General features: G+C 38.8%; 1 protein-coding gene across 3 annotated transcripts; it reads left to right on the top strand.

Annotated features, from left to right (window-relative positions):
* Window positions 1-23,019: 23,019 nt before the first annotated feature.
* Window positions 23,020-128,133, top strand: LOC129775449 (protein Atossa). 3 transcript variants are annotated; one of them, XM_055780212.1, is made up of 7 exons: window positions 23,020-23,726; window positions 106,679-107,473; window positions 107,539-107,675; window positions 111,043-112,813; window positions 117,595-118,488; window positions 118,564-118,832; window positions 123,883-128,133. In XM_055780212.1, the coding sequence occupies exons 2-7, from the start codon at window positions 106,679-106,681 to the stop codon at window positions 124,067-124,069; spliced, it is 4,053 nt and encodes a 1,350-aa protein (XP_055636187.1). In that variant the 5' UTR covers window positions 23,020-23,726; the 3' UTR covers window positions 124,070-128,133. The 3 variants fall into 3 exon arrangements, with proteins under 3 accessions (XP_055636187.1, XP_055636188.1, XP_055636186.1); XM_055780213.1 differs by lacking the exon at window positions 23,020-23,726 and adding an exon at window positions 69,218-69,754; XM_055780211.1 differs by lacking the exon at window positions 23,020-23,726 and adding an exon at window positions 90,515-90,815.
* Window positions 128,134-144,179: the final 16,046 nt, after the last annotated feature.

Raw genomic sequence — 144,179 nt, 5'->3', positions numbered from 1 at the left:
TGAGTAATATGAATTTGATTCACCAATCTCGTACAACTTGTTTTCGTTGTAATGACGATAGTTTGACAGATTCGCGTGATTTCGTAGTTCAATGTGAATGACTTTAGCGAAAACATTTTGCAAGGATGAATTTCTCAAGTGAAAAATTCGCTCATTCTGAAGCAAGCTTAACTATTAATTAGATTCCGGTTTCATGTACATGCATATACAGTAGAACCCCGATTATCCGCGGAATAGTCGGGCTAGATCACCGCGTATAACGAAAATCGTGGATAATGCAATAAAGAAAACTATGTTTTATCAATACAGAAATCATTGAACTATCCATCTGTAAGGTCGTGTACACCAGTGATTAGATAATGTAAAAGCCATGACCATAACAGAAGAGTAAGACTCTACCTCTCACTGACAATTTTCGGGAAGGTTTATAGAATTACTAGGGAACTCGCATTCGCGGATAATCCGCACCGCGGATCATCCGCTCGCGGATAATCGAGGTTCCACTGTACATTAGAGTGGCCGCGAAAATTGTCATGTCAAATTTCATAACCGACAATGTACATTTTGTTAATTGGTCAAAGAAATGACCTGTGCAAAATTTCAGCTCAATCGGACATGATTTAGGGATGCCCAGAAGCGCTCAAAATTTTCCCCTTTATTCCGCGCGACGAATGAGGTGAGATGACTCAAGTCACTGCATTCCCGTAGGCGAATGGCCTGGTTATAGTTTGTCACTAGGTGGGATTTGAAGTCGTGTCCTCATATGTTATCGACTAGGGGATCAAAAAGAAGTTGAAAAGTAAGGTAGCTTCCACAATGGAACGAGAAACTTTGCTATCTCACGTCACTCGCCGTGTGGAATAAGGGGGTTTGATTAAAAATTGCAATTTAAAGACATTTGGCATAGATTTTTTTTTAAATCCCTATGTGTTCCTATTGTCTATTGCCTAATGTATACCGTTTTGTCTTATATTCCGAACAGTTTCAAATTCCGGACACTTCATTTTTGAATGTAAATTTACTGAACTTAAATTTTTTGAATAATTGAATAATGAAAACCCTGTCATTCTTTGTGGTATAGGCTTCATTTTGGCATCATTTACAGGTATCGATACTGCCTATAACTTATAATTCCTAAGCATTTGCAAAAAGTTATGATTTGAATAAAAAAAATGCATTCTTGCTGTTCGGAGACAAATGTAATCAAACACATTTTTAGTTTTTCACCATGAATATGTATCTGTAAATCAATTTTATGGTGGACAAACTCCTTATCCTTATGGTACTCCTTCTTTGGTTTTCAAAAAAACTCAAATTTTGACGTCTGCAACAGAAAATGAAGTCCGATTGTGCTAATATTTTGCAGAGGGTATTTTATCGAGCCAATCAACATTTTGTGACAAAGAAAAAAAGAAATTCGAGATGACAGTAGGTCTCGACGTTTCGTGTAATTTGAATTTTGAAATACATATATTTAATATTTTTTTAATACATTTTTCGTGAGAAAATTTTATACAGGTATCAGTTTGTTAAACATCTAAATTGGTGAATTTGAGTTGTTATTATAATTTTATCCAAAAATAATAAAACATGATTGTTTCTAACAATTAAATTTCAGCGCCCTAACTAGGATTGGGCGATCTCGGATCGATTCTTAGAACATCGATCTTTTCCATTCCAATTTCCGATCTTTTGGATCGATCTTTTGTACTCGAGAAAAATCGAGAAAATCGTTTTTTTCGCTTACGATTCTTTCGATCATAGAAATTTTTTTTTAAAGATTTGCTTTTCAGTATACATTGATTTTTATCTCACCAAAGACCACCTAACAATTTTTTTAACATTAAATGCCAAGTCTTACAAGAAATCCGAATAAATCATAATCGCATATAATATCAATCAAAGTATGTATCGTGTATATTTGAAATCGCATAAAATGGTTAAACTCGATTTTATATACCATTATCAAATTAAGTCGCAATTCGGTATAATAAAGATAAATTTTATGTTGTACATAGTCTAAATATATTTAATCCGCATCATATGCGTATATTACGCTGATGCAGTTTGTGGGTCGTATAAGCGTATAATTTACATCGATTCAGTACTGCAGTAAATCGTGTTGCACGCTGAAGAAAATCATGAACATTTGATCGCTTCTTCTACGATTTACTTCTGTACAAATGCTGACAGAGACAGAACTAGAGGCAGTTACTAAGGGAATGTTCTGTAACCAGCTCACGCAAAAAAAAACGAATAGCTCCTTATAATTTTTTTTTTGCTCCGTCGATGGTAACACTGCATTCCCCACTTCGGGACGATAATATTCGGCTGCTCGTTCAGTCTGATCGGATGGTTTTTAGTGCCAAGATGTACAATTCACAAGAACATGTATTTTGTGTGAAATCGTATTACTCGAGCAACCGAAGCCTTAATGAAACTTTGTCCTCTTATAGTAAAAATTTCAACATTTCTCTTCGTCGATTATTTCCTCCGGGGGTACGTGAAGCACCGTTGTTATGTTAATAAGCCACAAAATTTGGAGGAACTTAAAGAAAAAATAACTCGGATTTTCAACAGCATCGAAGTCGTAATGTTAAAGTTGAACATGAAGAATTTTGTTCACCGTTCAAAACGCGTTATCGAAAAAACGGGTGGTCACATCGAAGCTTTATTTTCTTTTTTTTTAAATAAAAATTGGTTCACTTTTGCAGAAGTTATTGAATTTGTTGCGTGATCGTTTAATCTGAAAGAACCTGTAAAACGATTCCTTGACGGCACACGATGAGTGCCCAGGAACGCAAACTTTTGATGTTTCATTATAAATATAAAATTTGTATTCCCTGTTTAAAGAGATGAATTGCAGATAAATTGGAAAAAAAAGTTTTCGATTTTTCAAAGATCGATTCTTTGGTACAGATTCATCAGTGGATCGATCCCTATGCCGTTTGGAAAATCGATTCGACAAAATTGATCTTTTATAAAGATCGCCCAATCCTAGCCAATTTGTCTACAATTCGCTCTACAATTTGTTCTTTGTCACCCAACTCTTATCTTTTCTAATTACCCTGCAATATCATAATAAACAATTCCTGCTAAGTGTTCAATAAGAATCTTCAAAAATCCCAATTTTTACTCCATTGTACTTATAATACCCGATTAACTTCCATTTGAACCTTGAAATAATACATTTTTTCTTAGAATAAGTTACATTTAATATATTGGTATATATGTAATTTGTACATATGTATTGTATATACCCAGCAAACATTAAATCGTATAATTTTGCATGTGCCAAGTCTTACAAGAAATCCGAATAAATCATAATCGCATATAATATCAATCAAAGTATGTATCGTGTATATTTGAAATCGCATAAAATGTTAAAACTCGATTTTATATACCATTATCAAATTAAGTCGCAATTCGGTATAATAAAGATCAATTTTATGTTGTACATAGTCGTAAAATATATTTAATCCGCATCATATGCGTATATTACGCTGATGCAGTTTGTGTGTCGTATAAGCGTATAATTTACATCGATTCAGTACTGCAGTAAATCGTGTTGCACGCTGAAGAAAATCATGAAACAGTAAATCATATTAAATCCTAATAAAGAACATATTACATCATATTGAAATGTCATTGAAATGCTGATGCACTCGAAAGTTCTAACCGCTGTTGAATTAAATTTCAGATAGCCGCGCGAGATAGCTGGTGGATGATAATCCAGACGACCGGAGTTCGAATCCACATCGGAGCAGTTTTCACCAAACATCAATCTGTGGCATTTTAAACATATTCCACTCCCAACACAAGTCAATCAAACAATTATTATTTCTACGAACATAAATACTCATATATAAAAATGGCGATTCGTGAGGTTGTAATAAACGTTTTATGTCTGTAATAAATCGTATATAAGTATGGCAAAAGTCGTGTTTGGTGCTTTGACAATTCATGAATATATTCATATTAGATCGCAATTCAATTCCAACATAATCGCTATTATAGCTGGTCAAAGTTGCATATTCATCCAAACAAATTCGGCAAGCATTTGCCATGTATGTATATGGTCTCCACTTTTGCATGCATATACCAGTTAGGCGCATTATATGCCAACCAAATTTTAGGGCATATGATGTTATATATACGCTTTTTATGCGATTTAATGTTTGCTGGGTATGTAATTGAATCATATATAATCGTGCCAGTATATAATCAAGTCTGTATATAATCGACCCAACAAACAATCATTAGTTGTTATTAAACTAGTCAGTTGAGTAATGACCACACAATAGTATTGAGTGTTTAAGGTGAAGCTGGAAGGAAGCCACAAATGGCACAATGGCGCTCATATCTCATCTCCCTCCCTCACCGGGTATTAAATAATTTTGCGAAACAGTGTGTAGAAAATTATCGTTTTCACACACTTCCCATCAAGTAATAACAACCAAACTCTTATCGATTACTCACAAGATATAAAATTTTCATCTGCCGTCGCAATGTATTGTAAAAAACATTGAAAAACTCGAGCCAGTGTTCTGAAAGTTAAATTTTCATTTTTCAATTTTCCGCAATGGTTTTGTTTGCATTGGTGAAAATATCGTTATTTTTTCGACGCTGATGCCTGAGTCATAGCGTTTCATGTCATGAAAATCAATAGAATAAAATTGTGTTTATATCAATACAATTATTGTTTTTACGTTTAATGGGTCTATAATGTAAGTTTTAGCAACTTCTTTGTACTCGCGTGCAAAATCATAACACGTATACTCGCGCACGGTGTCACAGACCGAAAATTTAACTTCTCTGTAATGTTGCCATTGTGTATTTTTCAGGCTTTATAGGCATTTATTTGAAGAAGAGGGTATGATTAAATGAAAAAAACTCCAAAAAATATGTTTTCTTCGTTTTTATTATGTTTTAATAGTCATCTAATTCAGCCTCCTCAAAACCGAGTAATTTTTGATACTCCAACACAAATAATGAAATTCGAATTTATCACTGTTATAAATTAAAAGTAAGCAACTGAATATAATTCAAGGAAGTATAAAGAGCTATAAAATAACATAGAAACGTATTAATCGATTGTGGTTTCATTGGAGTAAGAATCAGAACATAGCATAACTGCATGCTCGAAACAAACATATTTTTTACATTTCATGCAGTTGGTGCATGTTTTTCGGGTCTTTTATCGAAGAGAAGAATGTATAACGACATTCTAGATAATTACCAGATGATAGAGGTTCTGGAATATAAAGTTTGCACATTTCTAATATTCTTTTTCTCTGTATTCTTGGTAAACTAAGAATTGATGCCTTTTTTATATGGGGCATAAAAAGATGACATAAAAGGATATCTAGGAACTTACTTTTCTTTTTCTTGTTTTCCTGTCGTTATTATTCATTATAAAAAACAGGAAGTGGGTTATATCTATGGTATAACCGCGAGGGTGACGTAGGACTATCGTTGATTTAGAGATCATTTGTTTGAAGTTGAATCTGAATTCATTCTGAATGAATGAATATTTGGGGGACTTCGAAAACCAGAGCGTTACGTTGGAGGCACAAGGTTTTATGCATCCAATATTGGATACGGAAATATCCTACTGATGGGGAAGAATAATTTTCAGAAGCTATCCTGTTAATTGCGATTGATTGAAAAATCACAAAACCAAATGTATTTGGTCACAGTGTTACATGGATAGAAAACATTCAAACAAACTCTTTCACATGAATGTATTTTTAAATTCCCAGAGGAACTGGCAGATTATTTTCCGGAACTTTCTCGATGCTGAATGGCATCCAAACGGAAAGAATTCCGTGCGTGTGTGTGTGTGTGTGTGTGTGTGTGTGTGTGTGTAGCGGCTACTTCGATGGTCACCTTCTCTTCTCCTGAAGGATCGGCTTCTCTGTGCTACCTCACAGTTTCAAACAAACTGCTTGATTTTCAGAGCAGATCTCGATCCTTCGTCGACCAGCACCCTGAGCAACGATGTTGTCTTGTCGATGTCCTCACGAAAAATGAATGCGTCTCACCACCCGAATATCGCTTAAGTATGCTTTTTGTGCGTGATTGAATCGAGAGAAGGTGTGGTTTACGATGGCAATTTGGAAGGCAAACTAGAGGAGAATGAACTCTCTGAGCTCGGAACTTTCGGCGACTGAGCAATAATCGATTGTGGGCGCATACAATATTGGATACGGAAAAATCCTACTGATGGGGAAGAATAATCTGAAGACGGGGCGTCTTCAGAAGCTATCCTGTTAATTGCGATTGATTGAAAAATCACAAAACCAAATGTATTTGGTCACAGTGTTACATGGATAGAAAACATTCAAATAAACTCTTTCACATGAATGTATTTTTAAATTCCCAGAGGAACTGACAGATTATTTCCCGGATCTTTCTCGATGCTGAATTGCATCCGAATGGAAAGAATTCCGCGCGTGTATGTGTGTGTGTGTGTAGCGGCTGCTTCGAGATCTTCCCGGGGAACCGTTTGTGGCATCACTCTCCTCCTGATGGATTCCCTTCTGGCCTAAGGTGCACAAACAGTCTCTTGGCGACACCGTTCATCCGCGCTTTCATGATAAACGAAGAGCTTCACCACAACAGCGACAACATGCTCCAATCGTTGTTCAATTTGAACTGAGTGAATTTCCGAGCGACGCTCGCTTTTATACCGATTGGTGATTTCAATAGCCTGTTTTGAAAGCAATTTTAAGACTATTGAAACAAGTTTTTGGATCAGAAAGTAACAAGTATAGAACGCGTAGACATTTTATCTTTCGAATGAAGTGTTTATCATACCATTTCGTTCAGTTGTTTAGGAGCTATTAACGCTCAAAATCTCGGTCTCCGGCGTAACGCTTTCGTTTTCGAAACTTTGATTTTACACCCCGGTATAGAAATGAAAGACGTAGTCCTACGTCAAAAATATCCCCGAACCTGTAACTGTTAAAAATTACCATAAGCCACCGATTAGTTTATAGTTTACTGTTTACAATTCTTCCACAAGTGAAATTCTTTCACAAGTGTGTATAAGTATGATTAGCGAATAACTATACGAAAGCCACGAAAATATCGACGAATAGTTAATATATGGATCCGTTCAATCCAGTTACAAAAGGGACTGAAATCAAATAAGAATAGACCGGTAATGATCTTATGCATTATATTCAATAAAAATTCCACGCCACTAACATTAATTTATACATTTCATTCAACAATATTTTAGAATATGAAAAAGGCACTTGTCCAAAAAATTTACTCCTATACTCACGTCGGTGTGTTAGACCGAAAGTGTTAAAAAATTGGCACACGTCCCGTTCACGTTACACGTTCTTACCAACACATGCGATACGTTAAACGATGACGAACGACGAATAACGAAGCTAGAGAGAATCGCAAAGTCATAGTGTTGATATTTTCTGAGAAATGAACGAATTATTGATTTCTCGGTCTGACAGACCAATGCGCGAGTATAGGAGTGTTAACAATGGTTTAAAAAAATTGTATTGCAGAGCTCGGAACACTGCCCCGGCTGCCTCTGCTGTCAAAAATAGTAAACGGAATAGTATTACATTCAATCAAAATGCCTCGGCCAACGAAGAGAAGGGTTAAGGCTCCGCAACGTGGATATGTGAAAAAAAAAACGATCAAAGAGGGAAAACATTAAGGAATTTTCAACATCGAGTTACTGTGTTACTGTGTTCATACATTTTACTTTAGTATTGAATTGTTATTTTTTTCAAACGTATTCTGAAACTCGTATGAGTCAAGCGCCACACAGTCTGATAAGTTAATTGATCTATTTACGTACAAAAAATCAAAACAAACGGTGTGATTTGCTCTTCACTCACAAACACTATTACCCCATAAGAACACGTGGTTTTACCTATACTACTACAATGGCTTCGTTCCACCTTCATCTTAAATCTCAGATTTTTTTCAAAATTTCTGCACAGGATTTCAAAAGAAATACTTTGTAAACAAATTGTTGTCAATCATTTACAGACTAGGAAATCATCATGATTAGCACACAAATTCGATTACTATGTAAATCATGAACATTTGGAAGGAGTCAAAGCTAGTGAATAAGCCGCATGCGGTATTTGATTCCAATTGAATAGCTCAACCATTTCCTTTGCTGGTCTTTTGCGGCCTTACGGGGCGTTGTCATCAAGAAAGATCACTTCGTGTAGCCTTTACTGGCGTATATCAGAGTACAGCTTTATTCGGGCAATTGTTTTGTGTAACGTTACTATTAACAATTTCATCGGTTTTTTAAAGGTCGTACCAGATAACACCTTGCTGATCCCAGAAAACAAACAAGATTGTCTTCTTTTCGTAGCAATAAGGTTTTGCAGTAGTTGTGTTCCATTGGCCAGGGTTAACATATGATCTTTTGCGCTTAGGAATCATGAAATATACCCGCTTTCCATCCACGGTCACTATTCGATGTCATTTTGTGTGAATTGCCTTCGGCTGATGATATTCGATTACATTTTTCAGAGTTGTTATTTCCAGTTGATATCTGTGGACATTCACTTACCTCATCATCTTCCTCAAAATCAATATCTTCATTTCTTTCTAACCGTTAATTCTCAATACTGATAACATGTGCCACTGTGACACATTCTTTCTTTTGACGTGAGACTACGTTTAACCGGAGTATATGGGGGTAAAATGAAAACCTAAACACAGAACATGTAGGAAAAAAATTAAAGACTCCGAATGCTTATAACTCGAACATTTTTTAATAGATCGGAAAGATGTTTGCATCAATTGATAGGAAATATTTCTACGCGCCTATCACAACTAGTAAAATGTTATTTTTCATGAGATAAACAATTAAATAACTGTAAATGTCAAGTGTTATCTAAACGCCCTAACTGCCATGTTTTGATTGGTCTAATTTACGGTTTCCCCAGCATAGATTTCAAAATCAATGTACTATTTTTGTTCCCACCGAACTGTTTCCCAAACACGGACTTCAGAATCAATGTGCCTCCGGAGAATCCGCTTTGCAAATAAATGCAAGTTGAGGGTATTTTTGTTCCCACTGAAATGTGTTTCTCTAAGATGGATTTCAAAACAAAGATATGCAAGCTGCGAGGACGAAAGTACTCGTCTTGTGTTTGTACATAAGGGAATTTGTTTTCCTAAAACATACTTCTAAACTGAGAAGCCTGGAAAAGTCGTCATTTCAGATACAAGATGTGAATGAACTTTCGCGGTTCGAGACATGAGAGATGCAATAATTTTAAAGGGAAATGTAAAATACAATTTATTTATTTAATGTCAAACGTCTTCGACCTAATGGTTGTACAGACTGCTTATAGGGACTTAATTCTATTCTTATAGATTAACCTACTAATATTAAAATCGAACAGTTCAGATACCTCGTTAAAGACGCGGCAGCAAGCGTCTAATGGATTATTTTGCCCATATATGGTACGGTGATTAGGCATCGCCAGGACTCGATGGTGGCGTAGCTGTCGGGATGGTGCGTGTAGGCTATCGTTTCGAAGTAGATAGCTGCAGTCAATTTTGTCTGTTAATACATCGAAAATAAAAATTCTCTGTAGCATCAATCGTCGGCTTTCCAGGGTTTGCATTCCAATAAGTGCACAGCGCTGTTCATAGGGTGGTAGGTTGGTTGGATCATTCCAGGGCAGGCCACGTAGAGCATACCTTACGAAGCGTTTCTGAACACGTTCGATGCGCTGGATATGTACAGCGTGATATGGGGCCCATACTTGTACTGCGTATTCCAAGACGCTGCGAACAAAAGCACAGTACAACGACTTCAGAGCGTAGACGTCATCGAAATGAGCTGTGTTGCGTCTCAAAAATCCAACCATCGCATTTGCTCTTGAAATTGTGACCGAGACGTGCTCATGGAAACGCAGCTTGCTGTCAAGAAGAACTCCCAGATCTTTGATTCTATTGACTCTCTGCAGTGGCGAGAGATTCAACATGTATCCGTGTACAATAGGGGAGCGAGAGCGCGTAAATGTGATGGCCTTGCATTTTTCAGCGTTTACATGCATTCCATTTTCCTGGCACCAAACCGTTAATCGCTCAATGTCAGCTTGCAGTATGCAGCAGTCTAAATTTGAATGTATTACTCGGTAAATTTTCAAATCATCCGCATATAAAATTTTCTCCGAACATAACCTTTCGCACAGATCGTTAACGAATAATACAAAAATCAGAGGACCAAGAATGCTTCCTTGTGGCACACCAGATGGAATCGTAAATTCGTTGGATCTAGTACCGTGGACCTTGACAAAAGCTTTGCGGGATGATAAGTATGAGGTTAGCAGGTTTATGATCCAGGATGGTAAACCAAGTCGATCCATTTTCAGAATAGCAAGGTCGTGGGGTACTTTGTCAAAAGCTTTGGAGAAATCGACGTAAACAGCATCAACTTGTTGCCGCTTCTCGATTTTGTTGATTAGCATGTGAGTGTATGCCATAAGGTTCGTGGTGGTTGCGCGTTTTTTAACGAAGCCGTGTTGGAACTCTGAAATCACAGGCTGTACAATCGGACATAGTGCACCATGAACTAGACTCTCGAGCACTTTTGCTAGGCAGTTTAAAATCGATATCGGGCGATAGTTTTCGACATCGTGAAAGCTGCCTTTCTTGTGGACTGGAGTTATCGATGCAAGCTTCCAAGTCTCGGGAAAAATACCCTCGCGCAGAGATTGGTTGTAAACCATAGAAACTGGTCTGGCGAGCATCGCTGCACAGTTCTTGATGAAGACCGGGGGAATAAGATCCGGACCGGGTCCTTTTGTTGCATCTACTGAACTGAGTGCTTTATGCACCACATCTTCACCAAACGCAAGTACTGGGAAACGGAGATTGTAAGATGGCAGACTGTCAATATACTGGCGGGTTGGTTGAGATGAATTGCTTTCATACATGTTTTGGAAAAATTCGGCAAAGAGATTGGCAGATGAAAGTGGTGAGTCGGAGTTGCTGGATTGATAAACGATTTTGTCCGGTATCCGCGTCAAGTTCTTCCGGTTCCGTACGAAACTCCAGAAAGAAGTTGGATTTTGTTTGAATGTGCTTTGAAGAGCATTTATGTACTTGCGGAAGCTTTCAAGCTGCAAGTTCTTGTATTTTTCTTCGGCCTCGTGTAGTTCTCTTCTGCGTATTGGAGTTTTGTCGTGAAGAAATCGTTTTCTCGCTTTTCGCAGCCTATTGCGGAGATTTCGAAGCTGTGGAGTCCACCAGGGTTGATTAAAATTCCTAGAACGCTGGGCCTTCAACGGAACTGTTTCTCTAATAATTTCGTTCAATTGTTCATAGAATGTAGATACCGCATTGTCAACTGATGTATGGTCAAGTATGCGGTCCCAATCCAGAGAAGCAATTTTGTTATTTACAGTATAATAGTCACAGCGAGAAAAATCAAGCTCAGAGCGAGAAGAAGAGTCATCTTCCATTCGGGAACAAAAGTTAACAATTAAAGCCAGCGGCTTATGGTGATGGTGACAATGATCGCTTGACAATTCTTCCGTTCACATATTTTGGTAGTCCTAGGCATCATATCAAACATAAAAGGACGGTCATCAAATTTACTTGTAATGAAGAACATAATCTGTTACAATGCGTGAATAGATCTTAAATGACAACTGTTCAAACTTTTTACTTACAAATCAAATATGTTGAATTCAATTGAATTCAATTGTTTCATTCAATCAAAACAATACAAATGCTTACTAAGACAACGGAAGTCCCACATCAACCATGCGGTTATATCATACCCCACCCATTTTTTTGAGCACCGGTACAACTATCTGAGTCTCAGGAGCTGTGATTATAGACAAGTTGGATAGAGAATTTTTCTTTTTATTAACTACACCACACCTACTCTCTTTCAAGTCGATTGTGGTTGATAAAACATGGTGCCAAGACTCGAATAGAAAACAAATCCAGTAATACACCTTTCAACGTTCTTTAGTGCCTCGTTCAGTGTTTCTGAATGAGGTATGGTTGTCGTTCCTAATTTTCGTCGATGGATAAGTTTCATATTTCGAATTGTTCCTTGGCATTCACGAAATAGTTGCCGGTTCATCAAAGCAATAGCAGAACCTCGATAGTACATTGGCAGTGACAAATGACATTTTAAGTGTATCAGAGAAATATGAACACATGAAAGTTATTTAGTTGTGCCAATGTTGATTCCTGCAAAACTTTTTTTTCTCCGAATGAGTTAATGTAATGTTTCAATGTTTTGGAAATAAAACTAGATTCGTCGCATTCATATACCTGGTTGAAACTATTCATTACCCGATAATCGGACGAAAACTTTCCGCCACACATAGTATTCTAAGTTTACGAATGCCGAAACTCTTCAAAATTAAGACACTACTAAACTAGAATGACGCATGTGCTCCAAAATTATACACAAATTTATTAGTTTACAAGTAAATCATTTTTCAGTTTCCTAAACTTAAATAAATTATAGTCTTTCATGTCCAACCTTCTTCTATAGCACACAAGTCGAATACCGTTAGTTAGTCAAAGCACACATTTTGATTCCCGGAGGATTTTTTGTCTCGCCTATTTGTCGTTCCAAAGGAATAAATAAAAACTTCAATTCGCAAAAGCTATCATAAAAAAGTATCTCCGGCTACATTCCAATGGAATTTCAACAATTGATGAAATAGAATAATGTATTACTGGTTCTTTCACGAATTAATCTCGAGAAACGGCACAGACAGTACATCTCATTCCAAAAAATCAAAGAGACAATTGAGCAGAATCATCCATAACTGTTGATTTTGCGCTTATGAAAGTAGTACGAAGGACTTTCAAAAGAAATATGCTAAATTCGCAACAAATCCTACAGTAAAAAAAAAATTTAGTAACCTACGTAAATACGGCTGATCATTAGAGGCGGTATGAATACTTAAAAATCATTTTTTCTACTTAATTCTACTTTTTTGATCAATAATTCAATGATGAATTGAAACTTATAAATTATTTCTTTTGTTTCGAAAAACGTGATATAAACGAAATATTTTCAGTGGTAGAATCGAGAGTGATATAAACGAAACGTGATAAAAACCCAGTGATATAATCGAGACGTCACTGTATATGATTCATTTCCGAAAATGATTAGACCCGTATTTTTGTGTTTTCGTTATTTCCTCATTAAACTGGTTAGACGGGTTAGACAGATTAAAAAACGTGATTTTTCAAAAAATCATAACTTCTCAATCGCTGAACCGATTTTTATCATTTACCATTCCTTGAAACAAAAAACTAACAGCTCCAAAAATACTACTTGTATGACTTTAAAAACTTAAAAAAAAGTTTTCTCGGGTTGTTAGTGAAATTGTCTGCAAAGACTACATACTTCTATATTTTTGAATTAAAGATGATTTTTTTTATCTGAACCGTTCCGGAGATACCCTTTTTAAACACAAAATCACGAAACCACGTTTTTTTGGATCTGCTACCCCAAAAAGGAACAGATTGATGACGATATATAAAATACGGTAATTAGACCCCGCCCCCCTTCGATAAGGAATTATTCTACCAAATATTACGAAATTCTCAGAAAACGTATGACTGTTTTATGTTGAATTGCTGCATTTACAACTACATTAGAACCCCGATTATCCGCGAAATAGTCTGGCTAGGCCACCGCGCATAACGAAAATCGCGGATAAGGGGCTGTCCACATACCTCGTGGACAGAAAAAGCATGATTTTAGACACCCCCCTCCCCCTCCGTGGACAAGCGTGGACATTCCTTATACCCCTCCCCCTGTTGTCCACGTGGACATTTCTCCAGTTTTTGGGAGAAAATCAAGAGAATCCTACATTTTTCGCTTAAATCTAATTTCAAGTTTGTTTCAATTTTCTATCACATGTTTTGTTAATAGAAATGATAGCCTTGTTAATAGTAACAATTTGTTTTAAATTCACCGATTTTGATATCAACGCGCTGTTCAATTCGTCTAAATATTGTAATGTACAGGGGAACTTCGATATAACGTCACTCGATATAACGTACATTTTACCATTTCCAAAGTGCAAAGGATTTTTTATGTAAAGAACAATAAATTATCTGTATTGTGATGCTAAACCATGTTTTGTACATTTAATCAATCCTGAAATACAGCTGGTTTTATGATTCCGGATTCTAAAAAAATAATCAACAGTACGAAGGGAAACACCATGAGAAAGGCTGGCTACAGCTTCTAATTGAATTTATTCATTAACTTTACTAAAACAGCTACACAATAATGTATTATAGACTACGTTTGTGAGTTGTTTATTATGCTTCGATACAACGTACAATTTTGAAAGTGAAATGTACGTTTTATCGAAGTTACCCTGTATTGCTAGTTTTGGATCGTTCAACACACCCGAATTGTCACTCAACCGAATAAACGTTATTTGTATTGACTGCATTAAACTTTGTGCTTCGTTATTGGGAAGGGATAATGACAATGGATTGGTGGATTGAACACACTTTGAAAATAAAAATTATTAATTAAAATTTACTTCTCCGTATCAAATATCTATTCTATGTAATTTAAAATTATATTAATTTTCGAGTGGTGAAAAATGTTTAAGGAAGGTTATGTCTAATAATGATTTTATATTATAATGACCAATTTTAGCGGTAATATCATAGTAGTTAAGTCGGGGTCAGGATTACGTGTAATCAACCAAGTAATCAAATAACACCAAGTCAAAATTTCCATTCAATTTTTTAAATTCTAGAATGAACGTAATATGTCTCAGAACCCATTCATATACATTAATGATCGCGGATTGCGAAATATTTTCTCGTCTTACAGAAACATTAACAGTTGATAATGAGTGAGTAAGTAGTGAGTAAGGCGGATGGAGTCTTAGAAGCGCCAGTGTTCTAGATCGTTGATTTTAATACGTTCAGCTACGAGCAGTACTTATTGGAATTCAACGAGACTAGTTGCTTGGTAGAAGCTCATAATGCAGATTTCCTTCCAGTCCTACCAGATCCAGAGAACTTTCTTCGGGGTTTAATTAACTTGTTCAATATCTTTTTTAACTCAACATTATTGTGAATGATTTGCTCTTCACAATTTGCTACAAATATGTCCCGTGGCCGAGTGGTTCGCGTCACACTTTATCTTGCTGGGGGTTCGAGTTCGACTTGTACTGAGGTCACGCGTATTCTAGGGCTTTACACTCCTGTATACATTCAAGGCGTGTTCTACGGTATAGAAATTTCAACTAAATACTATCTACTAATAAAAATAACGCAAGTTATACCTACGTTGAGAAGTCTAAAGTTCCACTGGGTGCCATCTAAGTCAAGTCATGCATTTTCGTTGCGTTTATTAAACGAATCGTAGATTGAGATGCGTTCTTTCAAATGTTTTTCGATAAAATAAACCTTTATTCCGGAATCCGGTCGGATTTGAAATTAGCACAATATTGCGTTCATTCTTCTGATCGAGTCAAATCCAAACGGGTTGTGCAAATGTTGCAAACTTGCAACCCACTAGAGGCGTATTACAAAAATTACCAGATATCAATAAAGAAAAACATCATTGAAAGAAACAGATCTCCACAGATACGGCCCGCGGCCACTCATAGAAGAATTTGTTGTTCGTTTCAATTTTCGGAAAACCTTGGTAGCTTTCGGAAAATAAATACGAAGCCGTTTTGTGGTCAAGAGTAGAAGCTGAATCGAAACCTGCACATAAGTCGTGATTTTTCATACTACAAAAATTCCAACATTTTTGTGTCTTTATCCTGACGGAATACATGATCCTCTATTACAGATTGGAATAAATTGATCGATGCCAGTTCATGCGCGTTTCTTTCAAAATATACATCTCCGGGAGGAAGTCCAGCCATATGAAAAAATATGAATGTCTGACCGGGCAGCACTCTCAGGCAATACTGTCTTTCTATTGTTGAATACAGAGTATTCAGGGTGGGCGTATATTTAAAAATATCTTGTAAATATAGAACAGATCTTATTAAATTTTGACTTTAAATAAGGTGCTCAGAATGAAAGGGGTGTAAGTGATTTGATCGATTTCTCTTCAACAACTTTCTCTTTAGTAAATAACTCAACTGCAAAAACGTTCCAATTTGAGTTTGCTTTAGAATCCGATAGACGAGGCTCTGACACATTGTCAAATACAGCTGGGAATGTGTTTGCAGCTTAGTTATGACCAAAAGAGTAGAGAAATCGATGATGTCACTTACACCCCTTTCAATATACTTTACGTGTCCACGTGGACATTATCAAAACCCCCTACCCCCTCACCATGGACAAGCGTGGACATTTTCGTAACCCCTACCCCCCCTAAAGTTGTCCACATGGTATGTGGACAGCCCCTAACGCGATAAAGGACTAAAAACACGAAAAAAAGTTATTTCAACGCGAAAACTATGTTTTATTAATATAGAAATCATTAAAATATCCATTTGTAAGTGGTTGTACACCAGTGATAATGTGTAAGTCATGACAAAAAATAAGAGAGCAAGCTCCCACCTATCACTGACAAATTTCGGGAAACTCTATTGGCGATCTAACGCAAAACGTAAACGATCGGTGAGACATCTGGATTTTGTTTTTGAACTAAGAAAATGATGCTAATGTAACCTAAAACTCAAAAACAAATCACGTATATTTTACTTTCGGGCTTTCCAAGGTAGTTCTCACATGCAGGAATCGTGCATTTTTCTACTTGTGTTTGATTGTGCTCTCGAATTTCCTTCTTCAATTCAACCATTGTCAACATTTTTATAGTTTTCACTACTGAAAGAGGTAAATAAATAACATGTTATATATAAAATTGCGCAGAATTAAATTTCTTACAAACTCATCGCAATCAAATAATCTTTTATGATTATAACATTGTAATTCATAGAAAGAACTACAAACATTCCATAAGGGGCTGTCCACATACCACGTGGACAGAAAAAGCACGATTTTAGACTCCCCCCTCCCCCTCCGTGGACAAGCGTGGACATTTTCATACCCCTACCCCCCTTTGTCCACGTGGACATTTTTCTCTTTTTAATTAAAATAACTAAGGAAATGTCTGAATCGCGCTTAAATTCCATTTAAGTTTATTTTATTTCAGGTTTTACTAGCTGTACCCTGATGTACCAGGTAGAGAAATGTGTAGCATAACAAAGCACATGTTCCATTTAATTTTAAAATACTTGTGAGTAAACTTTTGTTTTTCCATTATCAGCGAAGATGTGCAGGCTATCTAGTTTGCCCACACGGAAACTAGTAATGTACAGTTGACCAGGTGAGGAACAATCCGCATCTGAATATAAACTACACAACTTCGAAGATTGATCTGGAGCTTTACTAATTGTGATTTCAAACGCCAATCGAATAAAATAAAATGGATTTGAAATTATTTTCAAATACAATTTTAGTTCAGGTTTTTTCTAAAAAATGTGTTGATATCACATAGAATACATAGATACAATAATGTTAATTTAAGTTCACAGCTTTATTTCAGAAGTGTACTTATTCCATCTGAAAATCCAGTAATAATCCAATTAACCTGGTTGATTCGCTTTCATTCGATTCAAATGGAATTCCAGTAGAATTTTTTTCACAGAGATATTCTCGATTTAAGGAAAAATTGTTTTTTCATTTTGGATTATAAACATTTAATGACATAACGATCGCACAGCAAATCGATGGACAGTTTTGAAATGTTCTATACAAGACCCAGTTATTGCTTTGACAAATGCATCGTTTTATGACAGTTACAGCGTTCCAAAACCCACTCAACATTTTCGATGTTGCATTCTGGTCCTTTATTTTTTTTTATTGAGTGCAGATCCTTGGCCACTCCGGAATATGATCGATCACAGCAAATGCCGATTCATCATGGGCCTGATTCTCGAAAACACTTCACGGTGGAAACGAAATAAACGGCACGCCATTGAACTACGTTTTACGAGTTAGTGAAGTGTCGAAGATAATGATGAGTTTTCAGGCAGAATGAGCACTTTTCAAATAAAAAATCATTAATGAAAATTAACCTCTTCTTATCAAACTGGTACTCAATGTGAGTGGAAAACTTTGTTTTCTTCGTGTGATATAATAATCTCATACAAAAATTTAATCTGAAGATAATTTTATTTTATAATGATAAATTTAGTGGGAAACTAAAGGGTGTGTCACATCAAATTGCATCACGGAAAAAACGCTGTAGAAATTTAATTTTTAGGAATTATATCTTCAGCTTTCGCTTATAATCAGATAAGAGTATATAGATCACGTTGGCCATGCTTCACTATAAATTTTTCGTAAATTTGGAAAAATGTCGTCGAACGAAAAAGAGCGTCGTGAATTAATCCTGTGCACTCATTTCGAGAATCCGGAGTTGTCACATCGGGACATCGGTAAGATGCTGGGAATCGTCCAATCCACGGTCAGCAGAGTACTAAAACGATACTTCGAGAACCTAACCATCAACCGGAAGGTGAAGAACGGCAAAAATGGATGCTCCGTCAGTGAAAAAGATCACAAGCGCGTAGTTAAGCAGTTTAGACGTGATCCGAGAAGTTCGGTCCGGGATGTCGCCAATAAGCTGAATTTGTCAAGTTCATTCGTCCAGCGGACCAAGCAGCGGGAGGGCCTGCGTACATACAAGGTTCTGAAGGCTCCTAACCGGGACAAAAGGCAAAACATGGTGGGGAAGACGCGAGCCCGGAAGCTGTACACCGAAATGCTAACGAAGCCGCATTGCCTGGTAATGGACGACGAAACCTACGTCAAAGCGGACTTTCGTCAGCTGCCGGGCCTGTTGTTCTTCTCCGCAGAGGACAAATTCAGCGTTCCGGAGGAGATTCGCAAGCAGAAACTATTCAAGTTTGCCAAAAAGTACATGGTGTGGCAAGCGATCTGCTCTTGCGGAAAGCGGAGCGCCCCCTTCGTGATGACCGGCACGGTAAACGGGCAGGTTTACCTTAAGGAGTGTCTACAGAAGCGCTTACTACCACTATTGAAGCAGCACGAGGGCCCGACCATCTTCTGGCCGGATCTCGCTTCTTGCCACTATTCAAAGGACCTGTTGGAGTGGTACGAAGCCAACGGGGTCACCTTCGTACCAAAGGAAATGAACCCGCCCAACGCGCCGGAGCTTCGCCCAGTAGAGAAATATTGGGCGATTATGAAGCAGGCCCTCCGGAAGAACCCAAAAGTTGTCAAATCGGAGGCGGACTTCAAGAGAAAATGGATTTCTGTTAAAAATACAGGAAGTGGGTTATATCTATGGTATAACCGCAAAGGTGACGTAGGACTATCGTTGATTTAAAGATCATTTGTTTGAAGTTGAATCTAAATCCATTCTGAATGAATAAATGAATATTTGGGGGACTTCGAGACCGAGAGCGTTACGTTGGGACACAAGGTTTTATGCATCCAATATAGGATACGAAAAACCTTGTTCTGAAGAACAATCTTCAGAAGCTTTCCTGCTAACTGTACTTGATTGACAAATCACAAACCCAAATGTATTATATGGATATTTTATGGATAGAAAACATAAAATAAACTCTTTCGCTTGAATGTAATTTTCAATTCCAAGGGGAACTGGCAGATTATTTTCCAGCAACGATTAGATGTTTCCACATTTTTCTCGATACTGGAAGCCCACCAGTGGTTAATTCTAATTCGATAACCACCTGTTAATAGCACTTGATTGAACATATTTGGTCACAGTGTTACATGGATAGAAAACATTAAAATAAACTCTTTCACATGAATGTATTTTTAAATTCCCAGAGGAACTGGCAGATTATTTTCAGTAACGATTAGATATTTCCACATTTTCCTCGATACTGGAAGCCCACCAGTGGTTAATGCTAACTCGATAACCATCTGTTAATAGCACTTGATTGAAATATATTTGGTCACAGTGTTACATGGATAAAAAACATTCAAATAAACTCTTTCACATGAATGTATTTTTAAATTCCCAGAGGAACTGGCAGATTATTTTACGGATCTTTCTCGATGCTGAATGGCATCCAAACGGAAAGAATTCCGTGCGTGTATGTGTGTATGTAGCGGCTGCTTCGATGGTCACCTTCTCTTCTCCTGAAGGATCGACTTCTCTGTGCTCCCTCACAGTTTCAAACAAACTGCTTGCGTTTCAGGGCAGATTTCGATCCTTCGCTGTCCAGAACCCTCAGCAACAATGTTGTCTTGTCGATGTCCTCACGAAAAATGAATGTGTCTCACCACCAGAATATCGCTTAAGTATGCTTTTTGTGTGTGATTGAATCGAGAGAAGGTGTGGTTTACGATGGCAATTTGGAAGGCAAACTAGAGAGGAATGAACTCTCTGAGCTCGAAACTTTCGGCAACTGAGCAATAATCGATTGCGGGCGCATACAATATTGGATACGGAAATATCCTACTGATGGGGAAGAATAATCTTCAGAAGCTATCCTGTTAATTGCGATTGATTGAAAAATCACAAAACCAAATGTATTTGGTCACAGTGTTACATGGATAGAAAACATTCAAACAAACTCTTTCACATGAATGTATTTTTAAATTCCCAGAGGAACTGGCAGATTATTTTCCAGCAATGATTAGATATTTCCGGAACTTTCTCGATGCTGAATGGCATCCAAACGGAAAGAATTCTGCGCATGTATGTGTATGTAGCGATGTCTTCCCGGAGAACCGTTTGTGGCATCACTCTCCTCCTGATTGATTCCCTTCTGGCCTAAGGTGCACAAACAGGCTCTTGGTGACACCGTTCATCCGCGCTTTCATGATAAATGAAGAGCTTCACCACAACAGCGACAACATGCTCCAATCGCTGTTCAATTAGAACTGAGTGGATTTCCGAGCGGCGCTCGCTTATATACCGATTGGTGATTTCAATAGCCTGTTTTGAAAGCAATTTTAAGACTATTGAAACAAGTTTTTGGATCAAAAAGTAACAAGTATAGAACGCGTAGACATTTTATCTTTCGAATGAAGTGTTTATCATACCATTTCGTTCAGTTGTTTAGGAGCTATTAACGCTAAAAATCTCGGTCTCCGGCGTAACGCTTTCGTTTTCGAAACTTTGATTTTACACCCCGGTATAGAAATGAAAGACGTAGTCCTACGTCAAAAAACTACAACCTGACGTTGTACAGAACCTTATGGACGGGGTAAAGAGGATGGTGCGAGCATACGGGCTTGGGCTCGAAGTATGAATAAAAAGAAAATGCCAAAATTTGTTTAATAGTTTTTATTTTACTGTCTAAAATTTTCAAAAGGATCGGTCTACTGGGCGAATTTCTACAGCGTTTTTTCCGTGATGCAATTTGATGTGACACACCCTTTAATCTCGCATCCAGATGTCGACACCGTACCGTTGTCATCGCGAATGCGTTTCATACCGTTTCCACCGTGAAGTGTATTCGTAGTGTATTTGAGAATCAGGCCCCATCACTCTGAATTTCCGATTCACCTTTAGTCTGTAGCGCAATACGAAACCTTTTCCGCAATAGTTCGGAAAATTAGGGTATTGAAAGCGTATCAAAATATTTTATTATTTTTCAAATCCTTATCGACCATTCTGCAATTCATTAACCTTTTGCGAGGAATCATACTAAATACTTTATCCAACCGCATGCAATAATTTACACTACTTCTGTACGAATTTTAATGTCTAGTGAATTTGATCATGCAATAAAACGCAGTTTTCTATGGATAATAGATAATGGTACTCGGTGTAAACAAAAGATTATTAGCGTGGAGAGATAAGAGGATCATAGGAAATTATGTCAACTAGTGGTGCATAAATCATCTTTCGTAAATGTAAATATATCCTAGAAATTGAAAAATTCCAATACTTTGGAAAATTTTTACTTTTCAAGAAAAGTAATTCAAAAAAATGGTTTTACACGTAATTTTGCATGAAAAACTATACAGACATTTTCGTTCTAAAACTAACTGTTCTCGAGTTAGAAAAAAATCTATAGAACATTATATTTGATGAATAAACCATATGCGCAATATCATGAAAACTCAACCATTATGGAATTGTTTAATTTTTATAGTTTTTGGTTATGAACGTCTATGTATAGCCCGTAACTATAAAAGTCATAGGATCATAGGAAATAGCCCGGTTGTTCACAGTTTACGTGAGTTATTTTCAGAATATGGATTTTAGTGAAGAAGTCCAATGATCTAGTAAATATACATGGAGCACTCTCAGTAAATATCTGACTCTCATCTCAATCAGTTTATTGATAATTATGGAATACTCAGGTTGGGCGGAGTTTTGAAATTCTTGAATACGGAACGATTTTTATTTAATTTCGAGTGTATCGGTGATTATATTTGAAAAAATATTTATTCTTCGTGTCCACGTGGACATAGTCTATACCCCCTCCCCCTCTCCGTGGACAAGCGTGGACATTCTGATACCCCCTACACCCCCCCCCCCCCCAAAGTTGTCCACGTGGTATGTGACAGCCCCTAAGCTCACATGGCAAAATTTAAAACCATCATCACTTTCACCGCAGCGCCGCCTAGGTGTAGATTTGTACGTTAGATCGCCAATAGAATTACTATGAAACTCGCTTTCGCGGATCAACCGCTCACGGATCATCGGGGTTCTACTGTATTTGTAATTATTAATTGGGACCCGGTTTTTTATGAATTCATCATGTACTGATAGGTGATGGCTTTCTATTGACTACATTTATTTCTTTCGTTTTGAATAAAAAATATATTTCGTTTCTCAGATATGGTTTTGAATGTAAAATATTAGTTGTTCAGAATTTCACAACACAGGACATTATTACATATCTGCCGCACTTTCCATATTGTAGTACATCGACATTCATACCAAACAAGTCCGCTTCACACTGACCACTTGTCAGCTGTGCTGGGGCAAGTTCACAGAGTCTCGGAATATGGGTGCAGATGGTGCAGAACCAGCAACCACTCACCAAGAGCAAGCAGTTCAGTCATTCGTCGACTACGGTTGTGAGCGTTTCGAATTGCTTCAGGCAGGTGAAAGAGGGCATTTCTTCGCGCGGCTGCTCTCTGTTGAAATCCCAGAGTTCCTTTTTCTGCCAGCTTTTTCTCCTTATGCTGGAGCGTGTGACACTTCCAGAGTGAAGTAGAGTTGCTGCTAGTAAAAGTAGGCGAGGAACAAGTTCAAACGGATGAAGTTAAGACGAGTAATGTAAATTGAATTTTCAGACATTGACTCGAGCAAGCGATTTGTATTGCATTCGAAGCGAAGAAAAAAACACTTGAAGAAGATATTGATCCGATTATCTTGTTTAGTGGTTCTGAGAAGTTATGTATGTGACAATTGTTAGATGGGATGTTAAATGGCTTGTAATTAGTCGAAACATTTAGAAACTGCAATCTGATAGACCCTAGAACCAATTGTAGACTGGATGAACAATAGTGGAAAATCGCTGATTACCATCGAATGAAACCAAGTAGAAGGAAAAAACAATTAGGGAAAACACTTCCTTGGTGTGAGTGTTCGTCTGCTCAAAGTGGCGACAGCTAAAGTTTATTAGAGCAAGGAGAACGGTATACCATCGATACCAAATCTAACATCAGACAATATGTTGATTAAATTAGTGAAAGAAGATTTCCCGTGCTTCAAAAATGGATTTATATAACAGTATCTTCGCTTGATAGAAACGTTCCGAGTTTATTTTTGCAAGGTAAATCTTTGTTCGTCATCTGTATTTGTTTCATTTAATTTAAATTCGTATTCATATTTTAAAGGGGCTCCTGTAGACAATGATAACGATAGTTTACAGCAGCCATCAAACTGTTTGTTATTATTTTGTTATAGCATTATTCAAACATGCATCTACCTTTTGTCCATGATTATGCTTGTCAACAATTGCGAATATATGCTCATTACGGAATAACTGATTGCGTTTTGTTGTGTGTGGTCAATACAAGACTTGTACCAACACGTACAAACTCGATTATAGCAACATCAGTTGGAAAATAAAAGCCGAGGGAATCGACAGTCAACTGTCAACAAAATCAGCTGTCAGGGTAACTCAGGGCGGCACTCACGAACCTGGTGGCGAAAAAAAACAAATTCACATACAAACTGCTTCAGCATCAAGTTTTTGTTTGGTTTGATCCTTTCACGAAACTTGTTTTGCTTTCAGCATGACGTTTTACGAGATGAATGCGTTTTGTTTAGCAATTTTTGTTGCAAACTTACATGATTATATTACTTTTTTAATTGGTGCTTCTCGTCATATTCATTTTCCCTTCCCATCTTCCCTATATAAATTTGATTCAAGTATTAAAGTGTTACACAACTGCTATTGTGTATTTTTAGGCGTTATTGGTTTTTATTCAATGAAAAAGATATGATTGGATGAAAAAACTCAAGAAAATATTTTTTCTTCAATTTCATTCCGTTTTAATAGTCATTTCTGCTACATCATTGATTTTCGGTCTGTAAAGCCGTATGCGCTAGTATAGGAGGGTTAATTGTTTATAATGTAATGCTGATTTTGTCTGCATTTGTATTGCGTCCAACTAGAATGACATCTAGATAAAACTCGACAAAACATTTTTTTCAAAAATATAAACTCTTCTTTAATTATTTGCTGCTTCATACCAAAGGAATACGAAGCTAACTGCGTTAACGCTAATTTCAATTGGACTAACAACGAATAGGGTAAATGATCTGTTAGAATGGGGTGCTTTTACGCAACTAGTAGAAAGTAGAGTAGAAAGGAAATCAAGAAAATCCGTTCTTGATGGCCTGAGTTGCTCTTTCAAGCTCCTCCTTCTTCCAACGTTGTTTTCCCATCCTCTTTTTGTAATTCCGTGACATCTGGAATCAATTAGATCAAAGAAAAGTCTCAAACCTGTAGGACCAATTCACCCCACAGAAATGTGTCCATGTCACCCCACACAACATGTAAAAATTAAAATGCAATTAATTTCATTTATTGTTATGAAATTTACAGTTTCGCTGCATCAAATTGTCCTCTTCTGTAGACGAACAGAACTTTACTGCACAATACACGAAAAGTTTGTTTAATCAGCGGGAAAAACCTTAAAACCACGATCGGAAAACTCACATTTTTTGACAATCAAAGTGCTTGTTGTGTTCATGCTACCGTTTCCTTCCACCTGTCGAATTTTACCAAAGTTTTTTTTACGTTAGTTACATACGGTTCAATAATAAAAGAAAATGACATTATAAAAAATCCAAGTTAAGCCGTACTTTTTGAGATAAAGGGGTGGTCCAAATCACCCCGTGTTACCCTAAATGCAAATCGGTTTTTCTTCATGAAAATCACATATAATCGATACGAGTTTGGGTTTGTTGAAAAGCCCCAGGTCTCTAGTTGCTAATAAGGCGTTGAAATTATTCAAATTTTTATGTTTTTTAGCGATTTTCTTCAAAGAGGAATTATGATCATAGTTTGACCACCTCTGATCATGGTTTGTCCGGTTATAGGAATCACGGTTTTTGAATAATCCTTTAGAATATGTGATTCCGTGAAAATATACTATAAAACTACTGTAAATAATGAAAAAGACAATTTTATTTATATGTTTTGAAACATTCCAATACCTGATTTAACAAAGGTGTGCTGAATTAGAGCATTCAAAAGAGTGGACGAACCGTGATCATATTTTCGACTGGACAAACCAAAATCATTTACCTTACTACGATCTTACAGCAGAACATATGGGATATCACCTTTTCGCACTTTCCTTCAATGTTCAAATTTTTCTCGTCGTATAAACATTACTTCTGCGTAGACAAACACCACGTTGAATAATCGCCGAGAAATCCGATCCGTTGTAACAAGAAATTGTAACATCTTTGCTGATATCATAATTCCCCCCTATTCTACGCGGCGAATGACATGAGATGGCTCAAACCACAGTGTTCCCGAAGGCGAATGGGGTTACTATAGTTTTTCACTACACTCTTAGGTGAAATTAGTATATACAGGGTAACTTCGATATAACGTACATTTTTCTCTCAAAATTGTACGTTGTATCGAATTGTTCGTTATATCGAAGCATAATAAAGTACTCAGAAACGTAGCTTATATTACTTTATTATGTTGCTGTTTGAGTAAGGTTAATGATTAAATTCAACTAGAAGACGAAGCCAACCTTTCTTATGATGTTTCTCTTCGTATTTTTTTTTTATTCAGAATCCGGAATCACAAAACAGTTGTATTTCGGGACAAAATACAGAAAATTTATTATTCCTTCAGAAAAAAATATTCGAAAAACTATTTCTTTGGACTTTGAAAATGAGTACGTTGTATCGAGGTAAAATGTACGTTATATCGAGGGTACGTTATATCAAAGTTTCCCTGTCACGGAAATGATTTGTTTGACCGGAGATCCTTCGGCCCGTGCCTCGGTATGGCACTTAACATTCGGTCATGGGTATCATCGTTTTTATTTATTACTAGCTGACCCGGCAAACTTCGTCCCGCCCAAAATTTATTTCTCGTTATCAAATTCACGTTTTCAGCGCACGTTCATGGGTCCAATCGCAGAACTGTTCATTGATTGATTTTCTAATCTACCCTTTAAAATTACCTTTTACTATAAAATTCCTAGTACTTCTACCAAAATTCCGTTTGCGTGATTGATTCTCGTGTAATGCAGCACCCCCCCCCCCCCCCCTTAGGGAGGGGGGATGAGTGTCAAACCACCATAGAAACGTGTATTGCCTCCTACCACCTCCATATACCGAAATTGGTTCATCTGTATGATAGACCCACGCCCTCCCCCCACCCCCTTAGAGAGAGGGGAGGAGTGTTGATTAACGATAGAAACCTCCACATGCCAAATTTGGCTCGATTTGCTTGATTAGTTTTCGATTTATGCAGAAATGTGTGTTTCATTTGTATGGCAGCCTCCCCTTAGAGAGGGGGAGGGGTGTCGAACCACCATAGAATCGTTCATCGATCCCTAAAACATCTATATACCAAGTTTGATTCCATTTTCTTAATTAGTTCTTGAGTTATGCAGAAATTTATGCTTCATTTGTATGACAGCTTAGAGAGAGGGGAGGAGTCTCTATTTACCACAGGAACGTTCTTGCCCTCTAAAACCTTCATATGCTAAATTTGGCTCCATTTACTTGATTAGTTTTCGAGTTATGCAGAAATTTGTGTTTCATTTGTATGGCAGCTTCCCTTCGAGAGGTGTCTACTCACCACAAAAACGTTTTTTGACCCCTAAAACCTTCAGATACTAAATTTTGCTCCATTTGCTTGATTGGTTTTCGAGTTATGCAGAAATTTGTATTCCATTTGTATGGTAGCCCCCCCCCCTTCTTAGAGAGGGGGGAGGAGTGTCTATTCAGCATAGAAACGTTTCTTACCCCGAAAACCTTCACGTGCCAAATTTGCCTCCATTTGCAAGATTAGTTCTCGAATTATGCTAAAATTTGTGTTCCATTTGTATGGCAGCTCGCCCTTAGAGAAAGGGGAGGAGTGTCTAACCCCCATAGAAACATTCATTGCACCCCAAAACCTATTGTATTGTATTGTGTTATATTATTTGTATTAAGATTCTAGTTTCTAAATGTAAATTGATTTCTTCTACACAGCTACTGACGTGATAACAAACGAAAGATGACATTCTACTATTTAGTTTCGCATAGTTTTGTTTTAGTTATATTTATATTTTCAATTTATTCATCTTTATGAAGAATAAGTTAATCACAATTTATCAAAGCAAAAATTTTACTAACCAATTTCCTCGACAGATACCATAGTAATAGTAATATTAATAGTAATAGTAATAATAATAGTAATAGTAATAATATTAGTAATCACAAGCTGTGTCAATAACACTGACTGAGTGTATCCTATGGCTCACCTTCCCTACTAACATATTTCCTAAATTCCTGAGATATTTATGAGAAGTCATAGAGTTCTCTGCATCTCTCTTAAGTAAATATCGAACTTATATTCCTTCCCGTTCCTCAGCAGTTGCAAGGACGTAGCCAGGATAATTCTTAACTGTTCGAGAAAGCATGCTTTCATCTAAGAGATACTACCAATCGTCAGTAACGAATGGAGGCGAGCTTTTAAAGCAACAGTCCTGAATTCGTACTACCTACGATATTGTGCAACTTGCTCAATGTTAATAATTTGAGTCCCAAGTTCGATAGCAGGGTCCAACATTTTCGAAGGCGAAACATGAAAATCGATTCTCCTCTCACTTGCTTCGCTCCGACTAGGAATACTTCGTGAACATGACTCAAATTGACTAGAAATGAAATGACGCGCGTTAGGAGCGAGGATGACTGATAAACTATTCTAGCAAATGGTATTTCTGATTGGCGTAACGAATGAATACAGATATGCCTCTTCATTCAACCTGAATTCAATCCACCTGGCATGAGTCTCGTGGCCCGCGTGCACAATCTTATTTTAACGTCCATATTAAGTGAAACGAAAACTTGATTTCTAATGCAAAAAAGTAATTACACCATTATTGGATGGCCCCATTGTTTACCCACAGTGAACTCAAACATCGATACATGTACAATAGGAATGGGCGAAATTGGATCAATATTTAGAAGATTGATCTTTTCCTTTCCTATTTCCGATTTACTGGATGAATTCTTTGTACTCCAAAAAATCGTAAAAATCGATCTTTTCTTTTCGATCTTTTTGATCGTAGTATTTTTTTTTCTGTAAATTTGTTTTTCAGTGAACATTGATTTTAATCTCACCAAAATGGAATGAGACGGAGATTCGTTAGAACAGTTAGCGAAGAGAGGGCCCGTATGACTAATGATTCATGTTGATGGAGAACTGCTGGAAGGAGCAAAAACTCATTTCCAATTGAATGCGAAGACCGATGGCTTCATATTCCTCTGACTATCCTCAGTTCAATATGACTTTGTCGAATCTTGCTCGATAGTGTAATCTCTATGATATCCACCGAAGACTACAGACTTTTTGTCGGTCGATAGGATAAACGAATTGGCCTGCTAGTGCAGAAAAACTGAATCGGTATAGTGTGCCCATGTGCATAGCCTTTCGTACTGATTAAAAAGCCGACCAAATTATTGGCCGATAAAAAGTCTGCAGTCTGCGGTGGCTCTCATAGAGATTACACTATCGAGAAGGATTCGGCAAAGTCATATTTAACTGAGAATAGTCAGGGGACTATGAAACTATCGGTCTTCGCATTCAATTCTGCGGGGTTCTTAGATTAGAAGACACGAGTCCAGTTTTTAAATGTTAAAATTTGAATGAAATTTTTTACATTATGTTAATTTTCAAAACGAAGAATGTTAAACGATGTGCGTAAATGAGGTAGATATTCTCATTTCTAGTTTTTGGTTATCATTAAAGAAGGATTATTCTGCGCTATGTAAGAAAACCATCTTGGAAGGACAGCACAACGAGAGTCGTATTTACATCTGACTAGACATTATGTATGTCTGCGCTGCAGCCAATTCTTTGTTGTCGCGAGCATCCTTTCACCAAAAAATATGCAGTAAAAATCGTGAAGCGAACCGACACACACTGCTGGGGCGGGTTGGGCGAGAGGGGTTGAGTGCAAACTGCTATTTTGTTGAACTCTTTCACAAAGAAACCTTCAACTCGTTTCAAATGCATGGACCATGGCCTGCTCCACTGGCTGGGAAAATGCTACCTTTGTTCAATATTTACCCTCGTCCGTCGTTTGTTCCTCGTGTATTTGCACCACCATGTCGGGAAATGCAACCAATCAAACACACAAGCAAACTTTTTTTTCTCAGTTAGCCAAACTGGTAGAGGAGCCTTTATTATAATGCAACCACCATTTACTAAAAGCATCTAACACAAAGTGTCACTTTTTGGATTGTTGCTGCTGCTGCCAGAGCATATGTCGGTGCTTGATTCTGTTGCTCGTTTCTCACCCAGACGTCTGGAGATGTCATCCTGTGCACACAAAGAAATATTCATCGGTGGCAAAGAAGTACAGCTCATCATCTTGTCTGGTCGGTGCCATGCGCATACTGTCCATCACGTTTGAGTAACTAGAAGATACAAAAAAAAAATAGAAAATGTGTCCAGCGAACAAACATTGACAATTGATAAGCAAGCGCATGGGAATAACGATGTGCGACTATGACTAAATCAATTAAAATATCAACTTTACTTTGTGACATTATTTAGTCAGTTGTGAAATTAAATCCACGCGTCAGTTTCCAGCGAAAATATCCGTTTGTGTCTCATCAAAAGCTATTTTAGTAAAGGTGGGACAAAATAAATTATTCCAACCGGTCGTTCGTTCGACCTGACCGAACATGACAATGAAAGGAGTGTGGATTTATTTTGAGTTTCTTTCCGATGGCAATGTTAGTTTTCCAACTGCAAATTTCATTAAACGTTATAAAGCTATCAGCGCCAGCGGAAAGTACTTTCCCAAGGACACAGCTTGATTTGGTGAGGTTTAACAAGGTGCTGATGAAGCAATGACTGCTTTTATGTTTCTATTCCAAAGCGAAACAAATGTGTTTGTTATCAGCTGTGGTTTTTTTTGTTAATGCTTTCGTTTGTCCTCCTTACTGTGGTTTACCAGTTTACAGAGCCTATATGTTTTCATACTTCATGTGATAAGATAGGGTGTGAAAGCAATTGTTGTTGGTTTTTTTGTAGTAACTAATCAGCTGCTATGTTGATTCATACCTTCATTTTACAATCTTCTTGCAGGGCTGAATTAATTTGTAGATTGAGAATAAGCTAAAAAATAAATAATTATCTGTATTAATTTTAATATCTTCATAGTGTATATTAAGAAGAACTTATCGAACACACGAAATAGGTAAATATATTGTTTTTAAGGATCTATAATATCTATTCAAATTTATCATTAATTAAAACAATAGTTCGAGTGGTTCAAAGAACAGATGATCCGCGAATTGTTGAAATAATATTCTCCCACAGATCCGACTACGGCGCTCGAATCCATCACCTCGATTTTCTTTTCCTGAAATCACGTTTTAGCACGTTCACCGGTACGTTTTGGATCGTATTGTATTGAATTATTCATTAAAATACTTTGGCTTCACTAAATATTTCGTGTAGCAAAAGTATTTTAATGTATCAATGATATCTGGTTTATGATAAACTGATCCGACTTCTTTTAAAGCAAAACATCTTTCTTCCACAATTTAACTCCCATATGTTTAAGACCAATGGCTGATGAGCATCCCGCATACCGTGATGGGGGCTGCTGGTTCGATTCCCGTTTTGCTAGAGGGTTCTTACGACCTAAGACAAGACATGACAACTGGCTTCATACTCTTCCACGTGGTATGTAAAGGATGTCAAATGTTATAGAATTTCGGAACTTATGATAATCTCTTACAAAAATTGTATCTGAAGATAATTTTATATTATAACTAGCTGACCCTGCGAACTACGTCTCGCTCAAAATGGATTTTTTGTTATCAATACTTTAAAAACATTTTTGTTTTGTTACTAAGCGAACGTTATGGATCTAATTGACCCTTCACAACTTCTTTTTACCAAAAATTTCGTGGTACTTCTACCAAAACGCGTTATGATATAAAATTATATCCAAACACAATTCTCGTTCAAGATTCGTCAATTACTTGTAAATAACATGTTTCTCCGTTACATGAAATACATGTTTGATACAGAAAATACAATAAAATGAAGACAGCTAAAATTGGACTATTCCTTTCTCGGGTTTTGCGCTTACCAACATATTTGGCGATTCATCTTTATTTACATACAGGGTGGGCCATTTAAAGTGGAAGCATCTGGCAACCCCATAACTTTTGACAGAGATGTCAGATTAACAAATGTCATACCGCGTTGGAAGCGTCATTTCAGTACAATTTTAACCATGGAACAATACACACCTAAACAACGCGCTGAAATTGTTCAGTTGTACATTCAAAATAACTTCTCAATTGTGTTAACTAAACGTGCGTGGAAAAATAAAAATGATAACCGATTTTTTATTGCCATTTGTTCGTGAAAATGAATTGGACAATTACTGGTTCCAACAGGACGGCGCTACATGCCATACAGCGGCTGCCACGACCAAATTATTGCGCGAAATGTTCCCCGGAAGATTAATATCGAAAAACGGCGATTATGACTGGCCACCGAGATCACCTGATTTGACGCCTCCTGACTTTTTTTATGGGGATATTTAAAATCCAAGGTATACACTGGTAAACCAAGGACCCTGGCTGCGCTGAAAACAATATCCGACAAGAAATTGCTGCCATATCGGCCGAAACATTGGGCAAAGTGATGGAAAATGCCGAAAAAAGGGCACATTTTGCGGTCAAGGCCAGAGGCGGTCATTTACGAGATATCATAATCAAAAAGTAGTTAGAACAAATCTCCTTGGACCAAAATAAATGAATTTCAAATTTTTTTTTTTAATTCTACTTCTTTACTTTGCTATTGCAAAAACAAATCCTTCCACTTTAAATGGCCCACCCTGTAGTTAGAAGATATAGGGGTGCATTTTTTACCTGAAAATCCATTTCCACTTTCGAACAAAGATAAATTTCGTTAGCGTAAATATCAAATGGACTAATCAAGATCATCAAGATGTAATAACACAATAGCATATAACACGTGATTAAAAATGAGGTGTGATTACTGACATTTCAAAATGTTTTTTTTTTTTATTAAATCGTTTATTTTTACAGGCTCAGTTACATAAGTTTAAAGGAGCCAAACTCCTATTTGTATAGTTACAAGTATATATAAACATTTTTTATTAATTCTAATGTTAATGAAGTAGAGAACCGATTACTCGCGGCTTGCTCGAGTTTAGAAGGGTGACATTTTGTTTCAGGAAAAGGATGGGATATAAGGATATGTTGACAATGTTCACACTCACATTCATCATACTCAATTCTTAAGCCTATCTTATATCTAACATGTATTTACATTTCACCTTATTCTATTGTTAGTAAGAAGGGATTTGATTTCTCGCGAAGGGAAAGGAAAAGGAGAATATAAGGATATAAGGACAATCACACACGAAGATTGATAGCTTTTAGGAGGACATATATTTGGGACATGTAATCAAGGTCTAAACCAGCTAACACATCTCTCACCGGCACATTGGGCTGCCTTCCTCTAGCCCGAAGAGAGTTTTCTAAATTCGATCTGGCAACAAGATACTCCTCGCACGACCAAACAACGTGTTCGATGTCGTCGTAACCTTGGCCACAAGCACAGATATTGCTATCGGCAAGATTAAAACGAAAGAGTAGCGCGTCTAACGAACAGTGATTGGACATGAGTCGAGAGAAGGTGCGAATAAAGTCCCGACTTAAGTCCAGACTTTTGAACCATGGTTTGAGGCTAACCTTAGGGATAATCGAGTGAAACCACCGGCCCAATTCATCTTCGTTCCATTTACGTTGCCAGTTAGCGATGGTATTTTTACGGACTAAAGAATAAAATTCATTGAAAGCGATTTGACGCTGATAAATATCGCCTTCAATTGCACCTACCTTTGCCAATGAGTCAGCCCTCTCGTTACCCGGAATTGAGCAATGTGAAGGGACCCAGACAAAGGTAATGACATAACAGCGTCTGGATAAAGCACTCAAAATTTCTCGTATTCTCTCAAGGAAGTACGGCGAGTGCTTTTCCGGCCTCACTGAACGGATAGCTTCGACAGAGCTAAGACTATCCGTTACAATGTAATAGTGTTCAACAGGTCGTGAGGCGACGCTGTCCAGCGCCCAATGTATTGCTGCCAATTCAGCAATATACACAGAGCAAGGATTCTGAAGACTGTGGGAGGTGCTAAAATTTCGTTGAACACTCCAAATCCTGTGGACTCATTCATAGAGGAACCATCAGTAAAGTACATATTATCACAATTGACACGCCCATACTTTGCATTGAAGATCGTAGGAATGATCCCCGATCGATGATAATCTGGAATTCCATGGATTTTCTCCTTCATGAACAGATCAAAATGTACAGAGGAATTGATGTAGTCAGGAAAACAAACACGGTTGGGAGTATACGAAGAAGGATCAACCTGCATGGAGATGAATTCATGATATGAGCTCATGAATCCTGAATGAAAATTTAGCTCATTTCAAAATGTTATTGAAATTGAATTATTATCAACTCATATCATCAATGTTTTATTCAGCTCCATCGCTTTCGTTTCATTTAAGACGGCAATGAGCTGTTATTCCCGGGAGATTCGTCTCAAGATATTTTTGTAAGATGATTTTGATTTTGATGATTTTTTGTATGTCTGTTAACGTTTCGAGAACACCTAAACAGTCTGAACCTCGGGTCTAAAAAGGTTGCAATCAGATAATTTTGATCTTCTTCTAAGTAGTTAAAACGACCTCCAGTGTTTAAAGATGTTCTCATACGAATAAGTTCCGTTTTCTTCGTGCAGTCTCATCCGTATCCAAATACTTTTTTGATGCAGAAACATGTCGAATTACCTCGAATATATAAAACCATAACGCACTTCTTCACTAAGCCTAACAGTTGTTGAATCTTCAAATGAGTGAATTTGTCGCCGATCATAATAATTTCAATTTGTAGTTAAGTAAGTGTACCCCCTCTTAGACTACAGGTTTTGCCTCGAAGCTGGCCGGCCAAACCACTATCCTTTTCATCACTAGTAGACACCTCCTCAGGGTGAGGAGTGTCGAACCCCCTAAAATCTCATGTCAAATTTGATTTCATTCGTTTGATTAGTTCTCGAGTTATGCAACCCCCTCCTTAGAGAGGGAGAAGTGTCGAACCATCATGAAAATATTTCTTGCACCCTAAAGTCTTCACATGCCAAATTTGGTTCCATTTGCTTGATTAGCTCTTGAGTTATGTAGAAATTTGTGTTTCATTTGTGTGTGATTCTGGAAATAAAACGCAACAATTTTGGGCACTACGATCGGGAAAATAAATAACCACAACTCACGTATTCTTCATGATAACCTTGAACTGTATCAATGAATCATATTTCCTGTCTTTTTCGTCACTTCTGTCGTCGTTTAACTCAAGAAAAAAATTTATTGGAATTTGATGGAAGATATCGACAAACATGAATTTCTTTGTTCTGGCTAGATACATGTTCAAAGTCTTCATTACTTCGAAGTCTAAATTACTAAAAACTCAAGGATTTTTTTCCGATCCGACACACTGCTTATGTATCGTATGAAATAAATCATAGCTTTAATTTGAATGTTGAATTATCTTCTATTCCAACAAAAAAAGTTGATTTTTTATCAAATGACTCAATAAAATAAAAACTGATCTCAGTTTATTTAAAACTATCCAAATTAAAAATGAAAAAAACCTTTTACGTATATACTTGATATATCTAATGCTCTATAAAGTAAGTGTACTAATTGAGGTCTAGCTTGAAACCCTGAATTTTCAGGAACAATTAATTTGGAATCAAGAGCGATGAAAAAATGGGCATAATAAAAGAAAATCGGCTCTGCGAACTACAACAAACAACTTCAAAACATGAATTCTCCTCCGTTGAAAACATAGTGATAAAAACATTTCCTGATGTGTTCGAGAATCAGAAGTTTAGAAGGGAAATTAGTTCGGCGCAAAATCTGTCTTCAAGGCCATGGTTATCGAAAGAGAAAGTCAATGAGGAGAATCGATCAAGTTACGAAAGAATTTATGAGAGAAGGCTGTGTGTATGATGTGATTGGAAGAGGACTTCCTTCTATTGCATGTTGTAATCCCATGGCCTAATGACTGATTCAGAGTTCTATTCGCGATGACAGTAGTACAATGTCGACGTCTGGTGGCGACTTTCAATTTGGGTCCCAACCTCTTTAGTGTGATCTCTATTGGATTAGAAAGCACGAAGCCAGTTTTTTAAATGTTAAAATTTGAATGAAAATTTTCACATCATGTTATTTAATTACTTGAAACACGTATTTCTGACTTTTATTTAACCATTTGACCATACATTTCGAACATTGTTGCTGAATCTTTTCATTATACAGAGCGGACTCGATTATATACAGTTTCGCATTTATTTTCACGAATCATGTATGTAATCGAGTTAGAAAAAAATGTTCTTAATCGTTTTTGATGCATATATTTTTCGTTTTTCTTTTATATTAATAAAAGAAGAATTTAATTTTTGATTTATCCCCTTAAAGTCATAAAATACCCTTCTCATATAGAAAATCCGAATTCATTCGGGAGGTGATAGAGGATCATATATGATGAAAAGAAATCCTACGCAAATGCTCGAATTTCAACAATGACAGAGTTATACAACGTTTTGTTTGTTTCGGACTCTGTTTCCTCAAACTGGCGCTACAATAAAAAGTACGCTACAGAAGACGGTTCTGTTGCTTCCATTAGGAAGATGAGAAAATTTAGGATATAGTTGTGAAACATATAAATTAGTGGATTTAAATGACATTTTGGAAGTGAATACTTCAAAGCAGTCTTTCAAACACTTACACATGTCCACGCGATGTGAAAATTCCATGTTTTTGTTTGAATTCGAACATGATTCTCGCTAGTGTTGAGTGTCTATCCCCAACACGAACAATGATACACAAACATAGACATGTGAAAACAAACACGAAGTTTATAATTCAAGAACATCATGTACAAACATATCACCCGATGTCGCAGTATTCATTGCTTTCGTTTCGTTTCTTTTCATACACGGAAAGAAATTATTCATCCCAAAACACTTCTTCGTAGAATACTTTTTCACAGAAACGAACTTGAAATTTAGTTCTCATTTCAAAAATTGCACTTATAGCCTATTAGCTATAAGTTCATGCACCAAAATATATATTTTTATTAAGGCTCATATCGCGTCAGCCTAACGGGGCCGGGAGTTCAATATTTTGACAATTTTTGCTTACAACTATGTTAGTAATATGTAACCGATTACTCGCGGTTGGCTCGAGGTTAGTATTACAAGTGTTCTCATAATTGGGATGTTGCAGTCTTCAGTGCTCTGTACGTGTGCCCGATATGGGATACTTCCTATTGGGATGCAGCTGACCGTTAATCAGCAACGACCCCCTAGTCTGCACCCCATATCTAGAGCGTGGTGCGTCTTTTTCGACTCGAGGAATCCAGGATAGAATGATCACTAGCCGGTGCAATCATCAGCTCGTGTAGAGTTGTCATGACCGGTACAACCTTTGGCTCTTGTTGAATCATCAGTGGACTGCACAACCGTGTATCTGTAAAGAGTGTGTGTATGTATTGCCGCGACTAAGTAAAAGTTTATAGATCGTTCATGCACATTTTGCAAGTCTGATTAAAAAATCCTTGGTTTCGTTCAAAGAAACCATTCTCTGAATAGAAAGAAGCTTTCTATTTTTTTTTGCGTGCATGTTGGCAATTAAAGTATGGAGAGCCGACTGCATAGCGGGCGGCGTCGTACAAATGCTGACCAAAAAAATAAATACCCAAAAATTAGTTTTAGATGCAACCTTCAGCGGCACACAGCAGAACCAGCAGAGAAATTTCAGCGGCTAAAACACACAATTAATTTCTGGATGTTATCACAAACTGAATGAAGGAAAAAACTAAAAGCTACACTTACACTGCACTACATATGCTATGTGTGCATGCGATTGCATCATCCTTTCTTCTCCTCTTCTCCGCTCGTTTTATAGCTCGGGTCGCGATCGTCGCGAACTAGCAGTATTGGCCATTTGTATTCAAAGATCCAGCCAAAATTGTTGCTCCCGTGGTCGAGTGGTTAGCGTCACGCCTAACATGTCACTGCTGAATAATTCAATTTTAGTACTTGTTCAAATAGCTAATAATAGCGAATGTTACTCGAATTCAATATATAAATTGATGCGTGCACTAAATATGATATCATTATTTATGTGAAAAACTCTCATATCAATCGATGTTTATTTTGTTCAGAACAGAAAAAGAGGTTTATTTTATTTGCCCAATATTTTTGATGAAGCACCCATTGTCATGAAAGGAAAGCATTTTTTCCATGTCAACATACCAACACACCACGCGTTGAGTGGAGGTGGTGTGGTGTCCGATTCTCTTCTTCTACTTTACGCACTGCCGGTGCTTGGGGTAAAAATGCAAGAGAAACTGTACACCATGTTCGAACATCATGTGAAACATTGGGATTAAACATCGTATGTCCAAACATACCACGAATACAAACATGTCACATTTTCTAACATAGGTACGAAAAAATCATGTTTGTACTCAAACACAAAACTGTGAACAGCAGCGTGGACATGTTTATTCCGGACGCAGTGTTTTTTGTGAAACATGGAAGACTGCTTCAAAGTTAGTAATTTTTAGTGCGTTATTATTAATGTTATCCTAAAAATTCATATTGAACTTGATTTTTTTCATCAATTAAATTAAAGCTTTCTAACCGCTCTACAATTTGTTCTTTGACATCCAATTTCTATCTATCTTAACTTCGCTGCAATATCGATATAATTCATTCCTGATGAAAATTCAAGCAAAATCTTCAAAAATCACGATTTTGGTCCCAGTGTACATATAAAAGCCACTTAAATTTCACCTTAACGTTGGAAGGTAATATTTTTTCGTGAAATAAGTCATATTTGAAATATTACAAAAAAAATGTTCAAACTGTACCGTTCTGAATCATATTTCGGACGCTTAAGGAATATGATGCAGAAAATAGATCTAAACTTTATGCACAGGTATTATTTGGTAGATATTTTTAATAAAAAATCAAATTTCGGACAGATTGAATTCAAATTTCGGACACTTTATTTTGAAATTTTTTGAACGAAAATTACATTACACTTGATTATATTTTATAGTCAACTGGGAAACGGGAGAAATTTAAATATTGATGAACGGGTAAATTCTACGTGCTCACGCTAAGGAAACGTCAAACACAAACGATAATGAGTAGTGTTGTCAGATTTTTGCCGATTATGTTATAATTCAGATGTAGTTCTTATGTGAAATGATAGTGAAACAAAGGGAGTAGTGATATTAATTTTATAGGTATATCATCAGTGCATTAAGCATTTCAAGATATTAGAACAAAGTGTCCGAAATATGATTCAGAACGGTATATAATCGAGTCCAAAATTGTATATACTCGAATCAAATATAATCGAGTCCGATCTGTAATATAAAGTTGCCTTCAAACACAATTTTCGTATGTGATTTTCTCTTCTTCTTGAATGGCACTAACGTTCCAAGTGGAACTTTTGCCTTCTCAACATAAGTAGGGGAAGTGGGGGCATAGTGGTCACCCTAAGGAAAATACACATTCCCAGCGTCCACATACCACTTCAATTCCCGTTTCTCGAAGAATATTATAGTTCAACTCATTGTTGTTCAAGATAACAAACGGCTTTTACTATGAAAATTGAAAATAGTACACTTTTCATCATTAGAAAAAGGGAGGCGATCTGGCGTAGTGGTAACATCCATACCTCTCACGTAGAGATCACGAGTTCAATTCTCACTCCCGACATTCTTCCAAAAATGGAAGTAAAAGTGACGAACCAGCCGAAATGTGTTGAAAGTCACTATAATAAAGAAAAAAAAAATTCATTAGAAAAAAAGGTGAAAAATCGAACTTTTTTTTTTGCTTGGAGGTAAAGTGGTCACTCACCCATACAGGTAAACTTCGATATAACGTACCCTCGTTATAACGTACCGTCGATATAACGTCACTCGATATAACGTACATTTTACCTCTATATAACGTACACATGATCGAAGTCCAAAAAAAATATTTTTTTAAAATTTTTTTTTTCTGAAAGAACAATAAATTATTTGTATTTTGATACTAAAGCTTGTGTTGTAACATTAATCAATCCCGAAATACTACTGTTTTGTGATTCCGGATTCTAAATGAATCAAACTTCAATCAACTGAACAAAGGGAAACATCATGAGAAAAGTTGGCTTCGTCTTCTTATTGATTTTATTCATCAACCTTACTCAAACAGCAACACAATGAAGTAATATAAGCTACGTTTCAGAGTTCTTTAGTATGCTTCGATATAACGTACATTTCGATACAACGTACAATTTTGAAAGCAAAATGTACGTTATATCGAAGTTACCCTGTAGTGTCATATGAGAGTTAAAAGGTTTGTTATCTGTTTTCAGAATAACGGGTTTTATATCTCTGAAAATGGCGAATGTATGTGCTAATGTATGAAAATTGATTCAAACTCATAATCGTACGTTGGTTGAAATCTCTACTCGATTTCGGAGGGGTTGGCCAATTTCCGAATTCCATCATTAGTATGGTATCCCTTGTTCATTGCAACTATCTTTAGCTGTCTTTGGCCTTATCTACGAGTTTTTTTTGTGTATTCGAAAGGAATATTTATCAGTTTTTTTCATCAAATGGTTTTTAAAATCGTTATTTTAAGAAATTTCATGGTTTCAAAATTTCCTACACAGATAACTTCCTCAGTTTTTTTTACCGGGATTGATGTTAGAAGATTGTGGAGGAATATCAATAACTTTTGAGTAATTGTAATGTAACCATGTGCGAACTTTATATGTCTTGATCTCTGGGTCACTGTCTTAGCAAAACTGGTATCCTCGATTCGATCACATTTCATTGACACTTTGTTCATATTTTCTTTCAGGATGTTCAAGTAAACATTCTGATCCAATACACCATCGATGAAAACCAAATTGCTCATACATGCACCCTCATACCATCCCTCCACCACCACCATGTTTAAGCGTTGCTTTCAGATTTTTTTACGTTTAATTCATCGTTGGCTTCCTCCATACGAAACGATAACCATCAGAGCCAAAAATATCAAGTTAGGACCCATCTACGGAAATAACATCTTACCAGTGAGACATTGATGTGTTTCATACTGTTTGGAATAATCAAATTGGAGTTTTGATTTTTTTTTGCTGAGATACTGTTTGTCCCTCTGTGCTCGGGCATTCAAGTTGCCCTTCCTAGGCACATTACAAACTTTTTGTTTGTTCAATTCGGTTTTTTATCGATGGTGTAATGAATCAGAATGTTTACTTGACCATCCTGAAGGGGAATATGAAGCAAAGTGTCAACAAAATGTGATGGAATCGAGGATTCAAGTTTTGCCAAGACACGGCCCCAGAGCTAAAGACATAGAAAGTTTGCACATGGTTACATTACAATCAATCCCAATAAAAAACTGAGGAAGTTATCTATGTAGGAAATTTAGAAACCATGAAATTTCTTAAAATAACAATTGTAATTGTAAATACTAATGATGGAATTCGGAAATTGGCCAACGCCTTCGAAATCGAGTAGACATTTCAAACATCGTACGATTATGAGTTTGAATCTATTTTCATACATTAGCACATACATTCGCAATTTCCAGAGATATAAAAACCATTGTTCTGAAAACAGATAGCAAACCTTTGAACTCTCATATGACACTAGAACTTTATCTAAATAGAATGTTCCGAAAGCTTGTTTACGACTTTCAAAAGAAGGGAAAAGAGATCTGCATGGTGGAGTACGATTACGGATTTGAGTCACTGTAAGTCGGGAATCACTCGAAAAAGTTTTTCGTCGATAATCCACAATTATAAAACTACCCAAAATGACGAGAGGTTATTGATGATAATGATCAATATATTCTTGATTAAAACTTATTATCACAATCATTAACTGAACCAAAAAACACACTTTTCAAGTGATCCAATATTTTTTAACACCACAACGGGATGTCATTAATTGGTAATAGTATATTTATGCTTCATTGGGCGTGGTTTCAAGTTTTAGATAATTTCATTTGTATCTGAATGGTCGATCACCTGCTTTCTAGAGAGTCCGTCTTGCAAAATAACTTTGGTTTTTAGAAGACCACACTGATAAATAGGCAGTGATCCAGCTAGTTTATTTATTAAATAATAAATATGGATACATTTCTAAAAATTAAAACGCACTGAAAACCAAACGCGAAGTATAATTCATTTTATTTACTAATGATCCCGAATTATCATTGCAGCTTAATTATATCAGCCTCGACTGTAGCGATTCCCGTAAATAATAATAGACAGCTTCACGTTCTCAATTTCGAGTACGACCTGGCCACAAAGTGTGTAACAAGTTATTGCGTAGTGAAAATTAGCTTCTCACTGAGTCTACATCGAATTAAGACGACAGCAGTGAGTGAAAGAGGAAAACGACTACGAACAAAATTAGCTTGGCTCGTACGTGATTGTACTTACAACTTGTTTACGCGCTCGAAGGCAAATGTAACATCGAAAAACAACTTAGCGCGGATGGTCAATTAATGAGGATATGAGGCGCATCATCTTAATTATTGAAAATATTTCAAAATATTAAGTAGGGGAACAACCAACAAATTAATCAAAACCTATCAAAGGCATATATAAAACAGATGAAGCTATATGACGTAAAAGAACCATATTATATTCAGATACATTAACTGGCATCACTTCCAATCGTCAATACAATTAACAACACTCATACCAGCCGAAATAGTGTTGGCAAGCTTCGAAATCATCACAATGTTTCATTTCGTGCTGCTGTCTGTATAAGAATTACGAAATCGAAACACACCATTGCGTGTCCCATTCGTTTTCGCCTTGCCCCGTGCTTCTCTGCGCTGGTAGTAGTGAGAAGTTAGACCAGCTGATCGGAGCGTACACTCTCACGCGACACAATAAACCTGACATACTGCTGAGCAGTATGATGCGAATTAATGAATGTAAACAAAAAGAGAAATAAATAAGCATGCGCTCAGCAGGCGAAACTATATACGGCAGCTCGTAGGCAATGTTTGAAGCTGTGTGAGTTAAGAACTGTACTAGCGATACTTTGAAGCAGATGATGTTCAGGTAACAGCATATAACATTGATGTGGAGGCGTATATTTTCCTACAGAATTGTTCGCTTCGGTAGGAATGATGATTTTGGTTATGCGTTTGTGGGGAAAATTCCGTTGTCACGATACAACCGTTCTTGCACTTTTCGATTGAATAATCTAATGACAGTTCTGTACTTTAATAAATTGTCAAATTGTGCTGTTATCATTTGACTTTTCCAGTGTTACACTATTTGCAATGACTCAAAATAGTGTATAATTGATTCTCAGCACGCGAAATTACACGCACACGAGCATCTTCCTTACATAGCCGTATGTTTTTATTTCTGCATGTTTCACGTGCTTGTTAGAGAACCGTGTGTGTGGGTGTGTATTTGTCCATCTCAGAGTTTCACAGCAAGTTATGAGTACTAATCGCTGAAGGTGGGAAACCATGAAACGAGCCGATCCATTAGATAGTTTGTGTATCGTACATTGAAGCACTGTGTTTTTTAAATATATTTGACGCTTACACATTCTAATGGATTTTTCGAAGCGACCACACATTTGTGTGCAATAAGTTACATGGTTATACCACAAGACTGCTTATTGAAGAATCGAACACACTTTGGAAAAGACATTTATTTTGTGTGATAGTATTGATTCACATTATGTTAAGGATTACAATGGTTTCAAGTTCAATATAGTTTTTTTTTGAACTCTACCTTTCCGTCTAATGCACAACAGTAAACCTCAGCTTACTATTGGCGCTTGTTACATAACAGATACAGTCAATAGCAAAATTAAGTATACACCCCGTGTTGGTTTAAAAGTAAATAATTATTTTTTTATTTTTATCTGTATTATAGTGATTTTCAACTCATTTGGCTGATTCGTCACTTTTACTTCCATTTTTGGAAGAATGTCGGGAGTGAGAATTGAACTCGTGACCTTTAGCGTGAGAGGCATGGATGTTACCACTACGCCAGATCGCCTCCACTAGTAAATAATTAAAAGCGACTCATGTTCATCGTAAAATTGATCCTTTTCACTCTCATGTAGTGTTAAGAAAAAAAAACTGAAATGGTCACATTTCTACTTCCTGTTTAAAAAACAAACAATAAATCTTTGATTCAGACGTTGCAAAATTGAGTGTACAGTTCAAGTTTTTCTTGAAAAGGAAATTGAAATCAGTTCAGAAATGTTAACAGATAACAAAAATCAATTTCCTATTGTTTGGTATGACTACCTTTGGCGTCCAGCACTGTCTGCAAGCGCCGAGGAGAGATTTTTGGTCACTGTAAACGTATTGCTCTCCCAGATATCTTCAATCGTTGTTTCGAGTTCTGCTTCGTTCCATGGATTTTTGTTCTTCAGAAATTTCTCGATTCCCCATAGATGCTCAATAGTGTTCAAATCCGGTGATTGCGGAGGTGTTTCGAGTTGATTGGGACATTAAAGAGTAGGCACTCCCGCGCGATGAGATCATTTTGTTTCGGGTCATTATCCTATTGAAAGTAGTAATCACGAAAGAGACCCACGGGACACTGAAGGTTACGTTTCAGGATGTTCAATGAATGCAATGTCTTTCCACGATATTTCGTACTTATTATCATTTTGTACGCGTGACAAAATCTATTTCTTTCCTCCAAGTTGCCATTTTGATAAAAACTTTTTTAAACATCATCAAAAAACAAAAACCAACACTGCCCAAGCAGTGGTTAAGTGTTGACAACAATCACTGACGAAAAAAGTAAAGGGTCTGAACCTAGGTGCACGGACGGAAGTTTAACGTAGGACTGTGTTCAGAACAGTTTTTTTTAATGTAATTTTTTTTCATTGTTCAGAAATTTGTTAGTTTAACTCTTTTGAAACTCCAAATAATAGCCCTGAAAAGGGCCGTTTGTTATATGTACCCATAACCGTCAAACGGTTTGTAACGAACAAAAAAAAAGAAAATAAGCTTTTGGTAGGAAGTCCAACGATCTTACTGAAAATCAGTAATGAATATCAGTGTGACACATAACATGGTGGAATGATAGATGATGTATAAGTGGATTGGTAAACAAAAAAAATTATCATCATTAATTACATTGAATATAAAGTTTATGGGGAAGAAAAAACTAGTTGAAAATACTCACGATTTCGTGATATTTTGAGGTAAAACACACATGAAATAATGAAGTTGCTTTATTTTTGTTGGATAGCTATGGTATTGTGATTTCTTTCCATTGCTTATTCTTATTATTAGTCTTATTCTAAGGTCAATTAGATCGTGTGCGATCCTCTCCATAAACATACCTTTTTTATTTGTTAAATTGCTTACTTCTTTTATTATTTCCACTATTAATGTCTCAGGCGAAAAAAATGCTGGATTAATTTGCATGGAAAGGAATGATTTATTTTATAACATATATCGTAAGAACGATTCTGCATAATATGCATTTGAAAACTCTTAATGAACGTTACATTTTTCATAGAGCTAACACCCCCCCCCCCCTACATAGAAATCAAAGACGTAGTCCTACGTAAATCTCGAAGTGTTCAAAAAACTCAAATTTCAACGTCTATGACACCAGTAAATGAAGTCCGAATGAGCTAATATTTTGCATAGGGTATATATCGTCTTAATCGACATTTCGTAGCATGTTCCGAATGATATATTGAGATAACTATTTTTATTGGCACCCAAAACTATACTTTTTGTTTCATATTCCGAAAGGAAACGAAATCCCAGAGTGCCGATTTTTGACAAAAAATTTTTTTTCGAGATGACACTAGATCTCGACGTTTCATGCAATTTGAAGACATTTGTCATCAAATTTTTTTTTTCGGAAACCCCGAATTCCTTGGGTGATTTTTCGTTTTTCAAAAAACTCTTCGACCGCTTTGCGCCACACTCCCTTAAGTCCGATATAGCTGAAATTTGGCATAGGATGTTTTTTCGAGGTGGTAAACATTTTGTATAGGGTAACTTTTTGAAATTTTAGGGTCTATTTTTTCCCATACATTTATTGGCACCAGTTAAATGTGTGAGTAATTAATATGCATCAAAGGAATCAATGTATTCAAAATATTTTATACTAAATAAATGGAAGGTGTCGTCAAGTAGCATTTGTACACTCAATTTTGCGATTGCCTGTATGTAGTCGGATCATTCGCAGACTCCTGTCAAGAAATGTCAAGAAATTGGAAGTAGAGAGGCCCATCCGGTGATACTTTATTTTATACCATTTTGTATTAGTAACAATCACGAAAACCTAAGAAAATAATCTATGAAACCTGAAATGAGAACATTGAAGTTTGACACAATACACTTGTTGTCCAGTGTTTCTTGCGACATGCACTGTGGTAACGCGTATTTTAGAGCCACTCAGAATACATTCAAGGCGTGTTATTTGGCATAAGAAATATCGGCTAAGTACTACTAAAGTCTATTTAGTCTGTGGAATTCTTTTTTAAGACGTTAGACGAGACGTTACAAAAATCGATTTTTTTGGAAGGATTATATCTTCAGTAATGTTGTGCTGAAGGGATTTGTCGATTTTTCATTTCGTTGAAAAGTTACATCAAAAACTATGGAATCACCTTAAGCGAAGAAGCATTGCTGTACGAATCTTTGAACGCGAGTTTCTCGAAACCATATTTTTTCTGAATCTAGAGGACCGATTTGGCTGAAATTTTGAAATATGATGTTTGACAAAGTTTTTGGAAAATGAATGAACCATTTGGAAAAAAATAACATTTCAAATGTACTATTAAACATCTTACTCAAAAATTTGATTCATTATTAAAAACTAATATATCTCAAAAACATCCCCCCCCCCCTTTTTATCGGAAAGCCTTTTAAACCTAACTAAGTTTGAGGTACAGTAGTACCGTGGTGAACTAACCAAAATGAAGATATGAATTTTTGAAAATTTGAAAAAATTTCAATACTTTGTAAATTGTAACCATTTAAGAAAATCTACATAAAAAATGGAATCTACATGCGATTGTAAATAAGAAACTATATTCAACGTTTTATTGGAGGACTATCCGTTTTCGAGATATCTCTATTTATAAATGTGAAAATAATGTTTTTTAAAAATAAAAAAGAATACATTTCCAAATATATCTTAACCATTCACCAAAATGTCCCAACTTCCAACTTCCAAAAAAATAAATAAATCAGTTATTTTCCGACCTTCCAGAGTAGAGTATGTCCGAAACAGCCATAGTGCAAAGTTATTACAAAAAACAATATCCCAACTAATTAATTTCTATTTTTTTTCCTGGAAGAGGGTTTGTACGAATGAGTGAGTTCGGACTTATTGGTATAATGATGAAGATTGACGATTGATTATGACGATTTTGAACCTTCAAAGTTCATTCGACTCTAGTCTTGAAAAAGCCCATTGGATAAACTAAACTGAACACTTGGCCCTGAGAATGGTCATTTGAAAAGCCTTGCTGTCGCCTGGTCGCTAGCTGGATGACTGATAAATCGTAAATGACCTATTGGTGTTTTTTTCTGATCGTTCAATTTACGTGAATTCATACATTGTTTCCAAGTTAAAAGTGCCGACTGCGTATTTCAAGCCTGACGTAAGGAAGATATTTTTAGCGTCGAGACCAGTATTTTCGGTGGAAAACTGAAGGTGGAAATTTGTTTCGATGTTGTTCCTTTTCCTTCGTCACTACCACGAAATATATTCGATTCAAATTTTCTGTAGCGTTTTACTGCTCCGCGAAACGTTCGCGTCCCTTACTCAGTCAAAGCATCAATTTATCGACTCTCTTAGTGCTATCTAATATTTGTACTTAAGAGTTTCATTATATTTTTTTTTAATGTTTATTCTCTCCGGGAATAATTTCGGGAATAAACAGAATGGTCGTGACTTCCTTCTTTTTTTATTCTGTTGTGGCCCGCGACACCATGACTACCACGAGTTTTTGGCCCTTATAAAAAAAGATAGAGTACCACTGCTCTAGAACATTAAGAAAAAACCTCTCCTCGGTGGCTGAAGAATTAATGTTTCACAAATGCAATTCATAACAATTCTCTACTTCTTGCTTTTGGGTTATAACTGTGACGTAGGACTATCGTTGATTTAGTGATCATTTGTTTTTAGTTGCCACTGAATCAATTCTGAATGAATGAATAAATGAATATTTGGGGGACTTCGAAAACGAGAGCGTTACGTTTGAGGCACAATATTCAAAAGAAGCAATCACACAAAAGTTGTATAATACATAATACATTGCTTGTATTGTGATATGATTTGTATTCCATTTCCAATAAGGTATCCAACAAAGTATCTGTTGCATCAAATCAGTCTACATAATTTTTGCGTTCGCTCATCCTTTCTCACAACACCCATTTCTCGTTTAAGAAATTGTTGAGTAAACATCGTTTGCCAGTGCGCGTAGAGCGGGAATTCCTTCTTAAGATTCATTACACTTCTAAGAAATTGCCGAAAGACGTGGTCTTACATTGATCGCACTTGATGGAAAAATCACAATACCAAATGTATTATATGGTATTATATGGATCAGGGCTCTGCATAGTCATAGTCAACTGAGGATAGTCAGCTGACTATCTGACTATATCCGTATTCAGTTAGTAATGACTTTTGGCTTCTTCACGCAGTCTCTCCGCCAAAACGACTAAACAGCCATTCGGGCGAACGATTCGGTAATCGTCTAATTAAGTATCATCCTCAACATATAGTGTTGACTGACTGACGCTGTTTAGAGTGAAACTAAAAATCGAAAGCACAGAGTAAACATTTATACCTCTTGCTCGATAAAACATGACATCGCAGAAAGAGACCATGACATGTAAATTTACGTTCGAATTACGTGCAAAAATGCTACTCGTTGCATTGTGAGAGAATATGAGTAACCGTAAGAATAAAAGTAAGTAAAAGTAAAAGTAAGAACTTATATATTTTATTCGTTGCATTTTTTGTTTGTTTCACTATTTTCACTATATATGTTTTAGGCAAAACATTGTTGGTGCTATTTCCTTTTAATTTGCATATTTTGAATCAAAATCCATCTATCAATTGAAGTGATACATTTTATACATTTTTTTCATCCAAAACATTGAAATGGAATATATCCCGAAACATATCTCTATCAGACAACTTATTCGTGTAGTACTTAAAATACATCAATTGGTAAAAAATCATATCTTCATTTTGATTAGTTCGACACTATCCATAACTATCGCGTAAATATCCTTCAAATTTTGTTAAATGAAACTGTATTCAAATAATAATATAAACATTAGTTTTTGGACAAGTTTTTTACCGTATTTATGAGTAACCTAATTAACTTAATAAAGCTGGGTAAACGGTGAACATATTGGATGGATTACTTGGACAGAAAATTGATACTAGATGCTATTTAGAGTGAGATATCTCCAACACATGGAACGGTACAACATTTTTGTTTCGTTTTTATGTTATAATAATACCATATCGTTTTGGAATGACAACTTTTGGCATTCGTGGATAAATTATCATAGCCCAGATAAGTTCTACAATGTTTTAACCTTCGCACTAACCCTTCCTGTCATGTTCGTATGGAATTATCCATACGGTGTAACCGCTTCAATTTTCGCTTCAAACACAATTCATGTGGAAATGAATAGCATTTTTTCACACACCGCTGCACGCGGAGCCAATTGACGTAACGGTGGCTCAGTACGCTAGTTTTTCGATTTAAACCTAATACTAATTCCTAATTTATCATACACACTCGCTCTCGCTTCAACTAGAACATCGAGTTAATTTCCTAGTACTATGTGATTAATTGAAATAAAGAATGAATAATTAGCCCCACATTACGTTAGTTGGTGCTATCACGTATACAGTGGGATACCTACATCATCCATCCACCACCGACGTGGTCTCGATTTAATCAGAGAGTCACGCGAAGACTAGCGCGCGCGGTGTAGGTAGTCATGTTGTATAAAGTGGCAAATGGAAATTAATATGAATCACGTGGAAAATTTTCCATTAGTCGTAACCGTTTGCGGCTCTATCATTTCTGAATGCATGCCCGCAGCACACGGACAATACGGTTTGGAGTCAGTTGTTTGACTGTTGTGGAAAGAGTTGTCGTTTCTATATTACACAGTACGGAACTGTTTGTAAGTTGCAACAAAATAGTTAATGAATTGTGTGATTGGGAGAAGGTAGTTCTCCCAAAATTACAGGAATAACCAATGAGCTTCTGTTCTTGGTACTTCCTTCGTTTTTCCATGCGGTAACAGTTGTGTTTTCCGTATCCTGGCGTATGGCAAAATGACGTGTTTAAATCACCTGGACGGGGCCCGTGGTAGCATTTACACTGGTTTCACTAAGTGATGCAAGGAAATATGTACAGAAAAATGAAAATGAATCAAATGAATAATATGGAGAGATCATTATGCATGCTCCCTGAGTAGCAATTTACGTTATTAGGAATAGCGAGTTTCGAAACAGTGCTTGGAAGAAACTGATTCAGGCATACATAAAGACAGTGTCAAAAAGTATGGACGCAAAAATGTTAATTCTCCATCTCTGCAAAAAAAAAATAGTTAGAATAGAAAATTATGACTTTTTATTGGTCAATGCGATAGAGAAACGTGTTAGATTAGATACCGCATCACAAAAATGGCTATGAATCGCTAAATAATGGGATTTTCGAAAAGTTCGTTCTAGAGTATATTCTTGAACGTGACCATGAAAAACCGCTCCAGAAAACAATTGCTCAGAAAAATTGAAAAATTTTCACAAGTAGGCTAGAAATATTGTGGCGCGAGAAAAAAAACATGGATATAAATGCCTCACAGAAAAAAGCATAATTTCTGTTATAACTATTTTTTTCGTTTTCGTTATTTTCGAAATGTATCCTGAGATCAATGTAATGGTGATGAAATCCCTATTCAACGAGGATAAGGAATCGAGGCGGCCCGAGTCGCCAAGATATCGTGATCCGAGTCGACCGCCGACCCGCTGTCGGAAGCGGCGGTCTCTCGCACGCAAACCTGTTTTCCACTGATTGCTCGGTCAGTCTGAAACATAGGATACGATCCTTTCCTTTATACGATCCGACCGTGATTTAGCATACGGCATACATTTGCCTGGTGCATTATGTTTGCACGGTATTTTTTTTGTTTTGAAATATATTATTCATACAATTCAAAAAAATATCTGAAGGAATAATATCAGAATAGTTCTAGCCTACTTGTGACCTTAAACTTTTTCTGAGCGGTTGTTTCCGTTGCATTTGTTGTCTACACGTTCCTTCCTTCCGTTCGAACCATTTTTAAATGCCCAAACTTCAGAAATATGGAGAAAACTATTTTTGTCTTTTCTTTAAAATTTCTATACTAGAATACTGCGTTGAAGTCAGAAATCACATTTCTTACATAAACGTACATATATTCGGAATCTTTCAGGAGATGATAGAGAATTATATTTTATGACAAAAATTCTTCAACGCATATGGTCGAATTTCAACTACAACAGAGTAATTGAACTTTTTTTTGTTTCGGTCTCTGTTTGCCTTAAAGCGGCTCTACGTCAAAAAGTACGCTACATAGGACGATTCTGTTGCTTTTATTTGAAAGATGAAATAAAAATAATTCAGGATACAGTTGTGAAATGTCCAAATTAGTAGATTTGAGTAACATTTTGGAAGTAAATAAAAACTAAAAAAGTTACATTATTCTTCGGACCATTGGTTAACTTTGAAAAATCATTACTCAAAACAAAGAAAAAAACGCCTCTCTGATTTTTAATATGTTATGTAAAAAAGTCTTTCAAGAAAAAATATTCCAAAGCCATAAACCCCAAAAAACAAATACAATCAATAATTACGAAAACATAATCCATTTTTTTTTTGCAAGTGTATTATTCTTTTCATAACTTTAATTTGATATGTCGATCATCTGAATCGGTTCAGTAGTTGAACAGTTTTACATTTTTGAAACAAATTATTCATAGAAAAAAGCGGAAAAAATTATTTTTCGGACCACCCTGAAATGGAACATTGGAAGCACTCTGATAAAAAAATAAAACATACGGGTCTAATATTTTGCGATAAGGAACAAAACTATCAATTTTTGCGGAAATCTGAGAACCTCTATATCGGTTTGGCATGGAATGGTTGCCTTACACAAAATAAAAATGAAAGATAAAAAAGCATCCACCGATTCGAACGCAGCACAACCTGAGATCTTCTCGAATTTATCGACTGCTGAACCAGATCAGATCTTTGGGCACGGAATCGACATAATTCGCCTTATACCACTGTATCTCGTCCTTGGTGTAGTGGCATGATGCCAAATCCGGTCAGAAGATCGTCGGACTGTCTTGAGCCTTCAGGATGGGGGAAGCGGTTTTTGGAGACACTCTTCTAAATACAACTCCCCATTCAAGGTACTCGCTGAAACGAAATGTGTACTCCGCTTCCCGAAAGCACAAATCGCTTACAAAATCTTGGCGAACTTCGACATCTTCTTTGCCCGGAGCTTCTCTGGAAAATCCAACTTATCCTTAGCAGTCATATACAGGTTTCCTGGAATCTGGTTTAAATCCGCCTTTACATATGCCATCCATTACGCAACAGTTTGGTTTCGTTAACTCACATGTAACTTTCTAGCCATCTCGAACTGAGGCGATCGGTTTCCATTTAAAGGCCCCAAACGTTTCGAACCGTTTTATGATACCAAACACCGTGGAATTCGCGATTCCCAACTTTTTTTTCCGATGGCACGATGCGACAGCTCATGTGAAACTTTTTCACGCACGCATTGTTTTTTCGTCGCAATTTTAAAAGCTTTTGCGCACCTGAATTAATTTTAACCAACGGACCAAAAATTCGAGAAATTTGAGTGTGACGATACACCCTTTAGTAGTTCCTGAAAGTAACGACAGCAAATAAATTTATTACAAACTAGCTGACCGCTGACCCGGCAAACTTCGTCCCGCCCAAAATTTGTTTTTTGTTATCAATACCATTTACGTTTTCTTAGCGCAAGTTCATGAGTCCAATCGCAGAACTGTTAATTGATTGATCTTCTAATCGACCCCGTTGAATTTACCATTTACTATAAAATTCCTAGTACTTTTACCAAAATTCATCATTATAATAGGCCGTATGAATAAAAACAAAATTCACCTTTACTTTACTTCATTCGAGCAGTCGAGCAGTGAGATTAAGTTTTTACTACGTTTGGTATGAATGAGAGAAACAACAAAGTATTTACTTTTCGAAAATGGATGTTTAGCTGATTTCGTATGAATAAAACAGCATTCATCAAGTATTTACTTCGTTATTATTAAGTATGCTCATGAGCATACTTTGGATCTGAAAACACTTTCATTCGTTTTGATGACATATCCGATTTATGTTTAATGCTGCTAACTTGCGCTTGAAGTTAAACAAGCTATCCGCATTGATGGCATTGAGCTTCGTTTAAAGGGTGTGTCACATCAAATTGCATCACGGAAAAAACGCTGTAGAAATTTAATTTTTAGGAATTATATCTTCAGCTTTCGCTTATAATCAGATAAGAGTGTATAGATCACGTTGTCCATGCTTCACTGTCAATTTCTCGTAAATTTGGAAAAATGTCGTCGAACGAAAAAGTGCGTCGTGAATTAATCCTGTGCGCTCATTTCGAGAATCCGGAGTTGTCACATCGGGACATCGGTAAGATGCTGGGAATCGTCCAATCCACGGTCAGCAGAGTACTAAAACGATACTTCGAGAACCTAACCATCGACCGGAAGGTGAAGAACGGCAAAAATGGATGCTCCGTCAGTGAAAAAGATCACAAGCGCGTAGTTAAGCAGTTTAGACGTGATCCGAGAAGTTCGGTCCGGGATGTCGCCAATAAGCTGAATTTGTCAAGTTCATTCGTCCAGCGGACCAAGCAGCGGGAGGGCCTGCGTACATACAAGGTTCAGAAGGCTCCTAACCGCGACGAAAGACAAAACATGGTGGGGAAGACGCGAGCCCGGAAGCTGTACACCGAAATGCTGACGAAGCCGCATTGCCTGGTAATGGACGACGAAACCTACGTCAAAGCGGATTTTCGTCAGCTGCCGGGCCTGTTGTTCTTCTCCGCAGAGGACAAATTCAGCGTTCCGGAGGAGATTCGCAAGCAGAAACTATCCAAGTTTGCCAAAAAGTACATGGTGTGGCAAGCGATCTGCTCTTGCGGAAAGCGGAGCGCCCGCTTCGTGATGACCAGCACGGTAAACGGGCAGGTTTACCTTAAGGAGTGCCTACAGAAGCGCTTACTACCACTATTGAAGCAGCACGATGGTCCGACCATCTTCTGGCCGGATCTCGCTTCGTGCCACTATTCAAAGGACGTGTTGGAGTGGTACGAAGCCAACGGGGTCACCTTCGTGCCAAGGGAAATGAACCCGCCCAACGCGCCGGAGCTTCGCCCAATAGAGAAATATTGGGCGATTATGAAGCAGGCCCTCCGGAAGAACCCAAAAGTTGTCAAATCGAAGGCGGACTTCAAGAGAAAATGGATTTCTGTTCAAAAAAAACTACAACCTGACGTTGTACAGAACCTTATGGACGGGGTAAAGAGGAAGGTGCGAGCATACGGGCTTGGGCTCGAAGTATGAATAAAAAGAAAATGCCAAAAGTTGTTTAATAGTTTTTATTTTACTGTATAAAATTTTCAAAAGGATCGGTCTACTGGGCGAATTTCTACAGCGTTTTTTCCGTGATGCAATTTGATGTGACACACCTTCTGTAGGCACTCCTTAAGGTAAACCTGCCCGTTTACCGTGCCGGTCATCACGAAGGGGGCTCTCCGCTTTCCGCAAGAGCAGATCGCTTGCCACACCATTTACTTTTTGGCAAACTTGGATAGTTTCTGCTTGCGAATCTCCTCCGGAACGCTGAATTTGTCCTCTGCGGAGAAGAACAACAGGCCCGGTAGCTGACGAAAGTCCGCTTTGACGTAGGTTTCGTCGTCCATTACCAGGCAATGCGGCTTCGTCAGCATTTCGGTGTACAGCTTCCGGCAGCTTCTCAGATCGCGTCTTCCCCACCATGTTTTGCCTTTCGTCGCGGTTAGGAGCCTTCTGAACCTTGTATGTACGCAGGCCCTCCCGCTGCTTGGTCCGCTGGACGAATGAACTTGACAAATTCAGCTTATTGGCGACATCCCGGACCGAACTTCTCGGATCACGTCTAAACTGCTTAACTACGCGCTTGTGATCTTTTTCACTGACGGAGCATCCATTTTTGCCGTTCTTCACCTTCCGGTCGATGGTTAGGTTCTCGAAGTATCGTTTTAGTACTCTGCTGACCGTGGATTGGACGATTCCCAGCATCTTACCGATGTCCCGGATTCTCGAAATGAGTGCGCAGGATTAATTCACGACGCTCTTTTTCGTTCGACGACATTTTTCCAAATTTACGAAAAATTGACAGTGAAGCATTGCCAACGTGATCTATACACTCTTATCTGATTATAAGCGAAAGCTGAAGATATAATTCCTAAAAATTAAATTTCTACAGCGTTTTTTCCGTGATGCAATTTGATCTGAAACACCCTTTAGTTTAGGGGAGCATAAAAAAAATGATTAATTTTCAGGCGGAATGAACACGTTTTTAAAATTTAAATTATGAATGGAAAATAACCTTTCCGTACCAATTTGGCATTCTGTTTAAATGAAAAACACTTTTGTTTGCAGATGGCGAAAAAATATTGTGCGAAAATTGTTTTTAAAGACAACTTTATATTATAAATAAAAAGTTTCAGTAATAATGTTGGAAATGTATAGACAAAGAGTTAAATAAAAGTCGGATAAAAGTGTTTTAAGTAGTTAAATAACATGATGTGAACATTTTCAAATTTTAACATTTGAAAACTGGCTTCGTGTCTTCTAATATGATAGGTATTACACTAACGAGATAGGGACCCAACCTATGATCCCTAATTGAAAGTCGCCACCAGACGTCGACACTATTCCTTTTTCATCGCGAATTCACGCTTTGTCCAAAAGAAAACGTTTTGAAAAGAAACCTAAACAATCAGTTGACAGATGTTTGACAAAGTAAAAACTATGTTCGAATTCGAAAATGAAATTAGTGAAGTAAACTTTTATTCATACGGATTCAAGTAAATACTAGGAAAGTTTACTTTACTTAGAAACGGACAGAATAAGTAAATACTTTTTTTTTATTCATACGACCTAATATCAGATTATTTTCAGACACAATTCTCGTTCAAGATTTTTCAACCACTTGCATGTTTGTTTCACATGTTTCTCTGTTACATGAAATAAATGTTTGATACAGAAAATATGATAAAATATAGAATAAAGATAGACTTCTCCCCTCTTCCCCCCTAAGAGAGGGGGAGGAGTATTTATTCACCATAAAAACATTTATTACATCATAACACCTCCACATGCCAAATTTGGTTTCGTTTGCTTGATTAGTTCTCGATTAGAATCATTTATTGCACCCTAAAGCCTCCATATCCCAAATTTCGTTTCATTTCTAATTCTCGAGTAACGCAGAAATTTGTGTTTCATTTGTATGGTAGACCTCCCAAGAGGGATCAACAAACTATCATGAAAACCTTCCCCGACCCCGAAAACCCCTGTATACCAATTTTCATGTCGATCGGTTCAGAAGTTTCCGGGTCCATAAGAATCAGACAGACAGACGGACAGACTGACAGAGATCCATTTATATATATATAGATTTAGTTTTAGCTAGAAGTTGGCTCCAATAAGGTACCAGTGAAGCCAAATTTAGTTTCTTTAAAATTTCTTCGTTTTATTTATGCTCATAATCAGATCAGATTTTTTTGAATGTTTTACTTTTGTTTTAGTTGAATGAATGAGTGGATTGAGGTTTTAGATAGCAAACGTAAATTTTATTTTACACCGTACTGTCGGGAATCTATCTTCAACTTCATATGTAAATCGAGCGATATGGGAAACTACAAGCGTGGGAGTGAGTGTGTTTAAGCAGGTGCTATGGCATACACGATTCCAGCTCTTCTGCTTATCTGAAACAACAAAATCGAGCAGATTTTCAACTTAATATTAACTCTTTTAATTTTCTTTTCTGTTCTAGGTATGATCTCATAATAAGTCCATGAGAAGTCCACTCATAAAGGTAAATTAATGGTCTTTTACTAGACAAGTTACTTCCGGCTGATTGAGTGAATAAATCATCACAATCATGACTTCGTGACATTTCAGAAGCCTGACAGTGTAGCAAAAATAGGACTCACTCGAGATAGCACTTTCTGGAGGTGCTATGGCTACAGTATCAGCTGCTACAATTTGGAAAATACGGTTTTCATGAAAGTTTCATGAAGAACAGTGTGAGGACTTAAATTATAGATCTGTTCATTTTGGAACATAACAGCGGTGCTCTCGCACATTAGAACATATCAACCCAAGCCAAGGAGGGGAGACAGCGACGAGATTCGTGAAAAAAAAAGCAGCAAAATCGTGTCGAACTGTATATGGATTTGTGGAATGAATCCAATAACTCTATTTCAATTGATGGTCTAAATACGAATGTTCTACATTGTGTCTTGGTTAATTTTCTTTTGTAAGGAAGTTAAGGCTTACTGCTTCAGTTTATCTTTATTTTCAGCAATTAGAGATGTTAGTTTGTAACCAACAGCAAATGTAATGATGGGAAGTTGAAGAGTGTGAACATCGCTAAAACGACATCATACACTTCGTTTTAACTAATGTTCCGCCTCGATCGTTTGTATAGGTTTTCTATTATCCCCACACAGGTTAGGGTACTTCCTCTCTCGTTCTCATCTATGTAAACCAACCATACGGAGAACCTGTTGAAATACTGAACTTGAAAACGGTGTCCGTGATTTGATCCTCTCACTTTGCGTCTCTACAACCTCTACGGTCTACGGTCAGCTGTGCATCTGGTTCTGCCGCACCCGTCCATTCTACCTATCCACTACCAGCATCAACCCCATCACTCCTATTAAGGAGTTGTTTGCATTATGAATGCGTCGTTTGCAGTGTGCGCTTGTGTGTGCCAAGTCGTACCGTGCCGTGCTTGCCACAGTTGACCAGAGCGTCGAATACGAGTCGAAAAATTCAAACCACCATCTGTGTGCGGTTTCAACAGCTTTTGACCATGATCGCTTAGTTTTCGCTTTCTCAAATTGCGCATATATTCTGCTCGTGCCCAACGTGCGCAGCGTTTCGATTGCGCATTTGAAACGTTAGCCTGTTTGACGCTAAAATACGTTTCCCTGTATTGCGCTGTTGTGAATATTGATGTGTGATCAGCACTCAAGTCACATGGGATACACACCGTAGAGCTCCGAGCTAGTGTCGTCAACTAGAGTGTGCCAATATGAATGAGAATTACCTACTGCTCATCTTTTTTTTTAAAACTGCGCAATCATATTAATTTTTCTCTCAAAGATTCTAAATTATTTTTCGGAAGTAAATAGTAACCCTACTCATCGAGGTGCCCTATGTCAAACATTCGTCGATTTTATTGACTTTTCGATAACTCGTGCGTATGACAGTCACGCAGAATTGCGGATCGCTTGCGACACTGAACACATTTCTATACCCACACATTTTCATACACTGAGAAGCACAACTTTTACAGTTGCTAGAAATATGTGCTGCCCTTAAAAACTACTCAACCGGATGAGAGGTAGCGCGACCTTCGTTCTTTTCTATTCAAAGCTGCCCCTTTCAGTTTCCACTCATTCATATTTCCCCTGCGGTGTATCTCGATTTCGGGTTCCAAATTACTTTTTCTGCTTCATGCATTTTTGTTAAAATATTTTCGGCTAAGTATTTTTTCGTTTTCTTTCATTCATTTTTGTTTTTTTTTTTGCATTCTATTCAATGCGAATGACAACCGTTTTACAATTTGCCTCAGGGAAGCTTCCACCACTACGAGTTTCAGTGACTGCTTTAGACTAAGTGTACATCTCTGAAGTTGTCATTGAGCCCCCTGATTGCTCCGATGGCCAAATTAAGCCTTTCTTACTGATTTCCGCAAGCAAACGAACAGTGGTGAAACTTTTAATTACTAAATTTAATTATGGATGGTCGCGGTGCTTGTAAAATATTCAGCACCGGACGCAAGCCAGTTGTTAGGAGCTAAGCATAAAGTCATGCTAGGAACTGGTTGTGTTTCACCTTCGAATTACACTTGAAAAGTTCCCATCGCGGAGCATATTTATTATCGAGTGAGAGAAACAACAAAAAGAATATTCATGATTTATAGAAAATCGCGTGTTTGCTCCTCTTCCTATGTACTACAGCTGGCGAATAGTATCTAGCGAGGTTGTTTTCATGTGTATTGCCATATAACGATCAGCAGGTCGCTCAGCTGTGTATAGCCTTTTTCATCCATATGCATGGGAAAACCCACTGCGCTTGATACACCCAACCCCAAAGTGGTGATATTCTACCGATTATACCATATAGATACAGATATAATTACGTTGGGCACGAGGCGAACGTTTGATATTCGCCAACCGCGTTACTTAATTCACTACGCTAGTCTAAGTGTTCCCTTTCGATCTGTAATTCCGAATTAGCTCAGTTGAAAGTACATTGTGACTAAATAATTTTTTAGTGTTTCAGGTATTTTACTTCCCGATGGAAATAGACTAGTAACATATTCTGTCTCTTCGCTACTCTTCTCTACACAGTGTTCTCGATTCCAAAGTATGTTAGAAAGTTCGAAATCACCTTAGTTATGGAAAAGTGTTTCGACCGCAATATTATTCTAAGCAAAACAATCGTTTACTAGTGACATGAACGTCTAAGAAATGGAACTGAATCCGCCGAGAATTGCAATATTACTGACAAAATACTTATCAAACGCAACGTTGCTGAAGGGCAGAAGGTAAAACGGCTTATTTCAGGGATCGGCTCAGAGCCGCTCGTTCATTACGTCTCTTTTTTTAAGCAAAAAGTGGCTCTTTTTTGAACCGCGTCTTTTTTTTTATCCTAGTCTCTTTCGAAAAGCGGCTCTTTTTTAAGCCGACATTCTTTCGAAGAGTGGCTCTTTTTTAAGCCGAGACTCTTTTGCGGCTTTTTTTGAACCGCAGATCTTTTTTGAACCGTGATGCATTTGAAAAGAATCGTGGATCGTACGCTCGTTCTGACGAACTGGATCAAATGAGCGGCTCGTGAGTACGCGTCCATCTCTAGGCAGAAGTGGGTTTATGAGTATGATGCGCAATCTAGATATCAAGCAAGTAAATTGATTCTTATTGAACTTCCAAACTACGAAGTTCATTCACCTCTAGCCTTGAGAAAGACCAACTATAAGAACAATCAATGGAAGATCCTAACATCGTAAGCGCACACGCAACCATTGACTACGGAGACCCACAAGTGAATGCCTTCTAACGAAATGAAACGCGCTGTCGCACAATGCCATCATTATCCGTGTAATCTGGGAACAACACAAATATCATTGAACAACCATTAAATTTGTTGTCTTGATTTTTCTCCCTGAGACTACTTTCTATTTTATTGAGACAAAAAATCACTATGATTACGCGTTCCAACAGTCGGAAGGAAATAATACAAACATCGAAGGCATTATCAACATAACGAAAGTCGAACACAAAGGCAGTGTTTCTAGAAATGGAACAAGCATTGTCAAAAGTACATAGTCCAATTCATCTGAAAGCTATCTCGGAGAACATCCAACGTTTAGATGGTAATAATTGTAAATGTATTAACAAAATGAACTGGAGTATTGGAATAGATTACACGATTACACACCACAAAGTTACCAACCACCTCCTGATGAAACGAACACCAAGAACTCGCGCAAAAACAGTAGCAAACGATGGAAACATTCGAAAAAATAATAGGGGTTGTGTCCAAGACATGACCGCGTTGTTAAAGTATTATTTCAATTTATTCAATTCTATTATTTCAATTTATTCAATTCGATTATTTATCACTTCGCATATTATTTTAGAATGCATCGAAAATTTTGAAAGTATAAAATTCTAGTGAGCCTAAACTGGGCCGATAGTTTTTGCAGAAGCAGTTGAAGATGATTTCTGAAGATGGATGATTCATTCTTGCCCTCGCGAGAACAACACTAGCTGACCATATGTCGCAATTTCTTTCGTTATGTAATTGCACTGAGTGTCCATCACGAACGCTATTGCGGCAGTCTTCTTCGCATTTGACACACACCACCACCAATATTTCACATTTCTTAACCTCTTCAATCTATCTTTGACAACGCATACAACAACAACAATGTGTACGTGTGATACGAAAATACGGAAGCACTCACCACCAGGCGGTACGCCTTCCCATCTTGGATTTGATGCTACGAACAAAATTGTACCGATGTATATAATGTATTCCATTCTCAACACCATCGACTCTCGAATTTATGAAAAAACTCAACAAGTATCATCGAACAACAATCATATACGACTCCGGGTGAATTCCATTTTTTCTAAAGATCAAATTAGTAATTCGAGTCAATATTTTTTTATTTACAATAATGTCACATCCCATTACGAGATTAGATCTCCAATATTGTTCAACCAACAAACCCATGGCTGCAGTTTTTGAAACCCGCGCTCCCCCAATTCGTACTGAGTCCTGCTCCTCCTACTTCAACCACCTCGTTCATTAGGCTTCTTGTTTCGATCGGATTCATTGTGAACACAATATTCACTGGGCAGATGTCTGGCATTCTAGCGTTGACGACATTCACCGGTTCACTGTGAAGTTGCGCCAATTGCACCAAGAACTTGCTGCGATCAATAACAACGTTACTATCGAGTCTGTTCTGTCAGCTTCTCCCGCTAGCATGTTCTTATTCTTAAGGGTCCCTTACACGATGAATAATAATGACATTGCTTCATCAGAATGACAATAACAATGATCGTATAAGGTTGACAAAATTGGTATGAAGGGCAATAATGATGCAAATCCGGATTTTCTGATCTCGCTCCATCATTACTGTAATAGAGCAGGGACACTATCATTCGAGGTGTCTAGGATACTGTGCGACATCTTGTGTCAAAATCTATGTTTGTGAGCCAATTTACTCTCTATCAGATTAGTGGGCCCAAAGCAATTTGAAATTCTTAAAATTTGAATGAAAGTTATTATTTGCTGTTACTTGAATGCATAAAACACGTAGCACTGAACCTTACTTGATCAATTTTCTATAATTTTTCTGAAATCCCTCCTAAAACTCATTAGTATAAAATAAAATTACCACCAGGATTAGTTTTAGCTCAAGATTTTTTCACCATTTACAGAAAACCTGTTGCTCTATTACATAGAGCAACATATTTGATGCGAAATAAAAATGATTTTCATTTATACTTTTTGATTTGAAAAGTGAAAACCCGTTATCATTTTCGCTTCACAACGATGGAACACGAAGCATAAAATGATAATTCGCGATAGCGACGGTGCAGTGTCGACATCTTTTGCCCAAATAAGTGGGTGGAGCATACGGGTGAGATACGGTGTCGACATCTACGAAGGTATTAAATGGTAATGAATCAAGCATAAGCTATTGAGATATACAGTTCTAAATTGTGAATAGATCAATGGAAAGAATTTCAAAATGGTTTTCGAATGCTCATAACATATTGTTTTCAATCTTCTTCATACATCACTGAAAGATATTATATTAACAGATCAAATTGTTGAAATCATAATTAGAAACCATTATTAGGAACAATTTTCGTTCTAGATTTTTTCATTGTTTGCAGAAAACCTTTCAAATTATTGATGTGGATGTTTATTTGATACAATAAAATTGATTTTCATTGATAGTTTTCATTTCGAAAATGTGTATATTTCTCTTTTGACTATGAAGGCTAGAGTTGCTGCATACCTCGAAGCAATAAAAATGATCGTGTAGGGTTGAAGAATAATGATGATGCCGAATGGAGTGTGTCTTGCTAGTATTACCATTACTGATAATGTCGATCCTACTGATCGTGTAAGGGCCGCTTTAGACTCATCGATTCTTAGCTAACCCAGCACTGCCGTAATCTTGCAAAGTGACGCAAGCGACAGAGGGAAGAATTGTCAGTACGAGACTTTTCGTAAAATTGCATGTATAATCAGCTTACGCGTACATTACGAAAATCTGATCTGTTCAAATTGTGTACACTTGATGGAAAAACATTGCCATCGACTTGATTTTTGAAAAAATGCCGTTTTATTTAAGCTATTTTACCAACGCCAATTTGTTGTGGAAACAGCAAATTTTAATCGTTGTTTCCACAACCGATTGGCGTTCATCCATAAAAGTATGCGAGAATCTGTTTCCAATTATTTTATCCAAAATGCTGCCGTTAAGCGGAGCATGAGAAAGCATCAAGGAGAAAAGTTCTACACATTTTCCGACTTTGTAACATGCGTTGAACAGGCTAACATAGTTGAGAACCCGATTGTAACAATTATGGACAGTACCATTTTTTTCCAATCCGAAATACAATTGAAAACATAAGATAATCCCGTTCAGAATCATCCAATGTAAAGCAGATACAGTTCATGCGAGTATGTTGCGAGTTTTGTTACAAGATGCATTTCGATGGAGGATTTAGAAAAGTGCAGCTTTTCACCAAATCCGACATTTACCCTTCAATCAACACTCAGTTTCAATCCATCCGGAAGAGAAATGAGCATGTGAGAAAGTAAACAGCGTCAAGAAGCTTTATCGCTTGATACCTGAGGATAGAGACATCATTGCCATCAAAAGACATCAATTCTGGTAATCAACAATTAAATTGATGAGTTTAAACTAATTAGTTACAATTTAATGTGCAATATGTGATCGATCAAGGATAATTTTTTCCTTTGAGGTGAGTTTGATTTTATGAATTTAAATATTTGACGAGATTTATAAACAGAGCAAAGTACATGATTTGTAGTTCTGAAACAAATTGTTTTTATAAATGTAGCACTGCATGGGGATGGACTGTTTTGGATTAAAATATTTGACATGACGAGCTTTTCGGAAAAGTGATTTTCATTATGCTAAACGTTCATTACGGAAGATGTTTTTATGTGAAATTTGCTGTCCCTGCTAATCCATTCTATGCTATCAGATCAGATAGAAAATCACTTCCTATCACAATCAAATCACGTCACACCATAGGGAAAATGGCGCTTGCGCCACTCCGTTCTTAGGCTTTTACGAGGTCATTTTTTCACATTTCTGTAAAACTTCGCAGTTGTTTGAAAGCATTTGGAATTCTTCATCGATCTATAACAAAAAAAGGAAAATGTCAATTTTGGCGCTCGCGTCACTTTGCGAGATTACGGCAGAGCAACCCATTCTTTCCATTCATCCGGTAGCTGTTACGTATCCCAGCTCCTGGCTATCAGCCGTTACATATATTTTGTAAGTTTTACCAGGCCTACTTCGAAGGTTTACGGGGCGATTTGGTGGATTCGTGTTATTGAAATCAGTGTACCACATTGTCTTCAACTGAGCCTGAACCTTTATGTTGACGAATCATGGCCAGCAATCTCTTTTGCAATTACTCCTTAACATATGTTTGCCTGTTCATAGCCTCAGTTGAGATGAAGGAGTGGGTAAATTCATCACATTCGCATATTGCTTACCATAGTCTTTTTGTTGAAATTTACGGCTTGTCAAGTGTTTCTCAATTGGTCTCAAGTATACATGTGTCCCGTAACATAGGCATAATTTTTGCAAAAGGCATCGTTGCTCTCGGTTTGACTCGGTTTGTCTCGGACTTCTTTTTGCTTCTTACATGTCCTCTGACCAAGTCTCTGACTTTTGATACAACTTTTTCGCCACATCACGTACTAATGCGTACTGATGTACATTTGTGATTGAACGTCTTGATCTTTCTGTCACATTTCGAACATGTTGGATCACGATTCCGGGTGGGTTTTGGTTTCTAGAAAAAGTTCTTATCATACTTGCGGATCGTTGTACGAACTGCTTTCATGCTGACTCCTTCTTTCACCAATTTCGACTGCTACAGTGGCCGTCCAGTACCTCATTTGTCCCCAAGATCCTTCTGCGGCGTTCTTCGCATTTTGAAATTAAACCGTGAAAAATCTTTGTTCTTACACAAAAATAACAGAACCAATGGCCTTTGTTTCGCACAGCTAGTAACGTCAGGTAGCTCAATTTGTAGTCGTTTTGATTTTGCACTATAAGTAATATGCAAAATAACGGGGAATGTTCACAAACGAACACAGCCAACCATATGCACGGAAAGTGAATCTCGGTTGAATGGCAACGTTTTTCCAGCGTACCCATACTTTCTGGCGTAGTCTAGAGAGGGATTTTCATAACTTTCGTGTAGAATTTTATGACGTATTTGTTATTGTTTTGACTTCATTTTCAAAACAATGTACAGATACCAACAAAAAAAAAGTTTTTTTAGATATTCAGTTCAAATTTATTCTGGTAGTAGTATCTTCACGTAAATTGAAGCTCTCTGACCAGTATAAGCAGGAAATAGCTAGAACAGCTTCGAATACCTCAAAATCACTTATGCAAATAAAGCAATATTTCAATTTAAATGTTACTCAGGTGACAATTCGTCAAGTTTTGGTAAAAAAATACTCACATGAAGAGGGCTTTAAAGGTTAAACCTCCTCATCTTACACCATCTCACATCGAAAGACGTCTGAGTTTTGCCAAAGCTCACGGGGACCGACAGTGGGGCATGGTATGTTATGACAAAAAATGTTTCCAAAAAATACATTTTGCAATATACCACGAAGAAAAGTTCTTCAATGTAAAGGTTATCTTCACTGACGAAAAAAGGATTCTGGGATTCTGTGCAACCGGAAAGCTCAAGATAGCTTTCACATCATTCATGGATTACATACATGTTCTGGAATCCTCTCTCCTATCGTTTTTGCGTGGATATCGTAACAAAAAAATCACATTTCAGCAGAACAATGCTGCTATTCATACCAGCAAGGAAACTAAGCAATGGATTGAGGACCAAAAATTATTTTTTTTTGACTGGCCGACTTGCTCCCCATACTTGCATCCTGTTGAAAATCTTAGGGGGATTCTTGTACGCAGAAACTACACTGAGGGATTGAGAAACTACACACGACGATTGAAGAACTCAAGATCGCAATTTCGGGAAAATATCAAGAAATCCGTTCAGCAGAATTTGGTAAATAGTATTCCAACACGGTTTTTTCAGGTTTTTAGCCTAAACGGCAAGGTTGCCAATTATTGACATGTACATCAGCCGATCGTTTTGAATTTTTCATTGATAATACATATGAATTTTGAGATGGTCTTATAGAAACTGAACAGCTGAAATTATCATATTTAAGCACAATAAATAAACAAACAACTCTTTTGAACGAAATTGACGTTAAATATACTTTATTCTAAGCATTCAACAATGTATGAATGTATTTTGATGCAATTCTAATTGTTTGTATTGCAACGAAATAGAATATTATAGAAGTTGGACAGAGTGTAGTCCCATAAAAAAAATCCAATGGCGTCAAACCGTTTAAGGAGGCGGCCAATCGACATGTACATTTCTCGAAATAATCCTTGTAATCGTGCGATGTGTGGCGGCACCATCTTGTTGTAACCACATATTATTGATGTTAAGATCTTACATTTCTGGCCAACACGTCGCCATACCATGTCTTCCAACATGTCGCTCTCTGCTGACGGCAACATGACGGTCGTTCTCATCGACAAAGAAATACGGCCCAATCACTCCTCCGGCATGAAAACCACAACAAATATTTTTTTTTTTTCGGATGCAATGGTGTTTTTTGAAGCACATGTGAGTTTGCATCAGATCAATAACGCATATTTTGCTTGTTGACAAAGCCAGAAATGGGCCTCATCACTGAAGATGATTTTGTGATGAAAATGACCATTTTCTTCAAGATTCGCCAGAGTACAATCGGAAAAGTTTCTGCGCTTTATATGGTCAAGTGGCTTCAGTTCTTCAATCAATTTGGTGTTGTACCGATGTAGTCTAAGATCTTTTCGCTAAATATGCTACAATGAGGTTAGAAAGGTGACCAATTCTTGAGAACGCCGTGCAAGTGACTGTTTTGGGTAATTTCGGATGCATTCAATTGCGGATGCGACATTCTCGTTGCTCCGTACGCGGCGACTTCTCGTTGGTCCAGAAACATTCAACATGTGAAAATGTAGACTCAAATTTGGTCACTAAACTAAGCATAGCCTGCCGATTGGTATAGTTATTATGGCCGAAAATTGGAGTGAGAGCTTTTAAAGTTGCAACCACCGGTTCCGAATTCCGGTAGTAGTTTTCAATAATTATTATGCGTTGCTCGTTCGTGTACTTCACCGTGATGTGAATGTTGATTTTGATTAACTTTTTGAAATTGACAGATCATTAAAACGTTTTAAGGATTCGTTCACACGAAGAAACAATGGATGAGCCATTAGGGGAGGTGGGGGTAAAACGGACATGTTAAGAAGAACTTTAATTATATCTTTGGAAACTCATGTTTCCCAAAACTTTGATGCAGTTCTTGCAATTCAATATAATGTTTCTCTACCTAATTGGCCAAATATTTTTCAAAAAAGTGTTTTCCAATGTTTTGTACTGAAATTAAAACGGACCGAAAAGTACAACATTTTTTTCGATGCGGGTAATATGGACAAGTTTGTAATATATGAAGCGTAGAGGTTGATTGTGAGAGGAATAATTTTATTCAACCAATGTCTGAACTCATCACGAATGTCCGTTGAATGATGAAAAAATCGAATCAATCCACCTAGAAGTGATATCGTGCTTTTCAGTAGTATTAACGAACAGACCCCCACTGTCCGTATTACCCGCGGTTCACCTACATACAATGAACTTCTGTGAATTGTTTTTATAAATAGGATATGTAGACAAAAATAAAAAAATACATTCGATTTACTGTTGATGAGTTTCCTTAGTTTTTCTTAAAATTTATGAAGAGCTGTCAAATCGCTTCCGCATCACAATCCCTTCGTCCAGTTTTCGTTCGTGCATTTACTTTGTATGTCCCATTTTACTGTACATTTTATGATGTTCTGATAATCACCCCGTTTCTGTGTTCTAACGGATTTATATTTCGTTCGCATTGGATATTTCGATGGAGCTCGAAATTGCCATTCCCTATCTCGATCGTTTTGCTCGTAAGATGTTTGAAAACAAAACAGCTATAACGAAAAATAATCGAATTTGAAAACAACTCGAACGAAACAAGGTATGGAATTTGCCAAGTCAATCGAAATAAAGAATCGGAGAGATTATTGGAATCTCAAATATAGCACTACTTTTTACTGTTGAGAGAATGTCGCTGAGTCCCGCGTCGGTCCATGTGGACTGACACTGAATGTTCCGTCTGTTTCACACCGTTTTCATCATTCCGACAGCGGAGAGCATCAGCACTGGGAACGATGGTAACAAAGCTTGAAAATTATCTATACACTAGTCCACTATCGGTCTGCAGGAACCGACGCCGAATCTTTTTATTTTATCAAACGTTCTAATTATTTATTTCCGTCCTGGGTTACACAACTCAACCACTTGTATAAACTATTACGGTATTACTCTCTATTATTGTGCCACAATACCGTATGAAGTAGTCTGAAGAACATCATCGATTTACTTCACGGTAGACAGATAATTGCGACTAAGTGCTTGCATACCTCGAACTGCTCTCGATCTTCATTAGTCGGACATTTATGAACCATCTATAAAACCATCACATTCGACAAAAATAGATTTGCACGATTAAGTGGACCTGCTATTTCGCTTCGTGTATTATTTTCCGTCAACAAAAAAGCTTTGGTTGTCCTTTTTTCCTGCTTTCGACTCGTTTCATAACAGCTGTAATGTCGTACAGTCTACGGTTGGATCTTGTGTAAGTGTTCATTTTGGCTTTTGGGATTCAAAGTATTATACCACCTAATGTTCATTGTATGCTACCAAGACGCAAAGGGCAATCAAACGCGCTGGACGTAGGAAAAACTCGCGAGTAAATGGATTGTTTCATTCTCCGGACTGAACAACTGCTTTGTTATTAAATTACACCCATACCACCCAAGGGGTACTGCTAATAATAAGACCTGGCCATTGATTTATGGTAAGAGCATGTTTGGTTCGTATCAGCCGTACGGAGCCGTGTTGTGTAGTGGTTCTACTACCATTCAGCACATTCAGCTTTTGCCCCCCAGCTGTACCGTTTCACCTCTGCTAGGTTTTTTTGAAGTTGTGTGCATGTTGATGTTGGTGTGTAGTGCGCCCATCTGGTTATACGTTGTTTCGATTTCGTTTACATTTTTGCTTTGTTCCTCCCTCGTTGGTTTTACCTCTCGCGCAGAGCAGTTAGCATACATCGGCCAGCCAGCCACAGTCAGTTAGTCTCATGCAGTCAACGGAGTAGATTTGAACCGTGCGCGATTCGTTCTAGTGATCTAGAGAGATCATCGCAGACGGCAGTGCAGTGCAATCATCAACGGCTACTGCCTGTGCGATCATTTCTGTTGTGATACTTTGTTCTGCTCGAAAACGGAAGATAAAAACGTGATCGTTTTGTGATACGTGTATGAATTTTTTTTTTTTGCAAATACGCAATATCTCGGATCCTCAAATCGTTTAGTAACGTGAAACGAATGTGTGATACGCAGCCGTGATCAGAAGTTATGTGGCAACTCTGCGAGTTACCAGAAGGACTTTGCTCCGCTATGAACCGAACATGTGTTTCGTTGCTGCTATTACGAAATGGTGGAAGTGACCTTTGTTGTTAAATTAAAACGTCATTAATAAGTCGTTGAGAGGTTGTGGTTTGCTGGACTTCCAGAGTGCTGTTGTTTGCTCAGTGTCAATGTCATTGGACGGTTCTTGACGACGGCCCAGAGGTGTTTGAATTAACGTCAGAAAGGTTAGCGTTATTTGGATTTTTTTCAGTGCTTTGTTCAAATTTATATTAGAATGTATTATGCTGCCTCCCCTTGAAGTACATTGTAATCATTATAAAATTGTATTCATTCTACACTTATGTATATGAAATGCGTAGATACAAACTGAATTTACGCCTCATCGAACGAAGCATACTCGTTTATATTGAGATCCAATATGGATTGTGAAGAAAATCTGACATAGGTCGAATTGTCAAAAATCCTTCGGATAACTGGTTATCCGAGAACCATTATGTAAATCTGAAAAATCGAAACATTGAATTGTGCACTGCGTTTTATGTTGTGTCTGCACACACGATTCCCTGGCATCATTGTGTGTGCAGCCACGCCACAGGAAATCAAAATCGAATTGCGAAACCCAAACACAGACGGACGGCTTCGGGCCAGACAGCCAAAATGGACGAACGTTTTCGTTATTACTTTGACCACACTTACCACTTTCGAGGTCACTTTTCCATACGCCAGAAAGAAGCGGATGGCAGAGAGTTTCATCGGCTGTGACGGGTAACTCGTTCGATCGTGACTCATACTACGATGCTCTGCTGAACTCAGTGTCTGCGAGTGGAGTCACTTTGCCGAAAAGCATGAAATTGAGTTCGTACTGTTTTGGTCATCCACCGAAAGCTTTTCAATGTTCCAAGAGGTTTGACGACAGGGAAGGTAAATTAGGTACGTTTATTTATGAATCTCTCAAGCTGGGCATTAAAATCGCAACAACATACGAATTTGTACCCTTTCATACTCGCGCGAAGGTTAGCTCGACATTGATTTCACCATTTAAAAAACCCTCTCGATTGTTGCCAAAAATATGCTCCTTGAATGATCCGGCTGTGTTGTGATGTGTCGAGTGCTAGGAAAGTACGTTAGTGTACGAAAAGACTGTGTGACCTCCGATCGGCGAACGAAAAAAAAGTTGTTGTAGATAATTCAAAGTGAAACTCGCGGTGTATGAGAGGTATTATGTTTTACACATTGGAGACACTAATGATTAAAAAGTAACTTCATGGTCGAAACCTACACGGTCACATAGGAGGAGAGGTTCGAATCAGTTATGCAAGGTATTCTGCACGGTATTTCGAGTAGAGCATACATATACGGTGTATTTTTTTTGCGTTAGCCCTAGCTCCCACAAGAAAAGTCAAACTAATGACTGTGTAGTAGCACGGTGTAGAAATGAGTGAAAGTGGAACAAATCTTAATACATTATCTAGTCAGTTGTGTTATCACTGTAGATTCCAACGGCTATTGGAACGCATGGAAGACTTTGAAATGTTAAAAAAATATGCCACAGTGCCGTCTACAAAGTTCTACTGCATCAACGGCAGTTTTCCATTTCAAAACGCAGCATCATTTAGAGCAGCGTTATTCGATAAAGTTATGTGCGAAACTGAACAAAAACCGCTACAGAGACACCCTAACTTTGTTCTTACCCTGATTCTCAATAGTCTATGAAACATGACTATGGGCGATTTCGGACAAAGGGAGAGGAAGCAATGTAACACTAATACAATCCTATGTAGTTATTTATTTCTGACGATTGCGTACAATTTATACGATCGCATTTTCGTACAAAGTAGTATCCAATGTAAACGCAGCCTAAGGTTTGAAGACTCAAAAATAAATAAAAAAAATAATCCATGACAATTTTCAAACTTGTGAAAGTAACCGGTGGACTCTCTATAATGCTTTAACGATTAGTATCACCAGAGTCTATTATGTTCTGAGTAGCCAGTAAGCTAATAGCCAGGTATCTCATCTAATATGCTGAAGCCATAATAGTTCGTACTGTATTCAGAAGACGATTGCATTCTACTGGATTTTGGGCTGTGTCACTGGTCAGCTCGTTCAACGTCTACAATTCATCAGGCGGGAAGTTATTGTTATTCCTTTCTGAGCCTTTTGTTTTCATTTTTCTATGTTTAAACGCACGCTTCTGGATCAGTTTGTTGTATATACATATTTATTCTTCATCATCACAGAGTTATGCCAAGTCTTCTACCTGGGAACAAATGCCCACTCTCCGAATCACGCCTCTAGGGCAATACGATAGAGCACGCACGAGAGTCCATCACATTGCCGTTTGTTTGGTTTTGTGACAAGTCATACGTAAGAAGTGTGTGACATGTCCCACTGTGCGTTCGGATGGTCCAAAACTCTGTCCCCTCCTACGGTGCTTAACATCTATATATTAACGGTACATAGAGGGAGAACACACGGATATTTCTACGAATAAAGCTAGCTAGAATATTAAAAAACAAACATATACTGAAAGAAAATAAAATCTAAAATGATTATAAAGACATTTAAAATGAATAAAAGGAATAAGGATAGATTTAAATGACGGCACAGGGCTAACAACACACAAACCAGAATGTATAAACAGCCAGAACAACACTACACGACACAATTCACATCACAACAGTTGGCAAGATTGTATCAGAGGCGGTGTAACCCGACCCGAATGTGATCTGGCAAGTTTGAGAAAGTTCCGCCATACTCGAGGCAGACATATTATCTAAACCATCGGACAAAGACGCACCAACTTGAAGACGTTATACGATACAGTCGATACAGTTCGCGGAAAAGGGGAAACATTAAAATCCCAGAATATTGAAGTGGAGATTCCCTTCCTTCCGAACAATCCATACCGTTTCCGGAGGAAGTTCGCGTAGCGAATGTTTTACTGCTTCGTCGTCAATAACCATTGATGTGTCAACGGATAGTGCGGCGGACTCGTAATTTACACGTGTCCTATCCAAACTTCCGTCTCCTGTGCACCGGTCAAGGAGCGGAAATAGGACGAACCAACGGACCGGAACCGTACCACGACAGCACGAAAATCCAGCGGCGGGCCCAGACACTTCAACACACCAACACCTAGGGAGTCAGGAAATTCAGGAATCACATAATAAATCGCCGTTGTAAACCAGAAGAAACACGTGTGTTTTCCCTATTGTACCAACCTCTTTCGGGTTAACCTAGTATACTGCCGTAATCTTGCAAAATGACGCAAGTGCCAGAGGGAGAAATTTTCAGTACGAGACTTTTCGCAAAATTGCATGTAAAGGGTGTGTCACATCAAATTGCATCACGGAAAAAACGCTGTAGAAATTTAATTTTTAGAAATTATATCTTCACCTTTCGCTTATAATCAGATAAGAGTGTATAGATCACGTTGGCCATGCTTCACTGTCAATTTTTCGTAAATTTGGAAAAATGTCGTCGAACGAAAAAGAGCGTCGTGAATTAATCCTGTGCACTCATTTCGTGAATCCGGAGTTGTCACATCGGGACATCGGTAAAATGCTGGGAATCGTCCAATCCACGGTCAGCAGAGTACTAAAACGATACTTCGAGAACCTAACCATCGACCGGAAGGTGAAGAACGACAAAAATGAATGCTCCGTCAGTGAAAAAGATCACAAGCGCGTAATTAAGCAGTTTAGACGTGATCCGAGAAGTTCGGTCCGGGATGTCGCCAATAAGCTGAATTTGTCAAGTTCATTCGTCCAGCGGACCAAGCAGCGGGAGGGCCTGCGTACATACAAGGTTCAGAACGCTCCTAACCGCGACGAAAGGCAAAACATGGTGGGGAAGACGCGAGCCCGGAAGCTGTACACCGAAATGCTGAAGAAGCCGCATTGCCTGGTAATGGACGACGAAACCTACGTCAAAGCGGACTTTCGTCAGCTGCCGGGCCCGTTGTTCTTCTCCGCAGAGGACAAATTCAGCGTTCCGGAGGAGATTCGCAAGCAGAAACTATCCAAGTTTGCCAAAAAGTACATGGTGTGGCAAGCGATCTGCTCTTGCGGAAAGCGGAGCGCCCCCTTCGTGATGACCGGCACGGTAAACGGGCAGGTTTACTTTAAGGAGTGCCCACAGAAGCGCTTACTACCACTATTGAAGCAGCACGAGGGCCCGACTATCTTCTGGCCGGATCTCGCTTCGTGCCACTATTCAAAGGACGTGTTGGAGTGGTACGAAGCCAACGGGGTCACCTTCGTGCCAAAGGAAATGAACCCGCCCAACGCGCCGGAGCTTCGCCCAATAGAGAAATATTGGGCGATTATGAAGCAGGCCCTCCGGAAGAACCCAAAAGTTGTCAAATCGGAGGCGGACTTCAAGAGAAAATGGATTTCTGTTAAAAAAAACTACAACCTGACGTTGTACAGAACCTTATGGACGGGGTAAAGAGGAAGGTGCGAGCATACGGGCTTGGGCTCGAAGTATGAATAAAAAGAAAATGCCAAAAGTTGTTTAATAGTTTTTATTTTACTGTCTAAAATTTTCAAAAGGATCGGTCTACTGGGCGAATTTCTACAGCGTTTTTTCCGTGATGCAATTTGATGTGACACACCCTTTATAATCAGCATACGCGTACATTACGAAAATCTGATCTGTACAAATTGTGTACAATTGATGGAAAAACATTGCCTTCGTCTCGATTTTTGAAAAAATGCCAGTTTATTGTGGAAACAGCAAATTTTAATCGCTGTTTCCACAACCGATTGGCGTTCATCCATCAAAGTATGGGAGTATCTGTTTCCAAATATTTTCTACAACATGCCACCGTTGAGTGGAGCAAGAGGTAGCATCTGAGAGAAGAGTTCTACACATTTTCCGTCTTTGTAGCGTGTGTCGAGCGGGCCAACGTAGTTGAGAACCCGATTGTAATATCTATTGACAGCATCTTCTATTCCAATCCAAAATGCAATTGAAAACATCCGTGTTGAATAAGATAATGCCGTCCGAAATTATCCGATGTAAAACAAATACTGTTTACGCGAGGATGTTCTGAGTTTTGTTATAAGATGCGTTTCGATGGAGATTTTAGACATTACCCTTCGATCAACTCTCAGCTTCGATTCATCCGAAAAAGACATTGAGCAAGTGAGGTAAGTGAACATCGTCAAGATGCTTTGTCCCTTGATTGATGTTGTTATTTGAAATTTTTTGTCCCTTCTCGTTCATTCTATGCCATCAGAACGGATTAAAGATAATATCGCATCAGATTCCCATTGGGGCTGCTAGGGCGTAACAGAGCCTTGTTACAAGTGTATAGAAAGGTAATCCGAAACTTTCAAAAAAAAAAAGAATGGTTTGTTGAATTTTTTGCTTAAACACGTTTTTTATTGCTTATACTACATGGGCTGAAAAGTCCCAGGATTTTTAATGAAAACAATCGTTTTTTGGGCAAAGCTGTATTTCTTCATTTAGTCGCTAATTTTGGCTAATAACGCTGCATAATACTCTCCGGTAATTGTTTTTTTTTCCTTCTACTGGTAATCGATGAAGATTATGCCATGCGCATCCCAAAAAAAAACGGATGCTAAAACCTTCCCGGCTGACCATTGGTCTTTTGGGCGCTTTGACCGACTTTCGTGGCTTGTCAGTCACTCTGCAGACTGCCTATAGAGCTCAGGAGTGCGGTAATGGATCCACGTTTCATCCATTGTCATAAAACGTTAAAAGAAGTCCACTCGACTACACTTCAACAACGCCAAATCGGCTGTTGAATCATCAACGCGCCCCTGTTTTTGGTCGACGGTCAGTAAACGCGGCACCCATCGCTATTTCATGTCCAAAATTTCATGCAAAATGTATCCCACTCGTCCTTTTCGGATGCCTACGGCCTCAGCTAACCGCATAACTTGACTTTACAATCGTTCAAAACGAGTCGATGCACTTGTTCTACGATTTCTGGATTCGTAGCCTCTTTTGGCCTTCCAGAACGGTGCTTGTACATTTTAAATTCACTAAACCATCGATAAACTGTTGTTCTCAAAGGAGCAGAAGTGGAATAACATTTCGTCAACCACTGCATTGATTGGTCAGGAGCTTTCCCCATCAAAAAACAATATTTGATCAAAATACGATATTTATCTTTTTCCATGTTCTATACGAATGCTCAGGTAGGAACAAATAAACGATGTCATGAAACTTCACACATAAACTAGTGACAGATGAACTTCTCGAAATGAATCTTGTTCATTTTTAGTGGCGCCATCGGTTGTTTCAGCCCATGTAGTAGTGTTGACAAACAGTAGAGTGAATAATTCACGCGGATGGATGATTTTTATGATATTATTTAGAGAGAGAGAAAGAGGGAGATAAAAAGAAAGAAAGAAAAAGAGAGATAGGGAGAGAGAGAGAGAAAGAAAGAAAGAGAGAGAGACAGAGAAAGAAAAAGAGAGAGAGAGAGAGAGAAAGAAAAAAAAAAAAGAGAGAGAGAGAGAGAGAGAGAGACATAGCAAAAGAGAGAAAGAGAGAGAGATAAAGAGAGAGATAAAGAGAGAGAGAGAAAGAGAGAGAGATAAAGAGAGAGAGATAAAGAGAGAGAGAGAGAGATAAAGAGAGAGAGAGAGATAAAGAGAGAGAGAGAGAGAGAGAGAGATAAAGAGAGAGAGAGAGATAAAGAGAGAGAGAGAGAGAGAGAGAGATAAAGAGAGAGAGAGAGAGAGAGAGAGAAAGAGAGAGAGATATTCTCACTGTGCGACTGTCGTTAAAAAATTAATCGGAAAACTGGCCGAAAAAAAAAAGGCGACAGTATTCGGATCACTGGCGAAAGACGGAACTTTTGGTACGCCTGTTTATGAGCATTTAAGATATCCACCCTGTCTTGTTGCATCTTTCGTGATCGAAGGAAAAGTGATAGTTCCACCGGAGAAGCAAGAAACAATGGATTGGAGTATATCACGCCCTTGAGAGTGTAAGAATACCTCGTTGTAACTTCCCCGCTTATAGCATTGGGAGCTATGATACATTAGAGCTCCACATATTCGTTGACTGCAGCTATCTATTTTAAAGTTAGCGAAAAATCTTCAGTGCGGAATTGCGGAAATTGCAGATGGAAAAATGAAAAACATTTGGAAGTGGAAGTTCCATTGCATTATTATGGAATTTTGCCGGTAGAAGGGAAAATGGAGAACGCTGATTGTATTCTACGTGCTAATAAATACTCTACTATCCTCCCAAAACAGCACCGTGTTACCAGTATTAGGGATTGGTACAATCGTGAATATCGTGAAGCAACTATGTTGAACGTAATGAAGCAAAAACCTATCTTGTGTATCGAAAGACACTCAACAATGTAGTGAAACTGCTCCATGCGTGACAGAGTGTAGTGCATGTGTCCGAGACTCGTCGGCGTAGTTGACGTAGGATTACGTTAGGGCATTTGTTGCATTCGCAGTCGATCACTTGCAGTAACGATCTTGTCGCTGGTCATTTCGTTCTACCCGTCGCGTGCTCTTTTACATTCTCTCGCTGGAGTACGAGATCGTTCACAGCTTAGTAGTAGTAATGTTGAATCATGGAGGCTTCACACTTTTGCAGTTCATTTGCCTCTAGCCATGAAACAGACCAATAAGAAAACCTAAAATTAACCCTTTCATTACGGCAGTGTGCTCCGCCCTGTACGGAGCACTGCGCCGAAAAGTATGCACATCGCGCTGGTGGATCGAAGAGCAGTATGAATTTCATGTCGTCTAAAGACGACGCTCGTACACACAGCTCGTCACGCGGATGTCGTCTATAGACGACACTCGTAATGAAAGGGTTTACTCTCGGTCTTGTGAAAGGCCAATTTCAAAGCCCCGACAGTCGCCACCGTCCGGTTGCTCGTCTGGGTGCCTGGAAGCCCTTGTGGTCTGTACAAATTTGTAGAAAAAACATTATTTTAACAAATTGATAATCAATTTATAATGTTGTATATGGCAATAGATAGTCATGGAGCGCAAATCAAATGGTACAAGAATCTCACAAATCTTTCAGAAAGTAACTAAGGACTCAGCATTTGCCAATTTTAGAGACGCGACAGATTTTGAGTTGTTCCAATTTATACCCCTTATATGTTCCCATCTTAATAGTCTAATTACTTTGCAAGTATGCCCTGTGAATCTCCACCCCATGTTCGTTCAGCCTCAACGACTTGATTGATTCATGGAAATGTGGAAATCTTTATCGGAAAGCATTTAGTCAATTTGTTAAAAGCTATCACAAAGCGCGGGAGTGGTACATAGACAGAGGTGGAAGAATACGGATGATTGCTGGGCGAATAAAATTAAATTTACGATGACTAAAACGTTACCACTGACAATGTGTGCAAACCATACGGATATTCATCTATGCGAACAGCGTGATGGTGGGAATGTGTAAACAATCGCAACTGGATGTGGTGGATGTGTTGGATGTGAACGGATGACGTTCGAAGTGAGAAGAGCACACGCCACCATTCGTTTACATGTCTCTGATTCTGATGTTTTTCTGCCTGTCGTCGTCGTCTATGTGCCTACACCATTCAAAATCTATTTACGATCGGAAGCGAAGCTGTGGGAGAATATTTTCGCCTAACACGTGTAATACGTAATGTTTATAAATAAAGAGTGCTCAGGCACAATACAAAGCAGCGGATGTTTATTTATTGATCCGTTCGCGCTAGGATATATGTCATGAAACGTAGATCTATACTTTTTATCCTGAACAATCAAGCACGAAATATTTAAGTGATAATCATTAGATATCTTGAGCAACAATGAACTTCATTGAACTGAAGTTTGTTTTCCTATGTGAAAACAAAGCACATTTTTTGCTTCAAATTTTATCGTCACGAGCAGTATACTACGTATTTTGACATTGAACACCGACAGCGATCTCGGAAACATTCGGTGCTATTTACGTATAACTTTTAGCAAGCACAATCATTATGTTGAGGATATGCTGGGGCAGTTCCTTCTCGCGTTCCCCTCACTCACAAGTTGATTATTAGCTGTCCTGTGGTTTGTTAACATATTGCGGACCGCTCACGAGTTTTCACGTGTTTCGCGTTCCGTCTGTTACGGATGGATCACGAAATAACCCATGTTTGATGGTTAAATCCTTGGTTTGCCATGAATGTAACAAGGCCTACGGATGGCTCGCCTTCGTCTCATCCACACCGAAGGAAACGATCTCATTCGTAGAATCCGAACAAATGAAGAGCTCAAGTTTGCCCCAAAACGTGCGGTCCTTAATGTGTTAAAACCAAATTGAAAATAGAAATTTCGCCTCTTCCTGAATGGATTGAGTAACCTATTGCAATCGATCTTTCGCTGCCAGCTCGTAAAATTGCTTCGATTTTGAAATGGTTTTTCAATTTGAAACGATCCGACCACATGAACATTATTGCGTCATTATTACCGCTGTCGTAGTTAGTTAGCATAGTAGTGGGTCAATAGTCAATGCGGAAAAAAATTGAGTATCAATGCGCCAAACCGAGTGCAATGATGTGGCGTTTAACGTCATAACAGCAAAGCTTTTTTTGCGCTCTCATCCACCACCATCGTGGGCACACCATACGTGTAAATAATGAACTCGTCAAAATTGAAGCAGCAATTCCGTCGTTCGGTGTCGCGTAGGGTGCTGAAAATAAGAACGCCCCGACGGACAAAGCCCATATGCATTTACTTTGAACTCGTTACACTGAAACGAGCGCAGACAGAGTGGAGACATTTCTTCTGGGATTTCCACTTGGTCGCGTTATCTATCGCAGGAGCGCGAATGCAGGGGGAGGGGGCGATGAAAGGAGAACAAATAACGACTATGAGATTATTATTTTAAACAATGTTTTTGCGCCGTCCTGAACGGACCAAGGTGGTGAGGGTGACCACTTATACCCCATACACAGTGGACAGAAATAAGCACAGTTCTGTTTTCGTCATCGAAACAAGGAGGATTGCTATATTTGATCCAATCAGCTGTGCGACGATTGTACCTATACCAGCATAGTATATAGGGATATAGGTGTGCACCATTGGCTATGCTGCGCCATTGTATTTTGTGTGCTACTTGTCACACATGAACAGGTTTGATTTTGTGCATACGCCTATAATATTTCGCTTCTAGGTGGTGTGTTGTACATTTTCGATCATGAGCTAGCTGCAGCTAATGGTGTCGAGTGTCACTAGCAAGGTAATTCAAGTATCATTATCGGAACTAGGTTACCTTTACGTGCATTGTTTTTTGGGGCAGCATTTCCCCTCCGATTCGATTAATTATTTGGCTGGCTGAATTTTACTTTTTATTCGTGGATTTATCTATTTAGTAAGGCGTCGTGCACAAATTACGTAACGTTAAAAATCCGGATTTTGGACCCCCTTCCCCCTGCGTAACGCAATTTCCTATCTCTAATACACAGGAAGTAACGCAACCTCGACCCCCCTCCCCCCTTATCGCATTACGTAATTTGTGCACGACGCCTAATGTAATTGTCTGGTTCACACCTAACAAGGAGGAAAACTTGTTTGAATACGTGCAAAATACCAGGTTCTTGAATGATTTGGAACATCTGATTCAAAGTAATGGTCATTGAAAGCTACCCAGCTACCCAGGAACCTCTTTGTTCTTGATTCAAACAAACCAGTCATCGCATAATTTTCGCACAGTTTCTTAAAAATTGAAGTGTTTACGTCCTTTCTCCTTTTTTCGTTTTTATTTTCCCCTTTTTTCTTTTTTCTTTTTCATTTTCTCCTTTTTCTTTTTTCTTTTTCATTTTCCCCTTTTTCCTTTTTTTCATTTTCCCCGTTTTTCTTTTTTTCTTTTTTCTTTTCCCTTTTCATTTTTTCCTTTTTGCTATAAACATGTAAGATCAACGACTCTGGTCTTCAGAAAAGCCAGTTATATGATCGGAACTCCTCCTCCTAATTTTTTAACTGCTTTTCCACACAGATATTTACCCACAACAGCTGATGGAGTGATCTTTTTCGCAACTAACACACTGCACAGGGTATTATATGTATATCTGTTCACTACCACCATTAATTCAGATCTCTAAGAAACACAATACAACACTAGAAACTAGAATCTTTGGCAACGCATAAAACAACAACAATGTGTGCGTGTGTTGCAAAAATACACAAACGCCATCAGATGGTATAAAAATCGTCACGGTGTATTATTCTATCAATGAATATTATATTCATTGTTCTGAATGACGCTTGGGAGTAGCAAATCATTCTCATTGTGCAAGTTTCGGTTATTCGAGCTATAAATAGTCAATAATGATACCGGCCACGTCTTTACAGTCACGATTATCAAAGAAAGAATAGTTGTTAGTGGGAGGAGGAAATAATCAGGATTCACTGTTGTAGGTGATGTGATTATGTTGACGCGGATCCTAAGCGACTCGACTAAACATAAGACTGAAAATCGAATGTCTCGAGTTACAATGAATTATTAATATAAGGCTACCTAAGATGGTAACCGGAAGAAATTCTCTATGAATGTATATTATGAGATCGTTCGCACGTAGTGCCCTTCAGTGTTTTCTGATGGTAATATTAAACTACCTCATAAGGTAAGCAAAAGAACTCCTCTACAACACTTTAATCGGCGACTTATATGACTTTTCGCACGTGATATTCTTTTGTATTCTCAAATTCTTCTATGAATTTATGAAGAATTTGACAATTGGATTGAATATTTCAAGTATTTAAGAATTTAAGAATTAAAGATTTCAACAAATTAGATTAAGAATTTTGGAATTTAGGAATTTGAGATTTTGAGAATTTTAGAGTTTTAGAATTTTACAATTTTATTATTTTACAATTTTAGAATTTGAAAATTTAGGAATTTAAGAATTTAAAAGCTTATGAATTCAAGTATTTGAGAAATTAAGAATTCAAGAGATCTATCCACACTTCCCCCAAATTTGGTTCCCCTCGTTCACTTGACACTTTGACTTTTCCAAATCTCTTTCCTTCCCTCTCTGGGAGAGCCAGAATCGTTTTCATTATTCTTGTTGGAAATTGTAGAACACCCCTCAGCCACAATCAGCACAATAGCATAGCATAGAATATCTAACAAAATGAGAGTCATTTCATCCAGACACAACACTAGATTAATAACGAGAGAATGGCGGGAAAATGTGCTTGATGCATCTTGTCTCTTTATTCTATCTGTAAGATCATCTGTCAATTTCTGATATTTTATCTGTATTTTGAATGGTGCTATGGTTCGTTGTGACAAAAGAAGACCGAAAACTAAGCAACTCAATTCGGTAAATTTTATCTTTTAAATGTGCAATTGTGCATCTTGTGACTAATGTAAAATAGTAATATCTTTTACAAATTCCGACAGAAATATTTAAACAAAATGAAATTTATTGGTTTGAATCTGAGAGTATAAAATTTCTTGCATTAGATGTATCGTCTTTGAAACCATTTCACAATCTGATGAATTTGAAAGTTCCGCCACATTTGGTCCAAATTTCTATGAATCATATTGTGTTAAAAAAAGCCGTTAACTGCTTGCTGACTGTAGAGATACTGTGTGATAGAGATCGCAAACAACATCTCTCATACTCTTTCACTAATTGCAATAAGTTGCAAACGGGTAGAGCTTAAATTGCACTGTATTTGCATTTCGAGCCATTTGAGCTATATTTGAAGAAGTCATTTAACGCGATTGATCCGCAGTGGTATATCGTCCTCTTGTTTGTATTGAAGAAGCTTCAAATTTAAAAGTTCATTCTACTCTAGCAGGCGACACGGTGCTGGTTTGGAAAGTTCAAGTTCGAAGGTTTAGAAAATGTCATTCTTTAAATGTGCATAATCAACCTCTTCGTTTGACCTTCTGAATGTTGCATTGCGAAACACCAACCCTTTTGGCTACATCACGAGGTGAAACATTAGGATTCCATTTGAAGTTGGCTTTAATGATTCACTCGGCTTTTTCTGGATGCTACCTCCGGTCCCCTCATACGGGCTTGCGAACGAATCAACCCGAGAACCTTTTGAATAGCGCTCAAAATGGTTGAATTCGATTCGAATTCTAAATTATTGAATTTGTCATTGAATATATTCAATTGTGCACGCATAACAGAAAGAAACTATGCAAAATTTCAGCAATTTCTGTTATGCGAGAAAATAGTTACAGGTATTTGATACTGGTGCAAAATATTCAAAAAATTCTCTGAAAATCAATGAACTAATATCCAGACCCAAATGTGTTCGAACATCGTTTTCAAATAATCTACTGTTCATTCTTCATTCATTCATTCATTCTCAAATGCTGAGCGATTGGAACCAATATAGTATATAGATATAGATATAGTACTGAAAATAGTTTAGCATCAAAGATAATTTAAGGTAATTGAGAGCTTATCACTCAAGAAAGAAGCTTGGATTAGCAGTACAGTGTCAATAGTAATTCAGTTATGTATAGTGCCTTCAGAATGAATGATAATATTGTGTCAAAGCTGAATGTCAGAGATTTCGAGTGTTATATACAAGGACGGTCCGATAAGTAATTAGCCTAATCACCCGATGGTGTCAGTATCGCAAGAGGGATTACTATCGTGTAGTACATTCTCGTAAACGGCTACTGTCAAAATTTCAGCCGAATCGGACTCGTAGTTTTGTATTGACCGTGGCGACCGTCAAAAATTTATTTAACGAGTTTCAACGTGGTTGCACGTTGGTTTTTGATGAGCCATGCCCGAAACCATGCTACCATGCCCCGAAAACGGCTACCACGGAGGATAACGTGACAAAAATCCACGAACTCGTATTGGCAGACCGCCGATTGAAGGTGCGCGAGATAGCTGAAACAGTAGGCATCTCAAAAGACCGCATAGGTCATATCCTACATGAAATTTGGGGCACGAGAAAGCTGTCTGTGCGATGGGTGCCGCGTTTGCTCACTCCGGACAACAAGCGCAACCGTGAGAACACTTCAGAGCAGTGTTTAATGCTGTTTAAGCGCAATCCGAAGGAGTTTCTGTGTCGTCTCGTGACCTTCGACGAAACATGGATCCACTGGTATACACCATAGACCAAGGAACAGTCGAAGCAGTGGACTTCACCCGGCGTACGTGCTCCGAAGAAGGCGAAGACTGTCCTATCGGCCGCAAAGGAGATGGCCACCGTTTTCTGGGATTCACAACGTGTGATCTACATCGACTACCTGGAGAAGGGCAAAACGGTCACAGGGCTCTACTATGCCGAATTATTGGGTCGATTCGACGCCAAATTACAGAAAAAAACGGCCCCATTTGGCGAAGAAAAAAGTGCTCTTCCACCATGACAACGCACCGGCTCACAACTCCGCCATCGCCACGGCCAAATTGGTCGAGTTGCACTACGAACTGCTGCCCCATCCACGGAACTCCCCAGATTTGGCCCCGTGCGACTTTTTTTTGTTTCCAAACTTAAAAAAGTCACTCGCCGGGCAGAAATTTGAATCGAATGAAGAGGTCATCGCCGCCAAGGAGGCCTACTTTTCAGACCTCGAGAAAACGTATTTTTCAGATGGATTAAAGAAGTTAGAGCATCGCTGGGTCAAGTGTATCGAGCTAAAAGAAGACTATGTTGAGAAATAAATCGCCACTTTTCCAAATTTTTTGTTTTTTTTTTTTATAGGCTAATTACTTATCGGACTGCCCTCGTATACGGAAATCAAACATAGCGTACTCAACTAACAGTTGTCTATCAAACTGTCTCCCACTAAATCCTCTGTTACGAATGCAACAGGCCGATTAGTGCGTGTCTTCGTGCCCATCGTCTTTGAAACCTTGATGAAGCTAAAGCTCTAAAGTACGCACGAGCCATTTCTATTCTAGCGATAGAAAGTTGAACCATACGTGTTGTGCATAATCCGGTTGTGGATCGAAGTGGATCAAGTGTCTGGAACCGCGCCGCTTGAAGGGCAATTCACTCACTATTCAAACCGGACTGGTAATCGACAAGTTAAATACTTGTTACCACTATCTGCTGCTACGTTCAGCCAGCAAGCGAAGCGAGCGGCCCACCGAAGACCTATTAATCATTTATTTTTCCTTAATCGTTTTCGTTCTCGGCTGCGCTATACTACGCAGTTTTGTCGGTTTTGTTTGCCTAACCATTGCACGTAACTTGGAGGGCGAAGTGAGAAAATAAAGTGTACATGTTGCAGCAGCAGCAGCAATCGACTCTCGAAACGCAATCGCGTTGATGAGTGAAGTGGCAAATGTTTTGGTGCTAATTTTTCGATTGGAGTTTGGTGCATCAGTGTCCCAGTTCCAAAGTGTGCACCAAACAACAGGGACTTGTTATAATGGCATGCAACATGCACCAACGCTATTGCAATAGCAAAATTAAAAATAGATGTTCAGTTGAAGATTACATGTGTTTTGTTTCGATTAGGTATTTTCTTTTCTAAATCCTTCCAATGTGCCTTCGAAGTATGTAGCAAGTTTAAGGAGTGCTTCCATTTGTATTCCATTTTTCGTGTTTCGAAATGTTCATAGAACTAGAATCTATGTGGCCAGGAATATGCATTTAGTATTTCTTTTTTTTTTTTTTAATATTTTCAGATAAATTGTTGATAAGGATGCGGTTTTCTGAGTATATACAAAAAGCAATTCCATGAAAAAAAATCCATTGAAAATCAAACCGCCCCGGGTTTGCTCAAATCTTATTATTTCCCCTCATCGAAAAATGTTAGACTCGTATTTTTATATTTGATCCTTACGGGAATGCTGCTGGCACATACATCAGCATAGTATAATTGGTTGATTATTTCTTTGGGATTGATGTTTTGTAATTGCAATTTTGTTAATAGATACCGGAAAACTACTTGGAGATTAAATAATTTCAATGTTTCAGTGTCACTTTGGACAGCGAGCAATCAACAGTACATTTTAATGTTGAAGCTAAGAGTTAATAATTGAGGAATTTGATTGCTTCGCTGCTTTAAGAATGGTTTGCGCCGCTCAGTGGAAGCATATAGTTTGCTTACTTTAAATCTGCACTGAAATATGAATAAGAAGCAACGTAATGAACTATGTAGTTAAACGTATATCTAGTTATTTCCCCAACATTACCCACCGTCTTTTTTCTGCTTTTTGGAAAATTTCTCGAATTTGGTAAGCGCAAACCCCGAGGAAGGAGTGGTCAAATTTGAGCCGTCTTGATTTTGTTGTATTCGTCTCTGCTCGTAAATCAATGTTGTGGTGAGAAAGAATTTTGATTTTTTTAAACTTTGAGGGAAAGTTGAAAAAATAGAACTCATATGTTCTACAATGACGTTGTTGTTAAATTTCGCGTTTGCTGAGTTAAGTGCGATTCACATACAACATCCACGTCACGTCCACGTTTCGTCACGTCACGTTACGTCAGTTATTGTACCATGCATTTCTTATGGAAACATTCACATACACAGGCAACGTAACGACCCGTCAGCACACGTTCAACGAAAACGACCGGCAGGATTTGTAGAAAAGAATAATTGACGGAGACGGACGGCTCGTTTGGTTTTTGTCTGGGCTTTATGTCTCGGCTTTTGTTTTGATTTGGTTATACAGTAATTTATATCTAATTCGACATTAAGCTAATTGAACAGATTTGTGATGCAATACGTTTAATTGGAAATGTTTACCTTTTATTGGACATTTTTGTAAACATTGATTTCGGAGCCCAAATTATGGCCCCACATTGAAAGTCGCCACCAGTCGCGAATGTCCAATTACTGGTCAAAATCGACTCCAATGCGACACTGAATGGTGCCTCAGCATATCGCAAGATAGGTAACTTACTGTATTTTTTATGCCAACATATCTCTTAGCTCCAAATTTCGGAGTGAAAATCATTCGCGACTAGCTGAGAGAAATATTCTATTGATTATTATTGTTGAATAAGGGTCGGACTACGGGGTTTAAGCAGTTAAATAATTGAATTCAATGATTTTCATTGAATTTTTCAAAATTTAGAACTGATTCTAGGCATGCTGATTTGAAAGAGGGCATTGAAATTTAAAATTGTTGTAGGTGGCGACACCATGAATAACATCATTTGACGTGACGGTCTGGTGGAAGCATTGACTGCATGTGTGAATTGGTGGAGACGTTGACGGAACGTAGACGTTCTTCTCCGTAACGTTCTATGTGAATCGCACATTAAGCTCCGTGTTCTGTTGATGTGAACCGAAAATGGCAAAATAATCTCAAGTAAAATAACGCGCTTTGAAAATATAAATGATGAATTAAAATTTATTTTTCTGTATCAAACGTGTATTCCATGTAACGGAAAAAACATGTTATTCGCAAGTGAATTAAAATGGAACATGTTTTGGCGTTCCATTTTCATTTATATAAACAGAAGATATACAATAGAAGTGCGTTATTTCACCTGAAAATCCATTTCCACTTTCGAACAAAGATCAACTCGATTAGCGCAAATATCGATTGGATGGACAACGCTTATCGCGATGTTTCTCGAATTTTTCGACTTTTCTTCAGAGTTTTCCGAGAATTTTCCGATTTTTCTCTCTATAACATAGATCTACGGGCAGAGACAAAACCATCAAAATAAAGACGACTCAAGTCGGACCATTCTTTCCATGGGTTTCGCGCTTAGCAACACATTTGACGTTCCATTTTTATCTATATAGATAGATAGAAGTTGCCTATAAATAGACATTTGAGGTGCGATCCAACATTTTTGTTTACAGAGAGTTAATCGAAATGCCTTCTATCTGCTGGTAAATAATCTAAAATCTTCCAATCGGTCTAAATGCTACAAATTCTCAGAAATGAGTATATTCGATATAAGTAAAACGATTTTCAGAACACCCGTACATTCGACATAAGTGAAACGATGCACCCTGAGCACGAATTCTAAAACGAGTCAAAAATTTTCCGATGAGATAACAATGTACAAAGTTTGAGTCAAAACGTTAACAGAAAGATGTAGAGTAGGGTGCCAATGAAAATGGTCATCTCGAATTTCCAAAAGTTACGCGATTTGCTGTTCTTGTGCGTTTTTTGTGCGATTTTTTTTGCATATTTGACGAAGTTATCGTCCATTTAGTTTTGTACAAAAATTTTCGTCCATTTAGTTTTTCTCGATGGTTTATATGCATTTCAGTGCGTAAAAAGCATATTTGCGTCTCAATTATTCACTTCTGAAATCATTCCTCTCTTCTCATCAAATGCTCTAAGTTTTTACATGACATGATTTCTAACAGCAACACGTTTCGACATGCAACTAATAGCTCAAAACAGCCACGCGCAACCGAAAAGGCAAAGTGTCCCATCGCAAAGCAGGGAAACAAAAGGAAATTGAATGGTGAATGGCGTGGATTTGAGTTATTTTCTTGGGGGAAACTTTTTTTATGCGGTCCCTATCTACCGTACAAAAAAAGTTTTTTTCAAAATGTGTACCGAACACGATTTTTTTAAGCTGCTGGTGAAGTTTTGCACGATTTTTTTATGCGATTTTTTTTGTGCGGTCCCTATCCCCCGCACAAAAAAAGGTTTGCCTGTAATTTGTAAAAGGACGAAACTATAAGCAACAGAACATATCCCAATGAATATACAATTACAATTTTCTGAAGTATCGTTCTGAAGTTAAGACCAAATGTTCAATTGGATCAACATCGAATGATGCAATTCCCTCAGGAATGAGACATGATACAGTGATACAAACTCGTAATCGTTCCCACCGTGCAAATCTTTTTTCCCTTCTTTTGAAAGTCGAAAACAAGGTTTCGGAACATTCTATTTAGATGAAGTCATAGTGTCATGTGAGAGTTAAAAGGTTTGCTATCTGTTTTCAGAGTAATGGTTTTTATTTTTCTAAGAATTGAGAAGTATGTGCGAATGTATGAAAATTGACTCAAACTCATAATCGTACTCTGGTTGAAATTTCAACTCGATTCATAAAGCGTTAATCAATTTCAGGATTCCATCATTAGTATGGTATCTCTTGTTCATTGCAACTATCTCTAGCTGTCTTTAGCCGTTATCTACGATTTTTTTGGTGTATTCTGAAGGAATACTCATCCATTTTTTGATCAAGTGGTTTTTAAAATCGTTATTTTTGAAAATTTGATGGTTTCTAAATATCCTACACAGATAACTTTCATATTATTTAACTGGGATTGATGGTGGGACATTGGGGAGAAGTATCAATAACTTTTGAGCAATTATAATGTAACCATGTGCGAACTATATGTGACTTATACTTAGGGTCATTGTCTTGGTAAAACTTGAATCCTCGATTCAATCTCATTTTGTTCACACTTTGCTACAAGTTTTTCTTTAGGATGTTCAAGTAAACATTCTGATCCAATACACCATCGATGAAAATCAAATTGAACAAAAAAAAAGTTTGTAATGTGCCGATGAAGAACATCTTGAATGTCCGAGCACAGACGGAAAACCCGAAACGGTAAAATAAATCAGTAACTCCAATTTCCATTTTTCCAAACAGCATGAAACACACCAATGTCATAGTAAGATGTAGGTGAGTCGAAATTTAATATTTTTGACTCCGATGATTGTCGTTTCGTATCGAGGAAGCCGAACAATGAATTGAGCATAAAAATCTGAAAGCAACGTATATGAGTTTGAGTCAATTTTCATACATTCGCACATACTTCGTAATTCTTACAGAAATAAAAACTATTATTCTGAAAACAGATAGTAAACCTTTTAACTATCATATGGCACTATGACTTCATCTAAATAGAATGTTCTGAAACCTTGTTTTCGACTTTCAAAAGAAGGGAAAAGAGATTTGCACGGTGGAGTACGATTACGAGTTTGTATCACTGTAGTTGTTTCAAAATTTAAAAAAATTCACAGTTCAACAAAATCAATCTAATGAATCTACAACGAATTAGTACAATTTGTACAGCAATAGCATATGTATAAATAGATTCATAGAGGTCAGGGGCATTTTCATAATAAGCTTTTTTTCAGTTGATATCAACAAACGATAAGACAAGTTTGTAGAGGCAGGAGTGTATTTAAAAATATTCTATTTTCTTTTTTCCCTTTGCTTTTTGTTTTCTTTTTACTTTGATTTTGAAAATAACAAAACAACATACACTTAAGACCAAAATCCGTACAAATCTGTAGAGGTTGGCTGTCCTGGTCATTATTACTTCATTTCAGCTTTTAAAAAGCACCTTTACGGCCGATTCGTGTCAAAACGGTAAAATAAATTGTGTGTATAGCTGCAAGATAGTAAACAAAGACACGTGGAGCCTTGCTCGACCTCCAGCAGCGTAAAGGCCGAGCGGTTTCACTTAGAAATGATAATGAAGGGTCGGAGTGTGAAAGCTGGAAACATCGCGAAGTTAAGTCCGGGATAGATGACGATCAGCTGAACAGCACATGTTCGAATAATTTCCATCGCTACTAGTACCCATAATGATGCCAGTTTCTTATCGCTATTTCTGACGTATGAATCGCTTGTTCAAATTTACTATTTAGATGGACTCCGTCTGGTGCACGGATGCATCTTCATTGCATAATGATAGAAGGCGAAATGGAATGCATCGCTGTTTATTTTCATTCACGCTATCGACGTCGAATGGCAGACGTTAGCTATAACACTTCACAGGCTGTTTCCATTTGTTATGATATGATCACGGTGATAGTCAACCATAGGCAAAACAAGCGCACACCGGATTCTACCAGCGTACTAATGTAAAGCACGTGGATCGTAATCACTCCGTACGGCATTATCAGTGATCAGGAGATGCGTTTGATACGACCGATCGATAGCCAACAATGTTATTCAGCGATCGAGAAAGGACACCAACCCCACTCCGAACATCATGACACATCCCCAGTTTGAACTTGCTTTCTCCTGGTCGATGAGATGAGATGTTGTTTTGCGAGAGAGAGGATGGGAGTGCAACGAAGAAAAAAAGGTTATCTACAGGCAGTCAAACCAGTCGGTTAGCTCATTCTGTGTTCTGTGTTCTCCAGCACAGTCAGAACGAACCCCACGGTGCGTGTGGTTCACAGTAAGTCGACACTCAAAGGCGCAAGACTTTTATGTACTGCTTGTCCACTAGGTGCAGAGTTGTGTCAGCGATAAGTCCAAGAGTGCACGTGGTCCCTAGTGCTGGCAAGAGGGTACACTTCGTAGTACAAATCGTGTGTGTGACACTTCGGATCAACGATAGCGGTTTTGTGTACAGTGTGTAGTCAAGATGCCGATTCGAGAGGACCTGGTATCGGACGGGATCGAGCAGGAATTGAGCCGTGAGCTAGAGGTAATGGAATATTCCCAATATCAACCCAAGTGCATTACCGATTCCTTCTTCGAAGGATGCCGAATGAGGACGTTCAAGTGAATAGTGATATTAGCATAAACTTATACTTTTTGTTTTATGTGAATTGTGTGTCCAATCCCAGTGGAAGTAATTGGGGTTTTCTGGAACGGGAAATCGTTGATTACGTTTTTCTCCGGATGGCCAATAGGCATTTGCTAATGAGTCATGTAGGTGGTCTGTCTAACTTCGCCTTCTGATGTGACCGATGGGAAATAAACATAATTGAATCATATCCATTCGATTGCCTCACGCACTCCATTAAAACCTCTCCGGCACGACTCACGAAGAAGTACCACTACTCGTTATTCGGTCAGTAGTTGAAAATAATTCTAAACAACAGAGTCAGGAAAAATACCTGGCGTTCATTATCATAAACAAAAGCGAAACGAGCCCAAAGCTAACGGCAAGGGGCTGCAGTAAAGAATTCATCACTTGTGGAAGAAAAGGTGGTTAACATAACACGGAAAAAGTACGACGATATGAATCCCCTCCAGTCTGTGCCACAATGATGTAGAATCACGTACCAAAGTATAAGTGCATGCCACTATAGTTGCTAACATTGTATATAGACCAACAGTTGGGAAGCGATCACGTGCAGCCATCAGTGAAACGAAAAATAGTCCAACACGTATACTACTTCAAACTTTTGCCATGTAGAAAGCGAAATGAATTGAGATCACACGCTATGCTCGGAGGAGTTTATATTTTATCTATGAGAAGATCGCATCCCTTTGACCGTTCTAAAATAATCTTTCACATCCTCACACATAGTGTTATCTTGTCCCACACTTTTGTGAACTTCAGTTCGGAGCATGTATGCCATCGCAAACCACCACATCGCCATAGAAAAACGTAATTCACCCTTCATGTTGTCCTCCCACTATGAGAATATTCATCAAAGGGAAACTCACACAAACAAGCGTAATCATATGATTTCAAGTAAACAACACAGTTTCATATACTCGCACAGACCCTATTATCGGTCGTTGAGGTAGGCAAGTGATGTGGGAAGAAAACGACGCAGAATGAATATTAACATTATGTGTCAGCAAACGGTTCACCGGAGAAATATGATCTTGTTTTCCTTGCACGTTACAGCAAGTAACGATTCAACGTTCTCAACTCCATCAAGCAACGGTAGCTGCTGGCTAGCTAATACCTATAGTGTTAGGTAGTCGTCGTTTCCACTTTTGGAAACTTGTTGAAAGTGACCAACACCATGTGTGTATGCACGCTAGAAGACTTTTCAATCGGGGTTAACGGAACTTCCGCTTCATCGCTCAGATGGTTTGATTTGGTTTTCCTCGTTCGATATGGAATGCAGGAACAATACAAAAGATAAATTAATACAAACGCCAGGTATCAGGTATGATTACAAAAGCTGGATTTTTTGAGGTACTAAAACGTCATGAGTGCGATTTTTGAGAGATCTGACGCAGACGATTTGTCTTGGGATTTGTTCGGGAAAACGGATTCATAATCTCAAAATTTAATTCAATAACTACAGATTTGTTACCAGTGTATGTAGTGTTGGTCGGGCTAGATGTATCAAATTCCGATAAAAGTTAAAAAATGATTCAATTAGACATAACGGTATGAAGCCCAACTAGAAAATTGAGTGAATTCAAAGTTCAGATTAACACTAAACTTATCACGAGGAGTCAAATGACTCATTTTAAGCTTTAAATCAAAATGTTTTTGCAAATTACATTGTCACAACATGATTTGCCTACACTTCTTTTCTTGAAACATACATCCAATGCTCTCTTGTTATTTTTTTACTGAGATATATATTCAATCTGTATTACCTACCGCAACGGGTCAATTGACCCGTGCAAACATTCATATGATATCAGGGAGATTTGTATGTGTGGTTGTGATACAAAACCATTGCATTACACATTTTTGCTATTGCTTTATATATTTTGTAATTATGAATGAATAGTGAATGATTAGAATTAATTGTATTGCTGACTATCCAAGCGAACTAACAGTAACCATTGCAGTGCTATTTTGTGTGTCGAAAATTGTAATTTCATTATTTTGCTAACAATTGTTGTTTTAAAAATGTCGAAATATACAGAAGAATATGGTATGTCACGTTTCTCAAAAAAACTATATAAATCGAGTCATTGTTCACTAACTATTCATAAAGGGTCTTGACCCGCTGTGGTAGGAATAGGTATACATGAAACATCAGTAGGTTTAGTGTTAATAGAATCGTGGAAATGAATATCCTGTTCTTCAATAGCACTATAGATGGACCAGAATAACTTCATCGTCTAGTATACCTGGTCTTTTTTTTTTCAAGTTAGTACCATAAGTAAATATTTCTATGCCAAATGATGCGCCTTAATTATAAAATATTATGAATGGCAACTTCGGGAATACACATGGACCAGTGCGAGTCGAAAGATGATATGATATGTGTGACACTGTGATCTCTCGGCCACGGAAGCCACTGTGAAATAAACATTAAACCAAACAGAATCGTTAGAAAATCGCCTCTAACGATCAATTGATACTTATAAACCTCCACACGGATGAATTGGCATTACCGTCAGCAAGTGATGTTCTCTTACTTTTCATACTTACATAGAGAGAATACTTTGAACGGTGAGTACTCATACTGCGCAAGGTTTATTGTGAGTGCACGCGTCACTGGGGATCTCAGGATCCTCAGCCGAGGGTGAGAAGTTGTTCGGACTATGTACAACTTAGGAACAACTGTAATCTAATCGTGTTCATCGCTATGATTATGGCTTTTTCTTTTACTTTAACTTTGCAAAAAAGTAGAGTCGTGCCTTTTTAGAAGGCATTTTTGAATTGAAAAGCGAATTCAAATGATTTTATTTTATTTTTGGAATATCAGCTGCAGGTATGATGAGAAAATTCAGGTTGGAATAATTTAAACTAAAAACCAATTGATACTTCTTGACCACCTTATTCTTACACATATGAAGCTTTTCGTGTTATGCATAAATCTGTCGAAGGTTGAAAATAATAGAAATGAATATTCAAATCAGAAACAAAATCTAAAACAAGGACTCTTTTCTTACTGTGAACTCAACTGTCTCTTCCTTAATGGAATCATATAAAATATGAGACTGCTAATATAAATGCAATAGAAGCTTTATTTATATTTTATTTGAATTAGTCATTCTGGTATTTTACTTACAAATCAATTAAAAATTGTTTCCGTTTTGGTCCCGGCAATTTTTTTGAGGAAGAATCCAACAATAGCCTTGAATCCAGTGATTAGGACCCCATTCCAGGGATTTTCCGTACAAATATCGAGGTTCAGTCAGTAAACTATTTGTATCAAAAAGATTTATTATTAAATTTCTTCAATGTTTACTCTCGCCGGCAATAATCTCGTAGTTCGTAGTTTACGGCCCGTCACATTATGACTAAAAAAGGCCCATATGAAAAAAGGTTGAGTACCGCTGTTCTAAATAGTCAATCGATGCGATGAAAGAGAAAAAACAATGTCCTTCCTCTCGTGAGCTATAAACTTCTACGTCTCACGTTACCTATTATATCAATACCTCACAATAGCTGTGCATCATACCCTCACCAAGGGTTTTTTTCCACCCACTTTAAAACTCGTCTAAAATTTTAGTTGTTTCTTATTCCAGTAAAAAAAAACATTTTTTTAATATTTGATCAATCAGTTTGAAAAACAGTATATTGAGCTGCAAAGAAACTACATTCAAGTTTTGAAAAACATATATTTCTAAAGATACGATAGAAGTTCTTCTTAGCTTATCGTGTTCATTCATGTCCGATTGTAATTGACGAGAACAAGAATGCGTTTTCAACCAGCGCATATCCTTTTTTTTTTTTTTTTTTTTTTTTTTTTATAGAGGTGAGGAACGCTCTACCAGCCTTATCTGGGAAGGGTTAACCCAGACGTCGAGTGGGTATCGCACCCACAAAAACCAAGCCCTCTACTCGTTGCCTTATTCCCCCTGGGACCACATCTAGGCGACTACTTCAGGGGGCGGCTGTGCTCATGCACTCTTCGAGTTTTCAACGCTGACTAGCGTTGTCCTTCCCTTTTTCTCAACATTTTTTCTCTCTATTCGCTTTTCATTCCACTGCGCTTATGTCCTCTTCGCAGGCATCCATTTACCCGTCGAGACGTGTACCGATTAGGAATTGCCCTCCAACTTGACGCGCAACCCGTCACAGTCACCCTCGCGGGATTTCTCACCTGTCGAGACGTGCACCGATTAGGAAGCGCCCTCCAACTTGACGCGCGCCCCGTCACAATCACCCTCGCAGGATTTCTCTTCCCAGCGGAGTGCCGATTAGGTAGTGCCCTCCTACATGACGCGCACTCCGTCACAGCTACTCTCGTGGGGTATACACCATTTTGATCACGGCTTCATCCTTCGCGGTGTTTCTCCATCCAGGCCACGATCAGGCGTTGCCAGGCAGGCATTTTTGCTGTTCTCCGCGGCAGTATCCGGTTACCTGTCGAGACGTGCACCGATTAGGAAGCGCCCTCCAACTTGACGCGCGCCCCGTCACAGTCACCCTCGCAGGATTTCTCTCCCAGCGGAGCGCCGATTAGGTAGTGCCCTCCAACATGACGCGCACTCCGTCACAGCTACTCTCGTGGGGTATGCACCATTTTGATCATGGTTTCATCCTTGATGCTCGCTCCTTCGAAACGTTCGCAGTGTTTCTCCATCCAGGCCACGATCAGGCGTTGCCAGGCAGGCATTTTTGCTCTTCTCCGTGGCAGTATCCGGTTACCTGTCGAGACGTGCACCGATTAGGAAGCGCCCTCCAACTTGACGCGCGCCCCGTCACAGTCACCCTCGCAGGATTTCTCTTCCCAGCGGAGCGCCGATTAGGTAGTGCCCTCCAACATGACGCGCACTCCGTCACGGCGGCTCTCGGGAGGACTATCCGGTACTACAGCCGTCTCGATTATTCATCTCTTATGGTCAGGCGTTATCCGCATGCTGGTCGGTCCTCCACTTCCGCTGTAGCTCGGACATGATATGTACGATTGCACTGTTTACTGCGTTCCAGGTGCCCTCGTCACGACACATTTCCTCCACGATGTTCCCAGCATGAAGGGTAGGCAGCCCCTCACGCACTGTGGTGAATCTGGGACATTCGAATACGATGTGTTCCGGTGTTTCCTCCACATTTCCACACTCCGGACAAAGAGGCGATCTTGCGTGTCCGAACCGGTGCAGATATGCCTGAAGTAGCCATGACCAGACAAAAACTGCGTTAGATGGAAATTTACCTCTCCGTGTTTCCTGTTCACCCAGCCCATTAGTGTCGGTATGAGCCTGTGCGTCCACCTGCCGTTTTGCGCGGCACTCCACTCTTGCTGCCACCTAGCCATCGACTCCGCCCTCATTAGCTTCCGGATTCCTCTGGTTCCCCTCCTCCTATAGCACTCGCTGTCCTCCGCCAAGATGATGTCTATGGGGACCAACCTGGCTATGACGTAGACCGCTTCTGTTGACACGGTTCTGTACGCACTCGCGACTCGCATCGCCATGAGCCGGTACGTACTATTCAGCCTCTTCGTGTTCCGCTGAGTTTCTAACGCCGCGATCCAGGCTGGACCACCGTAACGTAGTGTCGATGAGGAGACACTAGCCAAGAGGTGCCTCTTGCTGCTGCTTGGGCCAAAGTTGTTGGGCATGATTCGTGTCAGTGCATTGATTGCCTTCGTTGCTTTTTTACAAGCGTAGTCGACGTGACTGTTGAAGTTCAGTCGATCGTCGATCTGCACCCCCAGGTATTTTAGGTCTCGCTTCGAGGTTATCGAGTGCTCTCCAATTGTGATTTCTGCACGTTGCACCGCCCTGCGGTTGCTGACAATCAGCATTTCCGTCTTGTGGTGGGCTATCTGCAGTTTCACACTTTGCATCCACCTTCCGATCATGTCTATCGACTCGGTCGCGAGCATTTCGACCCGTTCCAAAGATTCCCCTGTCGCGAGAATAACGATGTCATCCGCGAAGCCAATGATCTCCACACCTCTGGGCAGATTCAGTTTTAGTACACCATCGTACATACTGTTCCAGAGCGATGGGCCCAGGATAGAGCCCTGCGGAACTCCCGCCGTAGTTTTAATCTGCGCCTGGCCCGTGTTTGTCTCGTACACCAGCACACGGTTCTCGAAGTAGCTTCTCAGTATTCTACACAGGTAGTCTGGGACTTTCATCGTGTGGAGCGCAGTCGCGATGGCCTCCCACCTGGCACTATTGAACGCGTTCTTAACGTCGATCGTTATCACTGCGCAGTATCGATTTCCTCTGAGCTTCTGTTTGGATGCTCTGTTGGCTCTTTCGACCACTATGCGAATGGCATCTACCGTGGATCTCCCTTTCCGAAATCCGAATTGATTATCGGACAGTCCACGAACTCCCTCGGTGCATTCCGTCAGCCTATTAAGGATGATTCTCTCCAAAAGTTTCCCAAGAGTGTCCAACAGGCATATGGGTCTATACGATGCTGGACCACCCGGCGTCTTTCCTGGCTTGGGCAGTAGTACTAGCTGTTGTAGCTTCCATCGATCCGGAAAGTAGCATTCGTCTAGACACTTCTGCATGGCTGTCCTGAACATATCAGGGAATGCTAGGACTGCCGCTTTCAAAGCTACGTTGGGGATTCCATCTGGGCCAGGCGCTTTCTTCGTTTTTAGGCGTTTGATAGCTGCAACTAGCTCATCGTTCGATGCTATCCTCATCCTCTCCATATGGCGTGGGTGGCCAGGTCGTTGGGTCGTGCTGCGCAAATAACCCTTCCACGATAATTTTTAATTTTTCGGGACACATTCCGGAAGGTGTCGTTGGGCCCCTGAGCTTCGCCATCACCATTCGGTAAGCATTGCCCCATGGATTGACGTCCACGACATAACTCCCTGAAGCAATTAGATTTGGTCCGCTTAATCGCCCGTTTAAGAGTGGATCTAGCCTCTCTGAATTCCACTCTCCGCTCTTCTCTGGTGTCTATGCTTGACCGTTGGAAACGTCTTCTGGCGCTAAGGCAGTTGGCCCGAAGCACGCCAAGTGCCTCGCTCCACCAATAGGCTGGAGGTCGCTTATACCTGGGTTCCCTTTTTCTTGGCATTGTTATATCACATGCTGTTGCTAGCGTTTCCGTCAGTTCATCCGCGTTCATGTTCAAGACGTCGCTTTCCACGCGTAGTGCTTCGATGAAAAGGTCCTTGTCAAAGGTTTTTGTCTTCCACCTGCGCGGGCATGTCCTATTTATCCGTACTGCCACGGAGTTTCGTTGGCCAATGGTATAACGGATGGCTTGATGATCACTGTGGGTGTATCCTTCACATACCCTCCACCTCATTTTCGTCATTAACGAAGGACTGCAGAAAGTCAAGTCGATGATGGACTCTCGACCCTCTCGGCGGAAGGTACTAGTGGTGCCCTCGTTGCACAGGGTAACATCCAACTTGGCTAGAGCTTCTAGTGAACTAGTCCCTCTCGCGTTGGTGCATCTGCTTCCCCACTCTACTGCCCAAGCATTGAAATCCCCTCCTATAACGAACCAGCGCATATCTCTGGTAATGTTAGATAAGGACAGTGTTAAATGTTTACATAGTCATAAAAATGCACCCAGCTAGGTTGTTCAATATGTTTTGTCATTCGATAAGAAAAACAAGATTCTATAGTTTAAGATACTTCTTAATATTGAATATAATCTCCCTGAACATCCATTTGCTTGTTTCATCATATGCTCGCTTTAAAGCTAAAGTATCGGATTCACACCGCTCCCAATCCACCGGTTTCAATTTAGGTTCATGGTCATAGATCGAAATATCTTTCAAAGTGGTAAAACGCCCACAAATCTGATATTTATCGCGAAAACACTATTAATATCAGCTTTCCATGTGACGGGGATCGGAATCACACAAGAAGCATCTGATGCCAACGCAGTCTAACAGCAAATGTAACGCATATGAATAGCCTCACTAAATGTCAGAAAAAAAGAAAACTTTCTGATCCAATGAAAATAGCCAAACAAATCACAACTCTTAGGATCATTTTACAGATATAAAAAAGTAAAATTAAGAATATTCCCTAACCCTTTCAGGACCATAAGATGCTCTAGACTAAATATACCAATACAACATTATATTTTAGCTATTGTGGTGTAAAGTAAGAGAATATCACCAGAAAAACATAGCAGGGTGTATAGGTTTCCTATGATTTCATGGGAAATATTTTTCCCTATGGACCATAAAAGGAAATAAATGAAGAGTTAGGTTTATAATATCGGTATTTTATTTATTGCTTTGTAATACAAAAAACATAGTAAAAATTATCATAAAAGTAAAATAAATAGTTAGGTATGGTATTCTACGAAAAAAATCGTTTACTTGTGAAGCGCAAGTGGATATTGCACATACATAATACATTTATTATGTGGTCTTTGTTAAGTCAGACCGGACCATGTTCGACAGTTCTTTTTTTTTCAGAAACACATTTGCTGTCTTGGCCATACATTTTATTTTGACAATCAGTAAAAAAAAATATCGAAATATCGAAAAATATACTTTTGTATAAGGGAAACATATTTCTCATGGTCGTGAAAGGGTTAAGTGAATCAGTCAACGCATGGAATAACGGTTGTGAGTGAGTCAAATCAGAAAGAGATTCTCGATCAGGTCGGAGGATTTGTAATTTCAAACAGGTAGTACAAAAATAAATCAAGAAATACTGCTTCGAAAAGAATATGTTGGTCCGGGACAGTTACGAACATTGGAAAGAGGGCCAGGGTCAGGTACAGAAAAAGATAAGCACATGGGACTGAGCTGTACAATGTGCATATCTGTTTGTCCTTGAAGATATTTGTCATCCGCGAAGCCAATGATCTCCACCTTGAAGATATTTGTCATCCGCGAAGCCAATGATCTCCACACCTCTGGGCAGATTCAGTTTTAGTACACCATCGTACATACTGTTCCAGAGCGATGGGCCCAGGATAGAGCCCTGCGGAACTCCCGCCGTAGTTTTAATCTGCGCCTGGCCCGTGTTTGTCTCGTACACCAGCACACGGTTCTCGAAGTAGCTTCTCAGTATTCTACACAGGTAGTCTGGGACTTTCATCGTGTGGAGCGCAGTCGCGATGGCCTCCCACCTGGCACTATTGAACGCGTTCTTAACGTCGATCGTTATCACTGCGCAGTATCGATTTCCTCTGAGCTTCTGTTTGGATGCTCTGTTGGCTCTTTCGACCACTATGCGAATGGCATCTACCGTGGATCTCCCTTTCCGAAATCCGAATTGATTATCGGACAGTCCACGAACTCCCTCCGTGCATTCCGTCAGCCTATTAAGGATGATTCTCTCCAAAAGTTTCCCAAGAGTGTCCAACAGGCATATGGGTCTATACGATGCTGGACCACCCGGCGTCTTTCCTGGCTTGGGCAGTAGTACTAGCTGTTGTAGCTTCCATCGATCCGGAAAGTAGCATTCGTCTAGACACTTCTGCATGGCTGTCCTGAACATATCAGGGAATGCTAGGACTGCCGCTTTCAAAGCTACGTTGGGGATTCCATCTGGGCCAGGCGCTTTCTTCGTTTTTAGGCGTTTGATAGCTGCAACTAGCTCATCGTTCGATGCTATCCTCATCCTCTCCATATGGCGTGGGTGGCCAGGTCGTTGGGTCGTGCTGCGCAAATAACCCTTCCACGATAATTTTTAATTTTTCGGGACACATTCCGGAAGGTGTCGTTGGGCCCCTGAGCTTCGCCATCACCATTCGGTAAGCATTGCCCCATGGATTGACGTCCACGACATAACTCCCTGAAGCAATTAGATTTGCTCCGCTTAATCGCCCGTTTAAGAGTGGATCTAGCCTCTCTGAATTCCACTCTCCGCTCTTCTCTGGTGTCTATGCTTGACCGTTGGAAACGTCTTCTGGCGCTAAGGCAGTTGGCCCGAAGCACGCCAAGTGCCTCGCTCCACCAATAGGCTGGAGGTCGCTTATACCTGGGTTCCCTTTTTCTTGGCATTGTTATATCACATGCTGTTGCTAGCGTTTCCGTCAGTTCATCCGCGTTCATGTTCAAGACGTCGCTTTCCACGCGTAGTGCTTCGATGAAAAGGTCCTTGTCAAAGGTTTTTGTCTTCCACCTGCGCGGGCATGTCCTATTTATCCGTACTGCCACGGAGTTTCGTTGGCCAATGGTATAACGGATGGCTTGATGATCACTGTGGGTGTATCCTTCACATACCCTCCACCTCATTTTCGTCATTAACGAAGGACTGCAGAAAGTCAAGTCGATGATGGACTCTCGACCCTCTCGGCGGAAGGTACTAGTGGTGCCCTCGTTGCACAGGGTAACATCCAACTTGGCTAGAGCTTCTAGTAAACTAGTCCCTCTCGCGTTGATGCATCTGCTTCCCCACTCTACTGCCCAAGCATTGAAATCCCCTCCTATAACGAACCAGCGCATATCTCTGGTAATGTTAGATAAGGACAGTGTTAAATGTTTACATAGTCATAAAAATGCACCCAGCTAGGTTGTTCAATATGTTTTGTCATTCGATAAGAAAAACAAGATTCTATAGTTTAAGATACTTCTTAATATTGAATATAATCTCCCTGAACATCCATTTGCTTGTTTCATCATATGCTCGCTTTAAAGCTAAAGTATCGGATTCACACCGCTCCCAATCCACCGGTTTCTATTTAGGTTCATGGTCATAGATCGAAATATCTTTCAAAGTGGTAAAACGCCCACAAATCTGATATTTATCGCGAAAACACTATTAATATCAGCTTTCCATGTGACGGGGATCGGAATCACACAAGAAGCATCTGATGCCAACGCAGTCTAACAGCAAATGTAACGCATATGAATAGCCTCACTAAATGTCAGAAAAAAAGAAAACTTTCTGATCCAATGAAAATAGCCAAACAAATCACAACTCTTAGGATCATTTTACAGATATAAAAAAGTAAAATTAAGAATATTCCCTAACCCTTTCAGGACCATAAGATGCTCTAGACTAAATATACCAATACAACATTATATTTTAGCTATTGTGGTGTAAAGTAAGAGAATATCACCAGAAAAACATAGCAGGGTGTATAGGTTTCCTATGATTTCATGGGAAATATTTTTCCCTATGGACCATAAAAGGAAATAAATGAAGAGTTAGGTTTATAATATCGGTATTTTATTTATTGCTTTGTAATACAAAAAACATAGTAAAAATTATCATAAAAGTAAAATAAATAGTTAGGTATGGTATTCTACGAAAAAAATCGTTTACTTGTGAAGCGCAAGTGGATATTGCACATACATAATACATTTATTATGTGGTCTTTGTTAAGTCAGACCGGACCATGTTCGACAGTTCTTTTTTTTTGGTTCAGAAACACATTTGCTGTCTTGTCCATACATTTTATTTTGACAATCAGTAAAAAAAATATCGAAATATCGAAAAATATACTTTTGTATAAGGGAAACATATTTCTCATGGTCGTGAAAGGGTTAAGTGAATCAGTCAACGCATGGAATAACGGTTGTGAGTGAGTCAAATCAGAAAGAGATTCTCGATCAGGTCGGAGGATTTGTAATTTCAAACAGGTAGTACAAAAATAAATCAAGAAATACTGCTTCGAAAAGAATATGTTGGTCCGGGACAGTTACGAACATTGGAAAGAGGGCCAGGGTCAGGTACAGAAAAAGATAAGCACATGGGACTGAGCTGTACAATGTGCATATCTGTTTGTCCTTGAAGATATTTGTAACAACAATTTTTGGTTATCAGTGTTCGGTTGTGAAACGCTTCTACAAAGCTAGTTCGACTCACAATCTTTAAAATTTTGGCATATAGAGCCTCTTTAAATCTTTATTTTCTTAGACGAATGCATTCCGATACAATTTTTCACCAGCTTGTAAATACGCCCCGCAACAAGCATCCGAGGATACGGCCTTTCGAAACGGTCAGCAAATATGAAAACGTGACAATCCGAAAATAAACCACTATCTATTCCAGTGACAGCAGCAGCAGCATACACTGACTGCAGCTTTTTTCAAATCTAATGCTCCACGAGGACTCCAACGTGTCGTGTGTATTCGGTTAAAGTTACTCATGCCACGAGTAACTCCGTGTGGTGCACAATCCTGTCTCCACTCAGAAAACCAACCTTGAAACAGGTTTAGTTTCAGCTATCTTTTGATTACCTGCCGTGTTATCATGCTACTGGCAGGAAAAATGAAAAATGAATGTAGTGGTCGCTTAAATTGCACGAAGCACTACTTACTTTCAAAACATCAGTGAACCCTTCGGTGTACAACCTTGCGAAACGATGCTTGTCACATTTACAGCAAGTCCGCTACAGCAATGAAAAATCGGCATATTGACGCAGGGTGTCAAAGTGGGGATAATATGGGTGACGTAGTATGACGTAACACAAAATCGTAATTTCGAACACAATTATGTCATCTCCGAATAGCAGAAGAAGACTGGAACCTGTATTTTTCGATAGTTTTTAGAAGAAAGGTGACTTGTCACTTGTTTAAACGTACAAAAAAAAAAAAAAAATAGGTCACCCAATCCGGAATGAAAATGTCGCCCTTGGTTTAGCATTTCGTGACATTTTCTCCCACAGAAAGTTGGAGCTTTTGTTTGGACCTTCATGGATGGTTTCGTGTTGATGTGCTAACCAGAATTCCAGGTGACCTACTTTTTTGTCACAACTATGTTGACGACGTCAAATAGAAGCAAATAAAAGGTAGGGGCAGAGTGCGATTGCTAAACATGAAAGTGAAGACGTCGTTTCAGCTGGAAGGGATTACTCTTTCTCTCTCTCCGTTCCCTTGCGCTGGCATGGCTCCCCACAGGAAATTTCTATGTGTGCTACGAAAAACATATGATCTATGTTTGTGTGTATGTGTGGAACGATACATACTTGTGTGTTGTTTCCTCTGAGAAAAAGGGAAAATTTGCACTATACGTATGTAGCCCTCCGTTCATGCAGAACAGTGATTCCAGGGGCGGTCCGAATGTTGGAAATTGGACGGTAAATTTAGGTCAATAATCACAAATTATATTGCTGCGTAAATGACGTAAATTGAGATGTTCTGAGGGCGATACTGAATATCCCATTGTCATCTATCGACTGTCGCTGTCTGTCGGCTATATTCATTTTGCGAGCAGATTACATGCCTCAACGGGCTATTACATTTTTTTTGTGTAATCCTATGAAATGTAAATTTTCTGGCAAAATGCACCTATAGGCACCTATAGTCTAACGAAAATAGATAATTACCCGAGGAATGTTATTTAAATAATTTACAAAGTATTATTAAGATAGATGTAATTTGTTTGCATAAAATCTTTTACCCCTGAAAAAGTGTTTCTTCTTTTCCTTTGTGGGCGGAGAGTTTTCTTTTATTTTTTTCGCGCTTTAAATTGTGGTTTTTCAAAATGATTTAGCATATCTGGTGCATCTGGAACTGCATGATGTTATCATACATTCAAACGTTATATAAAAACAATAACAGTCGAAATAATCCTGAGATGCTAAAATATAGAACATGCAGAGCTTGTTCATTTTTTCCATCAGTTTTGATAAAATTATTCGTACAAAGAACTATAGATTCATACCATCACCTATTCTATATAATCTAGATTTATCATGAAACCAAAACGGATTCGCAGAGTATGATACCTAACAAGGACTGAGCAACTGCTTCAAATGACAGCCATGTTTCTGCCAATAGATTCATTTCAAGAAGCTCCTAAATCTTATCAAATTTACTGCATCACAAGGGAATGTAGTTCAGGTAGCTATATATGTCATGTCACATATGTTCAGTGCCGAATGGGATATAATTGTAAGTATAATAATAGTATAGTGAAGTGAAGAGCAAGCTCTCCAAGAACGTGCCGAGGTTGATGTCCTGTTAAGTGAGCTGTTTCTCAGTATTAGCATGCATCAACAGACCTTTTGAACCAGTAGGACACTTTAAGTCTATTACAAACTTAACAGATATCGGCATGCTTGCCTGTGCTGCGAGAAGGTCAACTAAAAAAACTGAATTATCTTTTGAATTACAGAAATCAATGTTACTTTTTTGACATTTTGAACAAAACAAAATAAAACTGCTTTGTATTTTATTTTCACTACTATCTTCTGAACAAATTTGACATGCCATAAAATATTAGGTTGGGGATACTATTTTTATTATTGTTAGAATATTTTTAGAGAGCTTCATAGTCTACTGAATTAGTGATGTCATTAAGTAATTTCCGAAAGTTCATCAACTTTCACTAAAATTGAACCAAACCAGAAGAGTTCAATATTACACTATTGGTATAGATCTGGAAAGTTTTGAAGAAACATAAGAAGTCTGGATGAGATAAAGAATAGTCTAGATGTTTGTTAGATTCCTGATGAATCTGGAAGGTTGACAACGCTGGCTCAAAACAGTACACGATCAATTCAATTATTTTCGGAATGTCAATGATTCGTTTAGAGCCTCAAAAAGCTTAATCTGTCGCTCCAAAATTGGCCATTATATTTCCATCGGAATGAGATCAAGTGATTGTGTAGGCCACTTGAATCCCGTTTCTTGCAGTCCGTAACAGTTTATTCTTTCGGTTCTCTCATATAACACAACTGATTATAGATGAACATATCGTTGCTTCTCGAATGATTCTCGTGGAGTCATAAGCCGCCCGCGTCCGTGCCCTACTTTACTTGCAACTGCGCCATATTATCCGAGCCTTTTGCCTTTTTTGTACGAAAGTATACCAGAGTAGTTTCAAAGATGTTTAACAGTAATCTTCCGGGACGATCCATGGTTTCCGTGATCCAGAATGATGAAAAGATTCGAATTTTTAGCGGAATTTGCTTGGTTTCCATCTTGAAACAGGAAAAAAAATATCGACGAACTTACAATCTTTTGCACTGTAAAATAATTTCCTCAGAAAAGAAGTAGTTTTTTTTTCTTCCAGCTAAAAGCTAACTCATCGTCTCGCAGAAATTTTATTACAAAACTCAAATTGTCATTGAGTCCTTTGAAAGATAATCATTCATAACTAAACTTCACTGACACAGATGTTATCTTTGAGCAAATTTGAAAGAGTTTTTGAATCGTTGATGAAACAACTTGGGGATTAGCGCAATATTTGTTCCTATATTGTATGTATTTCAGTATAATATAAGTTTGAAATCTCTCCAAACTTTATTTCATGATTAAATTTTCATTTGGTAAAGTTTCACCTGGTTTAAAAAATAAAGAGTCCTACGGCAATAGAAAATATGCAGGAGGTTTTGATTCAGTATTGAATTGGGTTTTGAAGATGTAGATTTCAGGTAGATTTTTGTAAGAGACGTCATCTAGACTTCAACCTTATGAACTTTTCAGCCGAACTGTTAGATGGCAATGCTAGTCTTTTCCAATCTTATTGTACTTGAAATAGTGATGGTCTTCTATCCTCCAAATCATGAACGACTTACCATATTGAAGATTGCTAATAATGAATGCACACAACGATTCCAACTCCCGAGCCGCGTAGATGTAGGCTGTGTGCGGTCAGGCACCAAATCTACTCCATGTTCAGTGTTTTCAAATATTTCATTTATGATATATGTAGAGGGAATAAATAGAAAAACACTTCCGGTCGATGGAAATATCAAGCAGATACAATACTGCCAGCGAGGTTATTAATTGACTGCGAAGTTCCTGTTGATACATTCAATTAACACTATTCGCATCTGTATTCATTTCAATACCAACGATTTAACTGATTTTCGTTCATTCTTTTTATTTTCTCCAGATGCACAGTGGCAATTTCATCTCGCCCCGACACCCGGCCGTTCCCGTATCGATTGGCATTGCGTCAATCGTGCTCGAGGGCAGACCTGCTATACTCGATGACGATGCACCACCACTTTCCGGTGACAACGCTGCGGCTGATGGGAGTCCGAGTGGTGGTAGTGGCGGCGTGCCGGACAAAGACCGTGGGTTTTTCACGCCAACAGATTGTGGCAGACGATACAAAGCGGCGGGAGGAACAGCCAACCAAGACAATCAACACCATCTGGTGGCTGAATGTCAGAAATCGTTCATTACCAACGCGGCCAAAAGAATAAACCTTAAGCTTCAGCAAATTCGTTCCTGTCCGGGTTCCAGTAAGGATGTTGTTGTCGAAAACGTTGTAACCGTGGAAGCTGGCTCTTCCGGATCTGGTCACGGGGGACGCTTTCGTGGCGGCGAGTACGATGGTTATGGAGTGGAAACGTTCGTCAGTGAGGCTCGCAGTGAAAGCTCTTCGTTGATGTTTAGTGCCAAAGCCTGGAGCCGGAATCATATCTACAGCGGTTTCGAAAAGATGAAACTCCTTGGTGCGGTTTCTCCGATGAAAATCCAACCCCCAACTCCGTTCCTCAACTTTTCTGCCACAGTAAATTCGAAAAAGAAGTCATCTGACAGCGGTAACACCAGTCCAACGGCCACCAAACAGCGGCCACGCGAGGGGCCTCATTGTGAACAGTTTCTGAAGAAAATTGGAGTCGTAAAGCTGGATCCGCACGATGAGGTAGAGCACAGCTGTAGCTACCGAAACGAATTTGTGAGTTGTCCCCTAAGTGGATGATTGGTTTTTCTCGGTGCTAGAATTTTTTCTTTCTATTTCAGTGCTTACGTTGGCAGGCATATTTCAAACAGCTTTCGTCTCTGTTGACCAGAGGGGAAGCCATTTGCATTGAGATATATCTCGGTCCCGAAAACCACGCTATCTTACTGGAACAATGGATTTTAAAACTTAAAATAAAGTGAGTATTTAGCCTGCTTATGAGAAGCTTTAATTCAATACGCTTACTGGTTAGTTTGATATCATACATTCCTATAGAATAATGAGCAACAAGAGAACTCGTTCAGCTCAAACTTTTGTAAGATGGTCATCATCATGTTACACTAGCTGACCCGGCAAACTTCGACTCGCCCAAAATGGATTTTTAGGTATCAATACCTTCAAAAATTCACGTTTTCACACCAAGCGAACGTTCATGGGTCCAATCGTTAGAGAGCAGGAGTGTCGAACCACCATAGAATCATTTATTACCCTCTAAAATCCCCACATGTTAAATACGGTTCCATTTGCTTGATTAGTCCTAGAGTTATTCAGAAGTTTGTTTTTCATATGATCAACAATTGTTTCAACCCGCCCGCGACCGATTCTTGAACGGTCAAAGATTTTTTCCGGGTTGGAAAACTTCTTGGCATGCCTTGGGATACGTGAAGTAATGGGTCTTAAGTATCGGCAAGAATGAGACCGTATCCAGGGATCTGATAAAGCGGGATTTCCTTTGTAAAATCATGGCTAATATAGACATAGGTATTGGATTCAATTCCGGATCGGTCTGGGGCAGCTATACTCAACCCACGGCCTGGCATGCTCTTATGGTTGACTTAAGAAGTCATTACCTACTTTTTGACGTAGGTTTACGTCTACCAGTAATGGTGTCTAATCAGAAAACAGGACACGTTTTTATGGAATAGTTTCAATGCTAGTAACTATTTTTGCTGTGACCATACTTCGATGATTCGCGGTTTCAGATCACAGTATTCACGATTTGTCAGTCTAGCTAGTGATCGAACTGCGGCGAGGCTTTCCAAATGACCATTTTGAAGGCCAGGAGCTTAGTTTAATTTGTTTAAATTGTCGTTAAGGCTAGATGCGATTGAACTGGGAAATTCTGGAACCTCTATTGTTCACGTCACATTCTCACTCCAGTCGTCAGACTGCAGTCTTCCCTAATGCTAATGTTACACTACGATTTTGCAAGGGAAGAATGGAAGATAGATATCGCATAAAGTGGTGAAATTTGGTTCGGTGGACATTGTATCAATTTTCATTTCGTCTAGTGGACAGTGCTTCTGTATTTTTGAATCTGCACTTGGGTGCAAATTTGAAGTTTCGAAAATGAGAGCGTTATGTTTGGGGTACAAGGTTTTGAACTTTAATACCTCTTTGTAAGCTGAATGAAGGGGTATGAAAATCAGTTAATACGAAAAATAAAAGGGGTAGGGGAGTGATGTTTATTACTTATTGAACCAAAAACTTGTTTCAATAGCCAACCAACGTGCAAAATTTTCACCTCATAATACCGTCTCAGAATATGTACAAAGCAAGCATAGTGCAGAGCTTGCACTGACGACTCGAACCGAAGCAGAAGATATAAATAGAACGTACCACGTCGGTTTCCATATCGCACATTGGCAATCGTGTATTCTTCTCACGAGAACTAGAATGAAGCATAAATGAACCATCTTCAGCTGCTCCTACAAAACCACTCATCAATGTTTTGAATTGTAGAGGCTTTGAAATTTCTCAGTTCATCCGCCTCTAGCCTTGAAAAACGTCAATTTGGAAAAGTGAATCTGGAAAACGTCGTTGCCACTGACTGGATGACTGATAAATCGTGAATGCGCTTTTCAAGTCGGATGTCAAGAAGGTATTTCTTCGGTAGAAAGCAGAGTACGAAAATTTATTCCTCGGCGATTGCCGTCGCCACTACCAGTGCAATCAACAGTACATGTGAATGCTGAGAGTATGAGAATAGTACTATCTGCTTAAATTGGCGTTTTATTGCTTCTCGAAACGTTCGCGACGTTCACTGAGTGAAAGCATTCATTCATCGGTCCTTGCAAATAGGGCTCTTGCTACACATACATGCAGAGCATCTGTTGGGCAAACATCGCTTGTTTACGTTCGTAATTTCTTCGCAGCAGCAGTGGATTTAATATCAATCAGCGTCTTGTTCTTGATTTAAATATAGATGCGCTCATGTTCGCGATGTTCATTGAGCGAATTTCCCACTAGAAACAAAATAACAATTCAATACTAAAGTAAAATGTGTGAACGATATGTTCCGATGAACAATTGCAAATATAAATATATATAGAACGTGCATCTGCATATGAAATAAAATTCTGATTATACGCGAGCGTAACATGAGCAAATTTATAACACATGCGAATTGGGGCTCTTTTGTTATTAACAAGTTCTTCCGCATAGTAACTCGATGTTGATAATTCCTCAATATTTCCCTTCGTCGATCGTATTGTTTTCACATATTCACGTTGGAGAGCCTCAACCCTTCTCTTCGTTGGTCGAGGCATTTTGATAGGATGTAATACTTTTCCGTTTACTGTTTTTGAAAGCATAGGCAGCCGTGGCAGTGTTCCGAGCTCTGCAATACAATTTTCTTACCCAATGTTAAAGTAGCTAAAACTTACATTATAGACCCATTAAACGTAAAAATAATAATTGTATTGATATCAACACAATTTTATTGATATCAACACAACTCAGGAATAACATTTTAATGAGTGATTTTTATAGCTGTTTCGATGATGTTGCCTGGCATCAGTGTCGAAAAAATAACGATGCTTTCACCAATACAAACAAAACCATTGCCGAAAATTGAAAAATTAAAATTTAACTTTCAGAGCACTAGCTCAAGTTTTCCGACGTTTTTCACTATACATTGCGACAGCAGATGAAAATTTAATATCTTTTGAGTAATCGATTATTTGTTTGGTTGATATTACTTGATGGGAAGTGTGCGAAAACGATCATTTTCTTCACACTATTTCCCAAAATTATTGATTTTGGGCAAGGGGTGAGGGAGAGAGATGAAAGAAATGAGCGCCATTGTGGCTAGCTTCCACCTTCACCTTAAATTGCTATAATGTTTGTTCTCGCCGGCAATAAGTTCGTAGTCCTACGTTAACAATGCCATCGTGTCTTGGACACCACCCTTCTTTTATTTTTTTATATTTTTTTTGTGGCCCGTGACACCATGATGAACGCGTGATTGTAACTCCTATGTAAAAAACGTTGAGTACCGCTGGTTAAGGGTCTTCCCGGGTTAAATATTCTCTCGACATGCCATGAAATAAATCTGTTTACTTGAAGGCTTGAGTTGTTCTTCCGATGAGTAATCTATGTCTGTGAGATAACCAGTCCGTTTTCTCTTCATTTCAATTTGCTTACTGGATGTCATAAAAAATAGATTTAAATTATTATGAATAAGAATAACTCGTCCCGCTCAAACCTTTGTAGGGGAATGAGCGGGGACCATCATCATTAAATTTAAAAAAAAACTCATGAATACCGTATTTTTATAATTTCAGAAACTCTGAATCGACAATGACACTTCAATCATTATGTGCTGCCATACGTAGTCAATTACACTTCTCGCAAATCTCCGCGTGGACAGATCTAATAAAAAATTCCCTCGAACCTGAAATTTTCAACAATCCTCGTATCAGGAAAGTGCCCACTGGCTGTTCATCTGCTTGCTCTAAACCTCCCGACTCTATCGAAAATGACACCAACGGTTCAACGTCGCCCTCCGTGCTGCCCAAGGCAAAGCTGGACATCCTTTTCCGCATCCGCGGGTACGACAATACCGCTTGCTTCAAGGAGAACCCCCACGTACACAACTTTCCGGCCACTATTATCGCCGAGAACTACGCGATAGAGGTGTGTCTGAAAAGCTTGCCGCGGATGGAACGGATTCCGGGAGTGCAAGCGGAGCTCTCCTCCAAGATAGATACTAACTTGATAAATGACCAAATGGATTTGCCGTGTCATGAGAAGGGGAAGCATCGTTGTAGCTTTCAAGAGGAGGAAGATGATCCACAAATGGGGGATGATGATTTATCGTCCGCGGCGATTAGTCATCGGGAGAAACAGCTGATGAAGTACAAAAAACGCATGATGAAACGGGAGAAGAAGAAGAAAGCGGTTGCTCAGGAGATAACCTCCACAGGAATTATTACAGGAAGCGATGAGATTGTAGAAAACCCTCCGATGTGTAAATCGCCAGCATTGAATATACCTACGGTGAATAATCTTTCTGGCAGCTGCAACGTTACGCCGTACACATCCTCAATCAATCTCATCCAACCACCGCTGTACTCGAATTGCGATGATCTTTACCAACCAGTCTCGTGTGCAAACAACACGAAAGCTACTCAGACTGCCATTTTTCACAGCATGTCAAACAGTGGTAACGTCGCTTCTGTTGGTACCCAAACGGAAGCGAGTGGGTGCTGTTGTCTCTATGCGAAGCAACAGCACGAGTCGTCGGAGCCTGGTAGGAAAACCACGAGCACAATCAGTGATAGCAAAATGCAATATAACCATAATAGTTATAATCGTCGTGATTACACTAATGAAAACTGTGATACAAGCCACCCAGCAGAGGGCGGTGATGCTGTGGTCCGAGATAAGCAGCTGGTACATCTGCAACGCGAAGAATCCAAGGGTCTCCGGAAAGGTGAGATTCTTCTGCAGGCTATCCAGCGCACGGCTATCATCAATGACCACCATCAATCGGAGGTGGCACATTTCAAAAACAATAATTTCTATAGTAGCTACATTGATAATAACAATATTGGTAGTAGTGATACGTCAAGGTGTGAGCGAAGCGAATGTGATACTTTTGCTTTCGATGAGGAAGCGCTAGATTTAGGTGACTGTCGTTTATGCAAACGACAAAAAACGAAGCATAATTTTAGATTAGCTCTCAATAAGTCGGATAGTATTAGCAGCAACAGCAGCAATAACAATAGTCCCCCCGGATGTCGCCGGACGCTGTCGGAGAGTCTAGTTGGCCATTTCACTATACCATCTTCGCCCGGTGACGGTGATCTCTCGGGCTCCAACGCAGATCATATACACCGTTCGAATGGGCACGATTCTTGTGATCTCAGTGTTGCCCTGAGCAGTTCGACCGGAGCTGTTGGCAGTGGAACGTTATCGTTTGAACAGCTCAAAAGCTATCGGCGTGCTTTCTCGGAGGATGTTATCGATACGATCAATCTAAACCATGAGTTCGATTCGAAGCCTATTGGTACACTCCATGGAAACGATTCCTTCCAAAAGTGTGATTGCCCGGTAAGTTGAACACCTGGAAACTTTAACCCATATCGTACCAAGCGTTCGAAAAATCGAACATCAACTTTGATAATTTTTCATGGCTTTGGAAAGCAACCATATGTTTTGCATTACATGAAAGCTCAATTTATCAGCTATAATTTACCATCAATTTGATTTTTTTTGTATAACTTAAATACATAAAGTTTAAAGCAACTATTTGCAAAAAGTCAGACAAATTCAATGCCAAATTGTCTTAGGAGTTGACAGCACCATCTCAGAGAGCAGTGTAACTTCCTGGGTGTGAAGACATTGGTTATTTAAGCAAATTTTCACATTTAAATTCTTCAAAAAAGAATTAGAGAAAGTTTTTTATTTTTTTACAAAAAATGTGATTCAAATACTATAATATCTACAAAATTCTGGTCAAAGGATAAAATGTAGGAAATCGGTTCATAAACAAAAGAAAAAGGAATAACACAAAAAAAAATATTTTAAAAATTTAAATTTTTTTTTCCCAAAAATATATTTTTCTAAATTCTTAAAAAATATATGAATAGCTTTTACAGTTTCCAACAAGTTATCTATGCATCGGAAGATGACACTTTAACAGGAAAAAAGTTTTTCTAACCACTTATCCATGTTTTCTTTGAAAAATTTCAACTAAGGCGTCGTGCACAAATTACGTAACGCGATAAGGGGGGGGGGGGAGGGGGGTCGAGATTGCGTTACGTTCTGTGTATTACATATAGGAAATTGCGTTACGTAGGGGGGGAGGGGGTCCAAAATCCGGATTTTTAGCGTTACGTAATTTGTGCACGACGCCTAATTATATTTTTGTTTAAAATCAAGATAGCGATATAGCGTTTTCGACTCGATTCGTATTGTAAGTTTTCGATCCTATTACAATACGAACTTATGTCGAAAAGTGCACCTGTGGCCGAGTGGTTAGCATCTCACATTATCACGCCGGGTGTTCGGGTTCGATTCCCGTTCTGGCCGGGGGATTTTTAGTCAAAGAAATTTCCGGCAAAAGTTCCACGTTAACGCCATTCAAGAAAAAGAACTTATGTCGAAGACGTCAACTTTCAATCTTTTTATAGTTTCGGGAATATGTGGCATTTTGTATGAAGACTCCCGAGAAAACAATGTTTTACTCGTAACCAAAGGTGTATCGTAAGTACCCATTCCCTTACTCAGTGGTATTGTTGGTTAGGTCATCCATACATAATTGGACAAATTGGTGCTCGAATGTTGTTTTCTTTATCTAAGAATTTTAGTGGATTGGCTGAACTATCTCGTGTTTCCCGTATTTCAAGTGTTTCTGAGTCTTATTCTCATTTTTTATATAATTTCAATATAACATTACATAAGTTCAGATGCGCAATGTAGTATAATCGGATGTTTGTCAAACATAATATAACAGTCTTGTTTTCGGGGGCAAATATTTTTTTGGTTAATTTTTTTCTAGCGATACTGTAAAGAAATTCTTCGTTCTGTGCGATGGGCAAATCGGTCGATTTGGTTTTCAAAAAATTGCTCTGACGTTGGAGCTCAAGAAGCATTTTTTTTTCTCAATAGCCATTGTCATAAGCTTTCGAGTCGCTCCTCTCCCATCGTTGTTATAGAGTAGGTCTTCAGTCTACGGAGAACTAAAAAACCTTTTTCGACTGATGCTGTGGTTGATGGAAATGTCAGTGTTAGCTTTGCGAGAAAAATAATTTCCAAAAAAATATCGTAAAGATTACTACCAATCAGTGTTTTTTTAAATGTCTGAATTTTTTTTTTCGACAAATTCTGACTTCGTATGAAGCACTCGCAGTTCATTTTAGGTAAATTCACTTTGTCAAAATTAGAGAATCGGCGACAAAGATCATCTATCAGCTGTTTGGGAAACTATGTGTCGAAGGGTTCAAATTTTGAGCAGTCGAGCAAATCTAAAAAAAACTTTGCTTATTACGCAAGCCGTATATTCAGCTCGTCGAAGATGCAGTCAATAATTGACATGTAAATTTCAGCATATTCTCGCACATCTGTTCCTGACATTCTTACCTTGAACGTAGCCCAGTTCTCGTTGTTGTAATGTCTGGTACAGATTGTCGGTAAATGAGAAAATTGAAGCAAATACTTTCAGAAGGAAAATTGTACCAAAATCCAGCATGTATCAATGCAGCCCTCGTGCGAGTGAAGTCGTATCACATTTCTCCTCATTTCTCCCAGACAAGTAGTAATATCTTTATAATATGTCTCAACTATTACGATCAACCTAGACCTGTAATCCCACTTGATTTCACACGTTTGGGATCTTCTGTTGTCTAAATTTCTTCAACTCGCAATTGCGTTTTGGGCTTTGGGCTTTGGGTAAAGAATAATGCCAACGAAATAAGAGAAAAAAAAATGTTTTTGAATCATTCGTGTAAGAAAGCAGCCAAACAAGATTGAAGACATGCGCCTCACAATGAATATAATCAGCGTATGGTAACGACTTCTTTACGATCGCCTGAATTCCTCCTTAATCTTCTGACATCACTCAAGCTCCATCATATGTTTGCGCATCCGGCTTAGCAGTTAGTTAGTAGCAAAAAAGTTACACATAGTCCTTATAGTTTCCTCTTTTTACAGACGCTATGCTTTCATCGGAAGCTCAGCCCATGTGAGCCGAGAAAATTATGCTTGTCTTGCGACTTCCATAGTATGATCTAACGCATTTTCAATTCGAGTTTTCCCAAACGTGCAGCATGTCATGCTTTTGTCTTCTTCTTCTTCTTCTTTTTGGCTTTAAGAGGGTTTAAACTTTTTAGTTCATCCGCCTCTATGCTATTGTCTTCGTTAGCTGAATGTGCTTTTATAGCGGCAGATAGATGATTTAAATTTGAATCTACTATTCTGTTCCACACACTGTTTCTTGCTAGGCTCTGAAACAGTAAACAAACATGGCCATGGCCAAAATAGCTTCACTCTTATCTTTGAACCGCATAACCACTTTGCGTTGTAAGCTGTAGCATTAAAGTTCAGTGTAACTATTTTACCATTTCTAACACAGGTTGTTCCGTTCCGTTCTTTGTTTTAAAGAGGCTTTAAACTTTGCAGTTCATTCGCCTCTAATCACAGGTCGTTTTTTAACTTCTTCAATTTTTGCCGCAATATCCATTTTCGTAAAAAACAATTTTTCTTACACAGTCTTTTCCGCAAACGGCCTTTTCAAAAGCTCATTAACAAGATACTGCCCAACAATATCCCTATTATCTTTTAATTTGTGACGATATATAGCAAATGAAACTCAATCGGTACACCGAAAAAGGCTGAATGAAATTTAATCAGAGCCGCAGAGTTATTAATGAAAGAAAATATAGATGAAGATAATCAATCGAATATAGATAAGCCCCTCTGACATGTTGCTCTAGAATTGTTCGCTTCTCTTGTGATCGTGCAAAATTTGCGATGCACGATATCGTTGCCAACACATTGGCAGATTAGTTCACCAGAGCTTCAATACAATATCTAGAGCAACATGTCAAAAGGGCCTATCTTCTTTGATCGATTCTCTTCATCGATTTTCTCTTTCGATAATCTGTGCCTTTCAGACAGATTCTACTCCAGTTTTGCCATGTAGTTTGAATGAATCGGTATGTAGATATATGTTATTCAGGTGCACTAGCCAAAGTGCGCAGACTGGGAAAACATGCTTTAGAAAAAAAAAATTCAGTTTTCAAAACAATTTTGTTCGATAAAATCAATTCTTGAATTAATAATTTGAATAATTTCCTATATTTTGTTCTTCAACAATACTTTGCAGGTCTTATAGTTTTCGAGCTAAGATTTTTCTAAGAAAAAAAATAGAAAAACAACTCAACATTTCAAAAAAACAATCTCACTCATAAACTATAAGTTCTATAAAATTTTGAGTAAAATGAAAAAATTGGACATTTGTTTTCTTAAAAAAATACCAATAAATTGAAACAAAAATTTAAAATAAAATTTGAAAATTTGAATTCATTTTTCTCAAAAATATGTTTTTGGTTGTAAATTCTGAAAAATATATGAATAGCCCATACAAGAAGTTTCACTCATTTATCGCGATTGACAAGTTCTGCGAACTTATTCTATTTAGAAACATATCAATAACATGTTAAACGCAAGAATTTGCACACAAAACTCTTACGATTGAAACATTAGTTTTTCATTTTCTTCATACAAAAATGCCACATTTACCAAAACTATAAAAGATATAAAGTTGACGTATTCGTTAAAAGTACATATTTTAATAAGACCTAAGACTTTTTCGAATACACTTCATCAATATCTTGACTTTAAGCAAAATTAGGGTTAGTTGTAATTTTTTCAAACAAAACATGAAAAAGTTGTTGTTACAAAATTATTTTCCCTGTAAAAGTGCCCTTTTTCCAATGTAATTGTAAGGCCTATTCATATATTTTTTTCAAGAATTTTCAAAATACTTTTTTGATAAAAATTCATTTAAATTTTCAAAATAACTCAACAAATAACAGCACCTAGTGAAGTACAAAAATATGTAAGCTTTTTAAAGTATTACGTTCATACACATTGTGATGTAGGAAAAAAAAACCTTCGATCTTCGACGTAAAAGATAAATGCATGTTTTGACCAATTTTTAATTTTTTGTAATTTCCCGGAGAATGAAAAATTCTTGAATATTGGGGTTTCTTCAACGCCAGTGATCAAAATTGTACTAATGACCTTCGTCAAAAATATTTTTTCCAGATTGGTACGATATGAGGTAATATTCGGGATTCATAATTAATTATGTGTTTCATTTTTTACAGGCTTTGTATGTTCAAAAAACATCCGTCGATTACTACACGGGGAGCAGTTCGCCATTCGTCAGCCCTAATGTTTGCCGACTGCAAACATCGACGCCGGCGACTGGCAATACCCCCATATACGTCAGTTGCACAGAAAGTGATTGCTCCATCAGCACGGCCAGCAGCGTGTCACCTCACAAGAAGCAGATACTCAGTTGCACGACCACTTCTGGGAATATGCCTTCGAAGAGATCGACATCTCCGTCGTATTTTACGATTCCGAAGATAAATCTATCGAATGTTTTCAACATATCGCCATTAGCACGCGAAGATTCTGGTTTCATCAGTAGCTCCAGTCCCATTCCCATCGATGGAAGTATATTCAATTTTACCGAAGGAACGGAACACTCAGTTATAAAGAAATCCAGCTCGGCTCCAACGTGTCATCTTTCACCGGGCTCGTTATCGCCACGCTTTCTAAAGCACGTTTATAAGCATCAACGTAGCCGCCATCTTTCCGAACGAAGTACAGTTTCCGAACGTTCATCCATCGGCTCAGACGAACAGCTATCGGAAGATGAGCACCCTTGCTTGTTGGATTTCCCCACAGTCAGTTGTGGCAGCTACTTTCAGCTCGGCTCTACCACAGTTCCGCGCTCACCGCCAAGGATTAATCCTGCCCAGCGTCCGTTCAACAAGTCATTTAGTAAAAATCTTTTCCGCTTCGGTCGCTTGCCATTGATGGGTACGCTGGAAGAATCGCTGCTACAAAGACGAATCACTCCCAAGTTCCAAGTGGCCGATTTCAAAGTGCTGCTCGGGGCGTCAGGGAGTTTCTGTCCGACCCAACTAACCATACCGGTCGCGTCGTACTTCTACGAACTGCCGGGCCAACATCTAACAACTCCATACGTGGTGAGTGCACTTTTCGTAACATACGCTTGGACATATGTCAAACGTTCGGGTTTTTTTTTTCAATCTATTTCGCAGTCCGAGTTACGTCTTCCAAGAAAAGGCTATTCCATCCCGCGTCAGGGGACGGTGCAAGTTACGTTGCTCAATCCACTAGGGACCGTGGTGCGGATGTTTGTTGTTCCGTACGACTTCCGCGACATGCCGGCGATGTCAATGACCTTCATCCGCCAACGGATACTGGCGTGTGACGATAGTAACAAGGATGCGCTGGCAAGCGGGAGGCCGGTAGAACAGCTCAGCAACGCCGAACAAATGAGGCTGCTGCGGTACGCTATCCACCTAAGGTAAGTTCGTTACAGAATGGTTGCGTTGGGAGTGATTATTGCGTGTTGGCGTGAAAATCCACTACGTGTCAGCAGGGGACATGTTTCATTTATATGAGTCAGATGATATTTTAATCAGGCATACCCAGAATTCCTGTTTATATGCCACAGTAAAGCAATCGTTTACTTCGGTTCTATTTCTGAATAAAATTAACTCTTGTTGGCATAGTGACCCGTTTCCAAGTAAAGTAAACTTTCCTAGTATTTACTTGAATCCGTATGAATAAAAGTTTACTAATTTCATTTTAACGCATGTTCGAATTCGAACATAGTTTTTACATAGTCAACTGATTGTTTAGGTTTGGTTTCAAAACTCGTTAGTGTAATACCTATCGGATTATAAGACACGAAACCAATTTTAAAATGTTAAAATTTGAATGAAAATTTTAACATCATGTTATTTAATTACTTAAACACTTATTTCCGACTTTTATTTAACCCTTTGTCTATACATTTCCAACATTGTTACTGAAACTTTTCATTATAATATAAAGTTGTCTTCAAAAACAATTGTCGTACAAGATTTTTTCACCACCTGCAAACAAAAGTTTTTTTCATTTAAACAGAATGCTAATTTGGTACGGAAAGGTTATTTTTCATTCATAATTTAAATTTTAAAAACGTGTTCATTCCGCCTGAAAATCAATCAATTTTTTGACGCTCCCTAAACTAGTAAACGAAGCTCAATGACATCAATGCAGATTGTTAACTTGTTTAATTTTAAGCGCACGATAGCAGCATTAAACATAAATCGGATATGACATCAAAACGAATGAAAGTGTTTTCAGATCCAAAGTATGCTCATGAGCATACTTGATAATTACGAAGTAAATACTTGATGAATGCTGTTTTATTCATACGAAACAGCTAAACATCCATTTTCGAAAAGTAAATACTTAATTGTTACTTTTATTCATACCAAACGTAGTAAAAACCTAATCTCACTGCTAGACTGCTCGATTGAAGTAAAATTTTGTTTTTATTCATATGGCCTATTAGCTGATCAATACATTGCTGCAGTATCAGAACGACCGCTGTAAAGCGCAAAACTGATCCCTGGGTTGCTTGTAAAGTTGCGTGCAAGTAAAGTCTGCCATTGCAAATCACAGCATTGCGAACACTTTATTTGAACCTGTCAGCACCTTTCAAAGTATTGGGCGGGATTTAGTTACTGGAAAAAAGTGTTCCTATCCTGGCTGTATCTCCCAACGCTTAGCCAAGAAAGAAAGAAGGTAAAAGCGTAGTCATCTCCCACCTAGGTAGGGATGCATTATCTGACCGCCTGAATCCATAGATGGATCAAATTGACAGGTTGAAGAATAATCGTTACTTGTTCCGTAAGAACGCAGTATATTATTTGCTGAATTTTTTCCCATACATGGCTGTGCTGATCGTGAGAACACACCTTTAAAGCTTGCTGGCCATATGATAACAGCAAGCTGTCTTTCACCTGGACATACCATAAAAGCCCCACCTGATAAATCACCAGGATATGGGAATGAACGAGCACTGCCTAAGTGAATGGATCACTTGGGTATTCACGAGCAAAGAATTGTATTGTCATTGAGAGCAGCTGGTACAGGTAACCTACCAGAAAAACCCCTTTTGTTATCAGCAAATAAATATGTAAGTAAATATGTCAAATATGTAAATATGTAAATATGTCGTTAAAACGCGAAGCGTCGAACATGCAAAGAAGCTGATTCACATGAATAAGCTGATAGGTGGTACAGAAGTAGCTATCGAACCATATCCAACATTAAGGGGTAGTACACTATGAACACACTATGAACGCAAAACATGGTTTCGAGAAAAACGCGTTTTAATTTTTGGATACATTTTTTTTCGTTTATTTTGTATCGTATCTTGAATCTACAATCGCTGGACCATAAAACTGTCCTTTAACCATTAAACGGCGTTCCTCATGACACTTTTTTGTTGCCATATTAGACATGCGGGCTTCTCTAGCTGCTTCTAACATCCGCACCTCTGCTCGTTCGATTCGTTCCTTATCCAATTTTCCACAAAAATTGTTGCACTCCGGTCCAATTTCAAGATTAAATTCTTTCATAATCCCCAAAACGCCTTGTATACCACCATCACTCTCATATATTTATACATACGTAGGAATATGCAGAGCACAAGATAGAATGATAAGGAGAGATGATGAAGTTCAAAAACTAAAAGAAGAGACAGCTAAAATGAAAGCAACAAGGAGGATACAGAAAAAGAATGAAATACAAAAGCTACGCAAAGAGCTAAACCAAATGTACACTAAACATAAATTATTGAAAAGAGAGATGCAAAAACTTAAAGAGAAACAAACGAATGAGATTCCTAGAATACACGTCGAAATTTCAGAAAATGAAATGAATCAATGCTTTTCGAAAACGAAAAATAAAGATCCAAACATAAATCCAGAAGATCACTTCAAAGTGAACGAGTCTCAACCAGCATTAAAAAGAAGGAATCATACAGAATCAGGTCCATCCGCTCAAAGGTTGCAGAGCAAAAATGCAGTGCTAACAATAAACAGCGGAAAAACCAAAATATGCCCCACATTCATAGGAAAGAGCATAGACTCGTGACCATGTCACGAAAAAACTATGAGAATCGAACAGATACACTAAGCAACGATCTTGGTAAAGACAATCGTTTTGGAAATTGAACTTCATAAGAACAACTTCAAATCCTTGACATCAATATGAATGTGAACAACAGACACGGAGACAAATTGACAAATTGGCTGGGGAGGAAAGCATTCCTTTCAAAAGAGTTTCAATAAGAACAACGTTGCAAGCGATAGCAGTCACTGTACACAACCCAACGAGTCGAACGTTCGTTTCACTTTATATTCCACCTTCGCATGACAACAATGTTCTGGAAGAAGTACTTCAGGAATTGATCAATCCGAAGCGGTTTATAATAATGGGTGATTCAAATGTCCATGTTGACATCTGGGGAAGTTCAACAACCGATCAAAGATACAGAACGGTCATCAAAACTTTAGCAAATTTTAATCTCAATATTCTAAATAAGGAAAATAGTACATAGTCAAACCTTGGAAACAGCTGTGAAAGCGCAGTAGATCGCGAGGTGGTAACAGTAATAAAAACAGACGAAAAGCATTTAGAACTTTCCGAAAACTCAACAAAAACGACCCTTATCTGCAATAATCAAAGGCACGCAAGAAAGTTAGACAAATTTCGTAGAAGGAATACATCCAAACTCTACCACCCAAGAGATATGGTGGTGAGTGAATGCACTCCAAAGTAAAAACAGAACAATGAGGTCTACTCCCTGGCAGCAACACAAATACGGATGATTCGGTCGTTTTAGCCGTGATACTTGCTAAACACTATATGTCAGAGGTCATTTCGAGTACGGTTTGGAAACACGCGATCGTCTGAGTTTTTTTTACTACCCGGGGTGTTTCGCAGGGAGCAAGCTAAGCTCGCATATGGCAAGCAAGGCATAGAGGCAAAAAACCGCCGGACATGATAAAAATGACATCAACACACCAGCTTCCAGAGAAATTAAAATTTTTGGGAGTATCAATAGACATAAAGCTGAAATTTACAAACATGACGGGGATAGAAGCAGATATGTGATGCGAGTAATCAACATGTTAAGAGTCATAAGCGGTAAAGCATTAGCTGCAAGGAAGAGCCGTTTATACACATCTAATAGTTTTGTTCCATCCAGGCATCTGTATGGTTTTCCTTCTGCCGATATAGTCAGGCGAAATATCATTGCATTCTCAAGCCCGCCTATAACAGCTATAAGTATAGCTACCATTACCTTTCCAACAATTTCAATCAGATCAGTGATGGTGGAAGCTGGAGTACTTCCTTTCGAATATGTAGTATCGCTACACGAAGTACGTACAGAACCTGCAGAATCGTCCAAGATTGCGCTCTACTCAGAAATGCCAACACTTCATTCGGGACGTTAACAAACGAAGTATTTCCTAAGGATACGGCAAGATGACGCAACAGAAACCAAAGATAGATTGGTAAAAAAGGTTTTGGAGTTTACTCGGATAACCTTGAGATGTGTGGCAGGTTGAGCGACGACTGTTCGGTGTTCGGTGCCGAGCTGTCGGCTTTACGCTTCTCCAGAGAAAACACACTGAAGAAATCATCATCAGTAATTTTTTTCCGATAGTGCATGTTGTTAAGGTGCCCTGAGAGCGGGGTCTTTTAAGAACCCATGGGTGGGATGGATGCATTCAAAAGAGATGTAACGTGCGTATGGATTCCGGGTCACAGAAGAATTACAATCAATGAGAAAGTGGGCGGACACGCAAACAGAGGAAGATTAGGAGTAATTAAATATCCCTAAGTGGTGGAGATGCGAAGAGAATGGTGAAAAATTAAATCTGGTTGGCTTGGCACTGAGACTAGAAATATTAAATACTCAACTAAACCAAATAAAGCGGACTGTAACTGCCGGAACGGATTAACCAAATGCTCGGGACCAAAGAGCTATGACACGTGTTCGAATAGACCATACAGGCGCATGGTTTTCTTCTGCAATCTTGCGCAGATACCCCAACGAACAGATGCAAACAAAGACTCACAATTAAACATTTTCTTACGAAATGTTTACTACTGAAAATGAACATGAAATGGAAGGTGTTTTTTGTGATATGGGGGAAATAGTGAGAAGAATAGCTGAAGAAGACTATGATCTTCAATCTATTATAATTATTTATTGATCTTGAAAAAGACGCAAATGACGATATCGTTATATCTTTGTACGGAGCTTGGAACTTCAGCACTTGTCTGGGGTATCATTACCGCTGAGATTCACCATATTTGAGTTTTAGATTACGAAAAAAGTTATCAATAGCATTGCATTCAGCATTGTTTTCTTCCAATTTAGAAGCATTCGTATTTTATTGTAATTTTTGTGCCACACAAACACTTTGAACATTCCGTAATACTACATTGGTCGTTACTATTCGTAAGAGCTCTAAAAGACAAACAATGTATGTTTTCCCTTACAGATTCCAGACATCCCGTTCAGGCAAACTGTCGCTGCACACCGACATCCGACTATTGATCTCGCGCCGTACGGACTGTGATACGGCGGCGGCCCATGCGAAAAACTTACTGGAGGCACCGAACGAACTCAAGGTAGTAACGATTGTTCCGGAGAATCCCAAATACAGTCTACGAATAGACAAGCAGTAAGAATCTTCGGTCGTCCGTCGTTTTATGTCTTAGGGGCTTCATTTTAAAAATGAGCGTTTTTCAAAATTTTTAATTTGTTCGATCCTTTGTTTCCCGTCGCCAGCAGTTGTGTGATTTTGGGGTGTTTTACGTCGCATGGTTCGTGTTAAGGCACTCTTGAAAGGGTTGATCCTAATCGGGAGCATTAAAACGAACACATTTGCGAAACATTGAACCACGCTTGTGAGACACCTTGTATAAATTTATTTTATTGCGCTGATTGAAACTAAAATTAAAGTTTTTATGAATTCCGTAGTTTATATAATAAATTAAAAAACGTTACGTGTTTGTCTGAATGCAGTTCGCACAAAACTGTAGAGAAAGAATGAGCGAAACTGTCAGAGTTGATTTCGCGGAATGCAATTACGACTTGAATTAAAGACCATCGGAGTTATAGTTTTGTGATTGAATGGATGTTGTTCACTGGCGATTTGTCCGTAAGCTTGAAGTGGGTATATGCAAGGACGCAAAAAAAATCCATCCTCATTTGAAATCAAAGTTTTCCAATATTAAAATTTGTCTCATACTTTCGGTATTTCAGTCAATACTACGTAAAAGTATGTAATTAGTAGATCATTTTGCCATTTCGGTATCGTTGATTTATTTTTTAGAAAAAAAAAACAAAAAATTACTTTTGTTCCTAAATGGGTGAGTGTGAAAAAATCCACTTCATGGTTTGTTTGAAAAAATTATGAATAGTCAATATGACCCCCTTTGGCCTCGATCACCAATTGACCACGCTTTGGCATACTCTTCACGAGGTTTCGAAGGTGTTGAGGGTCCAGCTCGTCCCTAACTTTCTTCAACGCAGCAAAATAGTTTTGCTTGTTCGTAACGTCAGTTTTGTCCACTTTGTAGTCTCATAAATTCTCAATAGGATTCAAGTCGGGGTTTTGGACCATTGGTTTGATCCGGGCCAATCGGAAGAATTCTGCTGTTTTCTTCGCATTATGTTTCGGGTCATTATCTTGCTGGAAAGTGTAGTTATCCTCCATCCCATTTTTAGCATGGATTCTTCCAGGTTCTCGCTCAAAACGTCGATGTAACTATAGGTAGTCATAATACTTTTGACCTGCGCTAAGTTTCCCATCCCAGCTCACGAGAAACAGTCTCACACCATGATGCTTCCACCAACGTGCTTCATAGGCGGTCGTAGATCCCGATTCTGAAGGCGCTCGTCGCTTATCGGCCACACTCGGAGTCGTCTTTTCTAGTTAAACGACTCGAACATGGATTCGTCCGACCAAATGGAGCGCTTCCAGAACTCCAGTGGCTTGTTGATATGGTCTCTCGCCAACTGAAGTGGTTTTTTTGTGTTGCTAATCACCAGTTGCTTTTTCAGATCGCAATTTATCTGTACTGGAAAGCAAAATAACGTGTCGTAATTATTTGCATTTAGTATGGAATGTACATGGAAGAAACAAAACAATGTTCAAACTACTCACGGTTTCATGAAGATTTGAGCCAAAATTTTCATAAAATCTTGTAACTGTTTGTTTTTTAACAGATGACAATTGTATTGTGGCTTATTTCCATTCATATAATTGCTGTGGTAAAAAGGTCCAGAGCAGTCGTATACTTCGTTCTCGAAAGCAGTAACATTTTCAGTGAAATTTTGATCAAATGAAGATTATTTTCTCACATCATACACACCGACACTGAGAGCCTTCAAAACAACAATTTCATGTCGTTAAAATAATAAAAGTTCATTTGTGTTTGAACGTGGGGAAGTTAAAATGGCACATAAAAATATCGCTTTCGTCCTTCTTTGTCAACGTGATTCCACAAATGTTCTCTGCATCCTGTCACATTATCCTCATAATCAGCGGGAACTCTAATAAAATGTATGTTTTTAATTGATAAAACACTTAGATAAACAAAAAATACTGTCATCGCGATTTGAAAAATGAGTGTGGCTGCGCATGCTATGTCGCTCGAAAGTCTACCATCTTCATTACCATTTTTCCAGGACATTGGGGTGCATCAACGAAGAAAACACGATCAAACAAATTTACGCAAGTGGATTTTTTATGTGATACCCTAAAAGTACTCATTTAAGAACAAAATACTTTTAATACTGGAACACTTTGATTTCAAGTGGAGGTGGATTTTTTGCGTCCATCAGTATACATGGGATTTTTTTGATTATCTGGAATAACATGAGAATGAATCACATTCGTTCGAGCATTCAAAGAACCAAGAATGATTGAAGTAGTATGCTGTTTCTGTGATTAATAAATTGATTGTATCTAATACGACTCTTAGCTTGTTTGTGGTCCATGAAAAAATCATCAAAGAACATGGCATGAAAATGTGTACATTGTTAATATTTACAGAGTTCGTTTGAGTTGTAGTATTAGTTCATTCAGCTATCTGTTAGAATCTTGAGTTTTACACCTTAGTCTAGATACTCTACTAACCACCGGTCAAGAATGTCAGTAATGTCATCAAGCGAGATTTAGCCTTGGTTGTTAATAGTATCCAGCCCTTGATCACGTGATCCAGAATTCGATTATATTTAGGAATAATTTCGTGCAATGCGCGATATGCGGACACCACCAATACGTTAAAGATCATCCTCATAAATTGCCAAACTGACAGTGAACCGCTCACATAATAACTGAAGTGAAGTGAAGACTAGACTTATGAAATCATGGTTACGATCATTGGGAATAGTATTATTCTGAACACAATAGCAACAATAAAGTTATGCTTTCAGTGTAGTAGTGACGGCGTGAATCGATCTTCGATTAGATGTCAAGACGATTATTTCTTAGGGCTCAGTGTGTTATCAAATTACAATGAAAACGAGTAGGAAATACATGTATGTTTCTTCCTGCGATGAAAATCAAAGTAAAATCAACGTTATTGGATTTCTAATACTGTATCATCGCGACCAACAAATCCTATCCGACTACCAATGTTCAGTGGTAACGAGTACCACTTGCCAGCTAAATTTCAAATGAACGCTATCTTTTAAATAAAGTAGTACATATACACACTGCCATTCGAATAAATATATATTTTTGTGTGACATAAAATGCGATAGCAAATTTACCGATAATGTTGTTAACCATCTTTCGTGTAGGTAAATGGACGAATTGATTATTGTTTCTTCTATCGAACGAGAAAATGTTAGATAAACGTAAAAAAACAACTTTTCCCTCGTGCCAATCGTTCTAGCATAATAGTTCAAGTTGTGTTCGGGTGCGACGAGAAAAGAATTGGGTACGAACTTTCAATACTACCATCCATTTGAGGGAAAAAGCGTTGAATGCTATCACAAAATTATCTTTTTACAATCCAGCTAAGAAAAACAACAACCCAACCACAAATCATGAACCGTCATCATAGAACCCTTTAGTTGCTACTCCTCAAAACACCCTCTGAACAATAGCAGGAAAATTCATAGAGTCGTTTCTTAAGCAGCAAACAAAACGCATAGATGCTAGTCAGAGCTACCATAGTGGGAAAAAGTAAACCTTGCTAATGCGATGAAGATAGCCTAACGACAGAATGGTAGAATCAATTGTAATAGGATTTCTTAAGCATATGTACATAAAATGTGAAACTAAAACAGAACGCAATACAATAAACTCCAATTACGATTTACTACCACACGGCAGAAACACAAAATTTGTGGTCGTTGAAAATTAATCGAAAATTTGCGCTTTTAACGATGGTATTGATAAGAACAAAATTCTTCTGACATCAAAAACAGTAACGAGGCAATTTCAGTTTTAAAGAACACAACAAAGCATCCAAAAATGGTAGAATAACACAATGATCCGGGAAGACGCGTTAAATGCGGTTGAAATATCAATAAATCGACATTAGAGCTAATAAGGAAATTATCATACCGAAGATTATGAAAACATTGGTAGCAAGTAGAATGGACGTTTAACAACACAAAAAAGCGGAAAAAAATATTGAAAACATATACACACACGCTATATATTTATACAAACTTTTCAAACATAATAAAAAAATATTTAATAAATACACTTGGGGAATCGCCCCGCTAGATGTTCAGTTAATAAGAAAAGCGAGACGATGATTGAGGAAATAGCGAAAAAGAAAAGCCAATCCTAGCGACTTCAATTACGATGACCAAGACCCAAGAAGACCCAAGAAAAATTCGATTCTTGCGTCAGCTGCACAGTGGAGATTAAACAACGCAGAAATTATCGTTAAGCTCAGAAACACTGTTTGGGTTTCGTAGTATTCCTGGACGGTTCGGGTTTTATTGGAATACTGTTAGACTGTGACCGGAAAAAAATCGCCCCAGAAAACAACTGCAACAGAAAAAATCGATCAGAAAAAAGTGTAATGTCACAAGAAAAAGGGGTCCCACATAAAATTGCATCACGGAAAAAACGATGTAGAAAATAACCCATTGGGTTTTTTTCTCTTGAAATTTTGGGTACAAATAGTTTAGAGTATATTGTTTACACTGTATTTTTATCGCTGTCAGTTTTTCGAAAATTGGGAAAAAAATGGCGTCACCCGAAAAGCAACGTTGCGAATTGATTTTGCGCAAGAATCTGAAAAACTTTCTCATCGGGACATCGGAAAACAACTCGGAATCGTGCAGTCAACGGTGAGTCGTGTGGTTAAACGTTACTACGAAACACTGAGCCTCGAACAGAAGGAGAAATGCGGTCAGAATGGAACTTCTATTAGTGATCATGATCACAATTAAATCATGGAAGCGTTTAAACGGAATCCCAATGCTTCGGTCAGGGATGTGCCAAAAAAGTTGAATCTGTCTCTCGTCTTTCGTTCAGAGAGCCAAGGACCAGGAGAGACTGCAGACGTACAAAATGCAGAAGGCTCCAAACCGTGACGAACGGCAAAATACGATGGGAAAGTCACGGGAAACTGTACACCCAGATGCTGACGAAGCCTCATGGATGATGAGACTTATGTCAAGGCGGACTTCCGGTAGCTTCCGGGGCTACTGTTCGTCATCGCTCAGCGCAAGTTTGATGTTCTGGAGGAAGTAAGGAAGCAGAAGCTTTCAAAGATTGCCAAGAAATACATGATTTGGCAAGCGATCGGCTCATGTGGCAAACGGAGTGCACTGTTCGTGACTATCGAGTCTGTAAACGGGCAGATCTACCTCAAGGAGTCTCTACAGAAGCATCTGTTCCCTCTGTTGAAGCAACACGAGGGCTCTACGGATCTAGCTTCGTCCCACTATTCAAAGGAGGTCCTGGAGTAGTACGAAGCCAACGGGGTCACTTTCGTACCCAAGCACATGAAATCCCCCCTCCCCACGCACCGGAACTAAGGCCTATCGAAAAATACTGGGCGGTTATGAAACAGACACTACGGAAACATCTCAAGGAGGTCAAATCTGAGGAAGACATGAAGAAAAAGTGAGTTTCCGTACAGAAGAAGCTGAAGCCAGAGGTGACATTGCGCATTTCGAAACGAGTAACTCGTTTCGAGAAAATTCGAACTCAAATCGAAATGGTTTTAGTGTTATGTATATTTTTCAAGTTCATATTTTCGGTGTACTAGATTTAGACATGCAGGAAAACTACCGAGTTTGATCTCAGAGTGACGGATTTCCGTCCAATGCGCGATTCTGTCGATCCTGTTGCGTAAAACTTCTTCTTCTTCTTGGATGGCACTAACGTTCCCAGTGGAACTTTTGCCTTCTCAGCGGTGGGTATTACATGCGTCATTTTTAATCAGTAGTACCTAGTTGAGATTTCTATGCCGGATAACACACCTTGAGTGTATTCTGGAGTGGCATGCTCTAGAATACCCGTGATCAAAGTGCAAGTCGGAAGAAATTTCTTTGACGAAAAATCCCCCGGCCAGAACGGGAATCGAACCCGAACCCCCGGAATGATAATGTGGGACGCTAACCACTTGGCCACGGGAGCACACGTTGTGCAAAACTTATTACCACCCAATTCCGATTTCGAACTTAGTCGAATCTAACTTTCAGCTCGTCAAGCGTAACCCATGACTTGCCAACGTTTTTCGGCAATCCAGAGGAGTGGCCGCTTTTTATAGCTAGTTTCCAGTGCTCGACCAGGATGTGCGGATATAGCAACGAGGAAAATATGCTGCGGCTCCAGCTAAACCTCAAAGGAAAGGCATTAGACGCGATGTCGACTATTACACCCGTCAAACGTCCCTGAGGTGACCTCGACATTGCGGACTCTATTCGGAAGACCCGAGATAATCGTCCATTCGCTTATTAGCAAAATTAGAATTCCGACAGCGAATGACGGATCTCTATAGTAGCATGTCCGAAAAAGAACCTGAAACTGTTGAGAACCAGAGCAGAGGGTCCAAAGCCTCTAAGGAGGATGGTTATAATAGTTGTTATCCATGGCTATTATGGAAAAAAAAAGAAATGGATAAACTCCTAATCACATCACTCACCACAGCGAATCCTGATTCTTACCTCCCCTTACTAACAACTATCCCTTCCTTGATAAACGCTAGGGAACCACGCTATAGGGGAGACCCTTCTGGCCTTCGGGCGGTGAATATCATACTAACATTCCTTCCCTTCCCCTGGTGACTGTAAGGACGTGGCCGGCGTCGTTATTGACTATTTAAAGCTCGAATCACCGAAACTTGTACAATGAGAATGGTTTACTACTTTATTCGGCGTGTTCTTTATGCAATTTCGCTGGTTCATGTCAATCACGGCAAATTAGCAAAATTGGAGAGATGTTGTAACCGAAAGCGGAGAAATTAAATGCGGTTATAGATTTTGGAGTGGCCGCTCAAAACATGTGCGCGACTATCACGGCATCTGAGCTCGATGAATATTCATACAACGTTGTACTGTTGCAGGAGCTCACCGAACGATTACTGGCTACTAATCAAACCTACTATCAACTGGGCATATCACAAACAGACCAAGGACAAAGTGATATTGTCTGATTTCGCGGAGTGGCTTGGTAAGTTGGTAAATCGTATCAGTTCCCTAATTGAGCCTTTCGAAACCGAATAACCGGAGGCGCAATAACATTAACATCCATTTAGAAGATGATGGAAACTCGGACGACAACGAAAGCTTGATGAAACACTCATTTGCTACACGCAAGGAATGTATATTATGTCAGGACAACCACAGTGGTCTAGAGAAATGTCAAAGATTCCTGAACATGAACTTCGACACTCGTTGGACCCTGATCAAAGAACAAAAGTTGTGTAAGAAATACTTACAGAAGCATTTTGGGGCGTGTGGAGTGAAGGCTCAATGTGATAAAATGATGATGATGTTGGATTAAAGAGGCCTTAAACTTTTCAGTTCATTCGCCTCTAAGGATGTGGTAAGAATGGATGTACGTATATGTATACCCAACTGCTGCACGACGCCAGGCTGCTCCATCGAATGTAGCGATTTCAGTGCAAAGCTGTAACACTCACCTGAAGCATAATGGGAATGTTTTTTTCCGTTATATTCCTGTGGCGATTAATGCTCAAGGGAAAACAGTGAACTTGTATGCTTTCCCCGTTGATGGTTCGTCAGCCACAATCATGGAGGCGAGTTTTATGGAAAAATTAGATCTCGGAAGCACGCCCCACCCATTGTCGGGCGGACAACGAAGAGAAATGAAACTTGCACTGAACATTTCCGGAACTCAGAATCAGAATAAGATGTACTTCCAAATAAGATGTACTTGCATACAGTTCAAAACTTGTCTCTACCACGACAGTCGGTTTCGATACCGGAGTAGACGTGTAGCTACAGCTACCTAGAAAGACTGCCCTTGGAGTCCTACGAGTAAGTATCACCGAGAATCCTTATTGGTATCGACAACTGCCATTTGGGCCACGCGCTGATCTACCGTGAGGGATCATCAACCTATTGCATCAAAAAAATGCCTCGGTTGGATTGTGTACGGCTCGTGCGTGGCAACAGTCGGAACAGTCAGTGCCAGCTCGAACTACAAAGGGCATAACAATTTTGATATCTGTTCATGTCAACGGGACGATAAGATGAATGCTGTACTGAAGGAATATTTCTTGATCGATTCTCTCAGAATTTATAAGACAAATAAATCGTTGCTGTCCAAAGACGACGAACGCGCCTTGAACTAGCTCTCCACGGAAACGCTACTGAAGGGAGCCGTTATGCAACCTGTTTGCTGTGGCGTGCGGATCAGATACGTTTATCAGATAACATGACGACAATGGCTCTACAACGGAGAAACGGATGTACCGTGATCTGGATATGGCTGAATCAATGCGAACAAAGATAGCTAAGTACGAGCAAAACAGGTAACAGGTAATGAATTAGAGAGACTTTAAACTCTGAGAGTTCATTCGTCTCTTGCCCTTGAGGGCGGGAAACTTAATTGAAAGGAAAACTAAGAAAAATTACTGAAAAATTCATTATTCTCGCTCGACCCAGTCCTAGCAACCGCTATGGATGTATGTCGTATAGCCGCACCCTACACGGCTCTGGGGCCAAAAACACAACCAAACAAATGGAGCAGGGAAAAAACCCCTTTTAGTGTGCTTGAGGAGCTCGCTTCTAAAAAGGGCGTAAAAAACCTGCTCATCTTTTGCTGAAATTAGAAGAGAAAACAAACAAAGTTTTATCAGTATAGGTAAATGTAGTAATTAAACATTAGATCTGTTCAAATAAACCTGTATCCTTTAGGAAATCGATGGTCCTTTTTTCTTCGACGGCGTCGTCCGATAGTGCTGTCCTTATGGTGTCTGCCACCTGAAACTTTATTCTAGAGGCATTAAATTTAGAGCATGTGATTAATATGTGTTCCACCGTGAGTCTTACATTGCACGACTCACATAGTGTTGGTTCCGATCCACACATGATGAATTTGTGTGTTAAAAATGTATGCCTAATACGTAAACGTGTCAGACATACTTGATTAGATCGGAGAATACTATCCTTTCAGGGAAGGGTAGTATTCTTGATCCTTCTTAAGAAGAGGTCACGGGAAAAAAACCAACTGTTCTCCCAGCTCAATCTGAGGGATTGACTGACCCATCTGATGGTGTCATTTGCTGGGTGGGAGGTGGTCCATAGTTCGGAGAGCCTACCCTCCTTGGCGAGACGATCAGCCTGTTCATTACCCTGGATTCCGCAGTGCCCTGGGACCCAGCAGAAAGTGATGTCCTTCCCTGTAATTTTTTCCTCAATGCTTTGTATCCAAGGGTGTTTACTATCGTCACTTTGTAGCGCCCGTAATGCACTATAGGAATCCGAGAAGATCACCACTTTACTGTCGTTATCACAGAGTGATGTCGCGACAAGGAGAGCGGCAATTTCGGCGGAGTATACCGAACATATGGAAGGCAGTTGGAATTTTAGCTCCGTGTTATTGGCAAAAACTCCAAACCCTGTAAGGTTTCCATCAAAAGACTCATCTGTGAAGATTTTGTGGTGGGTGTGATACTTGTTATGAGGGTGGTTATTAAAACAGGCCGTGACAATGCTGCTGGCTTCCCCAACCCTAACAGCATTTTTGATTGACCAGTCTATCTTTGGCGGATGTGCGTGCCATGGGCGTTGACCGATTCTGCTTAATGGGGCAATAGTCGGGAGGGTGACTTGGCTAATATTTTGCAGCCAAATGTTGGCTCTGGAGTAAATGAATAGAAGATCCGGGTATTTCTCGGACGTCCGGACGGCTTTAGTGGCTAGCATATTTGTGAGGAAGTGTTCGAAAGGAACTACGCCAGCCTCCACAAGCAGAGCGTTTATTGGGCTGGTCTGAAAGGCTCCTGATGCATGTCTAATCACACTATGGTAGATAGACTTTCAAGTGAGCCCAAGAGGCACGGCTGAAAAGTTCGATACCGTAACGAATTCTAGAGAAGATAATGCTTTTGCCTATGTTGCAGATGGTTTTACGAGAACTCAAGCGGCATCTGCCACCTAAAGCTTTCATCAGCCGCAGGCGGCACTTCATACTAGCTTTAGCATTTCTGAGGTGTTGTCCGAAAGATAGTTTACTGTCAACTAGCACTCCGAGAATTCGGACAGAGCTGACTCTCATAATAGGCCTGCCATTGATTAGACATGTTCTAAACCTTTTCCTATGACCTTTACATTTGCAGCAGTGCATTATATTGGATTTCTCTGCAGAAAACTTAAACCCAATGGAATTTGCCCAGTTACTAACAGCCGAGATTCCTTCCTGCAGTCTTCTGCGGGCCATTTCTGGGAAAGCATTTCTTGCCATCAGCAGTAGATCGTCTGCATAGGCCAGTACCTCGGAGTTTTTAGGGATAACCTCTAGAACCGACTGCATAGCAACGAGGAAGAGGGAAACTGATAGAACCGAACCTTGTGGTACTCCGTTTTCTAGGCAACGGTGATCCGAAAGTACTCCTCCGAAGTAAACTTGAAAACCTCGATTGGTGAGGAAACAGCGAAGAATGTTGAAGAGGGAGCCTTCAAAACCCCATCGGTGGAGTTGATCGATAATGTTATGGCGCCATGTGGTATCGTAGGCTTTGGTTAGATCGAGTGAAGCAATTTCGCTGTGGTGGCCCTTTTCGATAGTCTCTTGAAGGAAATGATCGAGTTGACTGAAGTAGGTGCCCGTACCTTTACCTCGGCGGAAGCCATGCTGTCTGGGGTCCAATAGTTGGTATTCTTCAAGGGCCGTCCTAAGTCTTCGATTGATCATTCTTTCGAAGACTTTCCCTAAGCAGTTGAGGAGGGTTATGGGACGGAAGTTGTTCGCGGCCCGTTTACTCTCCTTCACTTTTGGGATAGGTATTACCAAGCCCGTTTTCCATGCATCTGGGAAATAGCTGTTAGCCCAACATTCGTTGTATATCTGAAGGAGTAGAATTTTTGCATGAAGAGGTAGATGCTTGATCATCGGATATTCGATTCCGTCTGGGCCAGCTGATTTGCTTTTGGATATTTTTATTGCCCATAACAACTCGTCCAAAGAGAACTTATCGTTGTATTTGTGGACCTGTTCCGAAGCAGGAGGGAAAACTTTAAGTTCCGCCTCCGCCTTAATAGCCTTGAATTCGTTGGTGTAGTTGGAGGTGGCTGAAATAGTGGCAAAGTGGTCGGCTAGATGGTCGGCTATGATGCCTGGATCTTCGGAGAAGGTGCCATTAATTTCGAGGGAATAGCAGTTTGAAGCTTTCTTGCCACTAAGAGAGTTGACCTTGTTCCAAAGTTCAGATGTCGAAGTATTAGGGTTGATGCCATCAAGAAATTCCATCCAACTGTTTTTCTTGGCTTCGGTTATTACCTTCCTGGCTAGAGCTCTAGCCGTTTGGAAGTTTGTTAGGGCAATCATTTTGCAAGCGCTTCCATCAGGAAGGCGTCGTAGGATACGGAGGGATTTTCTTCTCCTTTTGATGGCCTGTGCAACTGCATCGTTCCACCATGGTACAGCCTTTCGACCGGGTTTCCCACTGGTACGGTGGATATTTTGTTCAGCCGCTAAAATAATGGAGTGGGTAAATTCTTCCACAGAGCAGCTTTCATGTTCAGAAAGTAAGCTGTTGATTGTGGATTCGAAGCCTTCCCAGTCAGCCGACTGGTATATCCATTTCCTGCGCAAACGAATGTTTGGGTTTCTTGACAGGGTTCGGATGTGGATGGGGAAATTATCACTACCTCTGAGGTCACTATCAACGGTCCAGCTCAACCTGGGGGCGAGGTCCCAGGAAGCAATCGTGATGTCAATGGCCGATGATGATCCGCGATGGATATCTATCCTGGTATGACGGTGATCGTTAAGTATGATGAGGTTTAGTTTTTGGACGATTCCCAAAATTGTTTTACCTCTTTTGTCACATTTGTTTCCTCCCCATGAAGAGTGGGAGGCGTTAAAGTCACCCATCAGGACGAATGGGTGCGGTAACTGTTTGATGGCATCCGTAAGTTGAGTTTCAATGTCATGACTGTGCAATGGGGGAATATAAATGGAAGCAAGGGTTACCTGTAGAGGTCCCTTCAGTTGTATCGCACATATTTGTAATGATGATGTTATGGGGATGACGGTATGAGGAAGGTCACTCAGGACAGCGAGGCAGGCTCCAAAAAGCCCCGAGGATGGCCCTTCCTTAAAATACCATGAAAATTTGCCGCTAAATGCCCGCTCTAAGAGCGATACATTGATTTTTTTAGCTTCTTGAAAAGCCAGTGCTAGTGGGAGATGTTGTTCCTCAACTAACATTAGCTTAATTTCGTTCATGGAAGTGGATAGCCCACGCAAGTTCCATTGAATAGCAAGTTTTCGGTTGGGTGTTTGGTTACAGGACGAAGGGTTGCTGTTACTAGCTATAGGGGTGAATTTAAAAAAAGAGAAAAAGGTAAGTGGGCTGAGGTAAGTAAATAGAGGTTCGAAGATGGGAGAAGGGTATGAGATTAGGAATGGGTAGATTTGCCGGATTTGTTCTTTAGTCTAGGATCATTCTTGGAAACGTTGGCAATTGGTTTGTTGGCAAGTGGGGTGGGTTTGTTTGAATGGTTGGATTGGTTGGAGGTTTTAGTTTTGGATGCGGTGGTTGGTTGGAATGAAGTGGATGGTTGGGGGGAAGTGGATGGTTGGAGGGAAGTGGATGGTTTGGATTCGTTGGATGGTTGGGTTGAGTTGTATTTTTGGTTTTTGGATTTCTTCCTATTGGATTCTTTTCCTCGAAAAATTTCCTCTTCTGATGATTTGAATTCATCTGAGGTTGATCTTTTGGTATTTTTCCTCTTGTTGGAGGGGGTTGTTTCAATTTCCATTGAAATGTCTGGGTCAGATTCTGAATCTGACGAGGAGGTGCTGATTTCCGATTCCTGTGGATTACTGGACGGGATTGGAACTGCTTGTACGGAAGAAGTTGGCTTAGCCTGAGTGCAGTTGCAATTGCATTGAGAACAACCAGTATTCTGAGTTTTCTCTAGTCTTTCTTGCAGCTTACTTGCAAAGGAAGGACCATTTTTGTTCTCAAAAATGGATTTAGCTTCCTTATAAGACACACCTTGGTCAATTCGGACTCTGGTAATGTTATCCTCTACGATCCACGCTGGGCACTTCCTACTGGTTGAGGCGTGATTTCCCTTGCAGTTCACACAAGAGGCAGGAGCATTGCAAATAAAAATTTTAATTTTGTCTTTATCATTATTATTTGTGTTAAGTTCAGGGTTACACCGCAGTTACGACAAAGTTGGATTTTTTTGGCGCACTTTTTGGAAGTGTGGCCGAAAGCGAAGCATCCGAAGCATTGCATCGGGTTTGGGTAAAAATTCCTGGTTGGCGCACGGAGGAATCCAAAGTTAATTGCTTCAGGGATAACTGTTCCGTTTATGGTAAGGATCATGGTAGAAGTAGGAACTCGTTCCTTCATGACTGGGTCAAACCTTAAAATTTTCTTAACACCGATCACATTTTGGTCGGCTAGTTCAGATAGGAGGACATCTTCATTTAAAAACATAACGTCACGACAGGACACAACACATTTGCGTTGGTTCAAGGTGGGATGGTATATAATTTCAATGGGTGTTTCGACGATCAGCGACTTTGTACCCAGAAGCAGTTGAACAAGTTTTTCATCTCGTAGATGTAGCGCATATTGAAGGCGATTTTTATCGTCGCGTTGAGGTTTAGCATCTTTGAATTCCTTACCGATCACTCCTTGGATCGATTTGGAAACCGTAAAAGGATTCGATGGAAGAAGATTGCCTTCGGTGGCTCTCAAAAGTAAGATTTGTAAATTGCCACCGAAAGGGTCAGCCCATCTGGGCGAGGTACGAGTGGTGGGAACACCGTTATAAATATTGGTTGGCCTTCCGGCGCCGGAGCTGCTGGAAGCCATGACCGGGGCCTGGCTATATCGAAATACAGCCAGGCGCGGAAAAATATTCACACACCGAGGTAGAATATACGACGTGCGACGGGGGACGAAAACGGCGGAGGACAGTAACGGCGGGGGACAATGCCAACGCAGTTAAAAGAACAAACACCGAAATCACTTGGCGGAAAAAACACTTGCGGATAAATTCACTGGCTGAAAAACACTTGCTGAAAACCTATCACTGGATAAATGTCACTTGAGAAATAGCAATCACTAATAGAAATCTTGGGATAAGTTTTAGAAATTATCTAACCTATGCCCTCTGGGCGTCCTGTTCTTTCTAACTCCTGATAATGAAAAGGTTTTTATCACTCACCGATCGTACCGAAGAACCACTCCGAATTTACCACCTAATGGTAGTGGGGTAGCGGGGAAGGGACCGGATACCGCCGACGGCAGGGCAATCGCCGCAGCGGTTCGAAGCGACGAAGCGAAGAAGACCTCCTTTCACACCTCCTGAGTTGCTGATGGCTGAAGAGCAGAAATTGCGCCAAAATCGCGCGTCACTGTCAGGAAAACGATGCAGATGAGACGTGTGCAAACAGCGGGACACGCAAGGGGCAGTGAAAACTGCCGGTCAAAGTAACCAATCCGACCGAACCAACTTCCTGAATGGCCGTTGGGGGCTTCTCGGCTGCTTCCTCCTTTCCTAGTATCCGGGCAACTGTTGCTGTAAGAAACGCTTTATTTAGGACCGAAATTAGTTTTGAAAAAAGCAGTAGCAGGAGAAAACTTCTATTGCTATTGTTCTCTTTTAGAATGGCGCTAAAAACATAACCGTTGCGGTCGAGTGTCAGTAGCACCTTGACGAGCAAAACGAATACATCAGACATTTATCTTCGGATGAGATTTAGGAAGCACATCCCCGGACATAGTACTTATTTCCAATCATCAAACCCAACAAGCCCAGCAAATTCCGAATCGTCTGGGACGCAGCGGCCGCTGTAAAAGGAATATCGTTAAACTCTGTTTGACTTACTTGTCAGGATCAGCTAAAATTCGTGAGTTTCGTTACGCAGTTACTGGTGATATCCGTGAGATGTTCCAAATGAAGTGCTAGCGAAGGGAGATGATCAACACAGCCCGCGGTCCTATGGTGGAACGGAGACAGCAGTAGTGAGCCGGACGTTTACAGAGAAGGTGCTCGGTATGTGGTGTTGCATAGCTACCGACACTTTCATATTCAAGCTCTCGACGAAACATGATCCTTAGCAGGATTAAGAACGTAAAAACAGAACAGATTTCTCGCTTTTACCGCCATCTAACTTCGTCAACACAATCCAGCTCATTGTATAAATTAACGCCACTTCTCGATGTTCACGGTATATTACGTAGACGTGGTCGCGTGGACGCCTGCTAATTTATCGATGGAAGTAGTAGACGCCCCATCCTTTTTCCGAAACGCCATTACCTTACTAGTTTAGTGATAGCAGATTACCACGAAAGATATCGACATCTCAAGATTGAGTTGATCAATGTTGTGAATAAATGTTGACATGCGATTGGCTGGTTTGCCTGAGTTGCTGTTGTGATCCAAAGAGTGTTTTGTTGGTAGTACGAAGATTATCGCCATAGTTGCCTAAACGTGTATCCATGGAGTCCGTATGTATCAGCAGCTCGCGTAGCGCTTTTATAATAATTTTCTCGCGATTTTCTATAGCATGATTCACGAAACCAGAGTAGTTCTACTCTGGATGACCATGTTGAGCAATAGAGCACACAAGTGTGGTGGAAAATAAGCCCACACGAATCACAGCACGTGATTACTATCCCGGAATTCAAGGAACGTGAACAAGCTCGACATGTATCCATATTGCAGAACAAGTTTGAAGATCACGATATCAGCTGAATTTCAATAGGCCGTATGAATAAAAACAAAATTCACCTTTACTTTACTTCATTCGAGCAGTCGAGCAGTGAGATTAAGTTTTTACTACGTTTGGTATGAATAAAAGAAACAAAAAAGTATTTACTTTTCGAAAATGGATGTTTAGCTGATTTCGTATGAATAAAACAGCATTCATCAAGTATTTACTTCGTTATTATCAAGTATGCTCATGAGCATACTATGGATCTGAAAACACTATCATTCGTTTTGATGTCATATCCGATTTATGTTTAATGCTGCTAGCTTGCGCTTGAAGTTAAACAAGTTAACGATCCGTATTGATGGCATTGAGCTTCGTTCACTAGTTTAGGGGAGCGTAAAAAAATTTATTGATTTTCAGGCGGAATGAACACGTTTTTAAAATTTAAATTATGAATGAAAAATAACCTTTCCGTACCAATTTGTCATTCTGTTTAACTGAAAAACACTTTTGTTTGCAGTTGTTAAAAAAATTATGTACGAATATTGTTTTTGAAGACAACTTTATATTATAGTGAAAAGTTTCAGTAATGATGTTGGAAATGTATAGACAAAGGGTTAAATAAAAGTCGGAGTAAAGTGTTTTAAGTGATTAAATAACATGATGTTCGTGTCTTCTAATATGATAGGTATTACACTAACGAGATAGGGACCCAAACTATGGTCCCTAATTGAAAGTCGCCACCAGACGTCGACACTATTCCTTTTTCATCGCGAATTCACGCTTTGTCCAAAAGAAAACGTTTTGAAACGAAACCTAAACAATCAGTTGATAGATGTTTGACAAAGTAAAAACTATGTTCGAATTCGAAAATCAAATTAGTAAAGTAAACTTTTATTCATAAGGATTCAAGTAAATACTAGGAAAGTTTACTTTACTTGGAAACGGGCAGAAGTAAATACTTTTTTTTATTCATACGACCTAATGTCTCGCTAGATGACGGTGACAACAGTTGTCGAAACGCCTACAAGTATGCAGCAGAGATTCTGAACGAGTATGAATAGACGATGGCGGTGTCAATACGTTAGGAAACTCACAACACAAAGTATAAAAAACATTCATACGCGCTCGCCCATCTCTAGTCGTTGTATCGTGACTAGAGATGGGCGAGCGCTCACCAGCCGCTCATTTGAGCCTAAGACAAGACCAGACAACTGGCTTCTTACTCTTCTTCGTCGTCCAAAAACGAAGCCATGACATGAAGATGCCAGAGCTGCCAAATATTATAAAATATCGGATTTTTCAAATTTCTATTTTAATGAATCGTAACATTTGGTTGGTGCGAATTCAATGATTATTGCATATTTTCAAATAGACAATCTCAAAAATATGCTTTAAAAGGATAAAATAAGTCTTTTAAATACCCATATCTATAATATAATCGTTTCCAAAACAAATTTGGGATTTTTTTTTAGCAAATAAATCTAATCTGACAACCGTTACATTGTCTGAACCAAAACATTCTATCTTATTATATGAGCAGGAATACAACCAAAACAACGTTAGGAAGCCATTTTATTCATACAAAACGTAATTCAAAAATAAAAATGAAGTGTAAAGCCTTAAATTGTGAGCGAAGGACGGATACTCATCCTGAGTATAAATTTTATCGGTTCCCTCAAGACAAAAATATTCGGAAAGAATGGATTCGATTTTGCGTGAACAGTGAATTAGAAGTTCCATTCTTTGAAATCAAATCAAGCACAAGAATATGTAGCGTAAGTATTAAAAACTAATTCTAAAACATATCCTAATACTAGTATATATACAGGCTCATTTTGTTGATGGGAAATACAATGAAAATGGAGTTACGAAAATTCCGACCTTAGCTGCATCCGCGAATGAGGAATGGGAAGAGATACAAAGTATTGAGAACAATTATGATTTGGTTGACGTATATGAAGGAGATAAACAACTACAGGAAGAAATATTTCGTTTGAAACATCAAATTTCCAAGCTGAAAAGGTAGTGTGTCAAAAAATATGTTATTTTCTAATATTTTATATTGATGTAACCGTTAATAGAATTGTAAAACAATGGAAGAAAAAATGCGGATATCTGACCTCGAGAATTCGTGGAAAACAACCCTTGAAGAAGCTTTTCAGAGAAGATCAAATTAAGCTATTAACAGGAGAGGTTAAAAAAGTGAAACGTTGGTCCAATGAAACGATTACGGAAAATTTACAAATTCGGTTTGCATGTCAAGGTGGATATGACAAGCTTATTCAAAAAGGCTTCCCGTTCCCATCCACGAGGACTCTACTACGCCAAATTGAAGGAGTTCGTTTCAGTCCTGGTATGTAATTATAATCATATGTCTCATCGCATGTTAATATATGAAATGATATTTTGTAGGTATTCTTGAAGATATATTCGAGCTGCTACAACATAAAGTCTCCACAATGTCGGTTGAAGAAAAGGACTGCGGATTGGTTCTAGACGAAATGAGCATAGACGAGGCAAATGAGTTTTGCCAAAATACGAAGCAGTTTGTTGGAACAACAACGCTTCCTATGTCCCAAACTTTAGCCTGTAAAGCTTTGGTATTCATGCTAGTTGGAATCGCAGCGCGCTGGAAACAGGTGGTTGCTTTCGAGTACACCGGCAACTCTATACAAAAAGAGTTTTTGAAGAATGCTGTATTGTCTGCAGTTTCAAGAGCAGAGGGAATCAGTTTGCGTGTCCATTTTATAACAACAGATTCCGGGTCCGAAAACCAGCGCATGTGGAAGGATTTGGGGATCGATATTCGTCGCAAAAATGAGACATTAAATGCTGCGATACCTCATCCAAACGCTGAGAACAGAATGCTAGAGATCATACCCGATCCCGTACACGTATTTAAAAATACAGTACATGGCTGGTTGAACAATGTCTACCTGAAAGTTCCGGATTGGTATGTTCGTGAAAAAAAGCTAACATCCAATATTGTTCATCGAGACCATTTAACCACAATCGTGAACTCCGAAATAAACAACACGTTGCGGCTTTGTCACAGACTAACGGCCTCGGATGTGTGCTTTGACAACAGAACATCTTCAATAGATAAAATGAAAGTATGCAACGCAACAAAATATTGCAACAGGACGGTGGCTGCAGCATTGAAGTTTCATGCGGAAATACGAGAATTACCGGAGCTTCTTACTACCGCATGCTTCATAGAAGACTTTGCTCGATGGTTCGAGCTTATCAATAATAGGACAGAAGAAAAAGTATTTTGTTTGAATGATCCTATGAAATATGACGAGGATATCGCTCATCTGAAGACCATGGTGCGGTTAATGTATGATCTCCAAGTAGGACACGGACATTGGAAACCATGGCAAACAAGTGTAATCGTTTCCACGAATGCAATTGTGAGGTTGACAGATCGGCTTTTGCATGAAGGACACCCACAAATATTTACATCGCGGTTCGTCCAAGATTGTCTGGAGAGTCTTTTCTCATTGATTCGTGCAAAGCAACGACGCCCAACTCCATTGCAATTCAGCAATAACTTGAAAATTGTGACTCTTTCGCAATACATGACCGTAGTACCGAATGCTTCGTATACAGCCGATACACAACAACATCTTATTGGATTGATAGATTTGCTATCAAAGCGGCGTGAAGAATGTTCAGCCCAGAAATTGATGGACAATGAAGCAGCATCGACATCATATCGAATTTCAGCTTCATCTAATTCTAGTGATAATGTGGATGATATGAATATTGAATTCGACTATGAGTACACCGTCGATGAAGCGAAAACTTTTCTCGACAGAACAGAACAAAATTCGTTGTTCTATATAGCTGGTTTCATCATCAAAAAAATTATTCAGCGGGAAAGAACATGTCAGCAGTGTAACAAGAGATTGGTAGTCAGCAAAACACAACCTAGATTGTATCAACCGTCTCTTTTTTCATATTTGCGAGCTACAGCTTCTAACTCTCCCATCTGCATAGTGAATGATGAGACTTTTAATTTCTTCTTAGCAATGGAAATTCTATTCCGAAATATGAAATCGCATTTGGAACTTAACGAAGCTGATTTGCCGAAGAAAATGGCAGGAGAAATGTATGTTTTGCCATCCACTTTATTCCATTGTGAAAAAACAAGGAATGACATAAAAAAATTTATATCTTTTCGTTTAAAAAGCGGAGAAAACAAAAAAACAAGGAAACGAAAATTTGATAGCAGGAGCATGGCATGGTAGAAATAAAATATATTAGTATCAGAAACCAAATAGATTATTATTAAACTAAACTTATGTCCATTTCCATTTTAGTGTTGTCCGAAAACTCATTTTTTCCACTTTTTCCCAAAAATGACTTTTTCAAAAAATCATAACTTTTGAACCTCTGAACCGATTCAGATGATCAATAAATCTAATTGA

Source organism: Toxorhynchites rutilus, chromosome 3, assembly GCF_029784135.1.
Source record: "Toxorhynchites rutilus septentrionalis strain SRP chromosome 3, ASM2978413v1, whole genome shotgun sequence".
NCBI classification, from domain to species: Eukaryota; Metazoa; Arthropoda; class Insecta; order Diptera; family Culicidae; genus Toxorhynchites; species Toxorhynchites rutilus.
This window is presented reverse-complemented; position numbering and strand designations above follow the sequence as displayed.

Coding starts and splice junctions, on each gene's coding strand:
- LOC129775449 (XM_055780211.1), top strand. CDS start 90,753: ATGCCGATTCGAGAGGACCTGGTATCGGACGGGATCGAGCAGGAATTG. Junction 90,816..106,678: donor AATTGAGCCGTGAGCTAGAG/GTAATGGAATAT, acceptor TATTTTCTCCAG/ATGCACAGTGGCAATTTCAT. Junction 118,489..118,563: donor ATCTAACAACTCCATACGTG/GTGAGTGCACTT, acceptor TCTATTTCGCAG/TCCGAGTTACGTCTTCCAAG.